This window comes from Pelecanus crispus, chromosome 1 (assembly GCF_030463565.1).
Source record: "Pelecanus crispus isolate bPelCri1 chromosome 1, bPelCri1.pri, whole genome shotgun sequence".
NCBI lineage: Eukaryota > Metazoa > Chordata > Aves > Pelecaniformes > Pelecanidae > Pelecanus > Pelecanus crispus.
In genome coordinates this window covers 98,558,919-98,703,097 of record NC_134643.1, presented here as the reverse complement: position 1 = coordinate 98,703,097, position 144,179 = coordinate 98,558,919, and the positions used below count along the sequence as shown (strand labels likewise).

Genomic DNA, 144,179 nt, shown 5'->3' with positions numbered 1-144,179 from the left:
AGTTTAAAAATGGAAAATCCTCTTTTTCCATTCTGCTGGACACAATGTCATTGCCGTCAGTGTGTGCTCTTGCAGGGAAAGTGCAACTTTACCTTGTATTTTCCCAAGGAAAACATTTTGCTGAATTATGTTTGGGACTTTGCTGTGAATGGCTTGTGCACACCCTGTGAAAGGCTTGGTTGTGTTATGGGGAGCTAGAAGGGTCAGAGGAGCCTGCAGTAGTTCCCCATGCAACAACCAGTTTTCTGCACTGGGGAGATTTCATATGGTTTAATTTACTGTATTCTCCTAGGCAATTCTCTCCTTTAATTTACTGCCTCCTCCTAGAGAAACTGGTGTGTTATGGTCTAGACAAGTGGTCTGTGTGGTAGGTGGGGAACTGGCTGACAGGGTGCACCCAGAGGGTGGTGGTAAACAGATCCTTTTCAAACTGGCAGCCTGTCACAAGTGGGATCCCCCAGGGATCAATATTGGGCCCAACAGTGTTTAATATTGTCATAAGTGATCTGGATGATGGGGTGAAGTATACCCTGATGAAGCTTGTCGATGATACCGAACTGAGAGGGGAAGTACATACTTTGGAAAGGAGAGCCACCCTGCAGGAAGATCTGGGTAGGCTGGAAGAGTAGGCTAACAAGAACCTTATGAAGTTCAACAAAGACAAATGTAGGGTCTTGCACCTGGGAAAACATAATCCAGGAGTGCAGTACAGGCTGGGATCTACCTGGCTGGGGAGCAGCTCTGTGGAAAGGGACCTGGGGGTCCTGGTGGACAAGCAGCTCAATGTGAGTGAGCAGCGTGCTGCTGCGGCAAAGAAAGCCAGCAGGATGCTGGTTGCACCAACAAGGGCATCACCAGCAGAGACAAAGAAGTCATTATCCCGCTCTACTCAGCACTTGTCAGGCCACACCTGGAATACCGTGTTCAGTTTTGGTCCCTGCTATACAAAAAAGATGTGGACAGGCTGGAGAGGGTCCAGAGAAGAGCCACAAAGATGATGAAAGGACTGGGAAGCCTGCCATAAGAGGAAAGGCTGAGAGAACTGGGTTTGTTCAGCCTTGAGAAAAGAAGGCTTAGGGGAGACCTTATCACCATGTTCCAGTATTTAAAAGGTGGCTACAAAGAAGATGGAGACTCCCTTTTTACAAGGAGTCATATGGAAAAGGTGAGGGGTAATGGGTACAAGTTACTCCTGGGGAGATTCCAGTTGTACACAAGAGGGAAATTTTTCACAAAGAGAACAATCAGCCATTGGAATAATGTCCCAGGGAAGTGGTGGATTCCCCAACACTGGACACTTTTAAGATTCAGCTGGACAGGGTGCTGGGTCATCTTGTCTAGACCGTGCTTGTGCCAAGAATGGTTGGACCAGATGATCCTTGAGGTCCCTTCCAACCTGGTATTCTATGATTCTGTGATTCTATGATTCTGGCACTGGCTTAAAATGACCCAAAGGAAAGCTTACCATGCAGGCACGGAATAAGGAACAGCTGCTGCATACTCAATGCACCCCTAGCTATTTCACAAATACTGCTCTTCATAGGCAGGTGCTAACTAGGCACAGCAACTGTTATAACTTGGCAGAGTTCCTCAGCAGTTCCCCAAAATTTTATGCCTGAGGGAACACACCCTCTCTCGTTACACCAGACAAATGGTTTTCAATCTTCTTCCAATTTGCCAACCACTAAAAATTCCAGCAGAGGTGTGGACTCCTGTGGGAAGAGTAGGTTTGCTTTTCCTGGTGTTTATCTGTGGACTCCTTAAAAATAATTCACAGACTGCTGGGATCTCACATACTGTGGGGTTGAAAACCACCGTACTCTAGACCAGTAAACAGATCCACTGGTGAAATGAACAGATCTATTCCTGGTTGTAAGTAGTGCAGAAGTAGAGTGCGAAGTTAGTCCTGTTTCATTTGTTTGTTGTTAGGCGATGCATTCTTGTGGATAAAGCACTGGTCTGGCAGTCAGGAGATTGGGAAGCAAACAGGACCTCTAGTTGTGCAACATGCTTTGCAAAGCAGAAAGCGTGGTTGATGCTTGTGGAGAGATGAGACGGGTACTTAGCCCAATATATTAGAGCCATAGAAGCATTATTAGATAGAAAACTGGCTTCGGAAAAGGGCAGGTAATGAAGCATAGTTGTTGGATGGGAGAAGTTCTGAAAAAGACCTTTCCTGAGGTACTGTGTTACTACAGAGAGACATTTTTCTGGGACATTAACAAAAGCAGGTTTCCTAGAATGATGACAGTAGTAATGGTGCTGAAGATTTTGTGTTTCCATGTCCCAGTGCCACATGAACAAATTTCCTCTTCAGTGTGTAGAATACCTGTTTCTCCTGTATTACAGGAGGCAGTAGGAGCATAGTACTTCATTGAGAAGTTCAGTACGTCTCCAGTTAAAACTGCATGAGCTGGCTGTGGTTCAGCCTAGTCTTTAAAAATGCCATCAACCTCTTAACTTTGCCAATAGGCTTCAGAAGAGCACCACATTCAGCTAACAAAATAGAAGGGCTAAATTTTCCATTCCCCTTCCAAATTGCTGTCTGAATGCAACCTGCTGGTAGGACATCATTACCACATCTTACACTTCCTCAGTAAGCTACTGGGTTGATGAAGTTATCTGTAAGAGGTCATGAAAGTTTTTGCAAGAGTTTTGTGGAGAAATGAATACCCAGGAGTAGGAGAAAACCTCATCTTCCTACTAAACAGGTCTTCAGACTGATGGATAGAAATACAGGAACCATCTGGATATTGCTTATCTAAGCTGGGATAGGTAAATGAGGGCCGTTCTCCTGCTGTTTGGATATGCCTCAAAATGCTGAATAGGTTCCTGCAAAGCTGCTGCTAATTCTTCATATCTCACAATGCCAGAATGTTTTAAGTTGTTCTTGCTGCTGTCCTGAACAGCCAGTTCTTGCAGCTGGGTGATTGGAAAGCAGAGAGTTTGTTTTTAGTAATCAGTTTTGACTGTGGACTACACAAGAGTTTCTCCCAGAAGGGGAGACAGTATAAGAAGATCTTAAACCATTTCCATGGTTGGAAATGAAAGCTTCCAAACCTCTTCAGAAAGCATGGTCTGAAAGAGAAGATATGAGGAGAGGACTATGTTCTATCATCTCTCCAAGGAATCAGTCCTACTTTGGTTGATGAAGAGAACAGCATGCTTGACATTTAGTCTGTGTGAGGCCCAGAAGTAAGGGATGCAGGCGCATCACTTCTTTTGTAGACACACTGAGTATTTCAAGCATAATGTCTGCATTCTCACTGTCCTGCACCAGAATGAATCAGGATTCTTCCCACAGCAGATAGAGACACAGAAGATCCTGTGGTTTACAGCTAAATCTTCATGTTTGGAGGCAATCAGGGACGATCCCAGATAATCACCCGTGACCCACTGCACTTGTACGTAGTTTTTATTCTACATCTGACCTCACATCCCCTCCATATATTTGCTAAGCACTGCAGATGTCACATTGAGTCCTAGGACTTGCAAGTGGAGAGTACTTGTCTAATAATCTTGTAACTCCTGGAAGGCTTCTCAGGAGCAAGATGTGCTGTTTGGGTCTAATATTGCCTTTAGTGCGTCTGGCCCCCACCTCTCTTTTATCACATATACTCATACAGCATTAGAGACTTGCCTCACAGCCACTCCTCTGCTGTCATTTTGGTGTAGGTCCCTGCTTTTTCACTTGGAGACCAAATACAGTGACACCTGGTATTTCCAAAACCATGTAGCCTATGCAGAGTATTGTCCAGATATGAAACTGCTGACCCACATGCCATCTGTATGAATTAGGTCACCCTGGCTGTGTTTTGTCTTCATAGTACAGATAAGGGAAATGACTTATCCTTCTGGAAAGCGGGCTGGAAGTCAGTACAAGGATTTTAGTCCCAGCAGGACTTGTGCTGCTTTATTTACCAGCCCTAAGCGGGGATAATAAAAATGAAGGGGGAAAAAAATGTCATAAAGTGCAAGGTGCATATTGTGCCCAGCGAGAGGATGTTGTGTGTATGAGCCAGGGCACTGCCTCTAAAGAGAAGTCTGTATTATTGTGGTGATACTGGGAGATCCCAGCAAGAGGCAAGCTTTATTTTACTGATCAGCAAGTATATGCGTAGGAATTGACCATTTTTGCCCCACAGGCATTATAGTACATTTGCTGGGAGGAAAGCAGGAAAAGGATTCAGCCCATGGAGAACTGAGAGGAGGTATGACTTTTCCCAAGTTGCATTAAAACTTGTGGCAGAGCCAAGACTTAAACCCCTTTCCCCTTTCAGTGCTTAACCATCCCCTCTCCAAATGTCCCTCCGTGGCTGTGCCTGCAAAGCTGTCGTTCTGAAGAGCGTTAGGATCTGCCTCTGAAGTGACTTCAGTGCAGTTTCTCTCTTCCTCACCCCCGCACCCCCCCTCATTAGCCTGAAAACTCTATTTATAAACCTGTTCAAGCTTGCTTGTTTGGGGAGGAGGAGCCGAAACAGTCAGCACACAGACTAGGAGACTCAGCAGAGATGCAGGCAGAGCTACTTCTCACTCAAAGGGTAATAACCAGATGGAACAAGTCAGCAGGAAGAGTGCCTGAAATGTCACAGAAATGAGATCAAGCGACAGCTAGAGCTTTGTGTCTGCAGGCAGAAGGGGGAGAATCAGAGGATCTCAGGAAAGAGTAAGAAAAGAGGGCTGAGTGGAAGCAAAATATTTAAGTGGATAAGCACACTGGACTAAAAATGGCCTAATCATCTCCCCAGACCATCACACTTCCCTAACACATTTTTGACGCTCTCTCCCAGCCTCTCTGACAGTGATGAACAGGAGGGCCCATAAAGCTGGCTTGCTGTGAAAAAGTGTGCCAGGCTACTAACTGTGGAGTGACTTGTCACCTCTGTTGTTAAGCTGATCACTCGCCTCCCTGAATCTCACTGAGATGCTGTTTGTAAGCACAACACTTGTTAAACTCAGGCTTGTTTGCAATTTTTGTAGCACCTGGTGATTTTGTGCTGGCAAGCTAGAAAACAGGCTGATGACAACTTGAACTCCTGTGAGGGGAGAAGTGAGTACCTAAATAGCTGTCCTACATTGTATGGCACTATGTACAACAGCCTGACTTCCCTTAGCTTTCCTTCTGACTGTATTTTATGGTAATGATCTAGACACTACCCAGCTATCTCCGCTTTTGTGAAGAACCACAGGACAATTGTGAAAGACCAGACAAGCTCATCTGCTATGAAGAAAGAAAAAAAGCCAGTTCCTAAGTTTTATGTAAAGAATAAACAAAACTGCAGTAACCCATAAGGAGTTACATTCATGGGGAGAAACAGAATCACATTGTTCAAAAAAACAGAGGAGAACAAAGAGGTTCAATGAGAAGCCAAGACCAAAGCCATTTCTACTAAGGGGCCTGCATCCACGTGCTGAACATAACCTCACCTCTTCCCCTTCCGGCTCACCAAATGATTTCATGGAACTCTTCGTGCTGCTGTGCGAGCACCTCCCTAAGCTGCTTCTCTTCCCTGGGCTTCTGAGCCAGTGGAGGGCAAAGGACCTGCTGTCCTGAGTACTCTGCTCTGCTCTTCTCCAGTCTGAAATCCTCCCATTAGTCTCACTAATACCACATTAACTCTCCTTGACATCTATGCTCTTAGGTGCTTTGTCATCTGATACATTATTATGTTACTTCAAAAAGACATTTTAATGCCCATAATCTTACCAGGCTGAAGTCCCAATGTATTAAGTGACAGTTTACAGATCTAGTAAAGGACAGTCATTCCCACAAAATGCTCACAAAGTGTCAAAACTGAGACACAATCAGTGAATGAAACAGGTAGACTGAGGGGATGAGACTAAGAGTTAGGGTAACAAAAGTAACATGATGTGCACAGTTGTGGCATTTTCATTCTGATGATTTCAATGGTGTGCTGGCCATACCAGAGTACTCTGAAACTTTCATGATAGTATAAAAAAATTTCTAAAAAGAAAGTTACTGAATTTGCCTATATGTAATTGCTCTCTTTGCTGGGGAAAACCTGATCCAGTTTGTGGTATCATCTGACATATCTTAGGTATTTAAGAAGCTCTCTGCTAACATCAGAAGAAAAACATCAGCCTATCTAGAGCATGTGTCTGTGTCAGACACAGACTGAAGTGGGTTTAGAAGTGCGGGATGAAAACTGTCACAAGTCTAGAAAACCTGGCCGCAGCAGAATGATTGAGAAAATTGGGCTTGCTTGGTTTAGGAGAAAGAAAATTGAGGGGGAACATGGAAAACTCTCCTAATGGAGCTATAAAAAGAACAGGGATTAATTGTTCTCTGCTTCCGTGGCAGGGGGGGTATGCAACAAATAGTGGCCAGCTTTGTTTGCATAAACAAAGATTTTGGTTAAGTATCAGAAGTAGATTTATTCTGAAAATAGGGAGAGAGAAGCAGTGAAGCAGCCTTGAAGGCTGTGAAGTCCCTGTTGATGGAGTCCTTTCAGAACAAAGCTTTGTTAGTCAATGAAGTCTAGGCATGTTTACTTTGTGGTAAGGAAAGGACCTCTGAGGTCCTTCCACCCCAATATTTCTATGATTTCTAGTAAGTCTACAGTTCTAATAGCAAGGCTGCAAGCTATAATCTCATTATATAAATAAAGATAAATGGAAATCTCCATTGGGTTCCCGATGACCAACCCTGGAAAGGGAAACAGGAGGTTTGTGGAAAACAAATGCTACAAGAACCTTTAAAGATTTTATAGGTGTAATTTGACCCTGTAGTTTCAGGAGCATCTGTGAAGAGGGGCCTGGGTTGAGTGGGCTAAAGAGGGAAAAACCCCTACTCCTTGTCCTTAGTTTTGTGAAGGGATGAACTAGAGGACATGGGCTTGTCCTGTGTTTAAACAGGCAGCTTCAGGGCTGGCAGTGGGATCCAGCCTGCATCTCAGTGACTACACTCACAGATGTAAGAATAACAAAACCCACAATAACAAAATGTTATTGATGCAAATGCGCTGACATAGCTAAAGTGGTTCACTATTTCAGAGCTGGAATAGGAGAGAAATTTGTGAAGTTAAGATGCCTATATTCCTTGTCCAAAGTCAGGGGAGAAAGCTGAACAGCACACAGGTAAAATAGATAGATTTTAAATTACATTATCAGTAACCTATGGTATAAGCACTACGTTTAAGGTTGTTGAATATTTTTAAACAGCATCCACTGGGCTTGAGTTGTTAATAAAACATATGAGTTGCCACTGTATACATGAAAACCTAGTATGTTTGCTTTGAGATAGCTTCATTAGGCTTCTTTCTTTGTCCCAAGTCACTTGCTGATTGTTCATATTTCTGTGGTCTCAATATTTTTGGTTTTGCTTTTTTTTTAAAGGTGTTTTCCACATCCAGTATAGAGGTTCCTAAACAGTGATAGATCATGACCGATGGTCCTACCTTAAGCTCTCAAGCATGTGCATAAGACTTGAAACACTGTGGCCTTAACTCTGGAAGATGATAAGAACTGTGGCTCCAGTCCACCAAACTGTATTTATCCTGGGCATAGTCTGATTCAGCTGGCCTATTTGCATGCTCCAATCTAAGCAGCAGGAAGGAGAGCAGTTAAATCAGGACCTGCTGGGATAAAGAGAAGCAGTGCAGTTCTGATCATAGCAATGAACTGCACCCCCTTGTCTTTGGTGCAGTTCCTCTGATGTATGCAAGGGTAAGTGAAACTGGATCTAGATCCGTAAGATCCTTTCTTGCTTTAGACTCCAGCCTTCAACATGATCTCATTCACTTGGAATAACATCAGTTAATTGAGATAATAGATACTTATCACTGGTTTATGACAGAAAGAAGTTGCTCAGGTTCTGTAAAAATTATTTATCTTTGTGTTAACAGAACCAAATAAACATATCTCCTCCAGGAAGACTAAGCTTGGAGTGTCTAAAAGTCCTGCCTAAAGTCCACAGTGGTGAAAGGAGCAGGTTCTGTCATGCTCCCATTGTTAATGGCTTGGAAGGATGGACTGTTTAGCAAGGTTGGTGTGAATTGATAAGTCTTGGTCCAGCTCACGATAGACTGTGGTTGATCTCACAGCTCCTCCACGTGAATATCCTTGCTGAGGGAGGGAATCATTCTGGAAACCTTCTCAAGCTGGGAGACTTAAAACTGAGGCAGTGTGCTAAGGCTGCAAGCCTGCTAAGGATTACAACTTTAATTCCAGACTCCCTGCATCCTGTGTTGTTACTTGATTAGACAGACAATATTTTTCTAGAAGTCCCCTGAGATATAGCAGGTTGATGTGACTTCTTAGCTCTAAAGGCATCATGAGGCAAGTACTTCATAAGTGCCTTCATCTGACGTTCTTAGCACAGGTATAACTATTGTAATGATAAGCTATGTTGCTATTTATCTTTAGATGACATTAACTGTATTGTTGCTCCCTGCTTCCTGGTCTCTCTCCTGTTTTTTCCATCCCCTCCTTCCCTAGCCGACTCAGATCTGAAATCAGTATGTTGTGGCCCAATAGTGCATAAAAGTGGCTGTACTGCATCCACATTTAAACTGGGTACATCAGTGTAGCAGCATGCTGCAGGGATCTGTGAAGGAGCCTTGTCTCAGCTTGGCCCTGCCACAAACATCTCTGTGCCATGCTCCATTGCACAGTGCAAAGAAGCCCAAAACCTGATGGGAAATCCACAGTCCAGACTGTTTCAGAGTTCAGATCCATCCTAGGGTCTAGATGTTTGTCACCGCTTCTCTGCCTATCAAAGCTTTGTTCAGCATGGTCCAGAAATGAATAATGCAAAAGACCGTTTGAATGGTGGTCTCTGCTTGCTCTCAAGTTTCTTGGATGAACGGTAGTTTACTGTAATATGCTGCAGCACCAGAAATGCATCTAGGACTATTTTCATCCCTTTCTTGCTTCAGAGTAGCAGGGCTTGGACCACTGAAAAAGATTAATGAAAATGCAGAACAACATCAAGTCCAGGGCTCCTGGCTTAGAGAAATGGACACTTTCTGTTTCCTGCCTCTCCCATGCAAGCTGCATAGTCTGGATCTGAAAGCTGATCAGCCAGCCTCGCTGGCGGTCAGGTCTTTGCAGTTAATCAATCCAAAAAGGCTTAACTTGGTGCAGGGCTATAGGGCCACATACAGATGGTTACTCGGTAATGCTTATTGTATGTTGACAGGAGAAGGAAAAAAAAAAAAAAAAAGAAAAAAGTAGCACAAGGTTGTTACAATCTGCAAAATAAGAAAGAAAACCACTGTTCTTTCACACATGCTTGTAGTTATTTGCTATTTGCTCTCCTTGCTGTCCTCTACTCCCTCCATAGTCTCCCAGCGTGAAAAATAATCATCCTTATGTTGCATAATTTACAGTGTTGATGTCACTGTGGAATTTGATGCTTGGCTGTTGAATTTTGTTTTAAAACGTCTATAAATATGTCCTTGTTTCCAGTGGGATTTTCTTTGTATTTGTTAAATATCTGTCTAATTCAGAACACTTATCACAGCTTGGGATAATGAGTGTGTGTGGAGAAGTATGGGGGGGTTTGGATTTTAAAAGCCTAGTCCGACGACTTAAGGGCAACAAATTTGTACTGTAGGGTAAGGCACTTTATTTCTTAGGATACTGACAACTGGAAAATAGCTTCCAGAAGAAACATATGATCTCAAAAATATTGGTAAGGAGGTATGATGTGTTTTTTCATTGCATTGGTGAATCAAAGCTAGCCCAAGGCTGGTGATAACTACTCCCATTGAACTTGCTGGGAACCATGGAAAAGGCGCTCAAATTCCAGTGCCTGAGTTCCCAAACACCAGGTCATCAGTGAAGGATCAGGAATCTGTGGCCACATTTTCCTTACCTACATGAGATGAGGAGGGGTCTCAGGAAGAGAAACGAGGAACCTGCACTTAAAGTGAATTAATTTCTGTACACAATTCACATGCTTATGTGGGGATGAATTGGAGTATCCCACTGAGGACAGTAGGCTAGGTCACATGAGGAGGGAAGCCTACCCTTCTGGATGTATTTGATTTGTTCAGTTTGGGGAGGCTGTATTAAAACCACGTGCCACAGGAAGGACAGTCTTAAAAGAGCTGATTTTCCCACTAGCCTAAAAATAGTGGTTTCCATGTTTCATTTTGGTGGTGCCTTTCCTTGGCACGACTGGCTCTGCCTGCAGTTGTAGTTATTCCAGGTAAGGAGTGCCTTTTTCTGCTTCAAGATAAGCCACTTCTGTACTAGGTTAGAGGTGCTACTCAGTGTTACCTTGACTGGTCTCTTTAGTACTGTTCGCTCTCCTTTTTTATGGCCATCTTGTCTCTTCAGGTCTTGACTCTTCAGGTTGACAGTTTTTCTGTCTCCAGGTCTCTGCCTGTATAGTCCTTGGAAGAGCCTCTTCTCATGAGAAAAAGAAAAGATTTTTTTTTTACATTTCCCAGCATGTGTTCATGGGCACATGCAACAGGTATGTCCTCGGGGGCTATCAACTCAGAGTCTGCATTTCAAAATGTTTCTGGGACACATTGTTCATTCTGGAGAAATCATCCATAGGTATTTCTGAGACACCTACACCTCGTTTATCAGTTCAATGTCATTTGACATTTTCTCTTGTCCTTTCACCAGAAGAAAAAAAAAAGAGTGCACACAAAAGGGTCAATGATTTTGAAAGGTCAGTAATTCCAGATGAAATGCAAACCTAAGGCTTTTTAAAAAAAAAAATCTCCATTGAGCAATAAAGCACTTAGAGTTTGACTTTGTTACGCAAGAGAGAAGGTTTCCAGCTGGCTGGCAGCGGTTCCGAAGGGTGTCTGTGTGGTTGTTCATTAATTAAATCCATTGTTATTCACTTCTTTCATTAATCCAAGTGTTTTCTCTTCACTTGTGTCCCTGTAAAACCTTGTTTTAAAGACTAGGAATCTATCACAGACAACTGCTTTGAATATCAGGTTGTTTATTTGAAATGCTAACTCTTCCTGCCTCAGAAATTTCTAGGTGTGGCATTGTAGACCTCAGAAAAATGAGAAAGCTGCTTAAAGTTGAAGGTGTCTCCAGTCTCATGTTCAGGCCTGAAACTCTGTGTCCATGCATGACAGAGAGGCGGGTGCAAAAGACTGGACCAGAGAGGTGACTCCACTGCTTTCTGTAGGACTGCGCCCAGTTCCAGTGCCGAAACACAAACCTTGTAGGGGATTCCCTGCTGTGGTGAGGGCAGACGCCTCTAGTAGGTTGACACTTGCTGTTTGAGATTTTAAATCTCAAGTGGAGTTGTGTCGATGATGGGATAGCAGTATCAGCAAGCCAGCAGTTTTGCTTCTCTGTATGCCCACCTCGGCCCCAATGAAAATTTCCAAATAGCCTTATGCCCACGCAGTCTTCTGCTCATGGTCCCAATAACCAAAAACCCTGAACAGCACTGCTGCACCAGCAATAGGAGGCTGTGTCTAAAAACCCAGAGGGGAGCCCAGCTTTTGCTAAGCCACCCAGTCCCTGGCATCTCTGTTTGCTGTACTGAGGGTACTTTGTTCTCTGGTCCCTGGCCCAGCGCCACTGACTCATGTCACACAGGGAGCCGAACCCCTGCCAGCTGGGAACCGCTTCTGGTCGCTATCTCCAGTCATCGGTGCTCGACTGGAGCCTGTCAACCAGGCTCCTGACCCGCCAGCCTTGCAGGTCCCAGGCATTTGCTTTCCCTTTCCAGCCCTTGAGATAGCAGAGTCTGTTCTACTGGGATGAACGGGTTTAGGAAATGCCAAATCTGAACTAAGCACCGCTGGGTACCGGGAATTTTTAGCTTCGAGACTGTAATCCTGACTGGAAACATTTGCCAGAAACTAGGACAGACTGACTTGAAGCCCAAGAGCAGGGCAGACCTCCTTGATAAAGCTTCCCCGCAGCAGTGATGCTCATTAAGAGATTCTTTATCACAGCAGCCACAAGTCACTCCTGCTTCCTTCCTGCTGTACACCAGCATTATTTCCAGTGAAATACAGAGGTCATTTCAAGGGTAAAACCGCAGCCGTCAGTCAGGTCAAGAGAGCACCATCTCTGCCTTTCTGAAGCAGGGAAAGGGAGGAGACACTTTCAGTTCTTGACTATTTGGCTGCTTTATAGTTTTGTTTGGTAGAACATGAAAGAGACCTGGAAATTTCAGAGGGCTATTTTAGGAAATCCTTTGTACGTTCCTTTAGGAGATAGGTTTTACCTTAACAATTCAACTAATTACAATTAGTCACCTGGTCCTGAAAGCAGAAGGAAATTATATCATGCATATTTCATACAGGATTTACTTAAGTATGCTGTTTTTTAGTTCTTTGGCACCTGCTGTTAGTCCTTTTGCCTGTAATTTCAGCTGGCAATACCGATGCCTTTGTACCAGAGAATTGGGCTTCCTCTTCTGAAGAGCTTAACAACAATAGTGTCTGCTGGCAAGTTCAGTTCTCATAAAAGTCAGACGCAAACAAAATACGCACAGGTTGGTCTCCCAGTCCAGTCAGATAGACAGAAAATGTTTGTGCCTGGGGATGTCTACCCTTAATTGGTTTAGTGGTGGACTTCATAGTGTTAGGTTAATGGTTGGACTGGATGATCTTAAAGGTCTGTTCCAACCTAAACAATTCTATGATTCTATGATTCTATGTCCATTTCCCCCCAGCTGTATTGATAGGTATCCAAAGATTACCTTGCTGATAACAGTAGATCACCCTGGTTATAGCGGTACTGCTAATAAACACCAGAGTAAACCTCCATGCAACATAGTACCAGGAAGGCCCCCTACGTTCCCTAAAGCATTTAAAAATGGGACTTTTTAACCATTTCCTAGCTATAGCAATGTGTTGGCCGTTGTGAGAGGCCCTCCAGGGGAGTCAAGACCTTGGAGCAGGGCTGGCATAGCAGATGGGGAGGAGCAGCTGGTGATGTGTTTGGTTTGCGTGCTTGCTTAGCAGTATAAGTGTGTTGAGCACTGAGGAAATTTGCAGTCGATTTGGTGTAAACAAAATAATATATTTCAGCATAATTGCAGTAATTATATGGGGACGCTGCTTTTAACTAAACAGCTGTTACCTTTTTTCTGATTGAATTAAATAGTTCTAAGCGTCCAAGGCTTGCTATTACTCTCTCTTCCTTTCTTGCTTAAATCTCTTTTCCTGTTGTCTGTTTTATCAATCAGTGATTATGCCTGAGGATTTTGCAGTGTGTCTCTCTTTGGTCAGCTTAGAAATGTTTGTGGTGTCTTGCTCTCTAAAGCCTTGCACACACAGGGCAGTTTTCCTGGAGAAGTTCTTCAGCTGCCTCAGAAGTGCCCTTGTGCTGGCAGCCGCCTGCACTGCTCCACGGCAACCCTGACCTCTGTGGAAGGGACTGATCCTGGAAATAAGTTGATCCTGATCTGAATAATCCTGTCAGTAGAAGCAGACGATGCTTTGCTACTCATAAAGCAGTCTCTAGCACGTAGGAATGAAGGCTCAGCATTTCCCTGAGTTAAGGTGGTACTTCATCTGCTTTTGCAGTTGTGTTACAGCAGCGCAAGGTGTTATGACCAAAGCAGATTAGGCCAAACCGTTTAACTCTGCACTATATCAGACAAAGAATTTGACCGATACTGTCTTCCACCCAAAAAGCCACCACAAGCAGAGATGTGAGTGGTAACATTTACAAACTGTATCACCGGATAGCAGGGCAGTAGCAGGAGTGACTCTTCCAGCCTTGCATCCCTTCAGATCATTTTCCGTGGCTTTCTCATCATCTTATCCTCATTCACCTTTAATGTTTTCCTCATTGCACTGTTCAAATATTTCTCTGTTGGTGTTTCAGGTCACCTTAGTGAAGCTGAAAGAAAAATTGCTTTTGAAAGAGCAACAGCGATAGTCAGCTCAGCAGCACAACTCCTGTGTACTCAGCTCCACTAGGTTCCCTCTAATACAAGTGCCTGGCCCCACCTGACCTGTGGCCCCAAGCAATCCTGTCTTTGTATTAGCGTAAATTTGCTGCAAATAGGTCACACTATCTAAGACAGACCATAAGAAAAGAATCCTAAACATTTTAATTCTCAGGCATTTCTGAACTGTCAATACTCTTGGACAGTGCACCGTAGAGCTTATAAATAGCGCTTTGAGTGCCCGTGATGTTACAAACCACAAGAGCATCTGACTTGTGATTTATTACATCAGATTGTGGCTTGTTCATAGGCTTGTAACCTGCAGATTATTTACAGTCAGTACACCCACTAATATTCCTAAGACATCCTAGTGTTGAGCAGATACCTAAATGCTGCCTGGAATTGAAACAGTAAAGAACCAATTAAAAGCTTAACCTCTTGTTTTCCAATCTCTTCCTATATTATTAACTGAGAATACTGTTGCTTAAGTTAAGGTTGTGTGAGATAATGACAAATAGGTGTTCTTTCATTTACCCATGTATGACATTTGTACAAACAATACTTGTAGGTTTTTTGAGTGTTTATGCTCAAAAATAATTTCTCATTAGAAGTGCATTTATTTGCAGACATATTCTTTCCTTTTCTTCAGTGCAAGATTTTTGTTACAAGATTTCCTAGAATAAAATAGTGAAAGCTCATTTCTAGAATTTAATGAAAGAAGAATTTTAATTCTTTTTATAGTTCTTGACACTGCACACATATGCACATAAATTGGTTTACCTAAACAGCAGCTTGCAAGACCAGAGTTGGACAATGTAATTAGAAAGGGAAAAGCTTGGTATTCATATTAATTAAGCTAAGTAACATTCAAAATTTATGTCATATCTTTTTGGCGGGGGTGGGAGGGGGAATCTCATTCACTTTGGCCATGTTTTGGAAGAGGTCGTGGTAAAGATTAAAATACAGACCAGTATAAACCTCAGGCATTAGTCAGTATAAACCTCAGGCATTAGTGAATCCTGAATGTAATGATTTTAGGATTGGAAAATTCATGTTCCCTAGTGTTTCTGAGTTCCAGGGATGACTTGGTTTCCAATTGCCCACTCACAGAGAGAGGTATCCAGCTAGAAATCTACTGAAAGAACTAAGACATTTCAACCAATTGTTGTCCAACTAGATGCATTTTAAAACAAACAAAAGCCCACCCTAAGAAAAATGTGTGATTATATTCAGGTGTCTGAAAACTGGTATATCCTGGTATCTAAGAGCGGGCAGGGGAGTAACTGAATCATTCAGAAATGGCAAAATGAGAAATAATTTACGCAGCTACTTTCAACTGAATGACAGTGAATCTCACTGGTACATTAGCATGTGTTCTCTATCAAAGGTTACTGTAGAGCACTCCTAAATGTATTGTTGTGATTTACTCCCTCTCTTTAAAAAAAAAAAAAAAAAAAACAACAACCAACTTTCAGGTAAGTCACAACCAACCTTCAGGTAAGTCTAAGACTATAGGAGAACAAAAGTAATTAGTAGTACTAATGTCCTGTAAAACATCTCAGTCTATGCCTCGCGGTTTCATAGTCTGTGATCTTAAAAGCATAGCCTATGTCCTGAGATCAGAAGCTCCTCTTGTATTCTCATGGGACAAAGTACCCTAAACCATGAGGTTGAGCAAGATCCAACACTACATGTCAGTGTGATTTGCAAGAGGGACACAAAGGAAACTTTTCTGTAGCTAGCTGGTTCTTTCTAAACATTCATTTGTATTAATTAAAAGATTACAGTGTTAGCAGCCCTTACTGGAGTTGGGACAGAGTGCAGATACGATGGTTCAAGGTGCATGAGAAATCTGGTTTATTGCAGTCTTCTCTGTACAGATTTTGCATTTTATATCTAACCTTGTTTAGTAAATAGTGAGTTGGCTAGCTAAGGTGTACTGGTGGCCACGAAGGAGAAATCTACTGCACAGCAAGTCAGCAATATTTCTTCTAGCTGGGTTTACATACATCTGTAGGTGGCCTCAAAGCTATCTTTTTTTTTTTTTTTATTGGACCTGCTTTTGAATATGAGTGTTTCCAGACTCTTGCTGAGGTAGGCAGAGGGCTTAGTGGAGATGGTGGGGCTACCGTGTGCTTGCTGTCTCTGAAAAGAAGAGCCAAGGTACCTTGAATGTCAAGAAAAATGCTTATCTTTGTGCAAAGAAGAAATACCATTGTGCACCGCTACTAATCTCAGGTGTTTAGTTATCAAGGAAGAGGCCTTCAAAATTTAGAAATCAAAGGATTATTAGACAAATAAATAGGAAAAAAAATCCTTTTTTACACCCTCTGGGTAAGGGTGCCATTGATGTACAGACAAGTTCTGTTTTCAGGCCTTTCTATGCAGTCATGACAGCTCAAATCCCATTTCCCTTTGATCAAAGTACCTACGCAACCCCTTGGTACTGGGAACTGCAGCTTTAAGGAAGATATTGCAAAACTTTCCTGTATAAAAGTATGCAGATTTTTTGTAACATCTATCATCCACTTACTGGCACACTGCCACTGGCACAGAGTAGTGCTGGTGGCTGACTGGGTGCCTTGAACAATTATCAGTGTGTATTTTCCTGTGTCTTACCAGCTCCCTGGACACGTGGTAGCAGCCACTGTCAGAGCCCAGGGAACAGCTAGATAAGCCTTTGCCTTGCTCTGCTGGGGCCTTTCTTATGTCTTATTTTGGCTTTGGAAGAGTTAATAAATATACAGATTCATTTTTCCTTCTCCTTGATTAGATCCCAGAGGAAAAATGCTACAAGTTTCAACCACGTCCTTAATCTCCTGAACAATAGAAACGGTATTAAAAAGAATTAACTGTCTTCCTGGGAGGGGTGGATGCTAGTCAGTGACCCAGAGCTGGGTTTCTGGTGCGAGCCTTGCACAGGCTGGCCGGGGGCAGCGAGGGTGGCCGCCTGCGGCTGCAGGGGCACCTCCTGCTTAGCTGGGCTGGGCTGGGTTCCTGCCAGACAGGTATGTGTGGCCCAAAAACAGGCAGAGCGCTTCGCAGTGGTGTGGAGGGGTGTCGGGGACGGGGGAGCCTGGGAAGGTGGGGGAGCAGCTTGCTCACCTCTGCAAGAAGCAGCTTCCTTCCAGGTCAGGAGTGCTTTGGCAGAGGGACGGGGTGGACGGATGCCCTGCGCTTGCCCAACTCAGCTTCTGGAGAGGTGCCTTCCCTCTCCAGGTCTGTCAGCTCCCCAGCACTGAAAATACTTCTCTGAAACGTGCCTTCCTCTGCACGCAGCCGTGCAGAGAGCCTCAGCTGGGCTGGCAGAAAGCAGTCTCCTGGCATTTTCTGTGTACTTCAGGAAGGGCGCAATCAGATGCTTGGGACCATTATCAAAAGAATTGGGACAGAGAACTGCGCAGGTTAACCTGGCCTCTCCTCTCTTCCTCCTCCCTCTGACTCAACAAGTGGTGTAAGCTGCAAACAGCATCCTTATTCAACAAGCATGTGTTTTATTTCCATAACAAATTGAGGTATTAGGAATTTTAAACCCCAGATGTTTCTCAGAGTTATGTAAACCAAGTGGCACCCAGATGCCCACGTAAGAGCAGTCGGAAAATCCTTTCAAGAACACGTGCCTGGCCCGTGGCTGCACTGGGCTGCCGAGTGGTGTTGTTCAAACTGTGAAGTGCAGCAGGCTGAGAGAGCAAAAGCACGAGAAGAATGAGCTGAAAGTGTAAAATGACATGCTGTTCCTTTTTCCCTAGGCAGGCCTTGGCAAAACTAGAATATACTACAGTTGCGGCTCCCAAATCAAGAGTCAAGTTCTCCTATGCATGAACTCAGGCAGAAAGCTACCCAGCAGAAAGAGGCCTAAATGGCAAAGAGTATCGAAAGAAAAAAGTTGTAACAAGACAGGTAAATATTACATTCAGCGTTTCCCAATGTACTGTATTTCATTTTCCTCTCCCTGTTTCATTCCCCTTTTAAGACAGAGAATTGTCATCTGGAAACAGAAATTTCCTCTTGTTTTGTTGCATTAGAGCATATAAGGAAAGTTTGAAAATGTTTAGGTTTTTGAAAATTATTTTCTATCTTTAGAACTGTCACAAACACTGAGTCTGTTTCTTGGAGGTCTGTCTTGGTGGACTTGAGATGTTGACCAGGAGGTCTCTTAATCCTTAGCGAAAGTAGCTGGGACTTTATTTCCTTCCAACAATTTATTTTGTCCTTTTAATCAGAGAGATAGTAATGAATACACACTTTTAAAAACAGCTGTTCCTGCCTCATACTAGAGCTCATCTCCACCATAGTAGGTAGCTCTGCTGAAAAGAGGAAAATGATCTCCTGGTGTGGATTCAGTCCTGTGTGAGCTTTTGGTCTACTTTCTTCTGCGAGGCTCTGTCCCTCGCCCAGAATGGGCAGCCTGCCTCTATCTACCTCCCATCTGCCCTGGGATGTCCCGCGTTACAGAGATCAATGACATGACCTAGCCTTATCTTGTACTAGGAAATTATAGAGCTATTAGGAATGCAGAAAATACCTTTTCTCCCCCTCTCCTCCCACCAGTCGACTGCAATCAGCACAAGCTTTAATGTAAATGCAGTAATAGAGGCAAAAGCAGCAACAGGAGCCTTTTTACTGGTGTGGCTTAGTATTACTATCTGAGAAAATAAACTGCAAATGCAATACTGAGGTTTTCTAATTACACCATTGCCCCTGTAGCTGTACCTTGTTTGGTGGGGGCAAAGAATGAGATGTGAAACTGTGCAACCAGTGAGGCAGGAAAGTACCTTATTAAAAGCTGCAGCACCCTGAGGAGTGAAGGAACTAAGTTGTAGGTGGCTAAGAAAAGCATTTGATAACATTTTGAGGACATCCACATGCGCATGGGGCCTTTCTAAGGGGACCTTCACAAAACTCTATGTGTGTGGCTTCTCATCCCAGCTTGCCTTTGTTGGGATACCAAGGAATCCATGGTTGGGATATTATCAGGCCCTTCTGGCTGAAAGGTATTGATTGTAGTAGTAAGTGGCTGACTCAGTTTCAGCCTGGTGGCCTCCTAAAACTCTCAATATGTGCCAGATACAAGGAGCTCTTCGTCATGCGGGTATCTCCAAAGGAGCAAATTGAGGCCAGCGTATCCTGGCATGCAGAGTACTAATCAGTCCTCCGAGGCGGAGTCACCATCCATTCTCACCAGACCAGGTTTTGAAGCAGGTCAGAGGATCAGTTGTTTATTGTCAAAATCCTTAAGCTCTCTATCCCTCCTTGCCAGTAAAGCTACTTAAATCGCCACCACTGTTTCAAAACGTTACTCTTTCAAAGCAGCCTGTGCTTGACTTCTCCTTAATGCCGCTCTCCGGACAGAAGCAAACACATCGTCACCCTTGGTCGGTGCTGGGTGCCCTGTGTCCGTGACCTTTACCATGCTAACCTGCCCTCATCTTGCCCGGCAGCGTTAATTGCCTCTTAGGGCAGCTTTGTCACTGGCTCTGGGAGGTTAAGACAGACAGCTCATGCTTCCGATAGTTAGGAACTAGTGATAGCCAGCTTGGGTCCCGGTATGAGAGGAGAGGCTGGAAATACCCCTGCTTCAGTGCCCCATTAGAGTGGAGGAATCCTCAAAATGTGGGTTAGTTTCAGCTGAAACCCCTCCCTCGCCGGCCCAGGCTCTTCCTCATCTTCTGTTTCAGCTCTGCACCACAACCCACGTGAGGAGGGTGTGATGCTATTTATTCTTGTTCCCTCCCTCTCTGGGATCCTATCAGAAACACCAGTCTGAGTCAGAGGCAGAGGCTGTGACTGAAATGAGAGAGAAAACTCAGAAAATCACAGATTTTAGCCCAATGTGGCCACCCCAGCTCTGTGAAGGAAAACTGGGCCTCAGAAAATGTGAGAGATACTCAGCAAAATAGTGGTTAAAAGGAAGACTACGTGAATTAGAAACTGCCTAGCAAGCAGCAAAAAAGGAGTGGCTGGCCTGTCATAGGTAATGAACAGGACTCAGAAGAGTGTTGTAGCTGGGTGTTATGTGACCTTCTACCCTCTTGCAATATCTGCTATTTTTGGACATTTGCTGAGAAGAATCCCTCCAAGATCACTCTTCTGGTTTATTGGGTGGTGATAGCTGGGGTTTCCAGCACAAACAGAATGGTGCTACAATGAGCAGTTTCCAGCAGGGATACTTTTTCACAAGCTTTTGGATGAGAAGTCATTTAAAAGCCTGCTCTCTGCATTTGGCAGGTAGGGGCGGGGTACCACAAACCAACAACACGTGTCCAAATAGTCTAGTCCCAGACATGTAAATCTAGCTGCTGGAAATGTGTTCCCATTGTACCTTAAGCAGCACAGATCTGGAAGTATCTGGAAATACTTTCCACATCCAGATCTCCCCAGCAAGAACCATGTCTTGGGCAGATTGCATTTTTATTGCCTTCACTGCCTTGCTCAGATGATATCCCAGTGCTGAAGGTGAGCTGCATGAATAATGGGACTTCAGTATAATGGAGCCATTTGCTTCTGCCCAAGCGAGCTGGTGCTTAATGGTCTGTACAGCTATATGACCTCTGGTTGCAATCCGATCAGATATCACAAACTAAATGAAGTGGAGTCTTGCTGATATTGGGAGGAGAACAGAGAGTCTTAGGAGCGAGGGTCAGGATCTGGGGTATTGCCCAAAGTAGGGACGATTGGTCAGTAGGTGGCAATCTTATATCTGAAGCAGGAAAGGCCCCCCGCAGTGCTAGAAAAATCTGTGCTACCAGCTATGTCTTCAGTGAGGTGCGCAATCGTGAGGTCTGGATGCTTTGCGTACTGGTTGTAATCACGTGGATTTATTTTTTCTTTGCAGTGTGTTAACCTTACACCTTTGCCAAATCCCAGATGTTATGACTTAGTTTCCCTTCCCTCAATTCTTCTGTGCCCTCTGGTTGCATATCTGGTAGGTTATATACAGCCTTCTCTTTCACCAGACAGCAGTTCAGGGCCAGATGTGTAGCCTTGCTATTTGCAGCTAGAAAGCCGCTATGGAATGGACACACTGTACAAATGTAAGTCATTAATTACCATTAACCGAATCTGCCGTTCAGATGTGTGAGAGGAGGGCATCTCGGTCCTTGCAGAGATGAATGGCTGGCAGACTTCGCTGGCCTGGTTTGTCCATGCAAAGTTAGTCAACTGCAGCAGTTTGATCAACACCACCTTTAATTCAACACTGCAGCTTAGGCATCTTTGCTCATGTAGTGCTGACTTGAGAAATGCTTTCATTTAGGGCTTTTTATTATATACAGTAAGAAGTGCTGCAAACCATTTCCAGAGCATTTGACCTCATTTGCAGCCTGTCAAGTGGGAGAGAGGCCGTGAAGCATAAGGAGAGTAGTTGGGACCAGGCAGGGAGAATGTAGCAATGGAAGCATTTATGATACATGTTGTCCTAACAACAGCAGCCTTCTCTAACCCAAGATTTCCCATGTTAACATCTTGAGGAATCCTTGAGTATAGCCTGTTACCTGACAGGCACTTCATGCATTTGTGGGGAGGGAGGAGGTGAGAAAAAAACCTGATGATGCTGCTTTTAAAGCGAATTTAGCATTGATGAAAGTAACTTGTTCACAGACCTGGAGCCTGAAGTGTTGTCTTACCCACAGGGTATGGAAAACAGGCCAGGGCTGGAGCAAACATCCCTGTCCTGCATTTGCTCGTGGTGGACTGGGACCTTGTGCCCCATGAGGGTGCAGGTGAAGGCCTGCAGAAAAGGGGCAGGTGTTAGTGCTAGTCAGTTCTTTCTTGTAGACCCTTCTGGGGCACCTATAATGACCAAACTTTGTACAGGCCTCAGAGTACCAGCCCCCAGTACCCTGCTGAAACAGTTCTTAACCCGATTTCAGGGATGCAAGGTGAGGGGGCTAAAAGCTAGGTGACTTGGGCATGGTTATGAGACAGGTTTGTGGCAAGGCAAGCATTATGCCAAAGCCTTCCAAATCCTTGATCTTTCTCTCAGGTTAGAGCAGTTTCAGTTGCCCATTCAGATCTCAGCCCCATAACCAAACAGCTAATTTGGGCCCATTGCAAGTGAGATGTGAACCACTGAGGCTAATAATCATTTTGCTCAGCCTGCCAGCAGTCACCGACTGGAATTTGACAGCTAAGCACAGCTAGTCTGCGCCTCATTTAAGCTGGCAGCCTTCTTGCTGAAGTCAAGGTCAACGGGAGTAGCGCAGGGAGGTGAAGAGGCCATTACAGTACACAGGAGCCACCCAGGCACTCACATGAGGTTTGATTTCTCACCCCTTCCGTTGCCCAGTTTTCACAATGCACATCCACGGATTTAGGTTATAACCCCGAAAGTGTTGCAACAAGTTACGGCTTGGAGCACATTTTGTCTGCAATGTTTGCACGGTCTGTCTCGTGAGCGGCCAGGGCTGTCCCAAGCACGCCAGCAATGCAGGCTGAAACGGCTGGATGAAGCTCCCAGGTAGCGAGCAGGGCTTTAGCTCCCGTCCCGCTGTAACCCGAATTGCATCAAGCATAAGCTCACTGAAACTGAGACCTCCCTACGGAGGTGTGTGCTCCTCGCCTGGCCACCTGGGGCCTTTGCCCAGAGAGCTTGGGACTCTGTAGCAGTACAGATCAATGGTGCGTGGGAAGGAAAGGGCAAGAATCGGAGCTGCACGGGCTTGGGCAGTCGCTCACGCCCTGCCCGCAGAAGCCGTGATACGCGTTCAGAACCTGACCCAATTTCGGCCCCTGCCGGCTTCACAGGAAAAACACCGTGGGGTTTCCAGGAGGTGCTTGCACAACAGCCGATACTAGGCGAGCTGCAGGCCAAGGCAGATGCGCTGTCAAAGCAATGTTGCCACATGTGTTGCAAGGATGAGCGAAGAATATTGGCATTTTGTGTCATTCATGCCCACAGGACGGTTTTCTCTTTCTGAATACAGTCAAAATGGAGGGCAGCAGGGGATAAGCATGGTTGTGACTTTAATATGCCAGTTATGAGTGGGAATGTGTGCCTGGCGTAAAGTCAGTTCATTCAGTAATGCTTATGTTGCTTTTATGTTTGTAGAAAATTCCTAAGTGGATCACCACCTAGAAAAGGCTAGGGGCCTTTGCTTTAAGAGAAGGGCTTTGAACTGGTCATGTGAAATTACTATGTTTTGGAAATTTTCCCTTCATATCAGACATCTGCTCTACATCTACTCAGGAGTCTGACCCAAGCAACAGTCTCTCACGAAAGACGACCTCTAATCACATGTAAGCGCAAGTGGAGGATAATAGATTTTCTTTCACAAGGATGAGGAGGAAAAGCAGTGACAAACACAGCAACTGATAGGAAAAGTCCACTTCTTGTTATAAACCAGATGTCTTCCAGCCTGAGGAGCCGGTTTGTGGCTCACGGTGGAGTGGAGGAGTGCTGGGATGCGTGAGAGGGCTTGGAGCCACACACCTGGCCTGGCCCAATCATGCATGCTCCTTGTCACCTTTGGCGAAACAGTGGTTGTTTCTCTCTGAAAGCCATTTGCTTTCCACCCACCTACTGTGTCAGTCCTCAGAAAAGCTTGCCTTGGAACAAATATCTGGTCATCAGCCTGGCAAGTCAGGCTTCATGTCTCCTCTCTCTCTCTCGACCTTGTTCTAAGCCAGAAGCACATTTGTTGCAGCCCCACAGAGTCCACAGCAGAAATCTCTGCTTTGCCTTCCCTGGAACTGGGAAAATAGTAGAGCAGCAGCAGAGGGAAATGAGAGGCGATGACGGGGCAGGGAGGTAGCAAAAGAAATGTACAGGAAAAATGAGATCAATGTGTGATCCCAGCCTACAGGATGGGTATGTGGAGGAAAGGAAGGGAGAGGGTTTTTGTATGTGCTAGAGAAGCTCTAACAGAACTAGCTGGGAGACATGGGAAATCTTACTGGAAAGGTCTCCAAGGCTGAAAGATGTCAAAAGGCTGTTATGAGCAGGGAGACAAAACAGTATTAATCTTGGAAAATGGGAGGCATAGGGTTAGCTACAGCCCTATGGAGAGCTTCACATTTGTTTCTTTAGATGGCCCTTGATAATTATGCTGTGTACCAGTACTTACAGCATAGCCCTGCTTATGCTACAACTTTATCCTGCAATGTTAGCAAGTGGCTGTAATGGCTGGCCCCAAACCACGCGGGTTGAGGTGCCACGTGGCTTCCCTTCTTGGCTAGCACCCAAGAAGGAGCTGTAGCAGCTCCCCAGGTCCCATCCCCACCCCTGTCTTTCTGGAGGCCTTCCCGTGTCCCAGCCAGCTCGGCGTGGGGGCTGGGAGGACAGCAGTGCTGGTGTAACTGGTTTGGTCGGCATACCAGTCCAGAGCGGGTGTCAGACAGCACCGCTCCAGCCCCGGGGCTGCTCCTCCGGCCCCTCCTCGGGGCACGGCAGCAGCAGGGTACCAGCACCCCGCACCTCCTTGGGCTCTTTGAGGAGCACGGCTGGCCCACGTAGGCACGGGAGCAGGTTTCCACTGATGAAGGGCCCCGTGCTGGCACATGGGCAGTGGAAAGCCAGCGGGGCATCAGAGCGAGCAGGAAAGAGCATGTGGCGGCACTGGGTCCAGATGCAGGGTCAGCCGGGACGACCGGCTGAGCAGCAGCATGGCTATCGCGCGTTAGGTGCCTCCGCAAGGCCGAGTGGAAGGACAGAGGTGCTTTACGTCAGCCTCCAGCCATGTGTGCACGGGGTCAGTGTACGGCACCGCCCTGGGCACGATTGGGTGCTACAGGCTGGTTTGCAGGGGAGCAGCGTCCTTGCAGAAAAATTACTCTCACAGTCACTCTCTCTTGCTGTCCCAAGTTGCCCTTAAGAGTAGTGGAAAAAGCCAAGGGGGGAGTCCTGTTCTGCAGCATTTTCTCCTTGAACTCCAGAAGGAAAGTTGATGTTGCTGTAAATGCAGCAACACACTTCGTCACTGAGGCATTTCTGTGTGTCTGACGGGGATTTTGCCTAAAGGTCATGCAGGAGGCCAGAGATATGTGGTCCTAGCCTTAACAGCTTTTTCTGCTCCTCCTGCTCTGAGGACTGGCATGAAATGATGAAAAGGGCATCAGGCAAGGACAGCTAGCCCCTGTCTTCTACCAGTCAAGGTGTCAGCAGGAGATTCCTGCTCTGGAGGTCATAAGTCAAGGAAGCCTCCTTGGAGCAAGCAGAAAGACCAAGTCCTAAGCCTTGAGCTGAGACTTGGTCTTCACAGTTATCAGGCTGGAAGGACGAAGCCAGACTGGATTATTTCCTTTTCTTTTTTGAATTCCTTTTGTCTCGAGGCCCTGATGCTGTGGACGAGAGTAAGAATCTTCCCCTTGGGCCCCTCTTCTTTGGGCTTTTTTGCATGCTGCTTGTATCCCGGGAGCAGGCAAACTTCCCACCCTTCTTACCACAGGTTGTATTTTTTTAACCCATTTTCCACAATGCATTCCAGCAAGAGATGTGTCCTGTAGGCATGTTGTCTCAGATCATCCTACCCTCCACAAGCCAGGGCTTGTGGAAAGGAAATCTGTTTGGGCCAGGAATGTGTTAACTGTTTGCTGCTGTCTCTCCTGTCAGGGGTTGTGAGCTGTGCCGGGGATTTTCCACCAGCTCTGCCTGTTCCAGCTTTACAGCTGGATGCATTTTCCCAGAAAGATGTGGTCTCAGAAGTGCCATCTTCACTGTTTAGTCATTCAGGTAAAGAAAATGGTTAGAGCATGGTTCTCATACTGTTTCCTTCCTACCAGGCACTTGGCTTTATCTTGCATTATAACTGGGACTAAATCTTTTTGAAAAACTATGTGTCAGTGCTGAATTATTTATAGTCATGTCAAACATTCCTGAGTATATTGGTAAAACCCAGGATAAAGTATCCTGGTATGCCACTGATGACAAGACGTGTTTTGCCAGTCAAGAGAGCTGACAAAGATGTGATGTAGACAAAGCTGGGTTTTGCCAGTCAGAGAAGGGGGGTTTATTGTAACAAAGTCAAGCAACAGGTCATATTTTATGATTACCTTAATAATCATATATATAATAATACTTTTTTTTCAGCAGCAGACTGCAGCAGAAGATAAGAGCCTAGAATTATGTTTGTGAATTTGACTGGGGGTCATTGCAGTCTGTTCCCAGGCCATGTTTGTTCTCTTCACCAAAACAAAGTATTACTTAAATAGAAGGCTAAGAGACAGTATGCTGCAGCTGAAATATGACCCATTAGAAATGCCTGAGAAACCGCAATTAAAACCTCGAGATATTTTAAATAATTTCTCCCAAATAAAACTGGGGGGAGGGGAGGTAATTGTATTGGTGCATCAGTTATGAATCCAGATCTTGCTTTGTAGCTGCTCATTTTCTTCATACACTATTTGCCCTTTTATAAAGAATAACACAGTCCTTACACATGCGCATATAAAGTATACAATAATACGTCGTTATCCTGCTTGTCCTTTATTAATTTTCTAATTTTTAAAATATTTTTATCTTCCAGCACTTGAAGTGCTCATCCTTGTATACAAAAACTGCTTGGCTTTAGTGGCTGCTCTCTCCTGTTCTCAAAATAATTAAGACCTCCACATCTCTAAATTTTTAATCTCATTTTTGTCTATGTTCTGAATGGTATTGACCGGCCCACTCTCACTGCCCTCCATTAGAGGAAACTGTGCTTGATAGATCATGTCTTCAGTTAGAGAAGGTCTCTCGACCCTCTCAACATGGACATTTAGGAATTCTTACTGCCTGCTTTGCTGTTGAGTTCTTGGTGCATTGCCCACATGAATGGGCTGGACAGTTGTCAAAGGAGTGGTTAAATCTCAGCCAGACCTGAGAAGGTTCAAGTGGAGTCTCCAAGGGCAAGGAATGACAGCCTTTCACCTGTTTTGGTTGTCTCAGTCTTATAGTAGCAATATATGCTTGCTTGGTCACTCCCTTTCGAAAAACAGTCGGTCTGCTGAAAAACTAGATCCTTTGATTTGCTCTACATTTAGTCAAAACCAGTCTCGACTCCTGGACTATAGAAATGCACACTTTTCTTTCCACCCTTCAGCTAAGGAAGAGGGGAGAACAAACATTTGAGCAAATCCATCTGTAATAGTGTAATATTTTACATGTCTGTTTAATAGACAACTACAGCAGTGAGGGAAAGCTCTTTGATCTGGGTCTTCATCTGGATTCCAACAAGAATCTTCTCGGGAATAAATTTATGCATTGCTGACAAGTCACTGCTGGGGAGTCCAGGCACTTTGTGTTGGTTTGTGCTCTGAAGGCTGCTCAGCTTCTCCATTGTCCTGCAGAGTTTGCAGATTGGATTGTGCTTTCATGATGTTTTTAGTTGATGGGTATAAGTTTATTTTCTGGTAATGCTTAGATAGAGGTAGAAACTTCCCAACCATAAAGGAACCACTGGCATCCTCAATGTCCTGAGGACTGAGGAAAGACCACTGAATAGAAAAGTTAAATAAAAGCTGGGAAAATCGGAGTTACTGCTGTTGGCTCTTCAGCAGAGCTATGTGACTTCTCACACTGGAGTGAATTCTTTTCCCTGGGTTTGTTTTTCCCTTGCTAAAGGGTAATGGTGATAATGATAATGTGCATATGGATTATTCTGCATTCAAAATTTTTGCTGGCTGGCTGCGGTATATTAGTTGGGAGTATACAGGAGAATACACATCAAACTCATATCAGTGCTAACGGATACTATGCCCTAACATAATTCCAATTATGCTTACAAAAAAAAAAAAAAAATAAAATTGCACAGCTTAGTCTATTTAGGTAGCTGAGAAAATAACTCCTTCAGTGGTATGAATGGCATCCCCATTATTGAAATATTTTTGTCATGGCTCTAGCAATGTATATATATGCTGGAAAACTCCTTTTAGTGTAGACACACCATAGAGGAACTGGGTGTCCACCTCCCTCAGAAGGTCACCTAGGTACCTAACTCTCTTAGACACATTTGAAATCACTATCTAAAGCCTATTTTTTTGCTTTTGAAATGATGGTTTAACACATTTCTCCATGTTCCCCCCAACTCCTGTGAGGTCTCTGTGAACAATAATATGGCATTGTCTTCCCTCAGTCCCAAATCCAGCCTACCTGTTGGTCACCCTGCCTTCAGTACTGCCCCTCAGACATACCCCAGGCAGCAAAACTGAGGTAGGAAGCCTGGGCTGGGCTGGGCTGGAAAGTGGAAGGCTAAGACTAGGTTTGTCAAAAACAGGCAGCAAAGCCTATGTTTTTAACTGGCAAATAGAAGGACATTTCCCTTTAGTGAATAGACCTGCTCCTGTGATGCAAATAGGTGGAAGACTTGCAGTCTTATACCAGTGGGTGTAGATTTCACTTGTTTTAAGATACACAAATCCTAAGCCTATTTTTCTCTTTCTTTTCTGCCTCTGGAGCTAATGCGTTTAACTCTCAAAGAGGAGACAGCTGGTTGTTAGCTTCAGCTTCTCTTGATGTTCATTTTCTTTTTAAGCAAGCTTGAATATTATTCTAGCTTAATTAGATCTTTCTGCAGATAAAATCCTTGGAAGGGGTCCATCCCCCTCCCCTCTTTCTGCTAGGTTCCTTGCTTGATTTCTTTCACATGTCCCTTCCCCAGTGAATATATCTGAATGTTACGTGGCATTAATTAAGAATCTCAATTGCATATTCGGTTTTGCAAAGCTTGCCAGTGTGTATTGGCAACCGTGATTGATTGACAGCACATGAAGAACAATGGAGAAGCCTTAACAAGGCTTGGCAAAGAAATACAATCAGTAGAGAGCATGTAGAGGGGAAGAGCTTCACACAAGGACTTCAGGAAAATATGTGCTTGGTTACTTTTATTTCCTTAATCAACGACAGGAAACAGTTCAGCCCTGCTGCAGCTGGTGATAAAGTAGCTCCCCCAAAGCCCACCACTAGATAAAATAACCACATGGCTTGAGGTAGAACAAGCTGTTCTGGAACATGCAGTTGTACGGTTATTCAGGGAAGTCTTAAGAAACTGTGATTCTTCCCAGCAATGGCATGGAGCTGGGAGATTTTGGTGCTGGGCTCTGCAGCTGTGCCAGGACAAGGTGCTTGTGACGCTGGTGCAAAGGGGTTTCTGGATGGGAGGTAGAGAGTCCACTTCTAGTTCAGGTCCTGACTACTTGACCCAGCGCTCCACAGGTCAGACATCTGTTCTGCTGACCTCCTAAGACAAAGCTTGAGCAGGCCAGAAGAAACAAAGTCTGGATTTACCTCAACTCACGCAGGAGGTCTTCCACAGGTAGGGTGAGCTTCAGTTGTGGCCACCTGCCTTGCACGTCAGCGAAAAAGCTCATCCCGGTTCTGTCCACCAGGTACCATCCATGGGGCTTGCCTGTCTCGTGCTGTGGTGGTCTTTGGTGTCACCACATCTGAGCACCTCACAGCTTCCCTCGCATCTTTGCATTATCCTCATGTTCCTGAGGGGTTAAAAACTGCTGTAAGCCCTGCTTTACAGAAGAGAAGTGGAGGCACAGAGATGTCACCTTTTTGGTTTCCTAGGCAATGATGAGAAATCCGGGGGCAGAACCAGGAATTATACCTGGGTTTCCCGCTGGCGTTCCTCGGGGAGTTACCTCAGGGGTTTCCTGCCCATGGGGACAGGACTATGTCCGGGAGCAAATAGTAAAAGGGCGCAGTGGTTCAGGCAAAAGACTGAGGAATCAGAGAGGTCTGGGATCTGTTACCTTTGGGAGCAATAGCATAATGCAGCAGCATTAGAAACTCCTTTCCCTCCATTTATCACGCCTGGAATGGCACTTACACAGGCAGATCTCTATGCCAAGGGGTCACCTTACAGCACAATTCTCTGCTAACCATGTTACTGCATGTTTTTGCCTCACTTGTGTATGCAAGTCCAATCCATGTTACAGCTCAGGGGACAAATTCCTTGCTAAAACAGAGTTTGACCTTATGTATACCAGCAGTAATAACCACTATTGCAGCAGGATTCCCAGCCATGTTCAGTTTTCTGTGCAGAGGACGGCTCACGCCAATGCAGAAGGCTGCCAAAGTGAGGTGTGCACTGTAAACTTTAGTGGGGGGTGATGTGCCAATCTATAAAAGTTTGCAATGTCCTTTTAGGCAATTGCAAAATTATTATTTCTTGCCTATTATACCACCTCCTCCCTGTCCTGCACTTGTCTCCTGAGTTGAGAAGCACAACAGATCAGGTATTTGGGCACCATCAAAGCACTTGGGAGACCTGAAATCAGTATCTTTGCCTGCCACAATCCTTTGCATCTGATCTGGGTGAACCCCTTAGGGCATGTCTGCACGAGGTGAACTAAGTGCCTGAGAAGTCCTACCTTCTTGTAGGCAACAGCTGAATAAATTAACCCAGGGAGAATATGGCATGACTAGCTCCCCATCGATTTAGAGCTTGTCTCTTGAAGAGGTTGCCTGGGCTGTTGGGGTGGCTCAGCTGCTTATGAAGCAGTTGGTGAACGACTGCAGTTAACAACCCGCGTCATTAAGGTAAAATAGCACCAACATAGAAGGTTTTAAATGAAAAATGGTCATATTGGGTCACTCTAAACATCTGTTTATTCTAGTATCCTCTCTTCATTGATGGTTGGTAGTAGATGTTTAGAGAAAACTGTTGAGAAAGGCAAGCATGTAATGGTATATATACCATTCTCTGGTGTATTTGCCAGGCTGTGGGTTCCTGAAAGCTTCCTAAAATCTTGCTGTTTAATAGCACTTAATAGATCTGTCCACAACTTCATCAAATCATTTTTCGAAATCTATTTTTGGCTTGCACAGGACTGTTGGCAGCAAGCTCCAGAATTTATCTATGCATTTGATGAAGTGTTTCCTTTTGTTCGCTTTGAATCTGCCACCTCGTAACTTCATTTTATGCCATTTCTTCTGCATAATCCTGCCATGTGTCCAAACTGCATGAAAGTCTTTCTTCAGTCACCAAGAAACTTTTCTGGCTAGTGTCTGATCTATACTTGCATGCCTGCACAACAGTTGTGGTTATGTGTATGTGTCAAGAGGAGGTTGTTTTTCACTTAACCAAGTCCATACCAATGTAACTCCCAAATTTAAATTCCATTACAATAGCCTGAATAGGTCTGCCGTGGATTTAACTCTTCTCTCTTCTTGGAAGCAAAAGCTTTGCCAATGTAAAGCACAGATACATTAGTGTGACCATGCTTACTCAGTGAGCAGGTGTAGTCAAAAGAGCATGTCTGTCAGCCACAGCTTTTGTTACAAATGCTTTTCCAGTACTAGTGAGTTTTACCAGGGAGGTGTTTCTGCTCTGGAGATGGTGTGTTGTCAAGGCCGCGCTCCGTACCAGCCTGTAACCCACAGGCAGAAAACAGGGCTTTGCTGCAAGAGTGACGCCAGCAAGGCAGCTCACCCCTTTGCTGTCCTGACCGGTACGTGGGCCAACAGATGTCTTCAGTGATCCAGCCTTTGGGGCTAAACCAGCCTGACAGGATGCGAAGCTGTCCCTCAAGTCATTTGAAAGAAAAAGCACAAATATCCTCATGAAGTCCCTTCCTGTACTAAGGAGTCTCCCTACCCAATAACTGTACTAATGACACGATGTTCACTGAAGGCCTGTGCCTATGATTTGCATAAAAAGGTATGTCCCCAAGACCATATCTGACAGTCCGATAAAAGACTTGATTTTCAGGAACCCTTGAGTTTCTATTAAAAGCAGTGAGAGAGATTGTGCATTCTGCTCTGTTGAAATTCAAGCCATTTACTCAGGACTCTAAATATGGAGTTGGACTTTTATGATATATTGGCCTTTGTCTTGGGCTGTTGTAAAGCAAACATGATAAGCTAACTGGCATAAAATTTGCAGTTACTTTCTAAATGTTACAGCAGCAGAGAACGAAGTAGAATTACCAAAGGGTCAAAGGCATAGATTAGAAACATCATTAAGAAATGGTGAGAATTACTGATAAGTTTTAGTGTCTTTGTTTTATTGCTTCCCTGTCTCAGTCAGGTCTGCAAACACACTGATTCACTTTTAATTGAACAACAGCTTCATTGTGAAACCTGCCATTCTTAGCTCCAGTATAGAAAATATCTTTAAAAACACCACCCCCGCTCTCTAACATTGTACAGACAAAGAATTACAGCTCATCTGCCATAGGATATACACTACAAGTGGCATCATCTTCCCTAAGTCTCGTTTTCTCCTTCATACGTGGTGTGACAAACAGCGGTGCAGGGACCTGTGCGCTGTGCGTGCCTCTGTGTGGAAGGGCTGCCTTGTTGACAGCCTGCAGCGGGCCCCTCCTTCCCCCACCGCTCTCCCACTCTTCGCGTACCTCATGTGTGCACCCCGGTCCGGACTAAAGTCCTCTAGGCCAGTGTCCCATAGCTGCAGACCAGGGCAAGGCAGGCGATGCTGTGTGGAGGTGTGTAAGGGTGACCTTCACTTCCAGTTCCCGAAGCCCTGCCCATGCTCTGGGTGGTGAACAAGCAAACACACCTCCCGCTTCCCTGAAGACGGCACAAAATGAAGTATGGCCTGCTTCCTTTAGCCATGGGCTGTTGTATGCTGCAACATTCACTACATATGATCAATCGTATATATTGGATTGCTCTCATATAAATAAAAAAGGATTAGCTGGCTCAGAGCATTTGGCCTATATTTCACTGTTTTGCTCGTGAAGCTGAGCTGCATAGGAGTATGAAAAAAACAGAGCTTGTGAAAGCCCTGGTGTTGACACATGTCAGAAATTTTTTTTTTTGTCTGGATAACTAATTTCGTTTTGAGGGGTGCGTTCCTTTGGTGCTCTTAGTTGTGGCTTGCACTGCTGTACTGGCAAGCCCCATCTCAAGTAGATCGTGCAATGCATAGATGATAGGGTATACAGTCCAGCTTGGTGGTGACTCAGGCTGTATGGTGCTGGCAGCTACTCAATCTAGGTAGTAGTCTGATGACCTTGGTGCAACTCCTAGGAGTGGTATGTATCTATTGCAAAGTCTCGGCTTGAGGAGAATGCATGGGAGGCTTCTGACCTGCCTCTAATCTAGGATTTTTAATCAGCAGGATACTGCAGCTGTGTGCTCAGTGTTTGTTCACCTCAGCTCATTTCAATTCCAATACACAGAGCACGGTGCAGTGGAAGATGCAGTGGTTTGGAGGAGAGCGGATGGTCCTCTAGGTCAGATGAGAGATGCAAGCATGTACGCAGGATGCTCCATGCTATGTAATACAGCCCTTTATCTGCCTTAGACCATGTGAGATGACACAGGTCTAGTGTCACCATAGAGTTAACTCACTAGAGAGATCTGAATTGACTTAACCAAGGCTAAAAGTGGTAGTTCAATAAAAATAAGCCTTTCATTTTTGATTTGGTTATTTACACTAGATCAGCCTGTGTGAGTCACAGCATTTGACTTGAACAGCCCATTCCACTACCTGGGTAAGAATTTGGTTGGCTCTGTCATTTTTTGCCATTTTCAAACTACTTATGCAGTCAAGGCTAGTAGAAGGAGGCTGGAAACTCTGGAATGGTGGCGCCTTCCCTCCTGCTCTCAGTTTTAACCTTTAGTCATTTCACTTTCAGCCAAAATTGCTGAAAGCCCTTTCCTCCCAATCTGTGCACAAAAGATTATGAAAAGCTAATGAGAAAAGCTAAAACTCATTTGCTCACAAAGAATAATTCCAACTCTCCTCTGTGGCAAATGAGAAAATCAGGCAAATGTAATGCATTTGTCATAGACTCAGTTGAATATGCTATGTTTTATTCATCTTCATGTAAGGGTACTATGATAAAGGTCTGCGCATAAGTCCCTGACAGGTTAATGACAACTCCAACATTGTTTCTACAGGGCTGTAGTTTTCAGAGTTGTCAGAGCGCTGTAGTTTTCCAGGTAGAGAACTGGCAGCCTGAGGAAAGGTCCGGGCCTAAGGGATCTTGGTATAGAGAGAGTAGGATAGGTGGATCTCTATGCATGTTGCTGGAGAAGACCATGTCCACAGATCTCTACCTAATGACTGTGCCCAGCTCTGCTGTGGACCCTGTGAGCTTTGGCCAGGCGAGTCTATGAATCAGGGTGCCAAACTTACTATAACTATCATTTGACTTCTGGGTGTTGCACCCAGTTCTCTAGTAACTGGTGTAACTAAGGTCAAGTTACTTTTCCCCATCTCGGTTACTGCCTTGGGAAAAGGTAAGAAATAACACTTCTTGTCCTTAGTATCGTGTTAAGATCCAGCACTGGAAAACTTCTTATGTGTATTCTGAGTGTTATGGATGATCCCAGAATGCTGAGGCAGTGCAACATGGTAAGTCTAGTCCAGTAAGACTCACGTATTTGTGAGTCAATTATCTACGTTATAGAGGCTATTCTCCATTTTTCTGTCTTGCTCATTTTTATGCTTTATTCCAATGTGTATTTGAATCTCTCTGCACTGACCAACCTCACACTGCCATGGGGTTGAGGGAAGAGCAAAGGCTCCAAATTCATGGCTCATGTATCTGCCTTGAAGCTGCTCACCAGGTTCTCCTTCTGCTCCTGTGGAGTGCCTGAAGCTGGGACCACCCTGTAAAGCTCTTATGCTTTGGTGTTCCTGTTCCAGCTTTGTTGCGGACATGGTGAGGTAGACGAACGGAGCCACTGTATGTCCTCAAGCACCTAGATATAGCAGTAGCAATAAGAGATGTATTTGAGGTTTGGAGAAATTTGCATTCATGCTGGTGTAATAATTTCAGACCCCTGGAAAGGAATGGGATTTTCTCCTCTTTTTTTTTTTTTTTTTTCCTAGCTGCTATAGACCAAAGCTGCATCCCCAAGAAAGCAGTGACTATGAATTTGTACAGAAAGGCATGTCTGTCAGAGGGGAAAAGATTATAAAAAAGTAGTTCACTAAATGGAAAATTCTTTTCAATGGAAAACACACATCCAACAGAATGCCTGGAACAATTTGTCTGCAGCAAATACCTGACTTTATGCTTCAGTCAAAGATAAGCTATCAGGCTGACTGAAGAAGTAATGGAATGAAATTATACTGTCTGTGTTATGCTGGAAGGGCAGAATAAATGATCCCCAGACTCTGCAGTCTCAAAGGACTGTGGTATTTTCATGAATTTTCTATGCAGTGTTGCTTGCAGCCCAACAAGACACCTGCTAGCTCGCTCTTCCTGTCTTGCCTCTTCTGTTTGGATCTGTTGCAAAGCCTGATGCGGTCGAGGTAGAAGAAGAGTGCAGTAGGGCTAGATCCACAGAAAACATTTCCAGCAGTGATAGAAAGGTAGTGGAGAGAAAAGCTGCTTCCCTGAATACTTGTGTATGTCTGGGCTCCCCCACTTCTGCTCTTGGCACTTCTTTTGGATGATCATAAACAAGCCCCTTCTCCTCTCTCTTGAATGGCTTCTTTACAAAGGAAAACTAAGGAGAAAAGTCATCTAATTGAACTAAAAGCATGAATTTCAAATAGGTAAATCAACTGCATTAAAGTGGACACATTTAGTAAGAATTAGGGTGGGCTAAATTAAATGTTCTTCAATTTGCTTTGGAGGTGAAGTGTACTGCAGAGAATAAACGTACCTTTAAGTTAAAATGCCCACACGGGGCTTTAATGTGATTTAATTAAGTTTTAAAAAGTTTTGTTAGCTTGCAAAATTCATTCAAATTAGGTTTCCAGAGCATCTCCATGTAGGTAAACCCATAGTTCCTCCCACTGGTGAAATGGGGACCTTTCTACCTTAGAAAAGCAACGCTGCCAGACTCAGCTCATTAATACCTAGAAAGCACTTTATTCTGTGGGAGGCACGAGGTAAGATGTGCATAGTTCTCTCCCGTGAGCCCAGTGGACGCAGGCTTTGGGCAGCTGGACGTGGCTCTGTGCGAGGCTCCCAGCTGCACCCCTCTCCCAGACGCCTGCTCCGTAGCAAGGACGGTGCCATCACCTGCAGGAAGCTGTACCCAAGGTGGCAAAACACTGGTTCTGCTCTTTCTTCTGCCACCAGCTTCCCATGTCCCACACATACCTACCTGCTAGAAATGGGGCCATAACAATGTATATGCGTTTACCCTTTAATGCGCTTTGAAGCCGAGAGGGGAGAGAGGGATTTGCAGGCCTGTTGTGAGCACCTGATGTGGGTGACTTTCCTGTGCCATTTCGTTATGGGAACTCAACTGCAGCAGATTCCTGGAAACCTGATCCCTGAGATAAATGTGGAAGAACTGAAACAGCGGTATCTGTCCAGTGCTTCAGACTTTCAGTTCAGAGGCAGGTCAGAGCCGCCCTGACCTGGAACAAGGCTGTCAGTATGAAGATAGCTGCTCTCAGTCATAAGCACCCAGTAGGCCTAGGTGGAGGCAAAAGTTACATTAAACAGCCGCACTGCTTTCAGAGTCACATGAGACCTACTGACATGCATTTTCTAAGAGACCAATGACATTTAAAGCTCGTCGAGTAAACTATTCACTTTCCATTTATAACAGGATATTCATCCCACTGCTTGTCACGGGAATGAAGCACACTGATCACCATCCCAATGACCAAACGTTTGCCATCTCAAAAATGTTCTCCTGGAGAATAAAATACACATCTTCATTGTTAAATTCTGTCTCATCAGTAATGCTGGGACAGATTCTCTTACGAAGGTATCAGATTTAACAGAGCACCCATCTTACTAACCACATCAGCCTTTTTCCAGATGGCATTTTGAATACAATATAGACCAGAGGCTTTGCTAACCAACCCATTATTCAATTAATCAGCACTTATAAATTAAGTATGAGCCTCGCAGAGTACGTCTTTCCATGCGGCAAGCCTCTTCTCATAGTGCAGCAAGGAAGGACTGTGAGTCAGTGGGTCACCACGGGTGACATTCAAGCCGCCTCAGTCGGTCATCTCGACTGAAAAATGAGAGGCAATTCCCATGTGCTAGGAGTCTGTGTCCAAAGAAGGAGCCCGGAGCTGAAGATTCGGAGCTCTTTATATACTCGTATGTTACAGGCTAGTATGTTGTCTGGTGGTGTTGCCACGTGGGTGGCTGCTCAAAGACCACCGTGACAGTAAGATGAACAGGTAGCTAGGTACCTCACACATCAGATACACTACCATGTGTCCGCTGAAGTCTATGGCCCGCTGGTTACTGCACGCCCCATGGGAAAGCTGATCTGAGGTGGCTTACATAGCAAGACCAGAGACAGCTTTAAACCATCTTGCTGAACCATGATGAAAAGTAGGGGTGCAAAACCCGGCGCAGGCTATAGGTGTTCACGTGTGGCTATGAGACTTGCCCTCACCTCTGTGTAGTTGCTGGCCTCTAAAGCTCGCTCGGGTGAACTTGCAGAGGCTGCAGTCACACTGCCGAGCTGGAGGGTAAGGTGCAATGTGCCGGATACAAACTGCTTCTCCAAAGTAAGACACAGATTAGGTTTGGGACTACGCCCAGTTTACTTAGCTGTTAGTGCACTCCCTGGCTTGGGAAATCCCAAGGCGGCAGGCTGCTGGCACCTGGGAGGTGACATCGGTCACTCTGTACTTGCTCTGTTCTTATGCTCTTTTTCTAAATATTTGCTACTGGCCACAGCTAGAGAAGACGTACTGGATTAAATGGACCCTTGGTGCATTCCAGGTGTGGCCAGTCTTACATTCTTACAATCGACAAAAAGAGCTTGTAATGAAACTGGATAGCTAAGGCCATTTTGGTATTGAGCATTCATTTGTGAAGTGCTTTGAACATGAGGCAGTAGTAGCTGATCTTTGATTACCAATAGCGAATGCTTTTTCAAAAGGAAGTATGGGTGGGGTGAAAAGGGAATTTCTGTTCAGTTCCTGATCCTGGTTGCCTGGGGAATACTTTTAACATGCAGAAGAACAGATTTGCATGTTGGTATTTTGGGGATGTTTCCCATGAGAGAAAAAAAAAGCAACTCAAAATTCTAGCTGACTTGGGGGTCTTGTCACGATTATATCCTCCAAGGGTTTGTGTTATTCAGCTGATAAATAGTTTAAATAACAGAAAAACAAAGGTATCGCCTTATGTAAATACCAGCGGCATCACCACATGCACTGTTTTCCTTTACCTATCCCATTGTTAGACCAGACATGATGGAGTGCTTTGCTCATGGTGTTCACTTCCCTCTGCCCCGTAACTTGTGTTGCCTTATTCAGCTGGAATTGATAGTTTCTGAGAAATCCCTGATGGATCTGTGGACACCAGTGATACAAGTGCCCAGCTCCCATCATGCCTTTGCAGAATGGATCAGCTTTGACGCAGGTCTGGTACAAATGTCCATGTCAAATGTATCCTGGCTATCTGAGCAGAAAGGCTGAACCATGGAAAGTTAAAGCAGGTTTTCCAAGGTACACAAGCATCTAAAAATACAAACTGAGGCCCATGCAGCTTTTCAAATCATCCACACATGTCAGGTCCTTAATTCCTACTGATTGTAATGAGAAAGACTTCAGTGCTTTTTAAACTCCTATTAGATGTGTGTCTGCCTCCTTTGGCTTGTATGCGAATGCCTCTCAGGCTGTGTGGCATGCTATGGTCCACGCAGGACTGGTTAGAAGAGAAAAGGGAATATCAGACTCCAGCCAGGTTACCACAGCACCCATTATGTCAGGGGAACAAAGACAGACAGTTCCCATCACGGCTGCATGATGTCTTTCATGATAACTGGATGTTGAGGACTGGTGAGAGATTCTCCAGTCAAAATGTGTTTGTTTTTTACATGTACTGTGTTACTGTGTTGCAGATGAGGGTGCAGTGTTGATCATCGCAGGACGTTGCAATGGAACCAGACAACCCAAACCAAAGCAAAGACCACCAAGAAGCCCACAGCGGGCAGCAGGCTTCCCGGTTTGCAGAGTTATCTACCTTCACTTGGTAAGAACTTTTAGTGTGGACAATGCTGGAGTAATCTTTAAAATTATCACAGACATCTGTGAGTTGTTTTAGGGAAAGGACCTCCCATGAGGAGAAGGACAAAGGCCTCTGGCAGGCACTGTAAATCATGTAGCATCCCACTGTGGCCCTGAGCGAACAATTAAAAGAAGATATTTAGGAACAAGTCAAACCCTAACTTACCATTGCCATTGCCAGCTCCTGTGTGGTGCTGCTTAGATAAATCTTGCTCCTGATGGCTAAAGATAGAAAAGATTTTCCACTCTGATTTTGTTTTTCTTTTTAAACTCTATTAGAGCAGGCCTCAAAATAGTTTTGAGGAGTTTATTTAGTTCTCATTCTTTGACTGAGTTTCATGCTGAACATCCCAGACTGGCTGGCCCTGGAGACAGCAGAACACTAACTGGGGCAGCCGAGCAGGCTGGTGCCCAAATACAACCTGCCATCAGAAACCCCTTACGAACCACGGTTAGGAGCGAGTGGAGAGTGAAGCCTTGTGATCTTGCTGCCAAGACAGAAAACTGATGATGGCCTGCTTTAATGGGGCATAGTGCTGCTATATCCAGTAGGAGCCGAATGGGGACCATTTTGTTTGGACCAGCAGGGGTGAAGCCAAACCAGTCCCCCAGACTTGCAGCGGCTGGCTGCATTGGGAGCTCACGTAGCTGCCTGAGCTCGGCGGCTGCATACCAGGAAGCTGGCTGCTGCCTCAGTTAAGGGGTCCAGGTGCCCGTTGTGACAAAACGTGTGCTGTTCTTCCCAGCTTCATAGCTAGCTCCTGGGTAACGCTTCTTCCCTGTGTGGTGGTCACTTCCAGATGTGCCAAGGAAAACAGGGTGGATTTCACGCAAGAAAGTATTTTCATATTATTTTCAGTGAGGAGATGAGAGTTGTTTTTCCTGCGTCAGACAAAAAGAGAAATCCTGGCAATATGGTTTGACTTCTGCTGCCTTCACAAGCTGCCTTTGCCTCCATCAGAACAATGTTGAGAGCTGGCAGGTTTCACTACTGGTGGCTGCGCTCAGCCAGAGGAACTCTATATCGTCCACCAGAAGTATTTATCGCAGTTACCAAACACCAGGAAGACAGCACGTTATCTCTGTTGCATCCCCCTTTTCTGTCTCCACCTGCCAGCCAGTCCACCCCAGAAATGATCCCTTGTCCTGCACATAGTCTCCAGTTCAACACAAAGCGTGTCTTTTCTTGATCACTGAGAAGCCTTCTCCTGCCAGGATTGGTCAAAAACTTATATCAATTGGTCATTGTTGCAGAGAACAATGGCTCAGCTCACATAGGTTAAACCAAATCAGGATTGAAACGGTTTATTGATTTATTAAGGACATGTAATTAACTGACAATCAGTGAACTATACAGGGCCTATGTCAGCAATACAGCAGTTCAACCACAACGTTAGACACTTAGAAAACACTAAGAAATTCCTGCAAGTTCCTAAACTCACTTCTGTAACTAATCCCCAGAAGTCCTCATCACACACACGCAGGCACCCACCCCTCTTTGAGTGCCAGGGGCGTCAATTCTGTGAGTACAGGTCCCCCCGCTTACGCCCTGCTCCCACTGGGGTTGTGGCCACTCCAGCTCTAGGGGTGCCCGCACTACTCCCTAATGCACCTACTGGTGGGAAGGCACCCCAGCAGGTCCCCCCCACACACCCAAAGTGTGGGTCCCTACATGCTGCACCCCACAGGGTCAGGCCAGGCACTGGCTGCTGGCTGCTGACGGTGTCTCATGGATGGGGAAGCTGCTGTGTCTGGTCTCGGCAGAGGTCGTGATGTGCCAGACTGGGTTTTGACTGCTGCACTGCTCCCAGTCTGAGGCCTCTCCCTGCTCCGTTACAAATTTTTATGCTTCGTTTATACAGCTTTTCAGACCAACTCATTCTTTGTTTCAAAATTGTCTTTGTCATTCCCTGGTTACTGTTTAATCCAGCTGATGGCTGCCATCCTCTCTAGCATGATCTGTTGAGGACTGATGGTTGTTTCCCTCTTCAGCAAGATCAGTTTTGGGCAAATGCCCTCTCAGACACTTTTGGGTTTTCCATCCACACATGCTGTGTACGGTCACTTATCTATCTTAACAGCTGTTGTTTTCCACATCATTTTGCCAAGGGTGAGCTGTGCGGGCACCCCCACAAGTTATATTACACAACTGACAAACTGGTATTAAAGAAAAGAATAGCGGCCCCGCGGCTGGATTTGGGGGGAGGTTATTTCTATGTACATTTTCTTTCTCAGTGCCTACCAGTTCATGATTTTTTGAACTTAGTTACCTCAGCTTGCATAGCTATATGCAATTAATCTGTTCAAATGCAGTCATTGTGCTCAGAGGACCACCCACATATGCCTATAAGCCTAATCCCTAGTGACCCCACATCTGGGCGGGGGGGGGGGGGGACGGGACACAAGGAGGGGAAGGAGGAAGAATTGAAAGCTATTTTTGTCATAATGTGTTCTGGGAGACTACAGACCTTGCTTGAGCCAGTGTAATGTGCAGCAGCCCCTGAGCAGGCTGTATTTCTCCTGAACTTCCCAGGCAGAAAATCAGAGGAGAGTCCTAAAGCAGTGCCCTGCCAGACAGGGAAGCCGGCATGGGGACCAGATGCTGGCACCCACCTCGCTGGGACACTGAGGGCAGCTCTCGAGCATCGCTCCCCTCCCCTTTGAGGCCCCTTGCAGCTCCCAGAGGGGTGTAAATGCCCGTGTGCCACCCGGCCTCTCGCTCGCAGTCTGCAGGGCCGGGGCAGCTCTCGTCACCCGTTTTGTTCCTCGCCCTCTCTCACCTGTTGTGTGTGATGCAGGCCTGGTGCCAAGCTCTTGAGCAGCTGTCCTTTTCCGGCTCCCGGGCATGCCAGCCCAAGGAGGCCCAGTCCCGTTTGTTTGCAGTGGCAGCCCACGAATAGTAACTACTTGAGGCCATTTTGCACACTTCTGTCATCTTATAATTAGCACTTGGTCCCGCAGTCTGTGCGAGTCCCTCCCCGCCGTGGCGTGCCTCTCTTCTTCCTCTGCTGTATATCGCAGCGTCATCCGCAGCCACCTTCAGAGATGTCTCTAGATCACACGTTACCCAAAGTTCCTGCATCTCATTCTCCCCCACAAATGGCACTCATGGGCAGAACAGTCACCAAGCTGGACAAATCCTCACTTTGCTTTGCTCTGCACCAGGGCCTTCTCTTTTGCCGCTACATCAAAAGTAACTGTGCACCCTCCTGCCCTGTAGTGAGACACCTCTCCTCGCCCCAGGGGCTTTCTCCCAGTCCTGCAAGGCAGGAGACCCGAAGAAAACAGGGATCTCCTTAGTGGCTATGCCCAAACCCACTGGAGGAAATCAGAGCGCTCTTCACATGCTGACTCCTCAGGGCAGCAAGATAAACCCTTAACAACTTCCATCTTGCAGGTTGTTCCTTCCTAGGTGCCGGTGCACAACTTTCCCCAGCCCCGTCCTTCCTCCAGCAGCTAATCTCCTGGACATGGAATCGCTTTGCACATTTTGTTCTTGCCAGTTTCAAACATTGCCTCAGGCCCTTATCACCTTAAAAAATCAGATCATATAGTAGTAGCCTTAGAGACGGCCTGATTGATATCTGAGCAGCCAAACAAACAGTAAATTTTAATAAAATCTGGCACCCTGTTGCCTATTAGTTCTGCCGATTCTGAGAGAATAATTCACAGACATCAAGTAAAGTGCGTGTCCTGAGTGTGCATGGGACTGAGGCTTCAGGTGTGTAAAAGAGTTTGCAGGAACGGTGTGCGACCCTCATGAAGGGCCTTTTGCCTCTTCCAGATCCTGCACGCCCCAGCCTGTGCAGTCATGGGGTTTTGGTATGGCTGGCCACTGCCAACCCAACAGGACTTCTCTGTGTATTTATACAGAAATACAGACGCTTGCAGGAAGAGGAGAGAGTTTCCCGGTGATCCTTAAACAAACACCGATGAAGCCAGGAGCTCCTGCGGCTCAGCTTCCACCAGCACCACTAGAGCTTGTAGAGGCGGTGAGAATGTGCTCAGAGGAAGATCACGTTTCTGGGCGGCCATTTACCGTGTAATCGTGATACAATTATTCAGATACTCTCTAGCCACTTTCTCCAAACTCATTCTCCGTGGTCCTAGGGAATAATGCTGTGGGAGAGTGTACTACCATTCAAATCTGATTTGAATATCACCATGAACCAGTCTGAATATCGCATGCCTGTTTTATTTTGGCTGACCCCGTTGCTCAGGCAGAAGGCAAGGAGGGGAGGGCTGCGCCGACTGCTGCTGTTGCGTGTGCCCTGAACTAACTTGCGTGGTGTTTTCCTCTGCAGACCAGGTGAGCTGAGTCCTGGCCCGTGGATGATGCCAGACACAGCATCCGAGGGTAGGCTGTCTGACAAGTAGGCTTTATGCTTGGGTGACACCGCTGCACACCCACACATACTTCCCAGACTGCTGCCCTTTGTAGGGTAGCACACCTGGGCCGTAAATTGCACCCGGGGCATTAGAAGGAGAGTTGTTTCAGTTCCCCTGTGGCCAGTGCAGACCTGGCGGCCCGGCAGCTGAGAGAAACTGCCCAGTTGGCTACAGCAGCAACTGCGCTGAGGTCTAGGAGTTAAAAATGGGTATTTTTTCCTCCAGCGGTGCTTGCCTATTTATTGGCCTGATTGTAATCACAGCCGCCTTAACTTGTAATTGATACTGTCCTCCCTCCAGCATAGATGATGTTCACTTGGGTATCAGATACTGCTGTGTGTGTTTGCTCTTGCTATCACCCGCCATCAGCAGGTCTCTTTATAAGACCAGCTCTGACCAGACACCAAGGAGAAAAGAAAGATGCCATTTAGTCTTCTGGCTGATCAGCCCTTTTCGATCGCATAAACACCACTGAGAGCTGATTCTCCTAACCTAGGATGAAAATCCATGTGGCACACCTGGCTCCCTTTGATCATGCATAATGTTACCGTGGAGCGTTCAGCAAACGGGACACTCCCAGTTAAACACACACAGCCTTCTAGGCACACAACCTTTCTATACCTCCTGCACGATACCTGTCCTCTTTCTAGCCCACTAAGCCTGCATGGCTTTGAGAATTCTGGTCATATGCCTACAGCTACGGAGGCCATGCTCAGCAGCTGCCGTGAATGGTGGCATGACCTTGAGGGTCTCTGGCCTGCGTGGACCCAGTGCGGCTGCAGTAGGCTAAGGCTGATGGCCTAAAAAAGGAGGTATCTCGGCTGGTTGCTTCAGGGGCTGGTTCTGGTTTGCAGCCGTTGATCACTTGGAGAAGGGTGCCACATTACGGCTTGTGCCCTGACTGCTAGCTTGATGGCTTAGGGAGGGTAGGAGATGGTGGTGGCCAGACTACTTCTCCTTGAGGTCCGAGAAGAGCTTGCTGAAGCTGGTTGGTTGGGTGGTCCTCAATTTCAGGCTAGGTCGTTCTTGCAGGTAACTTCCAGAAGAACATGCACCTGCTAGGAGACACCAGGAAAGGCCCAGCTTACGTGCATTCACCCCGATTCCCAGACCGAAAAGAAAAAGGAGGATGGAGTTAGAGTTGAGAGAATGTGTCAGTAGCTTAAGGGCAAGAAAATACGTGGAATACAGTATTGCAACCGCATAGCAAATTCAGAGTTAAGCTAAATACGCTTTGGAAACATGCAGGTAGGTTACAATTGTTACAAGGTTACACGTGTAACTTGAACTGTCCTGTAATGGTACCGTGGGATCAAGGCACGTTGGTTACTTGTGATCACGCAGCAGATTGAAAGGATAGTTTTAATGGTGCATTAAAACGCCCTTTTCCTTTTTTCCTGCAAGGCACAAGCGTAGGATTGATGAGACCAGGGCACCAGGATGAGTTCCCAGGTTGGGATGCCGAGGCCCCCCGTGTCCTGGCCTCCCTCAGCTCCTCCCCGGCGGCACAGGAGGTAGCCCCCCTCGCCCCCCTCGCCCCCGGGGGAGCGGCGCGGGGCTCCGCGAAGCCCTGCACGGCAGTGGCGCGGCGCGGCAGCCCGCCGGGGCTGCGGGGGAGGCCGGGCAGCCGCAGGCCTGTCGCGCAGGGGAGGCGAGCGGGGCAGGGCGGCTCTGCCGGCCTCACCTGGGGAGCCCCGGGGGGGCCCAGCAGGCGGGTGGGTGCCGTGTGTGTCGTCGTCCCCCCCCCGCGGGGACGAGGCCTGCCCTGCGGCGAGGCTCCGGCCGCCCCGCACGGAGGTGTCCCCGCAGGGAAACCCCAAACCCAGCGGGCCGGGCCGGCGGGTCGTCTGCAGCTGGGGCTGCGCTGCCGGCAGCCGGCTGTCCCCCCCGCCCCCCCGGCCCCGGAGGCTCCGCCCTGGAGGTCGCCCCGCAAGGGCGGCTGCGCCCCGTCCCCCGCCGTCCCTGCTGCAGCCCCCCCGGGGCAGGCAGGTGCCGCTCCCCACCGCGCTGGCCGCGCCCCCGGGGAGCCTCTGCCCGCCCTCCCCTCTCCCTCCCTCCCCGCAGGTGCTTCCAGCGCGAACGCGGCGGAGCGTGGGGGTGGGCAGGGAGCGCTGTTGGCGTTAAATATTCCGCAGCCCTGTTACACGTGAGCCGGCCGGGGCAGCGGCGGCGGCGGCAGCAGGAGGAGGAGGAGGAGGAGGAGGAGGCAGGCGATGCCCGGCGCCCGGTCTCCGCTGCGGCGCTGCCGGCAGGGCCCGGCGGGGGTGGGGGTGTGTGTGGGGGGGTGTCTAAAGCACCGGGCGGGTCCCGGCGGCCCCGGCACAAGCATGCCCGCGGACACACGTGCCCCTACGGGCACGGGCAGGCGCCCACGCGCGCTCGCCCGGCGGCGGGGCCCGGCTCAGGTGCGCGGCGGGGCGGCTCGCGCCGACACGCGCTGCCGGCGGCGCCGCCGCAGCCTCGCCCCCCGCCCTCAGCCGCTCCCGCGGGCCGCCGCGCGCCCCACCGCTCCCCGCCCCCCGCCCGGCCCCGCCCCCTTCGCTCAGCAGGCCCCGCCCCCTCACCGCTCTGCCGGCTCCCATTGGCGGCGGCGGCGGCGGGGCGGAGCCGGCGGTGTATATGAAGGGGCGCGGCAGGCGGGGAGCGCGGCTGCTCTGTGCCCCGTGGGCTCCGCTCGCCTCGCCGCTCCCGCCCGCGCACCCGGTCGCCTTCCCCCCCATCCCCCCCCGCCGGGCCAGCGCCGCCGGCCGCCCCGCAGCGCGGGCGGGGACGCGCACCCGAGACCTTCGCGGGGCGCGGAGCCCGGCCGGGGCCTGCCCGCGCCGCCCGCCGAGGGCTAGACCTCTCCCCGCCGCCGCTCGCCCGCCCGCCCGCTCGCCATGGCCCGCGGCAAAGCCAAGGACGGCGACGGCAACTGGAAGAAATTCATCTGGAACTCGGAGAAGAAGGAGCTGCTGGGCCGCACCGGGGGCAGCTGGTGTGAGTGCGGGGCCGGGGGCGGCGGGGCCGGGCCGGGTCGGGTCGGGGGGCGGCGATGCGGCGGGCACTGCAGCACGGCCCGCGGCGCCCCGCCTCCCCCGGCTGCGGCGGGGCTGCGGCCCCCGGCGAGGGCGGCCCGGGGCGGCGCGGCGCGTCCCGGCTGGGCGGGGGGGGGGGGGGGGGGGCCTGCCTCCCCTCGGTTCCCCTGGGGCGGGGGGGGGCCGGGGCCGCTGCCCGCGGAGCTGTGCCTTCAGGTGGGGCCGGGGGTGAGGCGGGGTCGGCCCCCGGCCCCGGGATGGAGCCCGGGGCGGGCCGACCTTGGCGAGGGCGCCTCGTCCTTGGGTCTCCTTCCCCGGCGGCCGGCCCGGCCCGGGAGCATCGCCGTCGGGGGAGCCGGCCCTCGTCTGCCTTGGACTTCAGGGTGCCTTTTCTTTTATCTTTTTTTTTCCTCTCCTGTTCTCTGGATAAAGGAAACTGAGCTAATTTTACTTCGTCGACAGAGAACAATTGGCTTTTAATGCCTCTGCGAGAAGGAAATGGCTATGCGTGCATTCGTGATTAAATGCTCGTGATGTATTTATTAGTCTAAGTGCTATTTGTACAGCACCTAGGAGGCTCTTAACCTTTTCTTTACGCAAATAGACGGTCTTCCAGTCGGTGCCAGCCACAGCCGGTGTGCCACCCTTGTGCGATGTTGAATTCGGCTCCTGTTGTAACGGATCAGCCGGAGGTGCCACATCCGGAGCTGCCAGCTTTAGCTCTGGCAGGCGGGCGGACTAGAGCAGGCTTCTGCTGTATCTTTACGTGAGCAGAATTGGGTTGTGGGTGCGCATGGATAGGTATTTTCTGCTCCTGAGGCACCAGGCAACTGCGCAGCGCTTCAAATGCGGAGGCTGAACCGGGTCCTTCTCCCAGAGCGCCTGTACCTATCTGCCTAGGACTGATTGCCGTTTGTGGAGTCGATCTGCAGGCTGATGATCCCATTCCTCCGTTATAAACCTACCTGTTGCGGGACGCTTTCTCGTTCGGCCCTGTCGTGCTCGGTCGCTAGACCCGCTGTGTGTTTTCTGAGACCTAGGAGTGGTTTTGACCTTTAAGGTGTCTTTGGTGTTAAGAGCATCCTGGCTGGGAACCTGATTAAATAAGCTACCTCCCAGCGTTTGCCTTTTGATGTTACAAAACTCAAAGGCGTTACGCTGCAGACAACAGCATTAGTGTTTGGTTTGTTACAACAGCACCTCCTATGACCGTGCTCTGGAAAAAATTTCCACACGTTGCTGACGTCACAGCCATTTGCTTTACGCTGCCTGGATACCAAAGAGTGCTTTTAACTCCTGGAGCGCTATGCTACCACACCCAGCTCTGCCCACCAGCCCTGGCTACCTCCCCTGCCTCCGGTACACGCGAGGAAGATGAGAGGATGGACAGCCTTTCTCACAGTGCCCCTCAGCCTCCATGTCGCTGGCTGTCCTTCCTGCTCGCCCGTCTTTCATAGACTTGAAAAGAAAGCCACCAGAACTGCCTGCTTTCATCGGGAGGCTTCTCCACTGATGGAGCTTTTTTGACAATGGGGCTGGGGAGGGAGGAGGAATACTTCTACCTACTGCTTCCTCCCCTTCCCTTGTAGCTGGTCACTTCAAGTCCTTCAAATAAACCACCTCTGTCTCGTTTGCAATTGAATGAGGACAGCCCAAGATCAAGCAGGCTCTCTTTCAAGTACTCTTTGGCCTCTGTGCTGGCCTGCTTGTTCCTGCAGCCTGATTAGCATATAGTTGCTTGGCATGGGCTGGCTTATCCTTCCTGTAGGCGGCCTGGTGATGCCTAGTACAGCATGTTACTGTGCAGTTAATCAGTTGAGGTAATCCTTGTAAACTGGTAACTGATACCCAGAGTCTGAGCCATGCTGTGTCTCCAGGTTCGTCTCCACACACAGCCGCCACCCCCCACCCCCCCCACCCCCCCCCCCAAGATTATTCTAGGCATCTCCCTTTAGACCAAAAACTAAATTCCGTCTTTCGTTATTATGTAATTCACTTTTTACTTGGTATGAGCAGTGCTGGAGTGCCTTTGCAGACATACAACGCTGATAAACCTGTGGTACTGTGACATGTCTGAGTACTTTCCTACATTAGAGATTGAGTATTGGAGCTAACTTGGGCCCAAATTCTGCTCGTGTTGTCTCTAATGGAGGTGATAGCCTGAATTACTAGGGGAGATCAGGCTTTATGATTGCTTGTAAGCCCGAATGCAATGTTTACTGTAGACTGTCCTGGAAACAACTTTGAGGCCCGGAGCTTTGTGGAATGGGTGTCACTCAGAGCACACCCATAGTGGGGTTTCTTGCCGTTGGGCACTTGCTTCACTGAAAGTTTGTCGTGTGTGATGGTAGCGTTGGGTCAGCCAAGGGATCCTTTCAGAATGTGGAAGAACATGGTTTAATCTTCATGTCTTACAATCCCAGATCTTGATTTATGGATTTCTAGGTTTTCAGGGGCTTGTGCTTTCAGCCCCCCCCCAAATGACTGGAGTGACTTCTGGTTTGTGTCTGTCTGCATCAGGGCATAACCTCACTATTGAATATATGCCTCTGCAACAGGGCTTGCCATCCGAATTCAGTGTGCTGGGCTCTTTCTTGCAAGTGGGCAAAGGTTGGAAATTTTGTCCTGGGATGTGACTGCCTTGAGAGCTTGATTTGATTCCTCTTTCTGTTTGTTTTCTCTTGCAGTTAAGATCCTCCTCTTCTATGTCATCTTCTACGGTTGCCTGGCAGGTATATTCATTGGGACCATCCAAGTGATGTTGCTCACTGTCAGTGAATTTGAGCCCAAATACCAGGATCGAGTGGCACCTCCAGGTAACTAAATAGGAGGCCCATGTTTGACTTAGTGCAAGCTGTTCTGGGGAGGCGGGTTGGTTACTCACCTCAAGAAGGAGGATGAAATAAGCGTGTTGTTGCTGCAGTGCATATTTCTAGGGGGTGGGTATGCTCTCAGCCTTCTGTGTTAACAGTACTGGGGCTTGGAGGCAATCCTGCTAGAATTAAAGATTGCATCGCATGACATACGCTTCCTGTCTGAGAGGAGCTTGAACCTGGATTGCTGCTCTTCCCTTAAACTGAAGCAATGGAGTGAGGCTAAGAGGCTTCACTTGGGAATGAGCTGTGTGAAGAAGCTGGGTTCAGTTTTTCTTTCTGCATAGCCACTGTGTTCCCATGGGTAAGTGAAGGGACAAAGATAAAACGTTAGCTTTATCTGTGAAACTGGGGTGTACAAGGAGAAAGGGGACCGTACCAATTCAGGGTGTACTTACTGCACTGTATTAGCCAACACTGAACTACACTGTGTGATCTAGAAGAGACGGTAGCATTTAGTAGTGGGTATTTCAATTGAATATGTTGTGGGAGGTTAAAGGTGGGTCTTGCACTTGCTGATGAATGACCTATCTTTTCTAGACAAAGTCAGTTTCTGCTCAAAATTAAAATGATCACTTGAGCACAGTCTGTGGACAGCCTGCCTTGGGTAGGGGCAAATGGAGTAACTAGCCCTTGCTGCAGGTTCCCTGCTCTGCCTGTCCGGGCTCTGCTGCGCTCTCTGATTCCGGCTGCAGCCAGCGGCTGCTCCGAGCGTGGCGGGGGAGCTGCGCAACTGCTGCTTTCCCACATTACAAATGACCTTGAGGCTGCTTGGCACTGGGGATGGTAACGATCTGTCTCCAGTTGCTCTGTAAAACAGTTCAGAAGCTTTTAATAACAGTGGTATTTAAGTGACAATTGTGAGGCTGATGGCTTGTAGCTACAGAAGTTGGCTCTGGTGTTGCACGGTGTCTTGCAGCCCTGCTGTCTGCAGTGCTATGCTGTGATTATTCCCTGCTCTAACAACGCAGGGAACGCTACTGTCACCAAATGGTGTTATATCTCAGCAAAGAATCATCTTTTTCAGATAATTGCTTTTCCACCAGCACTTTTTAGAGGCGGAATAGAGACTGGAACTGTGGTGTTAGTGTGTGGTGGTGCTTAATGTTCCAGCAAGGCTGGGGTAAATGCTGTCTTAAGCACTGAAAGTGGCTGCTTCTGTCTCTGCAACGGGCTCTGACATTTGCAGGAAAGACTAAACTGTCACTGATACTGCCCAGAGCCGTTAGCTGCATCTGAAAAGCCAACATGGCTAATGGTGGAGTAGCTGTTATTTTAATAATGTATTTTTCCCCCGGCTGAAGCCCAGTGGTCTCACCAGACGTGAAATAATTAGCGAAGAAGCCCATGGATCTTGGGTCACATCCAGACAGACCTGCTGTTTAGCCTGATGTCGCATAATTACTCATTCTAGGTAAACTGTTCGCTTTCCGTGCAATAGCAGTTTGCAATTCTAATTTCAAAGCGACTCTGTGTAAGACTTCAGCCTGCAGACGTTTTTTTAATAATCTCTTAATTAGTGTACTGCACCACTTTTTCTGGGGCTTACCTTTTTTTTAACCAAAGAAGGGAACTGAACTTCGAGACGTTCTTGTAGTGTGTACTGCAGAAATGAAAATGGAGGAAGAATGAAAAGGTCATTGGGGATCTTTGTAATGGGTTTTCAGGACGTGTACTGAAATCAAGGGGAACAAAACCCAGCTCCTTGAATATATGACGGTAGGCAGCCCAATAAACAAGGGGTTTAAAACAAAGCTGTAATGGCACATGTGTACAACTTCAAGGAGATATTTACCAGTTATAGCACAGGTTCCTTTGCAGGGCCTCATGTGACAATTGTTTCTACCGATGTGGGCAAGCTAGGGGTAAGGTGTGGTGGAGGTTGGCTCTTAACATCAAGTCTGTTCCTCGTCCTGTAGCACAGCAGCCATTAGACCACAGTGAGTCAAAACCAGCCTTTTCCTGTGGGCTTCCAGAGAGATTGATGCTGTAGTGAGTTGCTGCACTGCTGTGTTTGGGAGGTCAGCGATCCCTGTGTTCCCCTGCTGTGTAGGGCTCTCCCCTGTGCTGCAAGCGCAACTGCTCTTCTGGCAACGAACACACGTGTGGGCATGCTCACCCCTGCACGTGGTGAGCACCTAACTCGAATTTTCTGTCATCTGGGACTCCTGCAGACTATGAACTACATAAAACGGGGTGTTTACGCAATTCTAATTCCTGGTTCTTGTGGGAAGATTTGCAAGCCAAGTAAGGATATTGGCAGCTTCATAGAGCCCTGGATTTTCTAGGAAGCTAGAAAACCTGGTTTTATACTTGTTACAGTGCTCTGTCCTTCATGGGCAAATCACCTTTGTGTCAGCCCAAAATGTCTGGGAAAGGGGAAGCTACACTTCAGAATTTGCAGGAGAAAATGCTGTAGGGGCTGCTGTAATATTCTTGTTCTGAAATACAACAGATTTCATAATGGCAGCAGAACCTGCAGGATGTTTTATTGAGTTATTGACACGGGTATAAACACTGAGAGCCATAAAGTGCTATTTCTGTAGCCAAGTGTCGTTACTATGCTAATTGGTTTCTGCATTGAACACAACAGGAATGTTGTACAGGGCTTCAGGGCAAGCTGAGTTTTGTACCTTTCCACGATACTTTTTTCCTCCTCTTTTGTCCTGGGGTGGGGGAAGGGACAGTGCAGTTCACCACCTTGTCCAGCCTTGCCGTTGCGACAGCCCCAGCTCCCAGTTCCACGTGTGTTGCAGGTTCGGACTCTGCTTTAAGCACACAGGACTTACCCTGCTAATAGGGAAGGATGAGGATGTTGCCTCTTAAATGCAGTGTACTGAGTGATTAAAAAAAAAACCAACCTACTCTGTTCTCCTCCTCCCCTTCCCCACCCCAATATAAGCTCGGCTGTGTAGCCTGCCATCTTGTGGCGCGCATCCCGTGAAAGACAGCATCCCTGCAGCATCCCCGCACTCAGGCTGGTGTAGGGGCGAGATTGCTGGCTGCTGCCTCAGGCTCTTTTGAAGTGGCAGCTGGAAGAAGTGGCTTAAGCTGGGGCATTTCAGGTGTCCCTGCTTCAAGGGCCGCCTGGCCACGATGTGCCTGAGCGGTGAGCGTATCGTGGAAAAGGCTGCGCTGGTGTGTATTCCTCACTTGGCTTATTTCGCTCGGATAGCAGCAGGGAAGGGGCAAGGAAGCCCCAGGGAGTGTATGCCACCTCCTGTGAAGTAGTGCTTTTCTGCTTCTGTCTCTTGTTGTCTCAGTACCTATGTTCGGAAAAATCTCTGAATCTCAAGCTCCGGGGATGTTATCTGCCAAGCAGATTTTGCTGCATTTATAGAAGACTTGCACCCGCTTTTTGCCCTTTGGGGATGAGGTAGAGGGTGACTGGAAGCTTGGAAGGACGTTGCTTGGTATAGAGGCTTTTAAAAGTCTATCCTCATTTAGTGAGCTGGGGGGATGGTAAATAGAAATGGTGTAGTGATCACTCAGTTTGTCATCCATGCCATCCCAGGAGTGTTCAGACTGATTCTGAACCAAGATGGCATGGTACTTCGGAAATGAGCATTGCATGATGAAGCAAGAGTGGTTACTGTGGATTTACATAACCATTTCTAATAGCAAGTCTGACTTCTCACTTCTAGTTTCTTCCTCTTCACTGTCAGGACACTATTTTTCCTGAAGTCTTTCTCCTGCAGTTTAGAATGATAAAGTATGTGGAAAATCTGGTTTTAAATGAAGCTGAAAAAACGTGATTTTTAATCTGCAGTGGTGTTTTGGAAGTGGAACTGTAGCTGAAAAAAAATCAGTTACTTTACATGCTTTTTTTTTGCCTTTTGGTATCTTTGTACATACACAGAGTTAGAAAACTAACAAAAGGTGGTGTCTGTTACCACGTCAAAGCATCACTCGTCATTTATGTGGGCGGTGTCAGTCAAGTGATGATAGGAATCCTATTTCCTAGCAATGCACTCTTAAGCCAATTGCAGAAATTTTCTGAAGTAGTTTGTCAGCATTTTAGCAATAAGTGACTTGATTCTTCCACATGTGGAGAACAGTATCACCACACGTGACGCCATGGTGCATCTCTGTGGTAACAGGATGAGATGCAGAACTGCGGCAAACAAGTTATAGGCTAAAGATGGGGAGAGGGTCGTTAAGACTCCTGACTATCAAAGCACTTCAGGCTTTGTTTCTTTTCACCCATGGGACTTGCTTATGAATGGCTTCCTCATGTGCATGAAGCCCCTAAGAGGCTTATTCATCCCTGTACTTTGTCGGAGCCACGTACTTCCTTAGGTGTCTAGTAACCCATGGTAGGTAGCAGTGGAATGGCTCAGCTTTCTAACTTTTTTCCTTGTCCCTACTTGGTTCTGTTCCCCTAATAAGGAAGAGAGAAGGTTTCAGAAAGGTTACAGATGTGTTCTACAGAGGTTGCCGCCTCTTGCCAGATCAAAGCAATGCTTTTTTTTTTTAAACAAGATTGCTTAAGAAGGGTTCAGTGATAGTGCTGTTCTGATAATAGCACTGAAGCTTTTATTCTGGCTGTGGGCTGTACAGGTGGAAAAACAAGGAAGGAGATCATAGATCTGTGCTTAAGGCTTTGTGTCCAGTCAGTTGCAGGCATATGAGAATGGAGGTTCTGGTGAAAGCCAGTAATACATTTTTAATCGGGATAAAGCTATTTTCATAACAAGCCTTTCATCTTCACAAAGATTTACTTCCTTGCTTTATAAGTGGGAAGATTGATCTCCACTTTGCTCTTGTCCTAGGCAAAGAAAGTACCTGCTCTAGCAAAGCTCAGTCTGGTTCATCCAAGTACCTGTAAATGCCCAAAGTTTGGCTGAAAGCAGCCCAGCTATGGCCACAGGCTGAGCCTACCTGGCAGGAATGGTTGTTCTCTTGCGCTGGCCACTGGAGCAGCTGTACGGAGGCACTGCTTGGGCTTCAGTGTTGTTCTGCAAAGATCTGCAAGATGGGGAAGCCTTTGGATGGGTGTCTGTTCTTCCAACCAAGTTGCTTGCCTCATGGGCAGAGGGTTGGCTTTAGACTGTACATATCAGTGGCCCAGCTGTCCTCACCAGAGGAGGGATATTCTGCTAGGTGGCTTTTACACACCACAGGGTGTATATTGCTGACCTTCCCTTCACCTTTGCCATGTGTGCATGGGTGCCTTTATGCATTACCTTGGACAAGGTAAAGAAATAGAGGCGGGGACTTCCTTGGGTTTAGAGGTCCTGAGCAAAACTAACAGTTTAACTGCCTGACTGAAGCTTAACGAGCTTGGCCAAGCTTTCTTGAATTTTATATTTATACACTGGAATGACACACCTGTAACTTGAACTCTGGAAAAGGCAGGCCCAGGAGAGGAACCAAGGCCTGCCTTCACTGCTGTGCCAGATAGTCACTTCAAGTGACTCTGAGCCTACTGCTTCCCAGCCGAGTGGTAACATGAGGAGCATTTGGCAGGATGGGATTGAAGTCCCTTACTAAAATTGAACCCAGTTTGTTTATTTTAATGTATATTTATTTATAAACATGTTTGAAGCAAGAATGCAAGTCATGGCTTGAAAAGGGGTTGAAAGCCACTGACTTTGGAGGGTAGGGCATACTTCTGCAGCGGAGTAGTATGTTGCTTCTAAACTTTTAACATTCAACCTGGTCAGTTTGTACCAGAGGGAATTTTGAGCTGTTAAAGCTGCTTCCTGGAATACAACTTGAAACCCTGTGCTACTTGCTGGGTGTCTCACTATCTTTGGCTACTGGGAGCTGCGTTTAGGGGAACAAAGCTAATCTTTGTCCTAGGTTACAAATTCCAACTTGGTGGGAAGCGGGGGCGGAGGAGGGGGGGAAGTAGTGAGCTGGCTTGAGGAGGGACTAAGCAGAAGCACTCAAGTGGCTTTGGAAAAATTGCTGGAGTCACAAGCTCCTGTGGGTTGGGGCCAGCCAGCTGAGCTGCCCGAGTTTTGCACCAGGGGAGCTTGTTGGCAACAGGCCTGTTCTGAAAGTTGTCAAAGGAAATGCTGCTCCCCTGCTCCTTTTCCTTGTTCTTGCTAAAATAAAGGTAACAAACTGAACAGAAGTCAAGACTCAATAATTACAGTGGCCACCACAAAAGCAGCATGAACTTCGGTTCCTATTACTTAAGTTTAAAGTGTTAACCACACATCAATGCATTCAATTAAAATGTGACCTAAACATCATGCAGGAGAAATTATTTCTAAGTCCCATAATGAAAAGCAAAGGGATTGGCACTTTTCATCATCTGTAGGCATTACTTGTATCTAGACCCTTTTCTTTTCCATGTGTTCTTTTTCTATTCATCCTCCTAAAGTCAAAAGTGGAGCTAGTTACACAGCCCAGCATCTCGGGCAGTCTTTTAAACATCTCTCCTGCGTGGTGGTACTTCCTACTCACCTACTTGGTGATGAGCTGCTGATTAGAGAGCTCAGAAGGCTATTTCTGCAATCAGCAATACCTGCTTATGGAGTGAAAAGACCAGAGAAAGCAATCAGGCTGGTGAATTTACTATGTGAGAAAAATGTCTCCTGCCCTGCATCCTATCGGGGGACTACACAAAGGCAACATGGATTACAACCAGCAGAGACTGTACCTGACCTGGGGAACCTCTCATATTTTATTGTGAGGGTTCATGCCTGGGCAGCTCTGATTTTTATTCTAAACACATAGCATGTTTTACAGACTTTCAAGTCAACCTGTTAGGGAAACATACATAAGAGTAGGCTTCTGTGGGACTTTGTTGTGTGTGGTTGGTCTCACACAGACAGCTTCCCTTCTGTCCTTGGAGAGGAGGTGCAAGTGGGCAGGGGACCTGCAGTTGACTGTTTTTCTTGAGGAAAACCTTGACTTATAGCCTCCCTTCTGGATTCTGTGATTTTTATCTGCTTAGTGATGCAAACATCATGACGAATATTCCAGACTGTTGTTGGAAAGAGGAGATAAGAGCCTGTCAGGGCCTCCCCTCTAGTGAGTTTACGCTGTTTTGTGCAAACCTGAAGTCTGAAAAATAGAGATTATTAGAATGAGTTACGCTCTTGGTGTGCATTACATTGCCCGGAGGCTGGGCAACTCTGAGGTGTACTTAACATTTTCTTCCTCATTTTGCTTTTCTTAGGACTGACTCAAATCCCCCAGGTACAAAAGACAGAAATTTCCTTTACCGCCTCTGATCCCAAAAGCTTTGAGCCGTATGTGAAGAACCTTGATAAGTTCTTAAAGGACTACAACGCTGATCAACAAACTGAAAACATAAACTTCCAGGACTGTGGGGGTAAGTCACGATTGTTTCCTGCAGCTGGGGGCTCTGACCAATGCCTCTGTGTCAGGTCTGTCAAAAGCCGAGGGTGAGCATTGGTGGTCTCTGTCTTTGGCTGTTCCTTTTATTGCAACCAACAGCATGTGGGTAAACTGGCAGGCTCTGGTTTCAGTCACATGGCTGCTCATTAAATGATTAGTTTGGACAGACCAGACTTGGCCAGGGATGTACCTAGAACCTCATTGTAGAGGTTATATGGCTGGGAGCTCCTAGATTTCACTTGAAGAAAGTTGCAGCTGACTCTGAAAAGCAGGTGGCGCTGACCTTATCCTCTCTGAAAGCCACGGGGGTTTCACTGACGACTTTGCTAAAGCCAGTGCTGGTCCTCTTGATGCAATGCAGCAAAACATCTGGGAAGTATTAACCTTTAATAGAGTATATGTAATGATGTGGAATGAGACTATCACCTCCTAATACGTGCATGTGAAAATCTGAGGGGAACCCACTTGTAAAAGCTGCCAAAAAAAAATCTCTGAGCCAGTGGATTACAAATGTGTTTGTTCTTTTGTAGTCTGGAAGAATCCTCAGTTAAAAACCAAAACGCTCACAAACTTTCTGGTCTGGGACCAGCCCACACGTGGGGGGTGCAGGTCTGTGGTGTCAGCCTCAAGAAGCTGGTGTCACTTACCTGTTTGGATGAGGGGAAAATCCTAACTGTGCAGTGAAGCAAGCATAAGTGCTGCTGTTCCTGACAAGCAAAAGGTCATGTCACTTACGGTTGTCTTCTCATTCCCCCACCATGACAGACATACCCACCGATTACAAAGAGAGAGGACCATATAATGATGCCCAGGGCCAGAAGAAAGTCTGCAAATTCAGACGTGAATGGCTGGAAAACTGTTCTGGAATAAATGATCCCACCTTTGGGTACAGGGAGGGCAAACCATGCATCCTCATCAAGCTCAACAGAATTATCGGTTTCAAACCTAAGGCAAGTATCTCTTCCCTTTCTAGCAGAAGCTACTGATCAGGAGGAGGAGTTGGCTGCAGATTTGCTGTGCCTGCTTTTCTGTCTCTGCAAGAGAGATCAGTATTAAACCCCTTCTGTAGATGAGAAATTGTGAGATGATTCGAGTAACCGGCTTTAAAAATACTTTTCAGCAAAAAGCAATGAAAACTGCACACTGCAAGTTGGTAACAAGTAGCAATGAACCTCACAGTGCGAACTCCTGGTTATTTATCTAGTAACTTCTGAGCCTGCTAACTGAATCGCTCTAACTGGGGTATTTTCTTCAAATGATAAAACCCATTTTAAGTTCCTGCGTGCTTCCATGGGACCGTCCCAGACCAACTCTATCTGTAGTAAGATCAGTACCATTGTGCTGTGCCCTGATCTGCTCTGTTCTTTCCTCAGGCAGTGTAGAGTTGCCTGCCTTGCTAAAACCACTTAATTAAATGAAGTCACGCTAATATTCACTATTGGACTGATACACAGTCTGTAAAGCATAAACTGCATCTGAGAGCCAGAGACTGCTCTTACTGCAACAAAGGTCTTTATGTTATTTAATGCGGTTTCCCAGATGTTGGTGAATGTGTCTGTCACCTGCTTGCTGTATGCTGCACCTGAAGGCACGTTTGCAGTAATGCTGAAGGATGTTAATCTGGACAGGAACAGTTTTTACTTATAGTTTTTTCCCCAACACATTTGAATGCTAAAAAAATTCCCTAAGAATTCAGTGGCAGAGCTCATGTTACTGAATTAAAGTGGTGTGCAAAACCTGCTGCTCCATCTTCTGGATGAAAAACAGTGCAAATGGTGTGCTAAGCCACCTTCACTACCCTCTGTCAGGGCAGTCGAGGACAGGGAATGGTGCTGTCTAGCTAATGTGTTTTGAGGAACATTTTTCTTCGAAGGGAGCCTGCCCTGTGCTAAAAGAAATTAGTTGAATTTTGGCTCGTCTGGTCCAGGGTGGAAGCAGTGGGTGCATTTTAGCAGGAGCGTGCTGTGCTTGGTGTGCAGTGGTTGTGGGATGACAGAAGATGTGCACGTTTGATGACTGGGGAAGAGAAGGGTTTGCTGTGTTCCTCGTCTCTTTGCCACAGAGCTCTGAAGAGCTCCAGACTGCATTAGACAGCAGGGTCTAGTCAAGGAATGACTCTACATGTTTCATTCCATATCCAAGGCAATATTTGTTTTCCTCGTTCCATGCTCCAGCAGAGACCCTGTGGCTCTTGTGTGGAGCAAGGTGCGTGTAAAGCAGATCTGAGACCTGCAAGGTTGTGAGGCAAAACTACTGCACTTGTTAAGAGACAAAGACCAAGACCAGAGTGGGCACTCCCACCTTTCCCTGACATACTCTAGCCTTTGTCCTTCCCTGCGGGTGGTGTCAAAGTTCAGACACGGCAGGGTGTGACTGCCACTCTTTGTTCTTTCTTGTGCATTTCCAGTCCTAGCTGCGCTCGCCTGGCAGGCAGGTGGCAAATCCTCCAGCAGCGCGTCTCTTCCTGCCGCTGCCTGGGCTTTGCACCAAGGAGCCCTGCTAGCTACCACTCTGCTGAGAAACGCTCTCCCCAGTGACACCACGCAATGGAAAATAGCCTGGCCTGCTTGCTTTGGTATCCACAGCAGTAAAGCTGTAAGAACAGACCAACAGCTCTGCTTGGGTTAAGTTCCCCAGCTTCTAGTTGTGTTACGCTGCCTGTCTGTCCCCAGAACCACCACCAGGAGCTGTTGCCTCTGAAACTGAGCTAGAAGGGATTCTGGTTAATGAATGGCGTGTGTTTGGTACCACTGAGCTTTACTGCTGCAAAGGTGCTGCAGTCTGAAGAGAAGTGGCTGGTGTGTGACATTCCCTTGTTTTGGGTTTCTTCTAGGCTCCGGTAAATGAGAGCCTCCCTCCAGAGGTTATGGCAAAATACAACCCGTATCTCATCCCTGTCCACTGCGCTGCCAAGGTAAGTTGAAATACAGTAGAGCAGAGTCAGGAAGCTGCAGGGGAAGAGTGTCTTAAGTCTTTGGCCAAGCGTAGTGACCCCTGCCTGCCTTTCCACAGACACTGGGGGTGGTTCTTACTTGGGCTACCTCCCCCTTCGGAACAGGAGTTTCTCAAAACCCCATTGGTGACAAATGACAGCGCTGCCCTCACAGGGAGGGGTAAAAGCAGGGCCAGATAGCAAAGGGTATCCTCAGAAGTAGCTATTTTGCTTCCAAGGGCTGTCCTGGAGCTCTTAGCAGGGATGGCTGAGAAAAGGACTCCAGGGAAGAAGTACTTTAGTTGGCATTGTAAAGCAGCTGAGAAATGGCAAACTTTTGGGGTTTTTTTGGCCAAAGATACAGTGCATTGGTACGACAGGCAGCTGTGGTGACTTCTGAGAAGTGGTTGAGTTTCTAAACGAAGAAAAGCCCTTTTCCTGGCTGATGTGTGCGGGGAGGTGCTTACTGCATAGCTGCTGCTTAGGCAGCGCTTAAGTGTCCTTTCCACCATCGGGACTGTCCTCGTGTGGTCAAGATGATGCTCAGTGGTGATGAAAAAGAGGTCGTGGTCTTGGTGAAAAACAGATGCTGCTAGGGAAAAGGACTGCAAAAGGTAAGAGTTTAGGTGATTGTCATCGTTTGTTCTTCCTTTTCCTGCCTCCCTAGAGAGAGGACGATGCAGACAAAATAGGCACAGTGGAGTACTACGGGATGGGTGGCTACCCTGGCTTTGCCCTGCAGTACTACCCCTACTATGGCAAGCTCCTGCAGCCGTGGTACCTGCAGCCGCTGGTGGCAGTGCAGTTCACCAACCTGACCTACGACGTGGAGGTGCGCGTGGAATGCAGGGCCTACGGGCAGAACATCCAGTACAGTGACAAAGACCGCTTCCAGGGACGCTTTGATATTAAATTTGACATAAAAAGCAGCTGATTGTAAGCACAACTCTCCTCCCCCCCCCTTCTCCTAGCCATTTAAAAAGGTTAAAAAAAAAAAAAAAAAAGAACAAAAAAGAAAACCTACTAGTCTTGAACAAACTGTCATACGTATGGGACCTACACGTAATCTATATGCTTTACACTAGCTTTCTGCATTTACTAGGTTAGAATGTAAACAAAGTGTAGCAATAGCTGACAAATATTTATTCTACTGTAAATGACAAAAGAAAACAAAATTGAGCCTTGGGACATGCCCATTTTTACTGTAAATTATGATTCCATAACTGACTTGTAGTAAGCAGTGTTTCTGGCCCCTAAGTATTGCTGCCTTGTGTATTTTATTTAGTGTACAGTACTATAGGTGCATACTCTGGTCATTTTTCAAGCCATGTATTGTATCTGTTTTCTACTTCTTGTGAGCAAAGACTTTTGCTGTCCAAGGTGTAAATACTCAATGGGACTAGAACTGGCATGATACTTCTCATTATTTTGTTCCTTTTCAAAGAAAGGCCCACCTGTGAGACTATATTTAACAGCACTCCATAGGGCTTCTGACTTTTCTGTGGTGTTAGGGTATTTTATTTGGAGGGGTGGCAGGGGAAACTAACTTAAGTGAAGTTAAAGAGAATAGATGATTGTGTACTGTGCTTTGTAGCGAATGCTGTCTCTCTCTCCACCTTCTCCCTCATCCTGCAGTATGTTGTGTGAGAGACTGGGTCAGGCTATCACTCTCCTCAGTGATAGGCATAACTCTTTGCTTTGTATATTTTCTTTCCTTTTTTTTTTTTTTTCTCCCTGCTGGAGGCATCGCACACTGTGGTGCTAATGTCTTTATTGAATGTTTTAACCATTTTCATGGTGGAAGAATTTTATATTTATGCAGTTGTACAATTTTATTTTTTCTGCAAGGAAGTGTAATGTATGAAATAAACCAAAGTCACATGTTTGAAAATAAATCTTTATTTTAAACTTTATAAAAGCAATGCAGTACCCCATAGAATGGTGTTAAATGTTGTCTAAAGTGCAAAACTCTATGTTCTAACATGTAATAATAGCCAGGAGTACAGTGCTCTTGTTGATCTTGTATTTCAGTCAGGTTGAAACATTGGACAAATAAATGAATGAACACACCATTCTGCGTGCATGTCTTTTGCATGGAGAGAGGATGGAGGCTGTTAGTTGTCCAGAATCTTGAAGAAGTACTGCACCTATTTCAAACAGAACATACATCTTTGTCATTCAGTCTCAGCTGAAGGCAGATGAAACAAGCATTGGGATTGCCTTAAATTGCTGCTCCCACCTGTGAGCAAAGGTGTTACACGTCAGCTCTAGAACAGCATGGTTCTGTGTTAGTTACTTGTATTCCCTTCTCCCTGAGCTGCCTTAGAAGTTGCTGTGGTACACATGCCCATGATCACACCTGTCAGGAACCCAAAAAGTCTTCAGTGTATTCACTGCTACTGCAAGTTCTCCAGGTCTGGAGGCACAGGCCATGCACTAGTAGTAACTACAGGTAAAAATGGTTTATCTTTAGTGTGGGTTAAAGCATGCCCCACTGCCATGTGCTGCCAGTCCAGAGGGGAAGGCGCATACTGAAGTCACAAGCAGAAGAAATGGAGTTTTGCAGCAGCAACTTGCTCTGTGTTGCTGCTGGGCCACCAGCTCGGTGCTGAGAACAGGCTATGCCTGACAGGGCTGCTCAGACAAGACAAAATGTGGCAGCTGGCTTCCTGCAGGAGTCAAGATCACTTTATGCTGCATGACGCAGATTACCAGGGAGAATTTCTCTGTGTAAAGTGACAAAACATGACTATCCTAGAGCAAGCTGCTTGATAAAGCCTTCCTAATCAGAACGCACGATACTGGAAAAGCAAGCTGCTAAACTTTTTGCCATCTGCTAGAAGGAAAAGCACAGTTACAGTATGCATTTGGCTGTTTCACACTATTCCCGAGGTGCAGGAGCTAGCAGAAATCTGCCTTCAACTGTTTAAGTTGCTGCTGTATGTTTATAGCAAGGCAAGGATTAACAAAGACGCTGCAATTAAGGCACTAAAATACTCCCTGAAGGAAGCCCCACCTGCACAGAGCTGCAGGAAAGCAGAGCCATTTTGGCTCCCAGCAATTGCTGGGTGTACAGCTGCCACTGTTGCGGAGGGGTTGTATGGCTCAAGGTTTGGTAGGATCAGCTGCCCTTACAATATAACTCTTAGGTGCACGGCCTGTGACAGGTTTAAAAAAACAAAACAAAACAAAAAAACCAAACACCAACACACAACCCCAAAAACCACCAAACAATACACCTCCAAAACTGCTTTATTTATAAAACACCCAACTCACGTTAGATAATTTATCTCCTTTTAATTTACTATATTAGTGCAAAGTCCAAGCATGAACTACTAATAAAGATAATGGCTTATTCCAGGGGTTGGGACAAACATTGTAGAAAACTTACGGTGCCCATGTTGGCTTCAGTGAGAGAGTGTCAAAAGGCACTTGTATAATGTACCCTTAGTACTATCATGTGAAATAAAAAAAAAAAAAAAGACAACCCCAAACCTTTACTTGCCCTGTCCCCATCACTTTCTAGTACCAAATCGGTGAAAGCAGGATGGCCTGCTCTGATCACTAATTAACTAGGCAGTAACTACTCCAGCCACACACCCTGCAGCCACCCACTGAAAAGAGCCAACTAGTCACAGGCCTCATGACAACTCTGCTACCAAAGGGCCACCACCCCCCCCCCCCCCCCCCCCCCCCAAAAAAAACCACCCACCCCACTGCCCATGTGGCCAGATCTGCCCAGCCCCGAATTAGAAATGCTGCTGTAATTTGTCAGCCCTAGTAGAGATACAGCATTAAACAGCTGCAGGATGGTTTGGGTTTTTTTTTTTTTTAAAAGAAAACACCACCACCCCAAAAAAACCCCAAACAAATGCACCACAAAAACAAAACCACAACCAACCAAAGCAACAACACACATCCACCCCTCCCAAAATCCCAAACCTCCCCCTCAACATGACAGGTAGGTGTAGACTTTTGGCTGGCCAGCCAGCTCGCCCAATGGCACCAGTACTTTTGGTACACAACAGACTCGATGCTAAAAATGACCTTTCACAAAATGCTGCTGACAGCCTTGCTATGCAAAGGGGCCGGTCAAAAGCCCAGGCAGGGCAGGGGGTCAAAATATTACATCTCATCAACCCAATTTAAAATTAGCATTGTTTGCAAAAATTTTTTTTTTTTTTTTTTTTTAAATCTGTGCTGTATTGCCTATGCAAAAGCTATTCTCCTCAGGAAGGCATCACTTTCCTCACTGCCTAACAGGACATTACATTAAACTGCCAGTCTGAACATGTTGTTCTTTCTGCCAGATTGGCTCAACATAGTTAAGTGTAATTGTAGCCATTAAAGTGAATTTTATCTCCCTTCTTGTTGATATAGGACACCTGCAATTCAAGGCTAGAGGGAGACACACAAAAATACTAATAAAATAAAAGGGGGGGGAGACATTTAAGGACAAGAACCTTTAAGGCTGTGTCTGCATGAACACTTGCACTAACACACACACCAGCTACCAGTTTTACAGCTCCAAGCGTTGGCACTTCTGGGCTTCTGTTCCCAGTTTGGCTGAGGGCAGCTGGCCAGCACGGGCCAGGCATGACCCTCGGCACGTGCAGGGAGCTGTGCCAAGAGCAAAAAAAAAAAAGGCCCAGCACGGTGGCGTCTGCTCCTTTGTGGGTAATAGCTCAGGATCCAGCCCCAGCCTGGGGCACGGATGCACCTGCTGCCATTGCAGACCCCCTTTCCCAGAGATGGGGCAGGTTTAGCAGAGCTGCGTCAACTCCCACCGCTTCCTGCGCTGCCTTGGCCAGAGCGACGCAGCCTCCCCAGGTGCCAGGTAATGATCTGCCCCTGCAGCACACACTGATACAGGTGAATACTGGCCTCGCCCCACTCCTCCTCACTTGCTATTAGCAACAAAAGGCATTGCGCTATTTTAGTCTTTAAAAGCCCCTGATTTTGTACAACCCGTTTTCCCAGGCCAGGCTGAACCGCCTCAGCTTACTTACAACCTATGGAAAACCTCTTCCTCCTCAATTAGCTTTTATTGGATTGTTGAAGATCCAGCAGCCTGTACTGGCAAGGCTCGGACATCAGAACAAGCACACTATGTATTGCCTAATGTGCAGAACTAGGTGCTAGTACATTCTCTTTACCTATGATCCTCTTTATGTGGGTTAGCTGCCACCCAGCTCCCAGTAAAACCAGTTAAGAGCTGGCATGTCTGTGGACACAGAAAGGATCCTACAAGAACCTCACCCTCAGGAGCACAGCAGTACTGGACAGGAAACACCAGAAATAAGGGCCATCCGTTACCCCACTCACACAACACCACGTGATGTTTTGCAGAAGAACCAAGACCAAGGATTTCAGCACTACCAAGAGATTTGGGGTGCCCCCACCCCATGAGGCCCCAGCTGGAGACAGCTTGAAGAACCCCATTCTAGAAGCACCAGGTCCTTTTCCAAGGGGATCCAGGACTTGGAGGTACTTGCACCGAACATCCAGACGGGGGTTAGGTATTCCAAAGCACTCTGTATTTTAGGAAATAGTTACTCTCTTTCCCAGGGTCCGAGTCTAAACAACAGAAAAGGGAGCTGTGCCCATACAAAACACCTCAACAAGCCTCAGCTTCTCTGATCCAAGCACGCCTCTGGTCTCTTTACGGGACCCAAAGGTGGCAGCGGACAAACCCTCACCAGGAATTGATCTGAAACCAACCAAATGCATTTCACAGATGCCACCCAAATGCCCTTCAAATGATGCTAATATTCAGGTGTGGTCACTCCTTCCCAGGGATGAAACAGGAGTAATTTAACATCAGTACTCTCCTTACAGATCCCAGGAACCATCTACCTGCTTTATAGCATGCAGCTATGCCTCCTCTAGCTCCTGTTCAGGGACAAATAACAATAATACTCAGGAAGTAATAACGGGTAAATAACTGTGCCCTTCTTGCTCTAACCCTATAAACTGCTTCACTGAGGAGGAGCTGAGAGCTGCTTCAGTTCCAAGAAGCTTTGCTTCAGTCACACGCACTCTGCAAAACTCATGTTAATGAAGTTGGCCGCTCCCTCTGGGCGCTTCCACATGTTACTGTAAAGTTTCAGGAGTTAATACAGCAGGCAATAACAAAATCCAGTCCAATGCCCTGGCTGAGCACAAACAATTACCATCTGAACAATGTGTGCCCTAAGAGCATAGATAGGCCAGGCAAAATTTAAAAAAAAAAAAAAAAAAAAAAAAAAGGAAGCAAATCGAGTGAGGCAGGCAGTCTTCCAAGGGAAAGCAAGAGATCTTGGTAATAACGCAGGACCCAGCACAGGCACAAAGTGTCCTGAAGATTTCAAGTGTAAGAATTACAGACACCTGCAATTTAATTCTCCTTCTGCCCAGAAAACAAAGCAAAAAGCAGTGCTGATGAGAGGTGCCAGCTGAGCAGCTTTGGAGTCAGAGCTTTTGTCTACAGAAGGACAGAGCAAGGTACACCTTGAACGGTACCAGCATATCACACAGGCATCACTACATCTTGCCTCAGAGAAAACCCCAGCACTGAAAGGGTATCTCAATGTTCACCATCCATTCCCCTTGTTCCCTTGGGCTGGCAGTTTTCACTAAGAGACCCTGTTAGTATCATTTGTGGCAGAAGCAAGGGTGCTGACAGGGAGTACGAAATATGCTGAGATCACAGATTCAACTTCTCATCCATCATCAGAAAGATGACAGCAATTTCAGTCCTTCCTCATCTCTGCTGAAACAAAATTGGCAGCCGGGAGATGGAAGGCTTTTTCAACCCTGTATTCATTTAGAGCCTGCCAGTCTTCCAGTGCCTTTCACGCAGCTGGACAGACACCCACCAGTACCCTCTTCCCAAAACCACTGCCAAGCTGTATCTCCTTGGTTCAGCATAGGTATCTGGGCACATGATCCAGAGAGTGTTTGCTGACCTGAAGTTTCAGCATCGGTACACTCTCCCTAACCAAAAATTTCTCTTTGTCCCTTAATCTTGGTTTGTACATCAGGACAAACGAAAACCCATGGACTCATACCATCCTTCCAGCCACAAGAAATAAAAATGGTTGTCAAAGAAGAGGGTCTACTGACTCGCTGTATTATTTCTTCTGAAAATAAAGAATTATTTTCCCACGTGAACCTGAAGAGGGTTTAGTCCCAGGAAGTTTGTTCAAAAAAAAAAAAAAAAAGGAAAGTCATTCCTGCCTCCCTCTCAAGCGTCACGCACTGTAAGAGAAATAAAGCCGTTCAGGCTACCCAAGGCAGAACAATTTGTACACATGCACTTTAACTGTCCAAGTTAATTTCTTAAGTAAACTGGGACAAACCCCCCTATGCACAGAAAAATAAAACTTTGTAATGGAAGGTTTTATTAAAGAAACACTGCAGGATAACATAGAGCGCATTTTGTAAAACACAGTCACCTCAAACACCACGTATGGTTATGATTGCATCTGAAAATACAGTGAAAGAGAAGGCTAAGGGAAGCTATTTGGAAATTGTACCATAAAATAAAAGATTAGAGGAATCTGAATTCCAAACAGGATGTAAATGAGAGGACAATAATTTGTTACATCACAATCGAAATACCAATAAAGCAATTTTTATGCTATTTACTCTGTAACAGTACAAGAAAAATAAGTGAACCCCAAAACTTCTTTAAAATAACAAAGCGTTGTTTTTACATCATACATAACTACTGTGCTGACTCAGACCACCGATTTCTGAAGTGTACGTACTTGTAGAATTAATAAGAAGGTACAGGTTCACTGAATCTCCCCACTCCTTGGCATAAGCCAACTGCTCAGTAGCTGGGGCTGAATGTATTAGCCCAGGACTCTCCCACCAGGAGCTCTACTCCTCCTTTAGTAACATCTTTGTTTGCCATCAGAAAAGATCACCAGCCTGGCAGAGCCACTGGAATGAAATAAAGCGAAGGGTCCTGGCTCCCATCACACATGAAAAACTACAACATGACAGCAAGTACTGCTTTCCCAAGGATCCCAAGCAGCTCACTAAGTCACCAGGATCACTGCCTCTCCACTTCACACTTTTCTTGAGGGACACTTGCCTGCCTCAAAATTGGGAGCGCCTGTGGAGCTCTTGTATGATGCCCTTGAACCAGTCAGCTTAGGTACTGACAAGATGCTAGGCACACCGCCACACATGTTGATGCAAGCTGCAAACACGTCCTGAACACTGGATAAAACACCAAAAAGGGCCCCTGCAACTAGCACCTGAAATATATAAGTAAAGCCTGGTTTGAATGTGTTCATACAAGCCACAGGCATTGTGGGGGCTCCTTGCCAATGCTGAGCTCTCCAGCCTACTCAGAGAGCACTGAAAGTCATGATCCTCATGAGCTACCAGATTATGGCCACAGAGGAGGAAGTGGTTGCAAAGAGAGAACAAGAGCATGTTTCCACCCACATCATGGATTCAAGCAAGGATGGAAGCAACAAGCAAATAAATGAAGTAGAAAGCACCCAGCATTTAAAGCTCTTCCTGAGCAACCAAGATGTTCTGCAGGGTAGTATTTGACCAGGGGACCCAACAGGCTACGCTTGGCAGCAGGGTAGAAGTTATGGCAGGTAAGACAGCAACAAAATATCCTGGAAAAAAACAAACAAACAAAAGCACTACCTGGTCCACAAGGGTCCACAAGCAGTGGCCTTGCAAGCACCACCACAAGCCCCTGTGTAGACTGTGGCTCCCTGTGCTGACAGGAAACATCCCACCAAACTAATGGCACAAATTGCCTTCGTGTAGTCCTCAAAGTACCTTCTGAGCAACATCACTGAATCTAGAAAGCTCCATTCCCCTGTGGAACAGGTCGGTATTAAGAGGCCAAGAGCTCATTTCATGTCTCAGCAGCCCTCTGCAATTTCAACACTTCTGCTGTGTGCTAAACCATGTACCGTCATGACAGGACTAGACTCTTGACACACTGAGTCACCAAGTTCCTATTCAATAGCTGGACTGAGTAAGGTGGCTACCAGAGAAAGCCCACAGTTCCTGGTTTGTGGCTGGATAGTCTCGGCACACCGTCTCTCCCCAGCAGAACAGCAGTAACTACCACTGGCACCAATGCAGAAGGAAACTTGCCCACTTAGCAACTCTGGCCACTTAAGAGAATTGCCTCTTGCCCAGAGACTTGCCTACATATCTCAGTGTATCTCAGATATACTTGTAAATATAACATTCCTGCTTATATGCCAATGTCCTTAGGGTTAAAGAGGAAGAATCCAGCTCTTAACTGAAACCAGAAGTTGCTCGGTGACTTTGAGGAGCCGTAGACTACAGCCGACACCCTTTCAGGTGGCTACCGCCATCTTGTTCCATGTTTGCACAGCTGCTAGCACAAGATCATCACAGCCAGTGTCTAAGCCCTCAGTATTATCAGAACACAAAACCAATACTGCTATGACACTACACTTCGAATAATTAGTTATTATTACTTATGAAAGAAGAAGTGGTTTCTGGAGCTTGATAAACTCTTAAGATATCCCATGGTGTTAGCATCTATGAGAGAGAGGAAATCTTGTTCACAGTCTTCGATCCATATTAACACGTTTGGCTGTGGTTTTTTCCTCCCACGTTCCACATACATTTCAACACATGTATGCAGATAGCTGACTTAAATTCTCCTCTTAATTACTGCTAGTTTACAGTAGTCAGTCAAGGAGGTTGCACTGATGAGGGAAGGGGTAAACCCTACACAGAAAGTACCAATATAGCTAATCATTTGCCTATTTGACCTCTGAGAAAGAGGTGGGAGGTGCAACTGGCTGTAATAGGAATCCACGTAAAAATACATTTGCATCACACAGCAGTGTGTGCTACAGGACAACAGTGCTTCTCTTACCCCCCAAAAAGGTGCAGGACCCCTTGCTCAAGAAATGAAAGGAGATTCTGAGCTTCTACGTGACTGTAACTACAGTGTCCCCTTACTGCTTTTGCTGTATAAGCTATTCCCCTGAGCTTTTTTCTCTGCTTTGCTGTAGTCTGTCCATCGTGCAGCTGAGTTGTAGCTAAATTGTTGCTATGCTTCAGCTGGAGGAAGAGGGGTAATGGAAAGAGGACCTGGGCTTTTTGGTTCAAAATGAGAACATGCTGAGGGAAAGAATGAAGGCAGCAGCCTCAAAGATACAAACTGGGCCTCAGATGAGTTATCAAGAAGTGTCACGCCTTCCCTCTGCCTTGACCTCCCCTCCACAAAGTGCCTTGGTCAGCGCAACACAAACACGTGCCAAAAGCCAAGCCCTGTTTATCACGTAGGTTACCTTCAGGATCAGGTGAAACTTAAGGAGCTTTGGCTTGGTTCACACTCGTTAACTTCTTCTCTCTGGCACTTATAAACCTCAGACTTGGCAGAACAAGGGGCAATTGGACCTCGGATCTTACCCAGATGTGGAAGCACAAGAGCTGAACTATTTCACAACTCTGTTTAAACAAGTTTCTAGCTTAGTTTGCCTGTCTGACCCACAAGTATAATAATTATACAACTGATGTTCAAAATTAGGCTGCAAGTGACCTAACAATACCATAATTTATTTTTTTAAAAGAGAAATCACCAACATGTGTTCAAAATCCATCCCTCTATTATTGCTATTTTTAATTTTAATTTCTCTTCAGATAGGCCTAGGCAAAAAGGTTACTTAATTCCCTGTACAACTATATATACAGCATCAGGAAACATTGAGAGACAGAATTCCAGTGCTAGCTAACATCCTCTGATATGCAAAAACACCACCAAATAAGATGAAGTTTTCCTACACTCCAGATTCTTTCCAACCTGTTCCCACAGCTGTTGGATAAGAAGTCTCAGAAAGTTAAAATGGAGAAGCACTTGAATCATAATAACCGTTATCTGACAGATCATTTTGTACCAGGAGAGACTGAAATTTCCAACTGACAGACAAAAACAGCTACTGCTTTGATGAAAACTTGTAAAAAACCCCACCAAAAACCAACCTCACCCAAACCATCCAATTTTTTATTTCTTTTCAGTGGAGATGATTAAAAGCATCTTACCCTGGATTATGCAGCTCAGTACGGGCCCCTAATAAAAGACTTCATTGCAAAATTGCCATATGACTGAGTGAAACAATGGCTTCTTTATTAATATTTTAAAGACTCCCGAGGGAAATGCTGTACAGCTGAAATGCCCTCAGTGAAAGGTTCATTGCCATGCTATGCACTTCTGCTGTGTAATGTTTTACAAGCTGCACTGCCCTGTGAATGGGGAGAGTTAGTTCTCAGCTGGTAGAGGCAGCTTGCATAATACCAGACAAGTTAATCGGTAACAAGCAATGCAGGAGACCTTTGTTCCGAGTGTGACATACACAAATTCCACACTAAGCACATTGACGCTTCTGAGAGTTACTCATTGACATGCTTTATTAAATTGCTTGGACTATACCTTGATGCACCGAAAAGGTTAGTTTAACAGAGCTGCATCCCTCTGATGCCTTCCATCCTAAATTGTTGCACTATAACCTCAACCCACGGATCAGCTCGCTACTGGTACAAAGGCATTTCCAGGGTGGGTGATAGCAAGCACCTTGCAGCACGCCCATGTGTCAAGACAATGGCAGCGGGCAGGCAAGGAAGCAGCAAACAGAAAAACGCAAGTTGGCAGCCAGCAGAGTGCTTCTGTAACAGGACTCTATTCTTACAGAAACGGTTACAGGAAGCATTTGTCATGTTCCTCCCGCCGCTGCAAGGCGAGTGCCCCCCATCCACTCTAGTCAGCTTGCTAAAACACCACCCTCCCCCCAGCCTCCCTGAATAAAGGCAAAAGGGAACAAGGCATAAGGCGTGCTTCTCCTGGCACTATTTGGAATGCCAGACCAAAGACAGCTGGCTTCTAGCAGGTGGAAGGCACGCTACACCAAAAGCCAGGAGCAACACAGCTCTTAATACTCGTCAGAGCATTTAACTAATACCAAATCTGAGGAAAACCATGCTGGTTTCCATCACCCACAGCACTTGTCCGGACAAAACACACCTGCTGAACTGGCCCGTCCTGTCGCAGCTTATCATGCGACATCACCTCCCATCTCCCCAAGGCTGGATCCAGCCAGCTGAACTTCCAGCACCAGAACTTGTGCGAGTCTCTGTCCGTCAGACTGCCATAGCTGATCTGTACAGCTAGATGATATTACTCGTTTGCTTCAATGCCTTAGAAGCAGTAAGCCAGTCTCACTGGTGCGAGGCTGAGCAAGGGAAAGAAGAGCCTCCAGCAGCACATTGCAGCAACTGCCAGTCCCCAGTCTCACTCTCAAACACCACTGCACAGCTGAAATTCAAGGAAGTGACAGGGAGAAAACCAACCATCGTGACAGCTCTCTCAGAAGACAAACAAAACCCACTCTCCTTTGATAACAGCAAAATCATCCCCCTTTGACAGGTTATTTTCATGTCTGTGGATGCCACAAATAGCTCTGAGGCAAGGGAGAAGGCCAGCAAACGATACTCGAGGAGGTCCTTGCTATTGCCTAGCTGGAAAGCTGCCTGCGACACTGAAAACTGACACATTTCCCTCCACAGCCCCAGAGCCCAAGGCGGAGCCTGACGGCACCCAGCAGCCATGCGGAGGCATGCATGCAGCACCCTGAGGAGTCAGTGGAAAGAGCGCCCATGGGGACGCAAGACTGAGAAGGCAGTCGGCACATCCTCCACTCCCATGGAAACTGGCTCAACAGCCCACCCCCCTCCACAGTTCCACACATAGCCTATCAGGCACGCAAAGGCACGTGTAAGCACGCTCCCGCAGCAATTGCCACGTTATTGCCACTAGAAGAATTAGTCACCTAATAACAGCATCTTCCTCGGCAACAGGTTATTTCACCCAGAACTCAAATTTTACCCATCCCACAGCAAATCCTTTTTCATGCATATCTTACTGAGGACAGCATCCTCTCCCTCTATGTATAAGTACACACACATATACATGTATGATTATTAAGCATTTTTTTAATTATGCAAAGAAATCCCATGAGACTGACTGCCCAAACACCATGGCATAGGAACATAAAGCTAGCGTGGATGGCTCAGACACAGCAGGCCGCACCCCAACCTTTCAGGTTACCCCAGACGTGCAGTCTATCATCCCTGGAGTGTTTTGCTGCAGTACAAATGCCCTTATGGAACTGCTCACAAAAAAAAAAAGCACAGTATGAGCAACAATTTACAGGCAGAGCGTGCCAAAACCAAGAAATACTGGTTTTGTTATAACTGCAGGTCTAGGCTACCAGTTTTTTAATGGTCGCAGATTACATGGATTCCTGCATAATCTGAAAGGTACTCAGCCACTTGAGACCAAACAAACTGAGGTGTGTGTACAGCACCACCTCCTGTGGAAAGTTTTACTCACTGTACTTCCAGTGATGTGAATAAGGCCTTCACTGACTGATTTTTAATTTGCCTTCACTTCTTTAAGGAGGCACATAAACCGTGAAGCCTGGTAGCCACACCACCTTGTATCCAGTTTTAATCAAATAAAACTAGTCCAGGAATGACTAATTTCAAGGAAACTTGTTTTGTCTAGAGAATGATGATTCATCAGATCCAATGGTTTGCAAGCTTCTATTTCAACAGGATATTTATCAGAAATGTTCCTCAAGTCAAAGACAGTAAGTTGAGAAACAGAATCATCTCTCACCACGTGTACATGAAAGACACAAATGCAAAACCATCTCTAGTCTGTTAAATAGAGCACTTACTTGGCATATAAAACATGCACGTTCCAGTCCTTGCTCTGCCTGACTCACAAGGAACGTGAATACAGGTGAACTACTGTAATTGTTTGCTTGCTCCAAATAGTACCTGCTTTATATAAAATAGAAAAAACAACTGACGAGAGGTAGAGCAATACCTGCTTTGGATGCAGGAAACAAATGCAAATCCCTACTCTGAATGAATGTCCTATGCAACATCAGTTGATCAGAAAAATTAAGAATCTGCTGGTTTAGCCTTCACTCATGAAACCCCATCATCTCATAAATACTCCATTGCTATCAGACTCCATTCTCTACTTCCTCCTTTCTTTCCTCTCCCCATTAAAATGGGAAACTGATGACAAGGCTGGGAAAATGGACTGTTCTGAGCTATTTGTGTCTATTCAATGTCACTTGTGAAAATACATTTTGTACTGATAAAAGGACACACAAGTCTATGAAGTGAATAAATAAGTGCCTGACCCAGTAAGTCAAAGAGATCATCCAAGAGGCCTCAGCGCAATATTCACCTTTCTCCTGTATCAGTAAACTAGGAATAAAAGAAGCAGTTACAGCTTTACAACTGAAAATGCACTGATTTTTCCATTGTGACCAGTTGCATTTTAGGCTCAGCTGCATCTCCCCTCCTCTCTTGAGCCAAAGTGAGTTATTAATTAATTCTGGTATGCTTTAGTCATTGCCTAAAATGTGAAGTAGTTTGTATAACAAAGACAGGAGTTAAGGAACAAACTGGTGGAAGCAAGTGCTGGTATTTGCTTTTGTTTGTTTGTTTGAGGGTTTTTTAAAATTAAAAGTGAACTTTCCTTTTTCCAGGTCCATGGAAAAGAGGTCTAACAAAAAACCAACATTGAAAAACTGCTGTACTACATTAATGAAATATAGTGTTCTAAAACTAGGTGTACAAGCTGACCCTTATTTAATTCGTCCTTGCTGTTCCCCAGACAGCGTTGTTCTCTATCCTTTCCCTGAGTACTCCTTGGTCATGATTTTTGGGAGAAAGGTCACTACCTTGCCCTTCCTAGTGACTGTCAACTAAGTATGAACAACCAAAGTCACCTAGAGTTTGGCTATTAACTTCAGCAAGCATTTGATCTAGCCCTCAGTTACCTATCTTACCTCCTCTAAGAAGTCTCCATTTGCGGACAGACAGCAGCTGCCATTGCAAACATTTTTCAAATTTGAGTTAGATCTTAAACTGCAAGCGATGAAAACTGCAGAGAAGGGTGGAGACAAACAAACAAACCAAAAAAACCTGACACACAAAACACCAAAACCAACCAACCCCCTCCAAAACCCCACCAACTTAGATGTAGTGGAAATTGGGGGAAAAAAAAAAAGTGTTAGAAATTTTGTGTCATTATTTCTAATAATGGTTCTACGGTTCGCTTTCTAAGTTTTGTTACATTTAGTATTTTATTTTGGAGAAGGAAAACATAAATCGGAACATCTTCATACAGAATTTCAGTCAGAGCCAAACACTTTCATGCCAAAACTTGAAAAGTGGCTTAGCCAAGCTCAGATAAAATCAGCAGCAGAGTTAGAAATAAAACTCTGGAGTTCCTAGCTCTTGCGCCTGAATTCAAATTGCCAAACTAACCTTTCATCAGCAAAACAGGAGTCCAAGAATTTGCATATAGGCTGTTGTTTTGGAGCTATACTATGTAGTAACTGCAGCAGAGTATTAACACTGTACAAAAAACAATGCCACCTGAAGAAAGGAAAGAGACTGCTAGGGATGAATTAATTTTCTTTGGGGTTTTAAAAAGGATCCTTCATCTTTGTAGTATAATTCTATTAGGTCAGATTTCTCTCTGAAATTTACTGCAGTCTCCTCTTCTACTAATCAGTTGTCCTACAATGATACTGTAAAGCTTTTATAGCAACATCAGCATTAACATCGCGGCAACATCTCCTACCAGAACATGGGCATAACGAACACATGCTAACTCCATATCAAAAGAAGCAAGTTCCACTGCGCCAACATAGCCAAGTACATTCTCCTCAACGACAAGTGCCTTACCTACCCCTGAATTCACCTCCTCTGAGGCTGAGAACAATTGCTCTGTTAAACTCAGTATATTAAAATATTCAGTTATCCATTAAAGAATGAAAACATTCACTATCATTTACTGAACAGCATACTTCAAAATGTTAGTCTAGCTCAGTTTCCTTCTATGGTCGTCTTGCATGCCACACAGTCACTCTGCTCTAGCCCAGCACGTGCAGCACCGCTACAGTTATTGGGGCTGAGGGGGGAGAAAGATCTGGTTTCTGCTTGCCAGCAAAATCAGACCTCTGTGACTGGATTTGAGCTCCTCTCACACAAAAGCTCACTGAGGAAAAAATTCTTCCCAAGGATGATCTCTGTGTATACTGTATCATTTCTTTTTCATCAGTTGTGACAAACCCTTGCACTTAAGCAAATCCAGAGGTTATTTTTTATTTTGCTTACCTAAGTTTTCAGGCAACTACATTTCTTACAGAACACAGATGTAAAGGTACTCCAAGAATTGAAGTGTTAGCAGTAAAAAGGTTTCTATAGTTTACAATATAATGCTTATTTGCCAAACAATCAGAATGAAACATTCAATGCTTTATTTACTCATTAAAGAACATCAACTGATGTCCTTTACAACTGCTGGCTTAACCTGGACTGTTACAGAAGAAACGACAGACAAATGAAGAGCCACATTCTGTGTACAATTATGCCTATGGTAAAAAAAGATTTTAGACCCCTCTCCCAAAAAATACAATCAACAAATGACTGTTAACATGACCAGTCTGCAGTGGGAACTGCAAAGCATGTAGTCAGAGTAATACTAGATCAAGAACTTAGCTTATGATTCAGCTGCGGGATTCAAAGGACAAACACATGTCGTGGAGACCTTGACAAAGAACTCCAGCCTCAATTGTTTTAGAGAAGTAATTCAACTGCTTTGTCCCACCCACCTCACTTAGAGTAGCTGTAAACTCTATTTAAACAACCAGCAAAATGGGGTTATACCTGCTTTGCACCAGCATAAAGGAGACAGACTATGGACACAAGAGAGAGAGAGAATTCTGCTGAAGTACTAAAATGTTCTGAGTGTTGGTGAGACTTTCATTCTTCCCTTGCAGGCTATGCCTTCTTTTCTGCTGCCATTGAAAAGCCATGACTGAGGGATTTTCGGCATGTGGTGACAAATACCTGCTTGCTTCTTTAAATCCAGTCCCTTTGGGCAGAAACTAGAAGTTGTCAACTTTTAATGACAGCTTCGAAATGGTTTAAAAAGCTGCAACTTTGTTGATACTGGCTGCCATTCTCAGTGGTGAATTTCATGAGTCTATTCCTTAAACTAGATGCAATTTCCTGGCAAACAGCACTTTAACCCATCTGATTTTATTTCATGAAGGGAGATGGTGACGCAGTTAGCTCTTCCTCTCCCCTCAGTGAAAACACCATTTTGGCAGTGTAAAATTATCCAAGCTAGGAAAACTCTTGCTACTCCATCATTCTGCTATAGTCTGACAGCAAAACACAAATACACGTAGACAGCAAAACAGAAGCCATGCATGGGCTGGAAAAACATCTGCATTGACACAGAAATCCATCCAAGATATGCTTACACACCACTTCAATCCCCTTGTACAGATCTTAGTTTTGAGGCATGGAATTAAGTGAGTGAGCTTGTTCTGATTTTCATAGTGAGTACTTCTGTCTTTATAAACTCCCTTAATTTAACATTTTCCCATTTTATTGGACTTTAATGAAAGCATACAAAGCCCAAATCAGATATTAATTAGTAAGTTAATATAAAACACAGGAAACATGGAGTGATGTGCATAATTATGACTGTCTACAAATAAACCTGGACCCTATCTGGAGAATTTGAATCCCTAGTGCCTGTAATATTCCAAGCCCCACACGAGCTCACTGTAAAGACAATCCAGATCAGGAGTCATGGTGGTCATCCAAGAAAGGGCTAAGAAGTTCTCCCTGCAGAAGCACTGTTAGGTGCTGGTATCCAGTCCCATGGACACATTCAGCCAAAGAGAAGACTCTCGACTTTCATTTCATTAAATACTTCATTGTACTATATTCACTCAAGAAAGCTGCATGGATGAATTTTTTACAGTATCAGAATTAACCAAGTTAAATGCCCTTAATAAACTCTTTGCTTTTGTTTCTAGTTGATCACTGGTCTCCAACACAGCTACTCCACATATAAAACACTTCAACAGCTTAAAACAGTGTCAAGTGTACCTTTTCACTTTAAAACTTCTTCTGATATAAAAGCACGTTTTTCTAGCAAGTCTTACCTCCAAAAGTCCATCTTCAGGTAGGTCTGTGCAGTGGACAGCATTCTGAATCTTGTTCTTCCCAAAGACAGCACGCAGAGTTCCAGGTCGGAGATGACGGGCTATTTCCTATTGAACACAAGAAAACCAGAAGACCTTTATGAACCACACTGTTCCTTTGTATCATGGACGCAATAGAATCTTATAAAGTAAAACATTATTGTGCTATTAATATACATGTGGTACACTATAAAAGAAAATGAAGAGGGAAATGCCAGCTTGCACTACACACTACACAACTGCTGAAAAACCATGACCAAGATTGTGAAAACTAACTGCTTTAATTGGGCCAATCAAGCCACTTTGGGTGAAATGCAGGACCCTTCATATTACAGATACACTTTCCTGGCACTGTTATTAATACAATTAGCTCATCTTAACACCTTTGCAGTTCTCAAGCACAGAATGTGCTGTCCTTAGTGAGCAGACACAAGCACACCACCTTGCAGACTGCCTCCCCTAACACTGAACTATTTGCCTCAGAACCTGGCGTTTGTGAAGCCCAGCTACTGAACAGCCTCTTGGTCTTCTCCTCTGTGGTGCTTCTCTGACACCATGACTAGTCCCAACATCTGATGCCCTCTGAGGATCAGTCCAGACTCTCTCTACATCTTTCTCTGTTCTTTGAAGTTGACATTTCAATACTCTTCTTCATCTACAATGCCAAATGCCTCCTTGGCGTCTCAGAGCTTTTCTCTTACTACAGCAGATACCACTCAGGTCCTAAGATAACATTCCTCCCCTACCTCTTTACTATGGTACATCTCCCATCTTATACCACAGAAGGCTGCCTTCATTGGCTCTCCCCTCCACCATGCTCTTTCTTTCAAGGCATAATGCAGTCCTGCTGTACTTCTCTGCCCTATCACCTTGCAGTGTTGTATTTTAACCCCTTTCCTATGCCAACTGTGCTACACCTTGTTGGCTTCTCTTCCCAACACCCTTGGGAGCTCTTCTCCAAGCCTACCTTCATGCACAGTGTGCCTTCCTTTAAAACTCAGTGGTGATAGCATTAACCCAATTTTCCCTCCTTAAAACCCTTTGGACATTCTTCCATTAGTGCCTCCTGAGCACAGCTGCCTATGAGGCGACAGGCCGATGACAAGCTCACACTACAGCAAGTGAACAACAGAAAAAAAAGCCCTCTTTCTTGCAAACAGAGCCTACATTGGCCCCTTTCTGAAAAGCACTGGGTACATTAGGGTGTAATCACTTTGGAAGTGGCCAGCGCAGTTTCACTGTGCCACTCCCAGGTGTTTGTTTCCGTGTCACAGCTGGAGGTTACTTCCCCCACAGCCAAGTCACCAGACTGGATCGTCCAAGCATTTCTTAACTTTCAGTGTCAAATGGGTTCAAAGTAACTTCAGTAGGGGCTCTTGGCTGACCTGGAAAACCTTTCATAGGTACAGATGAGAACCACTCGCATAATGCGCAATCTCTTCTGGAATGGCAGTGAATGTTTTAAGCTAGTCCCAAAAGACCTCACAAGAGCGTTACCTGACAACACCCTTTAGCCACTTTCCAGCTTTACCCACTTGTCGTGCCTCAAGACAATAGAACTTTAAAGGCAAGATCTTCTCTTAGCCCAGCAAATCCTAGATATTTTCTTGTAATAACAATTAACAATTACGGTGATCTGTTACCTAGTAACCTACATCTGTTAGCTATGGTGATTTGTTGCCCACCTGAAAGACAATTAAACTGCTTTAATGCTTGGAGTGTGTCTAACCCAAAACATGCTATGAGAAGTTTCAGTTCCCCATTGTTACTGTGTGTACATCACAGGTTATACAGGGTCTTTGGATATCAATGTCAAGGATATTTGAGTAACATACACTCAGCATCAAAGAAATTTTCCTTCACAGGAAAGTTCAAGAGTTTCACTTTAAAAAAAAAAGCCCCAAGGAGGAAAAAAACCCTCCTCTACATGGTACTCATTAAAGGAAGGCTTGCGATAAGAACGTCTGCTGGAGAAACAAAAGTCACATGCCAGTTAACTATAGCTACGTGACACTTTAATCAAGCCTTTCTTGAAACAACTGTTGATTCCAGTAACAACCAGGAAGCTGGCAATAGTGCTAGGCTTTCAATTATTTTAAGGAAAGTTTGGGCATATCAGAAAAAATTATTGTGGCTATGAAACTTTTGCACTGAATGAATGAAACACTTTAGCAAGGAACAGCTCAGACCTAAAAAGCTAAAGCTTGGTATTTCATACTCTGTTTATTTCCTATTCAGCAAACTCTTTTGCTCAAACTGTTCCATCCTCCAACAGGTCCAAAAATGCTGCTTCTTATGAAACTTTCCCAAGTTTTCCCTTGACCCATCTTCCTCACCAAACCCACTTTTTTTTTCCCTGCACCCCCCCTCCCTTTCTTTCTTTCTTTAAAAGCAGCTACGGCCTCCTGACTTATCATCTCTCCTAAGCGCTCATTTCTGTTTCAGAACTTTGCAACAGAAGACCTCATGTTTCTTCTCTTGGACTCACTCTCTCTCACTAAAATTGGCAAAAGCTTCTACTGTTGCAGTACACAATCTCCCATTCTTCCTTCAATTTTTCAGTGCAGGTTGCTACATATTCTCCTGCCCTCCTACAACTCATCAGCCATCTTGCACAAAAAGGGACTCATTCTGTTCCATCTGCGATTGCATTAGATCAGAAGTACACAAAGTAGGCTCTCCAGCATGTTCCATTGTTAGCACCTGATCAATAAGAATCTAAAAAAGCCTTTCTTGCCATCAGTTAACGAACAGAATGAGAGGTAAAGCAGTCTCTGCTTATATTTACATAGCCAAAAAAGGACAAGAATTGTCAATTCTGAAGTTTTACCATTCCATTGCTTTCTTACTACACCACTGAGGAACCCTCAGGGAACAAGGTCTCTGTAAATGCTGGAGATACGAAGAGCTGTATGGATCATATATAGGTGTCCTTGCGTATGTATGGCTGGAAATCTTGGGAACATTTCAGGGTGTTGTGGTTTAACCACAGCCGGCAACTAAGCACCACACAGCCACTCGCTCACTTGCCCCCACGGGATGGGGGAGAGAATCAGAAGATTAAAAGTGAGAAAACTCATGGGTTGAGATAAAGACAGTTTAATAGGTAAAGCAAAAGCCGCACACACAAGCAAAGCAAAACAAGGAATTCATTCACTTCTTCCCATCGGCAGGCAGGTGTTCAGCCATCTCCAGGAAAGCAGGACTCCATCACACCTAACAGTTACTTGAGAAGACAAACGCCATCACTCCAAAGGTCCCCCCATTCCGTCTTCTTCCCCCAGCTTTATATGCTCAGCATGATGCCATATGGTATGGGATATCCCTTTGGTCAGTTGGAGTCAGCTGTCCCGGCTGTGTCCCCTCCCAGCTCCTTGTGCATCCCCAGCCTGCTCGCTGGTGGGGTGGGGTGAGGAGCAGAAAAGGCTTTGACTCTGTGTAAGCACTGCTCAGCAGCGACTAAAACATCCCTGTGTTATCAACACTGCTTTTAGCACAAATCCAAAACATAACCCCATACTAGCTACTATGAAGAAAATTAACTGTCCCAGCCAAAACCAGCACACAGGGAAGGAAGAAGAGAGCTTCTTACAGAACTTATTCCTCATAGCACATATTAATATATACTATTCTGCTCCACGACAGGAAGCTTGCCAAGCATTTTATTTATAGGGCCTCATCTGCAACAACAGGAAGATATAAATATAATAGTGGGGTTTGGGTTGGTTCCCCCATGCCCCTCCATCCCCTTTTAAACCTCTGTTTCCTAAGCTTTCTGCTGAGTCTAGTTTACAGAATATGTGTTTTGCATACTCATTTTCAAAAACTTTTGAAAGAAGTTGAGAGTGGGAGGAGTTAAGAGCAGCTACAGCTCTTCCATATGCATGAGAGGAGAGTAACGTGTGCGCTGGAACTTCATGTGTGTGTGTAAATGGGATTGCCACGAACTCGCACCTCACAAAGAATACACCGTCTGCAGCAAAACAAACCAGGGTTGCTGTACCAAAAGGCTTCAGCCTCTTTGGTCTTATTCAGCAGGCTATTTGATCACATCTTACAGGCTGGGCTTTGATCTACAACTAGCCCTTTGAAGATCCTTGTCCTACACAAGATGCAGATGCATACGTTTCATGTTTCTCTCTGTCATATAACTGTGCACAGTGTAACACTGCCTGTATGAAGTACTTAGCACGTTCTAAAATCTTTCTATTTCTACACAAGTGAAGAGAAACAAAAATGTCACCAATGCCAGTAATATGTCAAAATCAGACTGAAAAATCATAAACATACTCATGAGCAAAGCTGATTAACTGCTTTTCCTTCCAATGGCTGTTTTTTCATGGGCTGGATGGGAAGTTATACAGAACAGTAACATGTATTCCAGCCAAAACTGCAGACTTCAAGAAAATTTGGCCAGGTTTTTTAAAGCATCTGCCCTGAATACTTAATCAGGTATCTAGAAAGGCCAAAAGGCCACTGCTCTTAAACATTTCTGCATGCTTTGTTGTTGTTTAAATGACATTCAAGGAAAAGCCAAAGAGGCGACCACTGACTCTGTGCAGTAACCATTCCTTCCCTCCTCAGTGGAAAACAGCACAAACTCTGAATGGACCAAAAACACACAAAGGAACTTTTACAGCCTAAAACTTTGTTCTCCTTGAACATGAACTAGAATAAGGGAACCTTGAAAATTTTTACTGGTCCTCTCGAGCGAAGCAGAATAAAAATAAGAGAGTTTGTGATCAAACCCTCTCCTACCACAGTGTGCTCCTAGGGCAGGTTCATTCTTTTAGGTTTGCTTTCAGGCCACCAGCATTCAGAGGACTTCTTGGGGTACAAAAAACTCTGCACAGTCCCCTCTAAGCCCCCAGTAAAACCCCTTGTTTTCCTTCTCTATCCGAGCCCTGACTGCACGTCTGCTCCTTGCTCTTCTTGGCATTCCTCAATCATCATTCTTTCTGAAGGCAACATATGTTGACTTGGTCTGAAGCTTTTTTCTTCTGCAGTTCTCCATGCTCCACTGCTGTCATGAAAGAGATGGTCCCTTTTTCCCCTTGAGGGTGCCAACTGATCCTCAGGCAAACAAGCAAGTGCCTTTCTCCTTTTAAGGACCAGCTACGCCCTTGTCAAGAGAACAGAACGCACATTAACTGTGAACAAACAAAATAATGCAAATTCCACCACTCACCATGGAATTTGTCTGGCTGAACTTTAGCCACTGGAAAACTGACTGCCTCATCCAAGCGAGGCACCTGAGCTTCCTCTGTAGTGAGTAGAGCGTGATAAGCCCTTTCAGGAAAAAAAAAAAAAAAAAGACTCTTTCGCAGTACAACAGCTATGTAAGGTAGGTAGGATAAGTGCCTCTCTCTTCTCTTCCCATCATCACAGCTCTTCAGTTAGCTTTTATTTTCAGGGCATTTTAGCACCAGTCGTATCACACACTGCTGGTTGCAGCAGGGAGCTGTACAAAGTACTCATCCCTACACAAGCCATCAGCAAGAGATGAAATTATAAAAGCAGCACAGTCTTTGTCATGCAGAATACAATACTAGACAAGCATCTCCTGTAATGCTTATTCAAGCTAAGAAACACCTTAACATTATTGTTACTGTGGGAACAACCTCAGCTGATCAGTCTGATATAACGTTCACAGAAGTTCCCATCCAAACACAAGGGTTTAACTGTCAAAATGAAATCTGTCATCACAGATGATCTTGTTCATGATGCCACAAGGGCTAGCTTCCTTCGCATGTTTTCTTTCCAGCCCATACTCCTTCCAAACTCTAGCCAACCAATTTTGATGTGTGTGCTTCCCCACTAGTTACTGCAGCTCCGACCTGGTTTATGTTCCCTAGTTTCATGTGATGAGTCACCTTGCACTCAACATCAGCTGCTGCAGAACACAACAATTTTCTGCTTCTGCATCAATTCGAGGTCCATTTAATCATTCCTAAATGCAGTGCTAAGCCTTCTGTCTATATTAGAGAAAAAAAAAATAATCTACATAAGATGGTGCTGTTGCCACTGTAAAGTCTGTAACTGGGGAAGAGCACATTTTGCCCTGAAACCTGGGGTCTGCCTGTTGAAAAGTACTTCAGAAAGTTTTTAAATACAAAACCAGGTCAATGTTAAAGAGAACGCAATATGTTTCCTTCAGCTTACGTTTCACAAACCAATCCAGAACAAAAGTCTCTTGTTGACAGAGTGACACATTTACTCTTTCTTTGCATTTCACATGAGCTGCAGCAACGTCATGTACAAATATGGAGTCAGTATCAACGGTCTTACGCACACTTCCAAGGGAGTCAGTGTTATCAGAAAGTCTTTTGTACTTTACACATATCGGAAAAAAATAATCAAACCAAAACAACCTCCTCCAACCACACACACAAAAAACACCCCTCATCTTTTAATCTTTATCACAAAAGAAACTGATACATGGGTTCTCAAGAATCTGGAAAGATTGCATTGAAAGTCTTTGCAATATTTAGCCTAATCTTCTATCCCCTGAGCACTGTGTATTTGACCTAGACATTCAGGTTGTCTTCTCCTGACGGATGGCAAAATATTTATACCTCCAATCACTTACTGGCCATCCTGACAAGTTTCTCATATCCTTAACTGAGCCAAGTCTGTGTGCATATAGTTATGTACTTGAAACAGTGTGGCTGTAAAGGTTTGTTCAGCAGACTAAATGACCTGATCCAGGCAACAGCAGCCAAATTTTCAATTGCAAGGCTAGAAGAAGTGCATCTGAGGCTCACCTCCTCCCAAAAATCAAATAGTTTTGCAACAGTAGCACAAAGTAATCAAACCATAGTTTATTTTGTTACAAAAGCCTACTCTGGTCTGAGTTTTAAAAAAACAAAACAAAACAAAACAAACCCAAAAACCCCAAATCCATCTGCTTTTCTGTTCATTTTAAAGTCAGCCTACCTCTGAACTACCAGTCTGAAGCCCTGTATGTTTTGGAAGTTTTGTTAACGGACCTAAAATTATCTTCCATACTCCAGTGTTGCCAGTTTTTCCGAAGCTCACAAGTCTGTAGTTGTTACACTGTCTCCTTCTCACCCTCCATCCCCTGAAGCACTTCGATTCTCTCTGCTTCACTCCCACACATTCCCTACCACGCCTCCTCTCCAGCAGCCCAAAGGTGCTGCACCAACTCTCCACAGATTCTCTGCTGTGGGCAGCAAACGTGGCACATTTGCCAGCCTGAGATAGCATTTTCACTGGTCTTGGTGCTTCTGGTTGATGCTTAAGCAATTCTAATGATAACTGCCCTGCTCAGAAACTACTGTCATATTTGTGTGCCTATCTGCCATTGCCAATGGGCTGAATTTAGGTAAGAGCAAGCAGCCACGCTTCTGAGTTAAGTGTAAAATAGATTGGATGGTGAAGGCTTGAGGATAACTTGAGAAGAAAGATAAAATATCTAGCTATCTTGTTGTATTATCCGGGTGCAATAAGGGATATTTACATTAATTGACGAGTTGGAAAAAGGAAGAAGCATTTAACAACTGAAAGGCAACTAACCCCACAAAACATCAGAAAACACAGTATAGCTGTAAATTTGATTATTAGTTGCTTTACTTAAAGCTTTAAGTGAAATACTGGTCCTACTGATGCTTTTCCAGAAGGCATCCAGAATTTCATCCATTTATTAATTCACCTGTAAAACAAGGATAAAAAAAATACTAGGCTGCAAGGGATATTTCGGGATTTCATTAATTCATGTTAGCAAAATATCTGGAGAGCCTCCAGTGAAAGTCACCATGAAGTTCCAAGACATTATTTTTAGTCTGCAGATATCTTGGCTGAGTTTTCCCCTGTAAGAACAACAGTAATTATAAATTATCTTTTCCTCTGCAATTTTTGAGATGGAATTATACATTTGCAAAAGCAGTCCAGATATCTGAGCTTTACAGTTTGCAAAGCAGAAAAAACTACTTCAAAATTCTACTGAGACTTCCCTAGCTGAACCAACTTTGGACCATCCACTTCAACAAAAGATGCGGATGGACCGAAAGACAAAACTCACAAGTCTGCTGCAAACCCCAGAGATCCTTCTCATTCGGGGCTTAGCATGGGAGAGAGCTTTCCCTTCCACTCTGTACCCTCAAGCCTCTCCAATCCAACAGCAAGCTTTTCCTTGGAGGCAGCAGTGCTGCCATCTCTTAGTGCACAGCTGTGAACAGCCCTGTTTGGATGGAAGGAATCACCCATTATTGGTGTTACAACTGTTTTTTAAAAGCCCCTGCTGTGTTCAGGACTAGCTATACTAGTCAGTGTTCCTAAACATATTAATGGACTGTTCCTGGCCTGGAAAACTTGTATGAAGAGACACAAAAACCAGAAAATAGGAGCAGAATGGACTCCATTTTTTTGAGTGGGAAACCAAGACAGGGAGACAGTAATGTCCCAGGGCACAAAGAAATACACATTTCACAAGGATCACAAGTTCAATGTCTAACTTTTAGCTCAGATCTTTTGAATCCCAGACCAGTTCCTTAACTATTCTTTCTCACCGATTTAATGCTGCTATAATTCCTTTGTAGCACTCTGATGATAAGTCTGCAAAACTCAGGCCATGCCAGGTCACCTATGGGAATTTGAGAGCTCCCATGGGAACATGAAGAACTGCTATTCACCCACCTTCCACCCTGACCTTGTTCAAGTCCCTTGATCTGGGAAGTCAAGGGACACAGAGAAAGGGACAACTTCTTAGTAGGAGTATCCAAGGGAAGTCCCATGTGCACATTGGATGCAGTCTACCATACTGTAAGTGAAAGAAGCTGCTAAAAATTCTGCCTAGGTGGCCCTGCATTAGAACAGAGAATGTCAGCCTAAACCCAACAGACCAGCAAGCAGCACCCCAAATTATTCAGCAGGTTCCCAGCATTTGAATTAATCATTTTATATTCAGTTTTTAAAATGCCTTTGTTTAGTTAATAGTGTCCACAGACAATGAGACCAGTGGTACAGAATGAAAACTATTACTGCAGCTGTTCTCATGGCTGTCAGCAATTGCAGAGAGGAGGATTTAAAATTAATAATAATAATACCACCACCCATCATCATCAGAAATGCAAAACCAAACTACCTACTTGTTTTCACCCACTTTGAAGCCTTCAATAATGTAGTTCAAGTAGAAAATAACTGCAGATATGCTCTGACCATATCATGTACTGCTTGCATTACTACAATGGCATGAAAAGCACCTAGGGAATTTCAGTCCATACACACCCTGTTGCAATGTACAGTACAAGCATATCACCTATGCCACCTAGAAAGCTGACTGATCCCTCTTAGGGGAAACCCACTTGAGAAACTTGATCTCCTTCCAGCAGTGATCAGTTCCCCTCAGATCAATCTCTTTTGTGTACCAATTTATCATCAAGAGTACGTAAGATACACTGGGATCTGCAGCTCTTTTTCTGTTTGGTTGTTATTAGCTCTGCCACCAATTTATTAACCAAGCAGAGCCTGAATAAGCAGTCCTCTGGGATAAGAGTTTCGTAGGTCTGATCATCTTCACCTGTTTATTCCAAGGGATCTTAAAAAGAGAAAAAATGCCACGCACATCCAAGAATTGACTACTCATAAGCTGACAACTGAAAGACTTGAAACCTTTTGGGACAGCTGCAGTCAACTTCAGGATACTGAAGATCACAGCGTCATGATTATATGGAAAAGTGCGTGCTCTACTGCCCTTTCTCTACATGTTTATAACTTTCTCTATTGCACATTTTCAACAAGCACCTTTATGTGTTGACTCTTGCTAACTGCCTTCTAGAGTGCTCTAGAAAAAGCCCTTGCAGCCTGTTCTACCAAGTTCTACCTTGGCTTATTATTTTCTTAATATTTTTTTACTGGATATATCATTCATATCACTTCATAACTTGAAGTATACGTAACAGCACTACAAAACTACTACATTCCAACCAGAAGTCAGGAAGAATTCAAGTGAAGGACAAGGCTATCTATAGTCAACAAAAGCCTGAGTCAGGCATGTAAGCAAATGCTTTTAATCTATTCAAATCAAAGATTCTGCAAACACACAAGGTCACTGTGACCAGGATACTAAGAAACTGGAGAAGGAGAAAAGGTTGTTTAGTGCAGTAACAGTATAATTTTCTTTCCCATAAAGAGTGACCTCAGCACTTCCCATATCTTCTTGAAACACTGCTCTCTTTTTCCAAGGAAGGACTGAGGTTTTACAGAATTTGTTTTTTGCTTGAATGCTTCTTTTCAGGGATTAACTTTTATAGATTCAAAAACATCACTGTCCAGTGTAAAAGTGTGATTTGCTGTCTGCTATAACCAAACAGAACACAAGGGAAGCAAAGAAAACAACCACATAGACTGACATTAACCCAGAACCATCATGTTCTTGAAAAGGCTCTAACTTTGTGCCTTTACGGACTGAATATATTATTGAATCTATTCTCAGAAACCTCAGCAGCTACAGCACAACCATAATAGAACAGTCCAAAGGAGAAAGTGTGTGTGTGTGGGGGGAAACAAAATAAAAAGAAAGGGAATCACCAAGGAAGGTAGACCTCCTGTGATTGCAGGAGGAGACTACAACCTAGGAATTCTGGTGACCAGCTCTGCGTCTTACTGATAAAGACTGTGTTTTCACAAGGGGGAAGAATACTTTGATTTTTAAAAAGTGTTAAAACCCTCCCATAGGTGAGGTAAATTAAATTTTAATCCAGTGTAGCTGGGAGAAACAAGCCCTAGAGAGAACCCTGAGGATTACCTTTGATCAGCCTACCAGTGTAAAATTACATTGTGTATTTGTCTATATCGGGCTGATATCACACGATCACCTGGTATGTTAGAAGCCTACCTCTTTTTCTACAGTAGTAAGAAACAAAAGTTTTCTCCTTAATCCATCTAAGACATTTAAGCAGAGTTACAATAAAGATATGGTATTTTGAAATGTATTAGCTAGCATTATTTAAAAAACAAACAAGCAAATGCTAAAATAAACTAGGCAAGCAAGCATTTTTAAAACTTTGTGTGGTCACCTTTTAAATAAAATATGATCCAGCTATATGAGATACTAAATCTGTAACAACACTCTCTAAAACATGGCATATATTCAAAGCTTGGTGAAAACCTAAATAGGAAGATGCAATACAAACAGGATATGGGAGCATTCATTTTGCAAAACGAGACCTGCAGATGGACAGTTATAACCAAAACCCCGAACAGTCTGAAAAAACCCCCACCTCCTCAAGGCTGAATAGACAAATTTATGCAACTCACAGCATTTATAAGAATCTTGTGTTCATTGTAGATGCTTAAAATACCACTTTTTTTAATAACACCCACCTACTACTACTACTACTTTGGGATGCACTCAGTCTAAGTGCAAAGGGAGCCTTTATGATCCCTAAGCCAGTCTTTCAGGCTTCTTTCACACCTACCTATAGATACAATTAGTCTTTGTGATTTCAGATTAGCCTGAATGTCTTCATGTGTCTACAGAGCTGAATGGTACAAAGCCCTTAACCAAGAAATTGAATTTTCTTAAAAAGTGAATATTCTAAGTGTGGCTTAAACCCTTACAAAAACAGCGAGCAGCTAGCCCTATGATGCTTTGCAGGGAAAGGCCCAAAAACATAGCTCCAGGATACCCCATTATCCATTCTGTGGAGTAGCTAGGAGGTCTCTATGGCAGCACAGCAAGTCAAGGAAGATCAGTAACCAGTGCTGTTAATGCCTTGTGGCACATCCCTGCATTCCTCCAGTCTCTGGGCTCACGTTCAGCTTCTCTCCTCTTGCCAAAACAGGGCAAGCTCTTCCAGCCTGGAACCAGGCACGAGGAGCCCAGGAAGAACCAGTTCAAAGCAAGAGACAGACCGACATAACGGAAAGACAGGAACACGGATGGGAACCCTGAGACTTCTGAAGTTGATGCTACTTTCCATGAGAGCGTACAGGATTTTTGACAAAATGCTGGTAACTTCCTGAAAGTGTCCAGAAATTGCAGTTAAGAAGGTGCCTTGTCATCAGGGGATACTAAAATATCATAGTGACAGGTAGCAGAGAAAACTACAAAAAACCCCTGCAGAGGCTAGAGGGGCTTTGGTAACCAACTGAGGGGGAAAAAAAAAAAAAAAAGCATTGCAGCAACCAGAAACAAGATGCAAATGTACTCCAGTTTCAGTCCTCTCCCAGAGGTCGCCAGCACCTTCTCTCCAGAGGATGAAAGCAGCAGAATGCTCCAGCGTCATGCCTCTGTGGTGGTACTGGACTCGGTATCAGACAATGCAGTATCTTTTATTATCTACTTTACCAAATGACTGTAATATGTGACCACTGAATCTAAGTCCAATTACATCCCATCCAGGATTTATTTAGGCAGAAAATGTAGCGCTGCTGAGAAGTTCAAGTCTGGCAGCTCTGGAGTCTCATACAAGGAGTGGCAGAAAAAAGTTTGGAAAAAACCCTGTAACCTTGCCAATATGCCTCAGTCACATTGATTTTAAAGCAGAGTTTGGTCTTGAAGGCTCTGTCAGTATTTAGTCTTCTGATAGAGACTGCCAGTCACCACTAATAATTCAATTTTCAACACATATGCACCTACCCATCAAGAATCAAAGTGTGCCTGCAAAGTCCAGTTCCACATGATGCTGAACAGCCATCATATGACAGCAACCTTCAGGCAATAACAAGCCACATTTAAAGCAAGCCACTTGCAAGCAAAAGGTGCCTCCACCAGTACTAGTGTTGTGATTTTTGTTCTAATCTCCCCACAAAGACGCATTTCAGTGAGGCAGAAGTCCTTCTTTCTATCAAAGGGCTTCCCTTGCCTGCAAAGGGTGGCTTGGAGAAGACGGTACGCAAGAAAGAGAGCTCTAAGCAGGTAATCTCAAAATTGTAACCAGATCACTCATACATGCCACTACAAAGCACAAACACACACACAATTAAAGCAAACGGGGCGGCAGGGGGAGGGTGTCACAGGCTGGCAGAGCTCTGCGATACCCAGTCAGCAGCAAGAGAAACACATCAGGAGAACTTACTATGAACACTGAATTCATGCCTCTAAAAATTAATTATTGGATTCTCGACTCTCAGCTGCTCCCAGGGCTTTGACACAGCTTTTTTTGACACAGCTTTGACAGGAAGAATAAATATGACATTTATGTATCAGTCTTGTTTCCATTGCAGCCAGTGCAGACTCCATCTGTTTTAAACCAGGGAAAGCAACTGACTGCCACAGGTGTGGTGTTTTGCATCCACACAGACACAGGCTTGTCTCTGACAACAAGCTCTAACACTTCTGGAGGTAAATTTCAAACCATACACCAACATATTGACAGTCTAAAGCAGTGCTGGCAACTCATGGTTACAGTCACATGACAGCTGTGGGTCATTAGAAGCACAGCTGTCTTAACACTTCCTTTCTTCTAGATCCAGTCTTAATAAGCCCCCTGCCCATGCACAGAGGGGTGACACTGGACAAGGTAGGAGAAGTCCTGAACCCATTGAGACTTTGGGCTTTATGAACCAGCAGTGTCAGCTCAGCAAAAGGGGGCTGCACTAGAGGGAAGAATCTCCCTCCACAGATGCTTACTCAGTCAAAAATTACCATGTCCCCCAACTAAGAGGCCTTAGCACTGTCTAGAACACATTTGCATTAGACCTGCAGAGGCTGATGTGGAAATTAAAAACTGAAAGGACAGAGTCAGATGACTGACTCTAAATAACATCTAAGCAATTCAGTCATGTCTTTCCCATTGCAGGCTTACACAGCAGGATATCGTAACTGGTATTGATTGATCTGTTTGCTACTCTAGCTGATAATGGTCTGGCGCTGAATGAAAATTTTTATTAGTATTACATCACTCAGGCTATCTGAGCAGATAATCAATTATATGAAAGTCTTCTTCATCAAAGAATTAGATTAATGAATCTTATTTCTCTTGAAACACATTATGTACTTCACTGTCAATACTCTGACAAAGGCTCACTAGGCTACAGGGAGAATCCACATTGAAACAGCTATGAAGGTATTACCAGAAAATGAACACTTGGGAGCTCAAAAATAGCGTTTATATTTCTTTATGTCTTCCACTGAACTATTTTTTATGTGATGTAACACGAAAATGTTGTGCTGCTAATGTAGTTCTAGGAATGAACATGAACATTTTTGGCCTTCACATGTAGATATTTTTCAGTGCTAGAGATTCAGAGAAGGTCTATACAAACAAAAATCTTACAGCAAGTGCTCTTTGGCTCATACCGTTACCCCCATTTAACTGATGTGATAACTGAGGCAGAAACATATTGAACTTTTTGTCCAAGGTCACACAGTGAGGTCAGGAATGGAGCTAAAGCAGACTCCAGCTCTTTCAGTTCACCACTTTGTTTTAAACCATCTAATCTCTCTTTTAGCTCTTTGGCGTTGATGCAGAAGTACCGAAGACTGTTAATACACTGTTACCCTTAAAATGGCAAATCCCCAATGTAAAAAGAATGTAGGTTAGGATCTAAAGCAAGTATACAAAAATCCCTTTTCAGCACACTGGATGCAGAAATATTGAAGGACGTCCCATCACTTTAATAATATCTCAGAGCAGAAGGCACTTGAGTCACTTTTAGCATACTGCCAATCCTAACTAAAAGCTCTTAAGACTACTAAAACTTATGCAATCAGCCAGGAACATGTAGCTGATGTAGACTCCTGGAATCACATATTATAACCAACTTTTTCATTTGTGTATGAAGAAAGTTAGAAAGAAAGGTAAAAATAAAAAAATAAAAGCAATATATCTAATTTCTACAGCATTTTACAAGTGTCTTACGAATACTAAGTAGTCACCTCAAACATCCCATGACAAAACATTACCAGCAGTTATTTCAACATAGAAGCTGCATGAAGAAGATGTGAAAACTGAAGCTGTAGCTTCGGACCTAAGTAATAGCAAAAGGCCTCCACGTGCTCCAGAGGCCAAAAATACACAAACACCAATCAAATGAAACATCCATGCCAGCAAGCTGAAGCAGTGATGGGATTCCCTGGCCACCATCCCCCCGTTCCAAAGCTGAGGTTTTCCATGATAGCCTTTGCTTCCTGATCCATGTGAAACAATTTCAAATCAATGCAGAACAGTTTGCAGGGTTTTTTTTCTTACCATGCTTAAACAAAACAGCTTTCTTGATAGCACACAGTGTGCTGCATTTACCCCTACCCCTCCAAGCATTTCCATTTCTTTACAATGAAGAAGAAACATAGCTTCTTTTCTGTTGAACTTTGGTTGCAGTCAGCACCTCTTATTTCTAAGTGATAGTGTGTATAAAAAATTCAAGAGGTTTGTGTTCTGTATTAATCTGAATTAATTATCTTTTTAACTCCTTTTCCTAGCTTTCTAGAGCAGTTACCTCTTTGCCATAGGTGTAATTTTTTTTTTTCTCTTGATGTCAGAGCTGCACCAGTAGAAACAGGGTGAAATAGCACCCAGCACAAAAAAAACCCTGTAATTTAACAACCTGCATAACAAGATTTGATAGTCTATTTGGAAAAAGGGCTTAAATGATTCAGACACACCATAGAAAATCAGTGGAACTCAAAGTCATTTCAGAAATCCCACTCCTATCTGAAATCTAAATATCCAAGTAAGAGTGCTCAGCTGCTCATAGGATCTCAATATCTCAAACTTCCTAGCTTTGGGCGCATAGCAGAGGCTGTGGGTGCTTCCCCTCCCTGAAAAGCTACAGTCTCGTGTGGAATTCAGAGATTTTTTTTTTAAACAGTCCTTATTAACATTGTAAAGAAACAGTATTTTCAAGATGGGCATCAGAATGGCCTGCTGGTCTTTTATAGGAGTGCTGCAACAATAAGTAAAGCATAAATACCTGTTTATCATATCAGATGTGGAGAGAGCTTTCAGTTTCTAAGCCCTACATGTTAGCACAGAGGCATTCCAGGACAGAGAGAACGAGGCACAGAGCGACACCAAGAGCAAGTCACACGAGTAGTCTGGGACCTGGCTGTGAGGAACAGCTAAACTAGAGGCTGCAATTGGAAGACAAGAAAAACAAGCATCACGGCTGATCTGAAAGATTACAGAAAGGCCTCAGATGAGACCATCAGTGACACAAAAAAACCCAGCTACAGTCCAGGAGCTTAAGCCGAGTGTAATTAAAAACGCTGACAGTTCATCAAGAGTGCAATGACCCAGCCAGCCATTCACTAGAAAAGTGCCAGTGTACAACAAGAATGCAAGCAGCAGCAAGACCTGCAGGAAAGCATTTCTCCTAGCGCATATACTATCCACTGGGGACAAATGTTCTGCAAGCCTGCAACCTCTGACACTGAGCCCTTCAACCAGGTCACAGGAATTTTGAGAGTGAGCATGTCCAGCACAGCTCCTTACAGACAAGTATCTTTATCCCACTGCCCACTTTACAGATTTGATAGGCTGTTTGTACACTACTGCAAAGAGGCTCAAAACAGGTTTTTGGTTAGTAGTCTTCCCTACTACCACATGAGAGGTTTTAATAAAGTATTTATAAGCTGGTTTATAATGAAGGATATTTTTGGCAGAGAGCTTTACTGACCTGCAGTGCTAACAAAATATTACCCAGTTACAGAAAATAGCACAAAGTTCCATTTCATTTTTAGCATTGTACACTTGGTATAAATTGCTAGCTTATTAAAGTATAATCCTCAAAATGGAACAACTCTAATTCTTTCTTCAGCCCTAAAGATCATAGGACTTGGACAAAACCAGACCTATTTCCAAATGACATCTTGCTTTGATTTGGGAAAATTTGTATCACCTCTTTTTGGACGTCTTTTACTGAAGTGCACCCCAACTGCCTCCCTGCAAAACCAAGAACAGACTGAAAGGGCTGTTAACATTCATACCCAGTTTAGATATCTGACTTGCCACAAAGTAATTATTGCATTTGCTATATATCTAAGGTATAACTAACAGCAGACATGATTGGGAGAGAGTCATTATAAGTCAAATTCCAACACCTTTACTCATGTCAAACAGCACCTTGCTTTAAGAATAATCACAGGTGTTTCAATGGCACTACTTGCCAAATAGGGTACTATTTAACAAGAGCCAAAGTGACCCAATCAGGCACATTTTGTAGTAAACTGGCTCTTCACCTATGTTTATAAACAAGCTGTACACACATCAGGATCCAGCATATATAAATAAACAAACAAGTTACAGAGAGATCCAGATCTCTCAATGATAATGAACTATTTGCACAACACTTAGATTCACTTTAACCACTAAAATACCAAGTCCATGGTATCTTCATGGTCTGTACATAACCTTGCTAGATAATGAAACCGCTGTTAAGGTTTCTGCTACCCCTATTTGAGATACATATTGTAACCACAAAGTTCAGTTGTGAGCTTCTCTGACGATTCCAGTTGGGAATGACAAAAGACCATGGAGATACCTTAGTCCCTTCTTCCTCAAGGACAAGCTACAAATGCTATCTGAAGAGACAGATAAATTTCAGGCAAAGATCACTCTTGAGAGCAGCTGTAATTACTGTACGAATGATTTATGTGCCTGAAGAATCAATTAATTTGCAATTCTTACAGAAAACAGTAGACAGAAATATATAACACAGCTGCCTGTCTTCCAAACATACCACTAGTGTAACTGCTATGAAGTCAGCGTCCAAAACATACAGCTGCCTGCTTCCACTAGAAGCAGGCAGGTACTTATTTTCACTTCACAAGTCACACAGTTAACCATTAAAAGGGAAACACAAACAGCATAGGTAGGTCACTAGCAAGAGATCTGAGAGACAGGAATTTAGTTCCCTCCTTTGCTGTTTTCTTGTGCTACCCAGAGAAGCCGTCAGTTTATACATCCCTCAGTTCCGCAGCTCATCAACAGGTCCTTCGGTCACACACATGTTGTATGGCTATGACAGAGCTTTTCATGTGATGTCGTAAGGGAAAATGGAGAAATTCCGCTTGTATAGGTACACTTGTCTTTAATAACCTAAAGCAGCTGTGATGTTTGCAAGCATATTTTGATTTTAGCATATCAGGCATTAAACGAGCAGAAACATGAAAAGGATATAATAGGCCCAAATAAAACAACTGCATCTTTGAAAGTTTTAAAGACCAGAAACCTTAAACATGGAATTTGAAACAAAACTGAAACCACCATATTGTGTACCAAGATGCTAACCCATCAGAGAAACATTTGAATGTTACCAAACAGAAGGGGACAAAAAGGTTTGGATAATGCCTTTAACTTGTGCTTTCTGTAATGGAAACTCTGGATCTGAAGAAAAATATATCCTCAACAACTTGATCTCCCCTTCAAATATTGATCTGTGTGAATTTTTTCCATAGGAACTGGTAAACCCACTCAGTCTGACTAAAACTAAAACTAAAACATCAAATCACAACCAAAAAAAACCATACAAACCCTGACCTCATTCCCTCCATCTTGATATTTCACCTCATGGCTCCTGTGTGGTATAGCAGCTTTCACTGTTTAACAAAAGAATGCGAACTTTTGAGACAGCACTTATGCTTGTCTCCAAATTGCGCAAGGTATCACACGTATCCAATTACTCAACTCAAGAAATGAAAAATAAAAGCTAGAAGCATTAGCATAGCAAACACGCACAAGAACTTTTACACCCTTTTTTGGTTTGCTTCCTTCTAAAAAAACAAAGGAACCAATTCTCCTTTTACAGTTTCATCCTAGGAGAATAACAGACTGCAGTGGACTAACATTTGATTTACACTTGCATGCACAAGCAATAACTATTTGTTCCAGGGCTCTGAAGCCTTGTGTTAGAATATTTATGAATCTTTAACACAGATTTTGGCTCGATAGCTTTCCTTTCACACAAATATCACCACAGTATTTTATCATCTGGTTTAGGTAAGATCAGAAGAGTTGCTAGAGGAGTTGCAAATTGGTCCACTAAAACTAGCATTTGACCTCCATAAGGTAATACTTACATGTTTCCAAGGGATGCAGCAGGTATGTGGCAGCCATACCACACTGCGATATTTTAATTCACATAGACAGCACATCAACTTTTTAAGCATTTCTTATCACTCAGCAAGTACTTACAGGGTCAGAAGGACCACAGAAGTCTCTGAACACTTTTGGAGGCTCGGGTTGTATAATCTCCATTGCTATGCAAGGGCCTGAACACAACTCTGTAACCATCTCCTGGAAGAGAAAAAAAAAAAAAAAAAAAAAAAAGACAGAAACAAATCTGAGCTGCTTTGGGCATTAGCAAGGGTTGTATTCCTCCCCAGAACTAGGCCCAAACTTACAGGACACGAACAATTAAGAAATATTGGTGCATTTAGGAAAGCAAAGACATGAAACAAAGATGTCATTAGTATTTACAACAAAAGAAATGCTTCCCATTTTGCTACTTGGTTTAGAAGGTGGAGATTGAGGTAAATTGGATACTCAGCTTCAACAGGATACTGAATAGCATGCAACAGCATCCACAATACTTCAAATTCTTTTGCAGGTACACCCTTATTGATCTGGACCTGGATTCCACAGAAGTATCCCTTAACTTGTCAAATGAGACTGAATCAATGGAACACACTTTGCTAGGTATAAGCCTGAAAAAAATCACACTATGTTCAGCCAGTTCCACAGGCAGCAATGTACTTTGCAGTGTTCCCTACAGGGAGCACGGTACACAGCCTATATTTGTTTCCAAATATACACCTGTTCAATGGCTTTAAGTAATTAAAATGTCTCTTGGGCTTTTGGTTCTCACTGTCTTTTCCTCACGTATTACTACAGAAGCTGAAACACACAAGCCAACAGAACCGAACTGATAGGGGCCTGTGGCACAACCTCTTAGGGAAAGGGTCCTTGATCTAGCAATATTCTTGCTGTGTACTGTTACTAGAATCTCAGTTACACTGAAATCATCTGTTTCCCTGGCGTCTCCTGGAGACTAAAGAGACATTGTGAGTTCTGAGTGGGTGATGAAGATGGGTCTTAGTTTTCATAAGCTTAAATTAACTCTGGTCATTAGTACCAATTTGGAGTTTGTTAATTAGAGGTATAGGTTTCATAAGCAGAAAGAACCTACTTTGATGTTCTAGTCTGACTTCCTTTTTGAAAACATGCCCTTATAATTGTCTAGAAATTTGGGCAGACAAGTTTTAAACAAATCAGGACAATTAAAAGAATCAGAAACAATGAGGCAAGGGGAAAGGAGAAAACATTCACAGAAAATAAGGAAGGACAGGGAAGGACAAGCAAGGTACTGCAATCACACCCACCAGCCATGGGCAGGTCAAGGATGAGCCATGGCAAAGAACAAGAGTATCCAGAGTGTGCAAAAAAGCAGTAGGAAAAGAAGGATTAAATCCTTCTCTGCCTATTATGAATTGTGATGGAAACTAAATACACAAAGACTCCAAGTCAAGCAGCAATGTTCCAAAGTGTTGGTATCTTCATAACAGATTCCACACTGAGAGCATGTGCTTAATCTCCCCACTCTGAAGTCAACGGGACAGAATTTTAGCCAAGTGCCTCTATCATCAACCTGATCCTAGGAAATGTAGGTAGAAGTATCCCTGAGAGGACATGAAAAGAGTGCAGACTAGTTTCATGCTCTACAACATGAATAAATATTTTAATTCCAAAAACTGTTTTATCACCAACAGATCCTCTGTTAAGAGCAGGTCAAAGGGCAATATATGTCATTCTGTTAAGAAACAGTAAATTGCCACAAAGTCACTACTCTGTACAATTTCATTGAATTCTGTCATTTAAATAACTGTTAACAGGAAAGTGGAGAAAAACCAGGCTTTTAACTTTAGCAGAATCAACTGAATTCCCCCCTGAAAACTGTGGTTTTTCTTGTTCCTCCTTCTTCTGTTGTTTCTGTATCAGCACTGACATCCCACCAGCAACAGCAAACAACATGAGCAAAGTTACTCCTGTCTCCTTCATTACAACACAAAGCTGAGGACTGAAGACCAGCTGCCATCAACTACAGCACAGAGGCATGTGGTACCATATGAGACAAGCTTAGTCTACCTTCCACATCCTCATCAAGTCCAGAGTTGAATTTAAATAGCAGACACTGTTTCTCTAGTAGACTCCCAGTTACAGCTAAATCAAATTCTCTTTAGCAAATAGTTTATTAATCAAATAACATGGCTTGTGGTCAACCAAAACCATTCCTGGACCTGGATCAAGCTCAAAGATTTTTGATTAACAAAGTGGATTCTGAGATGACCCAAAATAAACTCCATCCTTTTTCCCCCATTTTCTATTCTGGCTACAGTAGGAAATAGAAAGCAAAACAGCACAAAAACTAATCAACAGTACATAAAATCCCATGCAGGAGATACCAACAAAGCTAAAATTTTGGGGAATTGTTCAACTTTCTCTTTTCACAGAGAAATGCTTTATATACAATGTCAAGCCTTTATCTGACAAGGGGTAACCAGAAGACACAGGAGTGCAGTTTTTGAAAAGGATTTCTAGATGCCAAGTATCTTCTGTGCTGAGTTATTTTGGAATGATAAATAAAATTCAGATCGAAACAGACGGTTCTGAGTCACAGATATAAGAGGTCATATTCTTTCTTCAATATCGTATTTTGCAACACACTTCTTCCTATTTGGCCTGCACTAACAATATCTATTGCTGTTCCCATATGTGCCTTCTCTGGGTCCCTTTACCATCATGATTAGCTTTCCCACGTTTTCCTGTTTCACAGATATCCTCAGTGCACAGAGATATTAATTTCATTTCATTTCAACTGAGTACATCCAGCACATATGGCTTGCAGGACAGAGCCCTAGATTCTCACTTTTCTTCAAATTCCATCTAAAACATATCTTCTTTATTGACTTACCCTGTTTAAATGTCACTTTCCCTTCTGAGTAACTCTCCAATTAAGTTACATAACTAAAATTTGCAACTTATTGTGGGGTCAGAAACTGTACAAAAGAGCTGCAGAAGATGGTAGAGAATTTCCAGTTTGGTTCAAAGAGACTTTTGCAGTAGCACAGGATTCTTCAGGCCCTGAAATACTGGTCAGATATTACCATATTTGAATTCTGCCACGTATCTGCAAGTCTGCCTGTCCGATTTTCCTTTGGCCCTTGTCAAAAATGGTGTTATCAGAGGAGACTCTTATGCTTACCATGTATTCAGCAACGACACCTTTGTAAATCTCATAAAATTCTTCCACATTTGCACGCTCCATGTTGAACTAAGAAAACAAAAATGTTAGCCAGTCTGCCTTAAACAACAAGAACAACAACAACAAAAAAATAGACAGAAACCCCTTCTTAACCAGCAAACATACAGAATACCCTTTTAAGTTTTACTAGGTAAAAGGAATGGCTTTACAGCTGCAATATGAAGTTTGTCAACAACTTAGGCAATGACGCCACAGGCATATATGGGAACATAGCGTTGGCTGATGCCTCAAAGACATGCAAGAGAATCTGTTTGTTGCATAGTAAAGGAAAGGGGCTATTCTTCATTTGTAGTGAGGATTTGAGTCATAGAGGGATTTCAGATCTTGAGACTTTCGCAAGAATCAAAGGACAGGACTTACAGAACTACTCTTGGGAACAATCCCTGTGCCAACTTCCTTTAACTGCTGACAGTGATCAGTGTCAAAATCCTTTAAGTATCTTTAAAAACCTTCTCCTAAATTCATACTAAATATATATTAGAAAAAATTGAAGAATGATATTAACAATCATTTCTCTAATCTTAGCTAGTACATTTTGTGAAGATAGCTCAAATTGCTCCAGAAGAGACAGATATCATTATCCCCCTCCTAACTATAGGGAAACTGAGATATACAGAAGTAAAGTGTCTTGGCTCAAGGTCACCCAGCAATGAGAAACAGATCAGCTGATCAATCAAATAGTAAAACACAAATATCACAAGGACAGTGCTGATCCCAAAACATTGCGACACAGGCTGCACAAGGGTTTTGTATTGCAGGAAAATACCTGTGCATTGCTGCGAGGTGTACACAGCACTTCTCCAACTTCTGTTTATCAGAAAAACATACACTAAAGGAAACCTACCATCTGCAAAGCTGAGATCTGAAATCCTTCATTGATGATGGCTTTTATAATCTTTCCAGCTAGCCCTGAAGAAACACACAAAAGACAGTATTCAATTTTAAAATGCAGAATTTACAACTAGAAGGTATTTATGCCAATATACCACTTATTTTCAAACCAAAAAAACAGTGTTTGTGCAATGCTGTGAGAGGAAGCAGACAGCAGAGCTGAGTTCACATACTCTATGTTCTATCTAAAGTGATATGTTGATGATTTCAAACAACTAAATTCCATGCAGCTGTTGAAAAGAATCTCTACCAAAAAAAGGTAATTACTGAAGCCCTTGCTTTTCTTAGATCAACTGCAAAACACCCAGTTGCTTCAAGATCAAGATTTGTATTTTTAATTAAGTTCCACTGGCAATACTGATGCTTAAACAGTAATCAATTCAGGGTACAGGCTGCCTATTTTGCTGGTTTTATACAGTGGTCACCAGAGCGGGGGTCCTACTTTAAGCTAGAAACAATGCAGGATGATAATAAATATTCCCAATAAAACAGCATAAAAGTTCATGTCTTCTATGGGAAAAACATATTAGTGCAAAATAACCTACTGCTTCTAAGTTTATAACTCACAAATATGTTATTGCTCGTCATACTGCTTGCCTATTCTCTCCAGAATGCATCCTCGCAGACTGAATGACATTGTAAAACAAAACATTAAACTTTGGAGAACAAGAACCACTGATTTTCCACTGAATGTGTATTTTAAATTTGCCTGTGTTTACAAGATCAGGCCATTTGAAAGACTATGCCAGCCAAGCACAGTACTCTGTGTGAGTGAATTTCACAGAATCACCATTTTTATAGAATGTAAATGCCTGTCCTCTAGGACAATTAGTGAGAAACTACACATTTCTGGACATTTATTCAGAGCTGAATTAATCATAGAAGAATACCCTGTAATGAATGACAACAGCAGGATTTGACTCCTGGTCATTAAATCCTTTTATTAACTAGTTTTTAAATTGCAGGATTTTTTAGCACTGCATAAATTTACTAGATGAGAATAAAACACATCTGGTATCTAGGTTCTAGCATGCTTAAGACCTAAGTTGTACACAGTCTGCTAATACCTGTGGCATAGGATTGGTGAGCTTCCTACCACATTAAAAGGTCAGTGGAAGCTCTGAGTAAATAAGATGGATAGTTGGAGGGATTTCAAAAATTGTATTTACAAATGAAAATGAAAAAAGCTGTCCCTGAAGTATCCCCCACCATATTTTCACATTAAGGTTTATGTAGAAAAACCTTCCACATATAAAACAGTGTATACTACTTCAAAAAAATCTTCAAAGTACTAAAGAGAAAACCTGAGATTTTGGTACATACGCAGTCCACGCAGCTCCTTGAGCTTACAGAATGTAGAAACAAGCGGAGGCAGGTGCAGTTCCTGCCATGCCACTATACTGTTACACCATGGCTCACTAGCACTGATAAAGGTTTCCTTGTAACACTCCTGTGAAACCAGGAAAATATATTTCCCCTTTCTTTCAGGGTGAAAAAAAAACCAACTGCAGCAGCAAAATGAAGGTTCTTGGACAGGTGTGCCCAAGGTCTTGCCCAGGTTTGCAAGACCATGTCGGAGAGAGAAACCAGACCTCTTGTTTCTTTTTGTCCACACTGCTGGAAAGGCTGAGCAACTCAGATGCTTCCATGCACAGGTTCCAGAGAGGTAGCCAGCCTATAGCCTTGACTTCAGAGATGAATGGCCAGTTTATAAAGAGAAAGTGACTGGCTGGGGATCATTCAGGAAATAAATATATAAATAAATAATCTGTGAGAGAGCATAAACATTTCCTCATTCTCAGTTTTCAGAGCCAATACTCCAGCCAACAGCCACTGCTTCACAAGAAACAAAGAGGGAAGAAAGTGCAGTGGCAGACAAATGGCAACCACCACTTGCAGGGACAAGGCTGCCTTGGTGTAAGAAAGCTGCTTTGCATGACAGATCTCGATTTTACACTTATAGAATCATCAGTCAAGAATGGGCCACTCACATAGGCCTTCACAGCTGGGAAGAATCTAATTAAAATATTCATCAGGTATCAAGGTTCTGGGGTACTATAAAGATCTGCTTTTCACAGAACTTTAGTCCTTGGCAGTTTTACAAGCTGTAAGCAAAATCTACATTTTAGAGAAACAAAGGGGGACTCAAATAGTCAGCTTTCTGGGTTGTTTCTCTACTGAAGTCATTAAGATTTTTCTTCTCTGTAGACAGAAGACAGGCTCCTTTAATGATAGAAATCAAAGTAGAAATGTATTTTGCATAAAGGTCTTTAATACAAGGTTCACTTAACAATTAACTGTGATAAACCTATCAAGATTTTCCTCTACATTGTATTCCTGAGTACACTCTCACTCATCAGAGCGACAGAGCACCTTGTTGCTCCAGACAGATTGCCTACAACTGCAACACCCAAAAGGCTTAACGAAAGGAATTATTGTCACCGTCGTCACAGATAGACACCAAAAAAATTCAAAGTGCCTTGAGGCAAAGGCATGAGATTTCATTTATGTTTGCAAAGTGGGATGTTAGCTCCACTTCCCAAATATGGGAATTGAGGCACAGGAGGATAAGCGAGTTGCCAGTGGCAGTGCAGATTCTACAAATCCAGTGACTTGGCCTCCCTTGTCCCCATTTGGGCAATACACTTATCACTTCTCCTAGGGTCACTTTCCTTTCAAATTCTACCTGGACCAAAATAGAAACAAAAAGCATACAGGTAATCCCCAAGCAACAGAAGAGTGGAAGCTCAAGGCTCAGCTTGGGATCTTTCAGGCTTTCAGCCAGTTGCATGACTGAATTGGGACGTGTCCTCTCCTTTGCGGGCAGATAAGGTTGAGGAAAAGAAGAACTAATTAGACAGAGTGCCATTTCAGCAGCTTTCAACAATTTGTTTTCAACTTTAAAATCCAGATCTGTAGTGAAAAAACAACTTTTTAAGAACCCTTCAACCAGGGCCAGTGCATGTTTAAAATATGATTACAGTAAGAACCCAAATCAAAGCTGCAGATTAGGCACCAGTTATGATGAATTTTCAGTCACAAAGCACAAAAGAATCACAAGCATTACTAAAACACAACCGGGGGAATTTAGTACTAATCCTAACAAATATGAGGGGTGGGGGGGGGGGGGGGGCAACGCACATGCTTTATGTCTCCTAGGCAGCATTATATTACTACACACCTAATATAGGACAGATAATCCTCCAACATTTTTTAATCAGATAAAATGATAAGGCACCAAGACCACATCAGTTACATTGATCTACAATTTGTTGCATTACAACACACAATATTTGAAAATTGTACTTCATTAAGAAGCAGAAAGTAGCAGGGAAGACATCAGACTGAAAAATGTTACAACTTTTTGCAGAACATGGATTGGAATAAAATAAAACAGTTCATGAAAGTAATTTTTAATCTAACAGCACTTTAATTAATGGGATGTAACAGCTATGTTACTGGGACCTGCCAGTCCCAGCACACTACGAACCACCAGCCCTACGACTAGAGATGTTACATTCTCTTCTCTTTGTTCTTGGCCTGTTTCCTGATTTAACCATTCCACTGTCAAAAGCTTATTAGGCAAGACAGCACACTGCCTTCAAAGCACGTCAAAAACTAGTTTCCTCAACTCAACCTCTATACGTCATTTTTTTAATACCCTTCCAATAATTAAAAATAATTCCTCTGGAACAACAACAGGTTTTTGACAGGAATACACAAACTGCTGTGATCAGAGCAATGATCCACCTAATCCAATAACATATTTCTAGAAGTAACTGGTACCAGATGCTTAAAGTAGCACTAACTATAAGTAGCAATTTCATTTCATGTCTATTTTTGACATTTTAAAAATGCAATTTTGCTTCACAGTATAATGAAATTATCTGATTCCTTATTGCCAAGTGTCCTGTCTCAAAACTCCAGAGAATCACGATCAGGCTTGACTCCAAGCAAAGTCCTTTTTTTAATTCCAAAAGAGGAGAAAGTGGGACTCAGAGCTGGGCCCTCCTGCGATGTATTTCAGTTGACATTCTCACTAATCTTTCTTTCAGACATTGCAGAACACTGTGCAGTAGGAAGCTGACAGATGTCCTTCTCAAAAAGTGCACTTATTCCATCAGTTGATCAACCTATCCCCTGAAGAACAAGGTTTAACTATCTCTTCTCTTAGAGAAGAGAGTTTTTTCCACTTAGAAATAATGCAATGCTAGGCATTCTTACTATGCAATATAATTACACCATTTCTAGACTCTCCAAAAGTTTGGCCATAGTGATAATATGCAGCTATTGATCTCCCAGCCTCACTGTGTACTGTATGAAAAAGGATATCCAGTCACTTCTGTATTTGCACTCGAACACAAAGAGAGTCACAGAGGGCCAGAGGGTCTCCTGAGTGACACATACTGGGCCAACAGAGAGGAAAAGGGGAGCTCAAAAGCTACCCAGCCTAACCATGAGGGGGAAAAAAAAGACAAGTGGATGCAGACAGAAGATAAAGAGAAACATGTGAGGAAATGAAGAATATTGTTCATAGTGACAGAATCCAAGATTTTCCATCATTCCTCTCTAGGCATTGTAATAAAGAAGAACCTTAAGGAGTTTGAAGGGCAGCTTTACAGATATTTATGAAGAACTCTATCAACACTGCAGCACTGGTGAAAATCTTTACAAACAATATTAATTTGAAAATACTAAAAGGGTGAAGACAAAAGATATCACCACTGCTTTACTGGAGAACAGAAGTCAGCATTTTACTAGTACAAGAAAAATTATGCATACAGACAGTAAATCTTAGGGGACCTTGAAACCAAAACAGCTGAGTGTTTGATGTGACTGAGAACAGGAACCAATAGAAGATTCAAAGGGGGTAGAAGGTTCAAAGGCTTAATCCCAGCTGCAACTTTCTGAACCGCTATGAACAAAGCAAGACCACACTTGTGAATGCCAGACAGGGCATTAAGACACAAAATGATGAAAACCTGCAGGGAGAAAAAAAAAAAAAAAACAACTGTTCTGGGAGTTGTTGCATGGGAACAGATGGGAAGAGTCACACTTAAAATTCGGACACAAAAACCCGTACAGAAATTCAAGTCAAAGATCACAGCCAGACTACAGAAAGTATGCAGCAATCTGGCTGTGCAGTGTGTGCCATTTGAGAAAAGAATTTGAGGAAGAAAGAAAGATTAAGAAGGAAAGATTAATACCTCCGCAGCAGTTATGCTGAACTCAAACTGATGGCCGTATGTTTAAAGAAAAGACAGAAAAGCTTAGGTTTGTGTCTTTCATTGTTCTTATGTTAAGAGAAAGCTTAAAAAGAAATGTCCAGTTTGTTTTACTTCTTTCTTTCGAGTTGTTCATTATCTTGTACTCCTTTAGCACATCCACTCTGACTTTTATTCACTTGAAAAGAATATGGTCCATCACTCTGGCCAGGAGAATGTTTCTATGGCTATAATGATTTTCATTTACTTTTGCTTATTTCTTGAGTGTGAACAAAACTAAACATGATATTTTAGTTAGGGCTGTGCCGCTGCATTATATGATGGCATTCAGTATTACAATTGAAACCATTTGTACGCTTACTCATATTTCTTTCTTTTTTCTGGTTATCCCTACTGAACACTGTGCATGGGACTTTTCATGAATGGTTACAGTTACAGAGAGGAAATGGTTAAAATTATGTCTTGTGGTGTGCATTGGCCCATAATTACAAACAATAATTTTAATCTACTATTGCACTGTCAATTAACTTAACTCTGGAAGGTAAAATCCTCAGGAGACCCCCTATAATCTGCTCCAGCCTTTACTAATTTTATGTTCCACTTCCTGTGGAAGGTTTGCCAACTCACTGTCCTAGATCAATAGTAAATATACTGTATGTGCTATCATTTATTTTTGACTTGGCAAAAGACTATCACATATTCCTACATTCCGTGTCTTGGCTCTTTTCAGACCCAATACCTTGCCTTTCTCCTTATGCTCTGATTTGCAAAGGGCAGTAAGAGAAGAGACTTCAAGATATTTATCTTTTGCTCCAAGGTACAGTAAAGTTAGACTATGCATGGCTGCATTTTTTAAATTTGTCTAAAATGTTCTAAAAAAATTCTGGTAACAAAGGTTCCATTACATCCCCAGATATCAGGCCTATGATATACTTTGAAGTTTTTCTTAATGATTAGATTAAATCTTCTTTCATCTAAGTTAGTAACTATGCACATATTGTCCAAATTTACATATAGAAAGCTGTATACCCCTTTCTTCTCCATCTCAGGTTAAATAAATGAAACCCTTCAAGTTTTCATTGCTAAAACTCTTATTCTTTTTGCTTTCAGTTGATTATGTTATTTTTGAAACAGAGCTCCCAGAAACTGGATATGGTACACAAGTTGGGTTCTTACCAGCACTGAGCAGAACTAGTTACTGAAAAAAAAAAAAAAAACCCTTAAACAATGTGTGTCCAACATTGTGAACACTGATTGTGCTTATGATATATCACTATTCCAACCATTTCTCTACAGACTTTTCACTGATATCCTGCCAGTTCTTTTCTATTTTATTTGTGCATTTATTTTCCCTGCTCCATGGTAGTGCTATGCAGCTTATATTCAGTTTCATCTTCTCAACGTTGCATCATTTCTGCAGTTCATTAGGAATGTCTGAATTCTAATCACATCCTCCAAAACTGTAGTAGGTGCTTGGTACCATCCTCAAACACTACAAGCATGCTCTGTCCTTCCCCATCCGAGTCATTAATGACAATATTGACAAGAACTGGCCCAAGGATGGGTGACAAGATTGCACTTGTAAAGCCCTTTTCATCTGATGAGCTCATGTCCAGTCCAATATTCAGGAAAAGATTTAAACCTGTGCTGCACAGATCTAAACATACAAATTACTTCACTACAGGAAAATTTTGGCTTCCTAACAGCAAGGGACTTTGACGAAGGCACTGATATTCAAGTGAATTAGACTATCTGGCTCTGGTTTACCTTCCTTTATGGAAAGCATACTTAAGAGAATTCACAGATCAGCAAAGCATATTTTCCTTCAAAAAAGGCATGCAGGTAAATGTCCATCATACCATCACTACATAAGTGGTTTAAATGAAATTATAGACTCTTGATTCATCGGTTTCCTTGGTATGAAAGAAGTTTCATTAGCCTGAAATTCCCCAGACCACTCTTAGAATTAACTTTTCTCTAACCCTTTAAGAATGAAAATCCCAAAATGCAGTAATAAAACACTCATCCCTGATGTCTTTTTTTCTTTATGTTAACACGATCGTCCCTGCACAGAGATGATTTTCAGCAACAGGAGCACTACTAATATAAGTTTACTGAACACTACTGGGAAACACTCTCTTTCCAGTAGTAGGAGGATACTTATAAGCTACACTAAGGATTGGCTGTGCCATTTGATCTGTTATTTCCTCTCTGAAGTATACCTCCTCCTCTTCCTTCCAGTCTCAAACTGTCAGAAAGTATTTCCAGATTCAGTTCATCTCCCCCTCTACCTTAATCAATTCAAATGTAAAATATATTTTTCATACTTCAAAAAAATAAATGTCGCTTCCCCACTAGCCACTGAAAACCAGAGTCGAAGCTGGGAAGCCAATGCCAAGCTGCTAAAACTTTATGCAGGAAATAATCAAGAGACAACATAGGCTTGGTCTAAAAAACAAAGATCCCAAGCAAGGAATATCCATCATTACAACTACAGCAAAGAATTTAAAACATAGATGGAAGTGGATGGACTACTGTTCTCATGGAAGCTACATTTTTTTCTAAAAAACGGTGATAAAGTGGTAAAGTAGGTTGCTTTTATTTTAATCACTTTTTCCCAGCTTCTCTAAAAAGAACAAAAAACAACCAACCAAACAAAAAACCCCAGCACCACCAGACATCTCCAAACACTTCAACACCCTATATATAATATATCCAAGGAAAACATAAGAAACAAAGTGCACTTAATTTTGCATAAATACATCTTCTGCCCGGGCAAATCTTCTGCAAAAAAATGCCTGCATCTGAAAGTGTAGTGTTTTACTACATAGTTTTCACATGATTGCAGCACCAAGATTGCCATATTGCATGTGGGAATATCCAGAGGTCACATCTCAAACGATCCACTGTACTACTTTGAAGCATCTGCAAAGATTTGTGTTTATCTGACTTTTTTCTTTCCATTTCCAAATTCTATCTTCAAATAGTTCCTTCCAGACTTCTAACTGTTAAGTGTATCAAGACTATCACTGATTCCCCTTTGTACTCAACCTTGTAGACAAGATACAAAGAAAAGTTCTGCCTATGATGAGGTAAAGTCCATAGCATCTGCACTTCACCTTTCTATTATGAATACTTTTCACAGACAGAAGACATACATTCAGATTACTTATGAGAAAATTGCTTTCCTTATTTTTTCTCAAGTATGAGAAAACAGCTTTCTGAAAACCTTGTTCTACTTCTAAGCTTCCTGAAAATCAAAACGAATTACTCAAACATATGTCTAAAAACCCAGAGGAAAAAAAAAATTCCAGTTTGTTTACAGTTTTTAAAAATCTTATCTAATGCATACAAATAATCATGATAAAAAGCAATGATATAGATACCTAGTCCTGAGAACGATGACAAATTTGCACCTCTTCTATCCCATCTTCTTTTTCTCTTCTGCTTCATTTCCTTTCCTAACTACATACCTGTAACTATTCTTAGCACACTATAGAGGTCAATTGGACATTTCACAGTGATGCCTTCTTTCTTTCAAAGAGCAACAAGTACATTGCATGTCAGAAACAGCTCTTCAGTTGTTTGCAGTCAGACATATAATCTACTAAAATGCTGGATTTTAGTCCTCCTCTCCCCACTCTCTCCTGTAAAGTAACTTCATTTGACATCCTACACAAGTAAATCGTGTTTCTGTACCTGCTTGAGACTGAACTACTGTCCTTGGTATCCTTTTTGCCAAAGTTAGGTTTGTCTCTGGAGCAAGGAACTACTCTCTCAATTAAAGTTTTTCTAAGCCTTCGCATAAATAAGGAAATATGATTCTTATGGTTACCCTGTCACACAGCATTTTGTTGATCAGTATAAAGGTCTATGAATTTCTAAAGCAGTCCAGTAGGTTAAGATAGGAGCACTCTCTAAGATTTATCATCCACTCAGAACAGGTCTAAACTCACATTTCCACAGAATATCTCTTCCACTTGGGAAGAACCCACTCCCACTCCTTTTGTTTTCTATGAGACTTAAATTTTAGTTCAAGAATAATGTGGAAGACAGCATTGTAATCTACTATTATTTTTTTATTACAAAAGAGGGACAAGGGTTTAACTTACCAGCAATGTTAGAACAAAATCTCAAGCTCAACACTTACTAGGAGAACAAACCTGTCTGGGTAGCCAGTCTCACAAGCCCTCAAGGCCATAGAGGCTTCCTTACCTCTAGGCAGGCCTTTCAGTTTGCACCAGGCCCAATGAATTCCTAACTAGCAGTTTTGCTTTTCAAGTTCATGGCACAGTTCTAGCCCCAAATTTGTTTTTGACAAAACTCTGACTTTAGGAGAACCCATGTCTTGGTTTGGAAGTGCAGAAAAGGAGGGCAGGATTTCATCCCTCAAGCTCTGAGCTGTAACCTAAGTATGAAATGTGAAATATAACAAACTTCTGACCTCAGTCTTTATAGCCTGATTATCACTACTTTCATCATTTTTTCCCTGCTTGTTTTTCAAAAGAATTAAGTAAAAGCCACATCAAAGAAACTTTAAACCAGTCATGAAATACCAAATTCTAATTCTAATTCCTACAGCAAACATGTCTAAACTGTTACACATAAATACATTAAAGTTAATCCCACCCAGTGATCTACAAGGTACTATTTCTGCTGACAAAACAGTTGAGTCATAACTGTCCTCAGGGCATTAAACTGAAGTTCATCCATTTTGGTGCATTTACAATTTCGGCTTCTGAGCAATACTGCTAGTACCTCCAGATCTAATAACATGAGGGGAATTACAGAAAGAGAATGTCTAAATGATTACAACTGTGACCTCGTATCTGAATTACCAGAAACTCCAAGCACAAGAAGCAAGTGGGTTACAGAACACAGATCCACACTAAAACTCTTTAATTATTAAAAAAATTAAGCCCTACAATCCTCATCAACACACTGAGGAGCTATGCTTACTAGTTACCATCCTCCTCGACTGAAAACTGGTCTCAGGAGAAGAGAAGGAGGAGGCTAAAAGACACTCAAAAGCATGGCAGATTCTAGAGGGGTCAAACCACATCGTATCTCCCCAACACGCCCCTGGTCAAAACAAGTCTGCGTGGAGTAGCATCAGGTTGCTTTTGCATTCTTTCAGCTCCCAATAAAGAGGAGTTGTATTGCTCTTGCAAACCCTCTTCAGAGTTAAAATACAACCACTTCAGCACTGCCAACTTGCCAGCCAGCCAGGAAAGTGCTTCATCTCCACCGGGAGGAGCCGCTAGAGAATGAGCTAAAGCTGTCTAGTCCAGAGCACTGGGCCTTCAACAGCCTTCTCAGCTGTTTTCCCACCTCTGATCCTCCACAGAAGACATTATGCTGACACCAGACTGGCAAAATAGCTATTGCCCTACCTCTTGAAGAGGTGCATATGATACACGTTCCTAGATGGCTGGCAATACCACCCCTCCAGCATTACCAGCACCCTTGACAGCTGAAGTTAAACTTCACGTAACTCCCCTGACACCCTTTATCAGGCCCCAGGGTTCCTCTGCAGCCTGGCAGACGCTTTCAGTACTCTCGCTTACAGGACTTATCACGTGTGCGAGTGCTGCGCCAGGTCCTGCTGCAGGTGGTCGGGCTGCGCTGCTGCAGCTGCCTAGCAACAGATGTTTCCACATGCCTGTCAGGAGAGGGTCAGCAAGGCCAGAGATAAAACCAACAGTGATTTTCCACTGCTTTGGCACTGGATAGGAACCCTATAAACCCTCTACAGTAATCAAAGTCAGTTTCTAAGAAAGGGCTCTTGTCCGAGAATTAACCAGCATAAACTAGAGATTGGATCCAGCCTTCTGACAGCAAGGTAAGCTCACTGAAAATCCTCCTAGCTTACAGCTGTGGATAAAGCAAACCATCTTCCAGGATGGAAAAATAGAAGATTTTTCCTTCTAAGAATCAGTTATGCAATGGACTCTGGAGGAAAAGGAAACACTGGGAAAAAGGACCAGAAATCAAAATTCAAATAATTAATTCAGTCAAATGTTTCTGCAGCAATAAAGACTAAAGCTCCGTATACGCTCAAATATGTATGTGAAATTTCACGTAATTGTAAATGTGTAATGAGCAGATTATATTCATGGTAATTAGATAATCAAGTTCAAAGCCTTAGCAGCGCATAGGAAATGGCAAAAAAGTCTATTTTTAGATACTCGATACTGAAAATTTGTGCAGCACAAATCAAATTTGCAATGCGTAAGAGGCTCTGCTGCTTTGACCCACATAAATTCCTCTCCATGCCTCTGCCAAACCACCTTTTTCACACCGATGGCCACGCAGGATTTTCTTTCTTCTCCAGATGCTGTGTTTCCATTTACATTCTCCCCACCTGAAACAGCAGGGTCAACAGTCACAGCTATAAGCACTGTTGCTGGGGATAAGTAAGTTGCTTATTTTTATAAGACCACGTAGTTTCCTACATGCAATTTTGACAAAAGGGCAGCTCATTAGTTGCTATAGCACCTACTTCAGGTGCACCTATTGAGATACAGGAGATGCTGCTGGTATAACCAGAATGTCTCAGGTATCACTGAACACAGTTGCTAACAGCCATGGAAAGGGAGACAAGACGAGCAGGGCCTCCCCGCTCTGTCATGGCTTGCTGAGCTCAAATAGGTAAGCCCTTCCTTTCTCAAACTTTCTGCCTACAGATGCACAATCCATGGGGCCAACGTGCTCCACTGCCATGCCTCTGCTCTTTAATCCCTAAAGCCAGGCTTCTCCTTTCTTGTCTGCCTGTTTCAGACAGGCAGCTGGGAGTTCTCCTGAGCAGATTGTTTGGTCCCCCCAAACCCTTTCAGCATGTTATTCCCCAACTCCAAAACAGTCCACACAGGGAAGGAGGAACGGTGGCATTTCTGTAGACAGCCTGCCACTGCCACACAGCATGCTCAAAATTTTAAAAGCTTTAAAATCTGTAGGAGGAAAAGGTTATGTTCCTTCAACTTTAAAACAGGCAGTTTAAACATCAGAGTAATTTCAGAATTAAGATTTCCAAAGCTGTTGCAAAGCTAGTGCACAGCTCTCTACTCTGTTGTGCATGGTTCTTCCAACTGTGACGATGCAAAGTGCTTTATAAGGAGACCAACCGTACCAAAAGAGATACCACTCAGGGATATTTTTGTTATTACTCACAAAATTAGGCTGAAGAAGAATACGAGAAAGACTAAGGAAGACAGAAGAGGACAGGCTAAGAAAGCCAAATCCTCTCCCCTGCAACACTCCTGGCCCATTGGGCTGATGTTGCACACTTCCTGCAGCCCTTGTGAAGAGGGATTCATCTCACCTCCAGCTGCAGACTGGAACCAGTCCAGTTGCAATATGAAGCCACACCAGTGCTCTCAGCCAAAGAGGGAGGCCACCGCTCAGCCACAGTGACTCTTCCCTTCCCTAAGCCCAACTCCCTGTCAGAAGCCAGACTTCTGGAAAGTTTTACAAGACCTCCTCAGTCTCATAATCTCTTTAAGAGATGCAGCACCTGTGGCTTTTGAAACATTCAGAGTAACACTGGAGAAAACAGGCAGGGACAACAGAGCTTGGTAAGGTAAAAGCATAGGCAGCCCCTGAATTCCATCATTCTTGATATTAATTTAAAATTGATAAAATGCTTTTGCTGACTTAGAAAATTCAGTTTTGATTTCTTCATTCTGTTGAGCGTAGTAATCAAAGCTGTATGGACGAAGAACGCTCACACAAGGTACACTTTGTCTTTCAAATTTTAGTTGCTGTTTGGCAGCTGTGGTCTGCCTTTCCAGCCCTCTGTGGTCTGAGAAAAAGGACTATATAGTGGATATTAAGCTCAACTTTAGTCCAGTCTTTCTAGCGCTCACATTGCAAAGCTGGGTGTCCACTTACATCTTCTGTTTATCTGTACCTGTACCTCTTTCTCTCTCACCACCCCCACCTCCTCCAGACACTCACACTCCCAGAGGGGAGTGCAAACAGGCCCAGAATCTGTCCTTTGGCGATTCAGAAAAATTCTGAGAAGTTCAAGAGAAAAGAAAGAAAGTAACAGATAGGGCAGTATGAAATCCACAGAAATGAAGAAGATCAAAAGTAGGAAGGGACAACCTGAGCTTGATGCTCTTTTAGCATCTGAGCCCCCATATGTAACAGAAATATATCTTAAGTATAAGAAAGCACAGCCCAAGCCATCCACTTTGCTATTTTCACAATCAAATTAAGGACCCTAACAATCCTGCCACAGAAAGGTTTGTCCTCTGCAAACATTTAACTAGGTAAGATCATAGTCCCAGCTGCTGCCCGTATTTCTGTAAAAGGAACATCACTCTGTCTTTGCTGCATGGCAGACTTATCAGTAGTAGATACTATGCAGGGCCTCAAAGAGATAACAGGCATATTATCAGCAGTGAGTGTGAGACTCTTTCTTGTGAAAGCCTTTTTTTTTTTTTTCAGCAAGCTCTTCAGACATCCCACTTGAGGTGTGAAAGGCCTGGAAACTGCTACGGCCACTTCTGCTGTTTCCATTTCAGCTAACCGCAGAGAAGTGATTAAAATGTTGCAGTGTGCTCTGCATCTTACTAAGAAAAATCTCAATGCTCTCACATGGCAATATTTATTCTGCACTCAAAAATACCATTGCAGTGCCAGATGCAAAATATTTTACTGCACTCACTGCTCCTACACATGCTCCTGTATCTAAGTACAGGACACAAAAGTGAGATTATTTTTGCATGGTAACAGTTGGGTATTAAACATTTCCAACACTCATACAGTGAGCTCACAGGGCATTCTCCAGCACAGAAAGCATCATGGAGTCCAACAAATGCTTTAGGTCTTTGGCTCACTTTCATAGAGTAAACAACCTTTTCTACTTTCCACCCTCACTGCATTCAGCAGAATAGGATTCAGATCAGCACAAATCTCCCTTTGTGAGTATTTTTAATGTAATGTGTTACTGCATGAGTGGAAGGTCTTGCAATATGGCCAGGTGTCCTGCTTTCACTCTGCTGTGAGGATGCTAACCTCCAGAGCAGATGAGTATGGTAGGTAGACAGGAGCAAGGACATGGTAAACTGTCACAGTAAGAACCATCAAATCTCATGTATATTTTTATCCTTTTTTTCACTTCTCCCTTCTTATTCTGAAATTAAGAAGGATCCGCATGGAAAGCACACGGCCCACTCTTCATGGAACGGAACTGCAGAAATACTAAAGGTGTATGAAAGACAAAGTATCTGCATACTTTTGCACGTACTACAAAATACACCCTGTGCTCTTGCAGTCTCATTCTCCCAAAAAAGGGCACAGGAATGATCATGGATACAATGAAGCACACATTGCTTTCACCTCCACTATCTGTATTGCTTACCTTCATTAACTGCATGAGGCTTAATAATGCAACAAGTACAGTTTGTGAATTTTGCACTGTTGACTGGTCCGCGACCTCCACTGGAGGGAAAGAACAACTCCAGCTCCTGCAAACAATTGTAATTGAATAAATTTTAGATTGATCTAGCTGCACACATCAGCTTTTATCATAAGTAAAAACATCTGAAGTATCCATAGTCACAGAAGATAGATCTTAATTACAGATTTTTTGTGCTACAAATACTTTTTCCCTATAATATTCTCTCAAATATATCTTTCCCTCTCTGGCACCACTGCTACAATCATAAAAACATGATTTGAATATTTCTTGCAATGTCTTCTGTTTCACTTCTGCAATGCAATCCATTTCCATTCAGAGCATTCAAAATGCTGCTGCCACAATCATTTGGTAGAGGTGTTCCCAGTTTTCTGAATTCTCTCTCTCTTTTCTCAGTATCTTTCCCAAATCCACTCCCATGTACACATATTTTATCTTCCCTCTTTTCCCGTCATCTTTTCCACTGTATGAGCAAAAATGCAACTACCATCCATTTCTCAGTGTGTTTTCTTTCCATATACAAAACTGACCTCGATCCCATTTTTTTTTAAATTTTTTTCCTTTTGTCTTAAACAACTAAACTTTGTCTAAAATTGTTAACTCACTCTTCATGCCGTATTGACACTATTTTTTTTTTAATCTTACTGAATTGAAGCTGATGAACTCAATTGCTCTGATTTCTGGGATGAATCAAAAGAACCTCTTTGCCTCTGATCACTTCCTTTCTTCTCACCATCACTATTCAGGTATCATATAGCTTGGGTCTTAGACCATGCTGGGGTGAGCTTGACAGCCAGGTTTCTTTCCTCAGTGATATTTCTTCACTGTTCATTGCCAGCTTCACACTTTTTCCATACCATTTATTCACATATGTTACACAATCTGCCAATTAACATTAGTCAAATGCTCAAAACACAGATTCCATTTCAGACCTATTGGTCAAATTCAGTAAAAGAATTGATAAATTTCTATTTAAGGGAAACAATAATATCCTGGAAATACTACTACTGAATCTATCTCATTTTTTCCTGTATAAGAGTAGCAGTGCTAAAGGCCATCTCCTGGAACTGTCTCATTTAATTTACTATCTCAATTCAGATGGAATAGACTTAGCTATCTCCCAGTCGTTATCTCACAGCACTCTGATGATTCCTGTAATCCTTACTTGAACAATTACATAATTCAACCTAATGGATCTTTCAATAGAAGGGAAAACGGTTTTTGGTTTTCTGCTAGCTAATAATCCACATTTTAAGTGGGCATATCTGAGACAAAGGGTTCATTTCCTACATCCTTCTACTGATAAAATTGCATGCTTCAAAGACCTTGTCCCACTCTGTTAACTAATGTTTACTCTAAAAGAAGCAGCTAGGAAAAGGCAGCAAAGTATTTACAGTATTTAACACTTTGTTTTATCCATTAAAAGTCATAAAAGGAAAGTAACTAAATAACACTGAAGGACTAGGATAATGAAATGCCAAACTATAACCAAATGGAGCCTTAAAAAGAAAATTCTCTTCCTTTGCCTTTATTCCTGATCTAAGGAAATTCCAAAATTTGGCCTGCAGAGAGACACCAGCTTAGAGTATACCAGAGGCATACTTTCACTTGTCATTTAGCCCCCAAAAGAACAATGCAGTCTTCCACTAACTGTTCAGTTTACAATACATTCATTAAATGTGGTTGAGACTTCAGTTTTCCTTCAGAAGGGTCCTTTATCTTATATTTCCTTCTTTTCAGCAAAGCTTCTGCAAGGCACAGCCAACTAGTTTCCATGGCAATTGCTATACAACCATATAACACTGGGCCTACTAAATTAAAATAGGCACAGGAGTATTAAATTCACAGTTTTGTTTCATTTATTGAGGACTGCTATCAGTAACACCACAAAGATGCACACACCTGCAAAAGTTCAGCAAAATAATCCCAGAGTCATAAAAAAGCTGCAGATGAATAGGGCCTTCAAACAGCATTTCAAAAATAATGAAATGCAAAAAGAACAGCAAACTTAAGCCAAAGCACACACTTATGCTTCTAATCAAAATTTTATGCTAATAGATACTCTTTGCTACACTCTCAGTTCAAAAGCTGACACAGTTGTCATGGTAGTAAACAAGAACAAAGAGAAACTTTCACCCTTATATATGAAGACAGCTACCTATTTAACCAGAACCACAAAGACTTTTCTGACTACAATTCTCCTTCATCAGAAAAGATCAATTTCATCCAAATTCTTTATGACTCTGTACCACCTTCATCAAGTCTGCCAGCAGAAAAAGGTTCTTCAGGTCCAGCATATGATTTCGTGTCAAAACCAGAGGCACACAGAAAGGATCCAGCAGCTGAGGCATGGTGCAGATAAGCGAGCTGAGTGCTTGACCAGCAGAAAACTGCCCATGCTTTGCAGTTAGCTTGCTATGCCACACAGCCTAACAGCCAGCCATAAGAGGCTGACCAACTCTGCCCCCATCACCAGGATATAATCTCCATGTATATTTTCTAGTATACAGTACTTGGCAGCTTATTAGGTATTCCGGGGCAGCTCTCTCTCCAACTGTGCTATTGCAGCTGCTCCAATTTAAATAGAGGAAAGACTAAGATCAAGGAAGCAACAACTAGTAGCTTTTCCCTGCTGGCCTAGGGCTAAGATACCACAGTGCAATACCAATCAATCATGAGATAAACTTTATTCTTGCCATCATTTATCAGCATATCTACCACACAACAACACGCACAAATAGTCACCTCAATTCTGTAGAAATGCTGGTAATATCTATCACTCAGTCCCAGGGCTTTTTCTTAGCACTAAGGAAAGACACACTGCAACCAAAGCAAAAGAGAACTGAGCTCCTCAAAGCCAAGCCCACTGTATTACCTCTCAAAACACAAAGCACTAGAAATGGCCTGTTTTCATAATTATTCATTCTGAACAAAAACAGCAGAGGAAAGTAGGCTGCAGGCATAGGACTAGCGAGGACTGTGGAGGAGAACAGATAAGCAAAACACAGGAGGGCACAAAAGGATTTAATTGTTTAATCCCTTTCTTTTTACGACCAACATTGGTAGGCTATAGGTAGATTATGCAGACTATGCAATTAACTGAATGTTTGTGATGTACAGAAGACACTAAAAATGACCAGGCATGCTCTCCTGATCAAAGTGCCCAAAGTTCCCCTTTGTGACAGAGATAAACAAGACTTCTGTTTTCAGACAGCTTATTTTTCCATGCTAAAAAGGATCCATGAAGAATACCTAAACCAGTTCTGAACTCAAGCGGGGAAAAAAATGAGGAATTCCTGACCAAGCTGATACCAGATAAAGTAAAAATAAACCTCAGTCAAACAGTCAGAAACTTACTTGAGCAGCTGAAGCAACTGAATCTGGGCCGTGAGCTGCATTTCTTAGACCATCATGTCCAAAGTTCGCTCTAATGCTGTCTGGTGCATCAGCCTGAGCCACTGCAGAGTTTGTTGGCCCCAGCAATGTTTTCCATTTACAAACTGCATCATCTCCTAAGATTTCCATAGCAACAATGGGACCACTCGTTATAAACTGGAGAAGATCACTGCAAAATGGAAACAGCACATGGTGATCCACGCTACAAATTAAAACCAACAAAAACATATGATCCAGCGGAGATGCTCAGAACTCAACTTGGCAAGGCCTTGAGCAACCTGATCTAACTTTGAAGTTGGCTCTGCTTTGAGGAGGAGGTTGGACTAGGTCATGTGCAGACATTCCCTTCCTATTACAGTTGTAGAAAAAGAACCAGATAATACAAGCTCACTCAAGCTACTGTGCAGTGTGTTATATTTCAAAAGAATTTTTAGAAGATCAGAACTGGCAACAGTGGAAGAGACCCCGCTAACCATTTGTCTGACAGGAACGATTCCTAAGCATGTCTCTTCTGCACAGCAGGATTTCAGGATTCTCACACATGACCTGCATGTGTTCCCCACTGACACAACTTCAGCACTGCTGTCAGGATGGATTTTTCCACTGCCCCATGGATCTCTCCTGTGGATTTTGCCCAGCCAACTGTGAATATTAAATAAATTTTAAAAATTAAATTCTTTAATATGTAAAACATTCTTTTCCAAACAAGCAGAATTGCTGTTTTTCCCTACTATTCACTGGACTTACATTGACTAGTGAACTTGCAAACTAAATCTGAGTTTAAAGATAAGTAATACAATGCTAAATATAAATAAGTCAGAGATTTTACATTTCACTGCCTTGAAGATTCTTGTTCTATTTGATTTGCAATGCTTTATAACTATTTGTTTCTAATTTAGAGAAAAATCCTATTTAGAAGATGTAGCCAATAGGACTGTAAGATGGGAGACAGGCACATGACAGTGGACAAAGGCTGCAGTTCCTCAGATAATTACCATCAGTATAGACAGACATCTGTGAAATAACACCACAGGCAAAATTCTTGCTTATTTATCAACATACTCAAAAAGGCTAACTCAGGGCTTGAGCTTGGACCCACAATAAATCAGCTGCTGTTGCAAGAGAGCAGCTGGCAGATCCTAATACTCAAGCACTTCATGACAGTATTGAAACCAGGTCTTTTGACCAAGTCAGTGCAAACCCAGGTTCCAACATGGCTGAAAAACACAAGGCAGAGCTGCACCCTCTCCCTAAAAGAGGCAGACTGCCAAATCCAGAGGGAGGGAAAGCAAGCTGTTTGTTGGCACTTTCAGGTAAAGCAGAAGCAACACAATCTCTGGGTCATGAGCATCAATCTGGTCAGTTATTGAAAGACTAAGGTTTTTCATGTTAGGCAGAGCAGTTTAGCATCATGGAATTTTGACGTTTTGTCCAAGGGTAACAGTACAGTAAACAAGTGCCCATGCACTATCCTTTCAGTTACTTACAGTTTGGGGTACTTGCTACCAAATCAATTCTCACAGCTAAGTGTTCCCTCCTAATTCTCATTACCTGCAAGCTCCACCCTGATCCTGAAGATGCTCCTTCCCTTGGCTTTGAAGTTTCACCTTGCTAGGGGCATTTTCACTTCTGAGAAACCAAAGACATTCCCCTGATATCATCAGGTTGTAAAGAGTGTGAGTTGAAACCCTGAAATAGCTGAAAAGGATCTGTCCCTGCAGGAAGATGAACAGGGTGCATACTTTGCAAAGGACTCCACTCAACTAAGACAAGTTCTGATTTTCCCATGGTCCTGCAGTACCAAATATGGTAAAATGAATCCTGTGCATTCAGTAAATAAGCTCAATACATGTTAAGCTGAAGTTGATATACCTACTTATAAAAAGGTTTTGATTGATGGTCTACGTAGAAATCAGCTGCTTCTTTTCTGGAAGAGTAAAAAGACATAGATATAGATGTATAGATACAGATATATATACATACACACTTATATATATATATAAACCCCTCTGAAAACCACAAACTATCTTCTGATTTTTTCTGGTCTCCGTGATTTTGCTCACTTTGAGCGGCTCTCTCTACTGAAGGAAATTACCTGCATGATTTTCAAATAACAGATTCCAAGTATGAACAAAGGCAAGGTACTGTCATCTGCAATGGAACTTTTCACGTGTCTCTCCCATTTGCAGTCCAGACTGAAGCCCAATATTGCCAGAGGAAAGAAATAACCTCAAGAAGAACCTAAGAAGAATTTAATTTTCCTAACCTTGACAAATATTTGAAGAGTCACAGCTTTCTCCAGCTTTCTTATCAAAATGACCACCTGCTCATTGGAACTGAATAATTCCTGGTTTGTTGCTTTCAGTTCAGTGTAAATATGAGCCATTTGAAATTCAAAAGATTTTTATTGACCATACAGCTAATATACTTTCCTTCCATTTCATAACTAAGGCAGTAACATGATTTAAAAATGATGCTAGTCACAGGAACTCTTGCAATCTCAAGCTTCAAACCTACACTCTGCAAATAGCCTGAAGTTTTTGCTTACAATTCACTATCTCACCAGAAAATCCTCTTCTGAAACTAATTCACCAAATAATTTTTGCAAAGCAAATATGAAAAAGGTATGCAAACAGATTTAAGTATTATCATTTCTGAACACAAAGAAATATTTGAGGGATATATTTCTCAAACAAATTGAGCTCTACTACTCAGTTAAAAATTCTTATTGCAATAAATGTAAAACTGCAGTTGTGCTGTATAACTTAGCTCCTTTTTCATTTCATCTCTCTCATTAGTTCTCTGCTTTTAAAGAAAGGAAAACAGTGTTCATCTGGGAATAATAGACTGAACTGACATGATTAAATGAAGAGACTAGAGAGCTGACCTATAAAAGCAGGTGCTTGCCCTCACTTTCATATCTTGGCTACAATTTTACAGAAGGCATGAATCTACTTAACAGTGATTGCCAGACAAATGTCAGTAATAATCCCTTTAAAGAAAGCAGTAGATGATGATGCTGGTTTGAACAAGCATGCCTGCAGAGATCTAAGGGTAAAAGAATTTGGCAAAGCCATAGTTCTATCAGTTTAAAATGGCACAGTCCCAAGAAACAGAGTATATAATATGCAGAGAAACCACAAATACTCAAAACATTATTTTAAATATATCCAGTATCACAGCCCAATCTTGTGCTTATTAATAATTATTTTCAATTATACAAGACAAGCAGAAATTTTTTTATAGCAATAGGCAATAAAAGTTCAAGTCTCAAAGTTTCTTCCCTTCAGTGTGAGTCGACTCTGAAGCACGTGACTTGGCCTCAACAGTTCTTCAAGCTCTCAGACAGACACTGAAATAAAGAACCACCCAACACAACACTTCACGATCAAATCTCTCAGACTGCAGGAAACCAAGCCAAAAAAAAGCTGGCTTGAAAGACATTGTGAATTGTAAATCAGCATTAGAAACCTGATTGAACTCATGAACTGGAGTTGTTTGAGGGAGGATCTGGGACCAGTATCATCAAACATTGCAGCAGGTGAATGCAAAGACAAGAGGAGGAAGTCACATAGTTGTTCTATCAGTATTTCAGAAAGCCAACAAGGTTCTGAGGTAGGGGAAAATTGTTCCTGACCTCACACAGAAACTGTAAGAACACATGAAAATGGTATTATGTAAGACAGATAGCTTTTCTTTTCAAAGACACGTTGTATACGAACAGGTTTGGCAAAGCTGCAATGGAGAAATAGTGCAATAACTTTGAGAAGTCTTCTAGGGTTTTCCTTCCTCTGCAGCACGTCGTCTTTAAAATCTTGTGGCTCAATGAGATAAGTGGAGAATGGTGAAGGTTGCGGGGCATTAGGAAGAGGCATGAGTAAAATCTGTCCAACCCTGCAACATCAGAAGACAACTTGCTTTGCCTGGGACTTCCAGTCAGTAAAAAGCAAGCAAGTCTGGGTTCTGAGAGCACAAATTAAGACAACAGATTTACTGAGAGTGAACAGACAGACTACTTTAAAGACAATGCTGTTATAATCAGCAATATGGTTCATATCAGGAAGCCATAAAGGTGAGGACATATAGACACGTCAGTAGTAAACAGTGCTGAATTGCTAAAGCTATGGTAGTCACCTTGGATTCATTCAGAGACATTACATATTTGATCACCCATACTCGTTTGCACAGAACTTTTTAATACTTAGTGTAATTCTCTACATGCTTTCAGAAACCTACATGATGATGAAACTGATGCGTCCTCCTTCTATTACTCATTGGAATGGATTTGATGTGTGGAACAACACAGGATAGCTTCAGAGAACGTTCTTAACTGCAAAAATAATATTTAGATACAATAGAGCTAACCTTAAAAGTTCCTTACCTTGAAAGCACCATCATTTTGGCCTTAGTTATTGTAAATCCTGCATTAATAATGATATCAATTAATTCTCCGATCTTGGGCATTGCATCAGGTTTAATTAAAGCCAGCGTTCTGGGGAGGGAACAAAAAAAAAAAGTAGAGAGATACAGCCAACACTACTTTCCATAGAGCATTTGGTGTGCATGTTGAGTTTATATTCAGACAAAAAAACATCACATCAAAGAGAGAAATTCTGCCACAGTCAAACATCCTAGTCCCAGTGTCTCATCAATTTCCACGCTGTTCTTGAATACATGCGCAAGGCATTATTCTGATAAGAACAAGCTTTGCACATTACAATTTCCTTGGCTTTCTAACCCAAGTCAGCCCACGGTGTTCCACCAGCAGACATTATTTACTGGCTTCTCCCTTCACTCTCAGAGCAAACAATTTGACCACTTCTTCTTTAGCTAGTGTATATCTCTACAGCTACTCACTCATGGCTCTGGGTTAGAACACAACGGATTTGTTAATGTCTCCCTACACTTGATCAGCTCCCTTTTTTCCTAATGTTAATCATTATATACATAAAGCAAACCTGTTAAGTTCCCTATTTAAAAATACTACTTAAACATGTGCCTCTTCCATAAAACTCAAAGTGAAATGATTGTTTTATTATTACTTTTAAAATATTTGCAGGCCTCAGTGAGAAGAAGGTCCTATTGTGCTTGGTACAGTACAAACACTTCATGGTATACAATTCGCATGCCGAATAGCTGACACTGTTAATAGACACAACAAAAGGTTGGCAGAGGAGGTATTACATCTCTTATACTGACTGACAGCTATATTCTAAGGGAGACCAATCCAAAAATCTCTACACTCTCCCCCACATCTTTGTTTCCAAGTACATCCTGTCTTCTCGGTAATTGTCTTTTTATACTGTACATCCCCAAGGCCAGGACTGTTTTATTAGTGCGCTTTACATAGTGCCAAGGACACCATCAGCACTAAACATATTATTAATCAAAAAAAACAAGCACAAAAAGAAGGTCTGTAAAATGACATTTTCTATTTGCATTCATCTTGTGGTGAGTCAGCTTCAGATGTGCTCAGCTTACAAATCAACAGATTTATTCAACCCTGTATCTCAGAAACTCCATGTCTCTAACAATCCTAAAGAGCTCTTTCCATCTTTTACACTGTTTCCAATAATGAAGGCTACCCAAGATAGAATTTTTTTATTGCAGTACTTCCCTAAATGAAAGGCAAATAATTGCAAATTTCTCATTTTATATACCAGCATAGCATGGAAAGCAGCCTTTAGGTTAGCAGCAATATATTCTAGCCAGAGCAAATACACTGAAGTTACAGGCGATGGATGAACTTCCACTACATTTACTTTGAAGCTTAAGTGACCCTAGATTGACAGATACTTTGGGAACAGACAGACTATCTATTTCACACCAGATCTAAAGGAAGGGAGGTGTTAGGACCAGGAAATGGGAAGAGGAAGATTTGAATGTATGTGACATTTCATCCGAAACTAAGGGAGAGACATAGATGACCTTCAGAGCTCAGAAACAAACATTTCCTCAAGCATCAGGAAGTTCACGTACACGGACCAGTTTAGGCCCAGATCTGTTGGGAAATATGACGCAAAGGCTGATGGACTAAGGGTGTAGCCAGAAACTGCATGAGAGTAGTCAGCCAAGCCTATGCTTCAGTCCACTGCAGTGCAACTAAAGTTGTTTTAGTCCTATCTTCAGACCAGGAAAGGCTGACCTCTGGCCAACAATCAACGCAGTTTGCCAGCATACTCCATGCAGCCTACGGCCCACAGCCTGTTCCCCTCTTCCCCAAGGATTTCACAGCTCCACCTCATTTTGTGATATTATTTATCATTTGACAGGGTGTGCCACATGCATCAAGGCACATGAGGGGGAGCAGCTGCATGCTTGACTGATGACACGTACCCACCCAGTCACATAATGCATAACCTGCATCCTGGCATAAGAGGTTTTCAACCCTGTCGTTTACCACGAACAGTAAGGATCAAAGCACTGGAACGAGATCTCCAGTGCCGTTTGCATTTCCTTGAGGAATACTTTTTTGAATCTATGTTATTACACAGGCTATTTGAGACAGACTGCTAATGCTAGAAATAAATTGTACCTTACTTTTCAAATTTCAAGCTTTCTAGTAAAACAGTAATTCCTACCAATATCTAATGAAATATTGCATTATGAAGCAATTTACCTAGAAGACATTAATACAAACTGCAATGAGCAACTACAACATCTTTTCGCTAACACTGATATATAAACTTTAACATTTCAGTGTGAGCTTCTCAGAGGTATGCAGGGTAAGAAAAGCGTAATTCAGGATGCTGAAGACTGTTTCTGAGATTGGATTTTGATTCATGTACCCTATTTTTAGTTCTAATTAGGAATATGTTTCTTGTGGTTTGACATGATGCAGTCTGCCAAGTACAGTTTGAAACAGTTTTATATCTAGGAACAAAGGAGAAAGAATGAAAATTAAGTTCATTTGCTTACATTTTCAGAGGGACTTTATGGTGCACAAAGCATGCTGTGGCTATGCATTTGAGATCTACTTATTTCTAATAATAAGACTGTTGCATGTACAGTAGCTTATGTCTTATAGGGGAAGAAACACTGATTATGTCAATGACTAGAAGCATAAGAATAACATATCCCAATCAAAAAAGAATTCAAATATTTCTGGTTGAGACACATGCTTTCTAACACCATTTTCAAAACCAGCAATACTGACTGACTCTAAGTACAGTGTTCTTAGACAGGACACACTAGTCAGACAAATGTTTACTTCAGGTTACAACCACCCAGGATCACAAGTGAAAGACTACAGAAACAAAATTCCCTGTCCCACGCCAGTGATTCCTTATGAGGTACACTGTAAGCAAGCACTTGCTTACTTATCCATCTTAGTCACTGTTTGTGGCGGTTTCCTGGGAGGGGAGCAGGGAAGAACACTCAAATATGGCTGTATTTAAACATTGACCCAAGACTTAAGAAAAGTAGGTGTAGAGATTGAAACTCCATAGAGCTGTCTTAATAATTTTAGCCTAATTCTAGAAAGGGCCTGTGCAAATCTAGCCTCCTTTTACATATCTATTTTGTACTTCATGTACCTAGAGTCACATTCACATGCTCTACAGACAAAACCAAAGGTCCCTAATTCAAAACATTCAAGGTTTTTTATATACATTCCTCACTATCCCTCAAAGGCTTTTTCTGAGCCTGTCTGCATACTTAGTCAGTGACCAAAGAACGTATTTCCAAAGTCAAACTAAACCGTTGATAGTCCTGTACAGCACAAAGGCAACAAAAAGACAGGGAAATATTCTACCTCATACAACATCCTTAAAATTATTAATAGAATTCCAACTACATATTATTTTAGGAATTATCACCTATTACAGACATCTTACTATATCTATTTAACTAGTAACTGCTGTAAGACCTGCTGGGAACAGGCCAAAAAGACAAATACCTCATATGCAACTGTTTTGCCCAAGAACTCTTTTAATATGACCTTGTTTTTTACCCAGTGAAAGCTTCTGTGAAGAAACTGGATTTTGAGATCCCTTGCCTGTTTAAGACACCTTTCACTATGTTCCTTTGGGCTATTCTGAATATGTAACACCACTTGCATATCTATGTTATCTTTCAGCTGACATTCCTAAAATGTTTTCCAAACAGCTGACATGTCATAAATTCCCTTCCTTCCTTTTGTAGGGCAGTACAAAAATTCACTCCCTCCCACAACCACTTCATTGACACAACTATAGTGTTACTGTATAGACGGCAACATCCTTTACAAGAAGAAAATGTCATTTTATGACAAGCTGCCTTTTCTTGGTATAACTACATCAGCACCAGGGCTTATGCTAGTTTAGGTAGAGCAGGAAATATACAACTATAAAGTTACATTGATATAAAAACCATAAACAAGATAGATGTAATCTACCCAAGGCTCCACTGAGGAACAGAGAGAGTAGCCACATATACAGAAGCCGTCCTCTGGTGTTCTCCACCTCCTTTGCTACTCTTCCACCATGCCCAACCCCAGCTTGGAGAAAAACTACCAGAACTCCTTCTGGAAAGATACTATGCAGTCATTTCCATGGCAATATTTTTATGAGGTGAAGACAAAGATGTGTGTTAAAACTTGCAACTCTTCCTGTATGTCTGGTTATGTACAAGTCTCCAAAAAGAGTTCAAAATAAGCCCAGTTAGTGGGAGAGAGCAAGAAAGTATGCAAATAGGGCTCACTGTAACATCATACCTAAGAAAATATCCTGTGTTCTTTTCAAAAAAAGCTGAAGCAAATTATCAAAATTTATTAGTTTGCAAATTCAGAGATTACCTGCACTGCAGTCAAACCAAATTTAAATTCCTTGTAAATTAATCTTAATGTCATTTTATTAAGTCTCTCCTGGTATTTTTGTTCTTGGATGGGCTCTTAAAGTCTTTTCCAAAGCAAGCCTTTCAACCAAAAAGAGATGATGAGTCTGATCTTTATCCCTTATAAACAAAATTTATCTTAACAAATAAGCCTATAGGTTTTATTGACATTCTCACTCTATACTTCCTGTCTTCACACACACAGAGTTTGGGAGATGCTGAAAAAATTCTCAGAAAAAAGTCCTCCGTAGTGGGGAAAACAATGGAGAATGGGAATGGGCCTCTCTCACTCCTGTTCCTACTGTTTTCAGTTACTCCTATTAACACAGAGTATATCTGATTGGTAAGGCATTAGGCTTCTGCACAGATCCCAGAGAGACAGGTGCTATTTTTGCAAGATCCAGGCCTTTCGAGCCCAGCACACATCAGGGTTACCATATCAATTCTGCCCCAAGAGAATCCACAAATCACAAGAATCCTACTGCTGCCCGCCCTGGGGGAGTAACAAAGCTGAACAGGACCCCCTGTTTTCCTCCTCCCCCTCTTCTCTCCCAAGGGACCTAGAGGAGGCAGCAGTTGACACCATGGAGAAGCTGGCCTTGAAGATTTATCAGGCAGTCATGCATTTGCCCACAAGCAGGGGCCACTTTGCTTCTCTCCAGCTATCAGTATGCCAGATCACTTCAACCTGCACACAAACTTGGACCTTCTCCTCCTCTCCCACAGTACAGAAAACTTTCATTTCCAGCAAAGAACAGATACTTTGAAACCCCAACCACAGAGGAAATTTCAAAAAAAAGTGGTTTCTTACCTCTCTTTGCGGCTCCCCAGCTTGCGTGCTGTATATTGATCCCCATAGTCCACTAAGGATAGGTGACGGGAGAAAACAGTAATTTTGTTGCCCACAAATAAATCCTCAAGGTGTAAGCTCTCATACTTGGTGCGCTTCAGAAAGGTGCGACGGTTCTTCACATCATACTACAGACAAAACAAGATCAAAATCTATCATAGCAAGAGATTTAAGCTGTGGGCAAACTAAACATAATTTTTACCTTCAGAAATTTCCATAGTACTGTGGGATTGAACCTGATCACCAAATTGATTTAATTCCTAACCCTTTGAACTTACAGGTGTGCCGGGAAAGCTTAGAAGACTACACCACAATTATAAATTTATTCCATTTAAATTCTGTTTTTTATTTTATCATTTGCTTGTGCTAATTCAAGCTGTGATAACTGGTTCAGGTGCCTAGTGGATACCTCTGCCCAGTCTCACTAGCAGATCTATGTTGTTTCACAGACCAATGGTTCACACCAGGAATGATCAAGATACACACTGTGGCAGGTCTCCTCTTCAGGGCATCATTCCAGTGATACTATGCTTTATTTGACTGCTTAAGACTCAGAATTAGGGATGGATGGATGACTGCAACACTAGATTGAGACATTCTCACTGCCCTGAGCTGCAAGCTCAAAAGCCTGTCAAGACAATTCAGCTATATATCATCATTCCAAGCAAGAAGCAAGATGGTATTGTGTAGTTTTCTGGGTGGGCTGGCAAAGCACAAAAGACAACCTGCTGAACAGTTTCTTCACTGCATGTAGATATTACAGATGCCTTCAGTTTCCTGGGGAAATGGAATCCTACGAAAGGAAGAATTTTGTCCTCCTCAGGCCAAACTTTCCCTTCTCTGTCTTGAATTATACATACTGTCCTCCATTGCAATGGTATATAGACTAGAATGGCATTAAAAGAAAGAACATCATTCCCATAAATTTTGGAGGAAAAAAATTAAGAGCAAAATTACATATTCCTCCATGTTCTGAAATGTGTGAACACATTTCTCACCTGTTAGAAGGCTAGAAGAATTGCAAGTTTTCCCAGAATAGCCAAAACTTTGCAGATCAGAGAATATAAATTATTTTGGTACTCCTTCTGCTGAGGCAGGATTATAAGGAAGAATCCTTTCCTGCTGAATTATCTTTAGCCCCTCATACATGCTCCTACTAAGTGTCCACTATTCAAGTGTGGTAGGGAAAGAAATGACAACATGCTGAAAAAAGTCACTTGAATTCAGCTACTTGTTTTTTCCTGGACTTTGCCAGGAAGCCTATTAACTGTCTTGACCATATTCAAATTCTTCAATATCTTGACTAACAATCTGAACATTTCCTTGGTTATTTCACTAACAGTTGCTAGAAAGGCACCCTGAGCTGCTTCTCTCTTCTCAAGCAGAAGGTAAAGGTGGGGGGAACGCATCGACCTGTGTTAAAGAATTCTTCTTTAGAGTGGAATTTTGGATCTGCTTAAAATAACTTTTTATAAAACGAATGATAAGCCACAGCAGAAGAAATGTAAGACTGTTTGGACTGTTCCCCTCCTGCCCATGTACATGTAGAAGTACATTACCCAAAACAAAATAGTTCTCTGCTAAGAATCTGTCCTTTTTAAAGATTTCTTCTCTCTTTTTAGGAAATCTCCTGTAGAAAGACAAGTTGTTCAGACTTTAAGAATTCCCCATGAGAATTATTAAATACAGAAAATTCAGAGAATGGGGCATCTCTTTGTCAAGTTTGATCGTAAGAGCTGTCCTTGCTGTCCTTGGACAAAAACCTATGCTGTCTTCTTCCAGCTGTAAAGCAAGCTGGAAACATATCTCATTATTCCCACTGTCATTTTTCTTCACAGGAACCAAGACATGAAGGACTGAGAAAGAAAAGGCAAGCTGAGGACTTCACATAACACAAGCCTTCAACAGCTCTGCTCCACCCTCAGCTGAGGTGTGTGATAAAGAAGAGCTATTGTCAGGGAGGTGGGAAAGGGGATGAAACATCTTTCTCCATAAGCCAGGAGAAGCTGGCATATATCCATTACCTCCCTTCTCCTCAAATATGTTAGAGGTAAGAGAGGGCTGTCATCTCCTCAGGAAGATAAAAAAAGATGCAGACGAATTAAGCAGTAATAAAGAAAGAATCACCAAATTCTGCAGAAATTTAAAAACAAAAAAAAAATCCAGAAGAGAATTGTAAATTTAATCTCGGTCCACAAATTCACCCGCAAAAGTGATTTTGAGATATTCTTTCTACAGAGGTGTTATATGCATTTTTGCTTTTTTAACTCCTGTCCTGATCACACACAGTCTATATACACTCATGACTGTGTACACACTATACTATCTTAACCTAAGAGCACACTAGCAAAATGCAAAAGTCTACCAAGCCATAGGTATTTGATGCTGAATGCATCAAGAAGCTCAAAACCACCTTGAAAGCTCTTGGGTTTGAGACATCTAGGTGAAATGAACAACAATTTTGCTTGCCTACACATGGTTGTGTAGGACGATTAGTACGGCTCCCGACTGATTAGCTAAACTGTCTCTGGGAAATAAAAAATAAAAATCCTCATCATTTGACAACTATGCACACACAGACATCATACAAAGAACTAACTTAAAAGGGACAACATCACAATAGAGTTTGTTTAAAGAGACTATCAGTAAAAAGTGCAAAATGCATCTCCTCACACAGACAGGTACCATGGTTTCAGTGAGCAGTAGTTTGGGTAAGAAAAGGCAGATTCTACTAGCTTTCTTATTTCTGTATATGATACTTATAGCAGGAAAACTAAATTTGATAATGAAATTACTAAGTGTGAATATCCAAATCTAGGCTATTCTCAGACCCTTAGGTCTTCATTAAAAAAACAGAAGAGACTAGTCCAAACCATTCACTGATTCCTAAAAGGAAACACAAAGCATTGGTTGGTTTATTAGGATTATCTTTACAGTACATAATACATTTTTATATATATGCCCACTACTGCAAAATGCTCGTTTTAACCTGCTATCAATAAACAATGGGGATTAGTTGTATGAACCACAAGTCAGAAAGATCTGTGCAAGCAGCACTGATGGAAAAATTTAGATCCCACTGTCTGAAACATCCTTCCTTTCATTAAAGCCAAATTAAAAGCACTTTACCATTTCCTCTACTTTGATAACACTCTTTTACATTTCACTCTTCGGAGACTTTTGGAATCCCTGCTGAAGCTTATTCCTCTGTTTGGAATCAGCTTCAATTTATGTTTCTCAAGCAGTAGGTCAGTGTTGTTGAGTTTCAATTCTGAAACCCAAGTAGAGAGTGAATGAAAACAGATTTGTGAAAATGAATCTCTCCATGTCAAAGCAAGCTTTAAAAAAAAAAAAAATCATAAATGTGGAAGCTCTTCCACATACTTCACTGTGAACTTGTATTTTTGCTTTTCTTTTAGTTTTAGAAACAGAGCAAGATACTTCTTAAATTACATTTTCCTTACCTAGAAAATTAATAGGCATAGGCAGTGGCTTGCCATTTTACAAATTGTGTAACTGGATATTACACTTACAACAACAGATTTTTTTCTTTTATTCTTACCATTTCCACTGATCCATCTTTTGGATAATACAGAAGTTCATAACGCCGAAAGAGTGAAGCATTTGGATCATACCATTCAGCAGTGAAAGCAAATCTGTCATCTTGACTCTGGAAAAAGAAAAGGGGGGGAAAGGGTTATTACAGAAAGCATACGTTTTATATGTAAAAACACACAAATAAAATACTTCCTTGCATTTATTATCAGAAAAGTAAAAAAAAAAAATCACTAGTAAATGCACTTGCACACTCTGCATATCATCGTCTGCTTACCACAGCTGGTGACATCTTTTCACTTGTTAGCTATCATCTTTTAAATATGATGGAAACAGCATGGCAGTTTTCCAGACAATCTCAAAACATTCTGATTTCAACCACTCATGACACATGGACTGTTGCAGAAGTTGTTGTTAGACTTCTTAACTTTGTGAAAGTATTTGACTTAATTTCATTTGTTAAAAAGAACGTGTTTGCTCACAACTAAATCATAGAATTTTAACTCATTGTCTACACATCGTACAAGAAAACACTTTCCTCTTTCCGAGCAGTCATAGCTGAACTCGTGTTAATGATGAGATAAACATATTCATGTTAAGGACATTAGTTTGATTCACTACTTAACTTCCTGAAACTTACTTATAGCATAAATAGCCCGATCTCATTTACAACTCATTTTCTCCCCCTAAGGAGTGTGATGAGAGCTAGACTGCAATAATTCTAAAACTGTAGCTACATGAATAGCTTCTCTTTACTCCTCATCCTTCAGAGGATAAGCTCCTACAGAAAAGCAAGCACAAAGGTGATGCAATGCATGTGGACATGCAGTTCAAATGCATCTTAGTGGTATATGTTTGTTAGCTATTGATAGTGCAGTATCAGTTATTTGATAGCTGTTAGATGGAGCTCTAAACTTTTATTTTCCACACTTCCTCTAAATCTGGTTGCTACTCCTGAGGGTAAGCATGGTCTTGTCACAGGCTTCCAATCTTTAGATGTATCTGTACTCTTCTTATACAACTTAAACATTTAGGTACCACTGGGAGTTCAAGTTGAAGCCATGTGGGCCTTTTTAGTCTTTCTGATTTTAGAAAACAGCAGCATTTCAGTTGTTTCAAAGACTGCTCAGTGAGCAACAGGACAGAAAGTGTTCCCATGGGCTTCCATGACTATTCTGGAACATCAGCAGGAAAAGAATCATAATCATCTTCCTAGTGAGTGCAAGCCTATATAGACATTTAAAAAAAAAACCTACACCAAACTAAACCCCCAAAAAATCCCCAAAACAGCAACAGTGATCTTGCTTTTGTTGTCAGTTCATTTTTTCTTTCAGTGTCTTCAGCTTAAAACTGACTTAGGACTAAGTGCTTTTGCAGGCTGAAGTCCTAACACAAGCAGCATCAGGAAAGAATGAGATAATGAAGAACAATTTTATAATTTTACGATGTGATGAATACTTGTATCTGTTCAGTTAGAAGCATCATGGCAAGTACCCCACCCTCCTGTCAGCCCTGACGGTACCCCTACACTGCAAAACGAAGATCATAGAATCATAGAATGCTTTGTGTTGGAAGGGACCTTTAGAGGTCATCTAGCCCAACCCCCCTGCAGTGAGCAGGGACAGCTTTAACTACATCGGGTTGCTCAGAGCCCCATGCAACATGACCTTGTATGTTGCCAGGGATGGGGCCTCTACCACCTCTCTGGGCAACCTGTTCCAGTGCTTCACCACCCTCATTGTAAAAAACTTCTTTCTAATGTCTAGTCATAATGATTGTATCACAAGACTTACGCAATGGGGCCAGCATAGTGCTCTGTGAAGGATGCAAAGCTTTCATTTCTAACTGTAGAAGTCTGTACAGCACTGAAAGCCTTATTTACGTGAGTCACTAACTTCTGTGTTATCTCTGCCTACACACTGCAGCCTTTGACAATACTTAAAGTCATGTTTTAGGTGCAGCATCCAGTACAAAAACTCCCTAGGGACTTAGCCTGGTTTCTGGCCCTTACTTAAGCTAGACATGCTTGTGTCTTCATTGCTACTGCCATCATTCTGGAGATATGTAAGCCAGAACAGACTCTTTCTTATGTCAAAACTCACACCTTAATTTTTCTGTATAGGCACATCGTTGATAATAAGCAATAATAAGGGTTAGCAGACAATAATAAATGACTGATTGCAACCTTGATCTTAAATACACTCACACTGCTGCAAGGCAAGACAAAACACTTGATCAATTAATTTGACCATCATCTTGCCAAGGATGGATGTTACAGAGAAGCAGTTCTCTACCAAAGAGGTTGTCTAAAAACAGTCCTGTTTCTAGAGTACTACCTCCAGAAGTTGACTAATGATGTATGAAATAAAAAAGATGCACCATCCTTAATCAATGTCTCCTCATAACATGAAGACATATATAATTGCATTATTTCATGCTACAGCATCACTTTCAAACATATTTTCCAGGTAGCAGTTGCCAGAGAAGCTACTAATTTTCATTTAAGCAAAACTTCCAAAATTTCCAAATACTTTCTTGTCTTGGGGAAGTAAGGTATTTACGTGAACAAGCAAAGAAAACACTATTGGATTTTTCACTTAGTCACCAGTATCTGTCATCAGCATCTTCATGTTTACAGTAGGAAACTACATTGTGTGTCTTGTCTGGTGAGGAACTGGTATGCTTTTTTTTCTTTTAACACAACCTTGGTTTTAAGATCCTTTTGAAATTCATTTTGTAAGACCTTACTCAATGGCTGAGCTATTTGTATTTGTTATTCAGCAAGCTCTGCTGTCCACTGTTTCTTATTCAGCTGAATGGCAGAAATAACCCTTCTGTATTATCTTCTTTTAGGATTGTAAGCAAAGGTAAGGTAATAAATGCTACTTAGACTTGAAAAACACCACAGAGCTAACCACCAAATGCCCAGTAATATTATCAGTAAGCAGGAAAATTTGAATCAATTATTATTTTGTATCTGGTGTTGTGGTTTAGCCCCAGCCAGCAACTAAGCACCATGCAGCCACTCGCTCACTCCCCCTGCCCCGGTGGGATGGGGGAGAGAATCGGAGGACTAAGAGTGAGAAACACTCCTGGGTTGAGATAAGAACAGTTTAATAATTGAAATAAAGTAAAATAGTAATGATAATAATAACAATACAATAATGATAATAACAATAATGATAATAATAATAATCAAAGCAAGTGATGCACAATGCAATTGCTCACCACCCGCCGACCGATACCCAGACAGTTTCCCGAGCAGCAATCACTGCTCCCCGGCCAACCCCCCCCCCCCAGTTTATATACTGAGCATGACATCATATGGTATGGAATAGCCCTTTGGCCAGTTTGGATCAACTATTCTGGCTGTGCCCCCTCCCAGTTTCTTGTGCACCTGGCAGAGCATGGGAAGCTGAAAAGTCCTTGACTAGCATGAGCACTACTTAGCAACAACTAAAACATCAGTGTGTTATCAACGTTTTTCTCATACTAAATCCAACAACACAGCACTGTGCCTGCTACTAGGAAGAAAATTAACTCTATTCCAGCTGAAACCAGGACACTGGAAAATATGGAGAGCTAACAGTTTTCTAAAACAGCCAAAAGTCTGTAAATCTTCTCCTGGGCCATAATTAGAATTTCCTCTGTTTTATGGACATAAAATTATCACAATAAATATTTCTAAATGCAGAGAACAGTATCAGGAGAAAACTTAAGAGTTAATGGGAAACACTGTAAGAATAATTGAAAACTGATTATGTTTGTGAACAGGTACATTGTTTCAGAGGCACACACTGCAAAGTGAAGAAATTCAATACTAAAAGCAAACTGAAGACCCTGGCAAACAAGTATAATGTAAAACACAGTAGGACTGCAATTTTACTATTGCAGATTCATGCAAATAGTCTTAAAACAGATAGAAGACAATCCTGAATACAATCATGACGTGAAGCAATGTGAATGTTTTCTGGTGTTTTTACATTTTACAGGCATCACTGTAAAACTGCCACTCCAAGTCATCAAAAACACCAACCAATTTAAAATCATAAGTTTTAAAAAGTGAGTATATATTAAGCTCATAATACATCTTTTTAAATGAGATCTGAGACTTTTATTTACTTACTTAATGCAGAAATATGATTTTGAAGGCAAAAACCAAACAGAAAAACCTGCCCACTTCTCATCACATACTGTAAGGATTGCAATAAAATTCTCAGTCTTCACAGCCCTGAAATTATCTTTCCTGAACATTTACTTTCCATCAGTTCACTGCTCAATAAGCAGAACTGGTACAGCAAACAACTTTCTGACATACCCTTTCACTAGTGTGCCCTAGACTGCAATGTGGAAAGGAGTCCTCAAAGATGAGAAAGTACTATAGGAGAAATGCTGAGTTTTATCCTTGGCTTCTGTTCATCCTCCTAATAAAGGCAACTCACAGAGAAAATAATTGTCCAGAGCAGAGTGATTAGAGACCAGTGATGACCTGTCAGGTGGTATCATGTTCAATGCACCACACTGCTCCAGACCAACACTGAGTCCTGAAAGGGCAAGATTTCACAGCCCTTGACCAGGGAGCCCTGGGACCTCACTCCCCCAGGAAACGGCTGAAACATGTTAGTCACCAGTGAAATCACATCACTGTGAACAGCTTGAGTAATAACAAATCAAGTGAATCTATATACATTGTAACTCAGAAAATTATTGTTTTAAAGCATTAGTTTCCATTTATTTCTGTGCTGTAACCTCATTAAAATCACACATAGCCTCCGCTCTCATGACTACGCAATTAACCAAGAAATACCTAATGGGGGAGAAATAATTTTTCATAATTCTTCACATCAGTGGAAAAATTACCAGCATTAAAAAAACCCAGCAGTGACTGTGCACTTTATATTTACATACTGATAGTTTTAGAGTAGCTGTCTTCAGCTCAATTCTTATAGCTTCTTTCCATGGTAAAATCTTGGGCCACTGAAATCAGTGATGTCAAGAGTTCACCTACCGTGAATATGGAAAGAATAATCTTTTTCTTTCTTCCTCCTTTTATAAGCTGCACAGAAAAACATTTGGATGCATGTGTAGGTTTTGCAAGCTTATGCTTTTTTGTTTATATTAGTATGTGTGAATATGCAGTAGGGTGGCTCTGTGCACTTGAGAAACATTTACTGAAGTGCAGCTGAATTAAAAAAATTAAATTTTGTACTCAGTTCTGAAAGAAGCAGTCATTCTTAGCTAGCATGGGACTAAGTTCTAGAAGGTAAATCCAAGCATTTATGAAAGAACTGTGCTCACAAAAAACTCTGCTGCAGAGGGAAACAATTTGTCTGGAACATAGCTGCCAAGGAAGCTCATACTCAGAAAGCAGAACGCTTAGCAAGCTGCACAGTAAATGATCTCTTGTCCTGTAAACCTTTTAGACTTCCAAAGGGCTTCTGTTCTGCAGTAAAACAAAAGCAGGTCTTCCAAAGGTTTTCATGAGAAGCAACAGTGGTAGAACAGCAGCTCAGGTACTAAGGAACTTGCATGGGAATGTGGAGAAACAATTTTACTCCTCTGGTCTGAATCATGCAGAACATACATCTGGATTTGGTTTTCCCAGCTTCAAGATGCCGCCTGACTGCCACACTATTTTACTATTCTGGGGTGAGTAGTTCTGTCCCCTTCCTCTAGTTTTGACTAGAAACTTCATCCTACAGTTTCTCTCACAATGGAGAACACAGGGAATCAGGAGCTATGAATTTTTTTTTCTGCTGGTCATATGCACTCTCAGACTACCACACACAGTCTAAGGGAAGGGCAGTTTAGATGATTCCCTTCGCTATTATATGGGCAACATATTTTTACTAAGATCCTGCCTTTTGCATGACTTTCTTTTTTCCATTATACAGATAATTCTGTCCCATCTGTAAGCTTGAAGTTAGTATTTTTTCTGCCAGTTTGTCACTTCATGCTTTTGAGCTGTAATCTCTGTGATCTGTAATTGACTGGAAACAACTACCTGTGCTTAAACTAGTTATCAGCCTGCAATGTATCATAACCCCTTTAGCTTACCACTCAAGAAAACTTCACATGGAACAGTATCAAAATATTTCTTAAAATTAGAAAAGCCCTGAGGTATATAGAAAGTGCACCTTCACATGCTATTAGCAATCTGGTTTCTACGAGCCTTATACACATTATCAGGAACTTCAACTTGTATGACATATTTGACACAGACTCAGGGCCTGTTGCCCACATATTTACAAGTTTAGGAGTCATGAAGAGTATTGCTATGTCTTAAGTGGGCAGCTTCGTGTCTGCTGCTCCTTCAATTTTCTCAGTGACTCAGTGACTCTGAAATCAGATCAGAGAGAAAAAGAATCAAAGGACCTGATCAAGTCCCAATGAAGCAATAAAAAGACTGCGCAAACCTCAGTAAAAGCTGAATCAGAGCCAAAAGGATCCATCTTGATATCTGTATTCTATATTTTCTAAAACTCTGTGCTGTCACAGGGAAAACCTGCAGTCAAGCACTGATCTTAAGAATCAAGCTGTTTCTATGAAAATTACTGGGAACAGGATGGACCAACAGACAGAAACTGTTCTCACATCAAATGAGTATTTCTCCTAATACACAAAAAAAACTTTCTGGAAAGATTGCCCTGAAACTTCCTAAAATTCTGGCAATAATTTTAAGAGAAATATTTCTTTCACAACCTGCCTCTCCCCAAACCAGGCTGGTGGCACTCTCAAATATTTTGGAAGAGCAAGAATATTTTTATAAACAATGAGATGGTATCAAAGGACAAGGATACAAATTATTTTAAAACTTTTCAGGTGAAGGTACGAGGCTGACTCCAACATCAGGTAGTCTGCTTATGCATTAACATGTACTTACCTTACACTTTTAGGGAAAAAAAAAAGAAAAAAAAAATCACAAATGTATGCGAGTTTGCTGACCACTCTCTACGGCAAAAAATAGAATTTGTTGAAATGGCCAGTCAACAGGTATCTTTCTCATTGTCTCTCCTCTTTGTAGGCTCTACAAAAAAATAACTATTGCCCTATGTGTTGGTGCATTCCTTAGATAGATGTTGGCCTCATGCTCTTCAGACAGTGGGCTGAAGTGGGGGACCTGACCAGCTGCCTTCATCAAGAACATTATTCTCAGAATTGGGTCCAGAAGTTATTGTTCTAGATGTATGATCAACCTCTAACAGCAGGTATCTAAGTCCTGTTATGAATTATTTGAAACAGTTCCTCAAAGTTCATAAATCACCAATTACTCATCTTCCAGACTAATCACCACTCCAGATTAACTCTACTTCCTAGTCCTGAAGAGGACTTCAGCACAAATGAAACAAAAATCACTGATAAACTCCTAGTCTGACGAGCAAGAGTCACAAATTTCAGCCAGATCTATCTCCACCTTCCTCAAAGGCAGCTACTCACAGTCTTATACTCCCCCAGCAGGCCACGGATATAAGCATTATCACAGTTACACCTGCTTTCTTAAGAGCCACAGAAATACTTTGATTGCTTTAAATGGTTCACTTATTAGCTTTCCTGTTCTCCCATTCTAACATCCAGCTAGCTTTGCTTTATTTTCAGCTGAATGCTTTTAGGTGCATCTGCCTAGGGAACTGCAGGCCCAGCAGTACGCCCAACTTTCCAAGTAGCACCAAGTGCTTGCGAATTCAGAACACCAGACAAAAACTGTAACTTCAATTAGCTTTAAAGATGGCCTCAACCAGTGGGTTAGGAGTGCTTTTCTTTCATGTAAGGATATCTTAAATATGACAGTCTCCTGCAGATAAATCTCTAAAGCTGAAAAAGGAAAATAAAAACATTTAAAACAATTGGAATCTCTACAAAAATGGTACCTAAAAAGTCAAGACAGCAAATGGGTCATGTCCTGAAGAAGTCCATGAAGAACTCTTCATGGACTTCTGTGCAATCTCAGACAAGTCAAGTTAACCTTTTGTGCACCCTTTTCTGCAGCTGTACCAAAATCCTTATTCTGGGAGGGCTTGCCACTCTGGGCACTAGTAAATAAAAGGGATACTTGTATTATAAAAGCTGTAAAGCAATTCTAGCTTATACAAAACAGACAGCTTAACTTTCTCTTATACAATCTATGCCTGGACTGCTACAGTGAGATGCATCTCAAAGAGCAAAGGAATGGTCAGCAAAATGGACGGTGTCACTTCATCACAGTGCAAAGCACTTCCTTTTTCATCAAACATGTCTGTCTTCATAGTTTCCAGACATTATATGCCCTTCAGTCTGACTGAACAAGGACAGTATGTTTAACTACAAAAGACAACAATCTTAAGCCAATAAACTTCCAAACCACTATTCTCTGCCTTTCTTTAGGACTACTTGTCATTACTGAATGACAAGTACTTCTGCAAGCACAAGAAATAATGAGGCCTTGTTTTCTATACTCATGTTTCTCATCCCTGTTTTGACCACAGCCCCTCTTCAGCTCAGGCATTTAATAAAGGATCATGTCCACCTTGATTCTCTGATGTCTACCTGGGGTTGAGCTCACAGTGAAGTCTTTAAAGATGCCTTAGAGGGTTTCTTCCCCCTCCCCGTTCTTGTGAAACCTGGAGGAACATCATTATCCTTCTGCCAAATCTGACTGAAATCTGCCAGTAAATTTCAAACTTCCCAAGAGGAAAACTTAGCAGTCAGATACACACCAACAGACTGTGATCACACAAGCTTTGGTTTTCTGAGGCAAACAGGCTGAAAGCAGCTGTATGAAAAATTCTATTTGCACACTACAAGTAGTTTTCCATCATCAATAATTCGTTAAAAGTAAAAACTCCATTTGTGAAAGAAAAGGGAAAGGAAAAGAAGTGCAGAAGTAGCTCAGCTATTAAGTGTTAGCAACAATTTTGCAAGATGGAAACAAGAGACTTCAGACATACTGGTGGTATTTAACAAATAACATTCTGAGCAGCAGAAAGTGCTCTCATTTTCAGCATCATAATGCATCTTAAATCCTGAAATGAATCCTCAGCAGTGCACGCTTAGTAAGTTGTGTTATTCAACCCATCTTCTACCTTCACAGTTCCTGTAATACAGGGTATTTTCCAGGCAAAACTTAAATCCACAACACTGTGTAGATAGAGCACTCAATTAACTCTGTCTCTTAAAACTCATTTTCCTCCTCCTCTTCTATTCATGTTTCTGCCACATGAGCTGATATAATTTTCAGAACTCCAATTTTGCAGCCCCCCTGCTGCTGTTGGACCTCATGCCACTTTCTCAACAGACTTTTCTTTAGTCAAAAAGGAAAATCAAAAGATCACTTTTCAAATGGAGAAACATCTGGCAACTGCAATTTCCACGACAATGCCTTGACTACAGACGATTCTCCATCTAAACCCCATATTCAGAAGCTCACTGGCGAATTTTGTAAGCGTATCTCTTTTTATCCTCCCATTGTAGAAAGCAAATCCTGCCTATTGAAAATTTCACACAAATCGTAGACAACTATTTCAAACTAATTAAGTATTGGTTAAATTATTAAAATTCCTAATCATCTTTGGAAATCTATTGAGTCAAACACTCGACTGCATTTACATTTACGCTCCTGCAAATAGGTGCTATGTCCTTTAGATCCACAGTTATCTGACTCCCAATATTACTGGTACCTAGGCTTCTCAGATGCCTTTTGGACTATGTATGTTCATATGGCTACTGCTGCCAGGACCATCTGTTGCCAAGTAACATGGGGATACTTCTGCCTCTGTAGCACTAACCAAGTGAATCTTCCTCTTCGACTGGGATCTGATTTAAGTATATCATCCCCATATGCTCAGGGATTGAGATGAACACAGCTTTAGAAGGCTGAAGGCCCCAAATTTTCTTCTCAGATTTAGGAATCTGCAATCCTACCTCACATCAGCAAGATTATGTTGCTGTTCTGTCAAGTTACTAAGCAAGAAATTTTCTTTTACTACTAGATTATGTAAATTCTGTAAGCTTCCTATGAAGCGTGTAGGCATGATTAGTGTAACCTATTCTTTTTTTCCCAGTATCTCATATAAGAGAATCAAGAATTCAAATCCTCAACCATTAACTCCAATCCTCTGCAATTACATGTTATAGTTAAGTATTTAGTTACAGGATTCATGTTATTGTTCTAATTATGGAACACAATTTCTCTAAAACACATGAAGGATACCATACTGCTGTTCACTGCTCTGTGAAAACAGGTTTAACTTCAGAGGACCAGCTAAACCTTGTCTTTAGGAAAATATGTCCCCATTTAATGCATGTTTATAAAGCTGCAGATCATAAGTTATATTATTGTACTCTTAATTACATGATCACAGGTAATTCCTCTAAGAGTAGTCAGTAGTACTCAGCATGTGCCTATCTGCCTCCACTAACCCAAGAAGAGCCTGACAGTGATTTTAGTGAAAGCAGAGCTGTTCCCTGACTCAGAACAGCATTTGTAACACAAGTCATCTCACATAATTACATTTGAGCATAAAGTTTGGGTGCTTTGCACCTAATCAGTCAGTAGTGGCAGAACTAATGCTGCCATGGTCAGCTGCTGAATGCTGGGCCTCTGACTTCGAACTATGAGGTTAGTGTCTGCATGTGATCCCAGAAAGAGAAATGGGGCTACACATACATTGAGCTACCTGCGCACATCCCGTTACAAGATCCAACCTATATTGTACTTACAGGAAAAACATTTCTGAAAGGCTCAAAACTTGGCCCAACATTAAAGATGATGGCAATACTCAAAGACAGTCTTCTTTTATAGAGACCATTCCTCTGGCAAACTTTCAGCTTTCAATTTCCAATCTTTTCAGAACTAAAGCTCTTCAGAGGAACACTGCATTTTTTTTTTTTTTTTTAATTAGGATTCTGAAATGTTTTCAGGCTTTTTTTCCCCACACATTCTTATTCAAGTCTTCCATTAAATTTTCAACCTCCAGTAGAATCTGTCTGGAAAATTTCAAGCAGAATGGTTAAAATTTCAGAAAGTTACGAGCAGCTGGACGTAGAGGTTTGAAAGGAAACACCTACAAATCCTGAACCAAAACTGTCAACAGCACTTCAAAGTAGTATAATGCCTACAGCATCTTCAGATTATCTCAGCTCGTAATAACCTTCTGAAAAGCATTTTAACAAGAACCAGCTGGTTGCCTTGGAATCACAGCTAAGGGAGAGAGGGTCCTTCAGCCAGCCAATACCGTGAGTACTAGCACCCAGGAGTTTGTGTGAATGCTCTGAAGACCACGCATGCTGCACCTACCTTGAACAGTCAGGACTTATAACAGTCAAGTAACAATTTACAATCCTATGAAGTAGACAAACAACTCTGCCGACACGTTTCTTACTCGCTACTGTGGGCACATAAAGCAAGCTTTTTGTCTGCACTACTGTTTAATGAAATGTTGATGTTAAAATACTATTTTTTCTCAGACTCTGTCAAATATTAATTCTAAGGTAGTTGGACTAAATCCAGATTTCAGCTAGTACAGATGTTGTGATCATATATCCTTTATTCTGAAGTCAGACTAATGACAAGCTACATGTGAACAGAAGTTCTCATGATAAAAGCTGTTCAGCAATTTCCCATTAGTAGAGTTGTCAAAAATTAAAAACTTCTGTGAGGTAGAGGAAGCAAAGTTGGTAAGCATAATCATGTTCTTAAACTCTGCCAATCCTAATGGGCTTTTACACATTCATCTTATGAAGATTTGTTCTACAATTCAAAGATTTATTTCTCTCCCAGAGCATAGGACTTTTGTCATCACAGTTTTGAGCAGAGATATATGTTATTGCCCAGAGATGCAAAGGTCTCTGCTGGATGCAGACAGTGACTAAGAGATTCCAATCCCATACACAGTTTTGGTCAAGTTGCTTAGTTCCACCTTCACAGCTGCCCTTGCATTAGTGCATTTGACGTTCAGCACTTTTAAAAAAAGGAGGCTATATTTCCCATTTTATCCATTTGTAAAATGGCAATAATCATCATCCTCCCTTTCATGGAAGGATAGCAAGATTTAATAGCTAAAATATCTATACTATTTAGGCATTATAAATCCCCCTTGGTTTTGTGGAAAACATGGCAGAGGCAGCTCAGTTAGTTCATCTTCATTTCCTGCTTCTGCAGACCCTTCATTGCAGCACAGGAACCAGACACCGGTGGAAGACGTTAGAAAGGACTGCTAATGCTGCCCAGCTCACTGCCTCTGCAGTTGCCACCAGGAAGCACTGCTAGTCCAGAATGTCAGTAGCTGCAAGGATTGGATCCAGACCACAGTTTCCCTCCTCCTCCCCAGCGATTTGGGGATGTTCAGACTTAGAGGCCGTGGGTCAGTTACCAAAGAGTGTACCCTAATAGAGAACATCAGTCAGGGTGAGGACAGCGTTGCTACTACATAACTAGAAAACACACAGCATAATACAGTCCCGCTCCTAGACACTACAGTAAGAGAAAGAATACATAGAAAGGATAAA

The 144,179-nt window shown here is 43.1% G+C and overlaps 2 protein-coding genes across 2 annotated transcripts; one reads left to right on the top strand and one right to left on the bottom strand.

Moving 5' to 3' along the window:
- The first annotated feature begins 45,968 nt into the window (after positions 1 to 45,968).
- Positions 45,969 to 60,905, top strand: ATP1B1 (ATPase Na+/K+ transporting subunit beta 1). The gene is made up of 6 exons (XM_075714739.1): positions 45,969 to 46,068; positions 48,794 to 48,922; positions 56,115 to 56,270; positions 57,062 to 57,246; positions 59,130 to 59,210; positions 59,896 to 60,905. Exons 1-6 carry the CDS (start codon positions 45,969 to 45,971, stop codon positions 60,160 to 60,162), a joined length of 918 nt encoding a protein of 305 aa, XP_075570854.1. The 3' UTR covers positions 60,163 to 60,905.
- Positions 60,906 to 61,288: 383 nt separating this feature from the next.
- NME7 (NME/NM23 family member 7) lies at positions 61,289 to 133,181 on the bottom strand. Its single transcript, XM_075714738.1, has 12 exons — positions 133,155 to 133,181; positions 131,704 to 131,811; positions 128,103 to 128,269; positions 122,862 to 122,972; positions 120,357 to 120,407; positions 118,442 to 118,649; positions 115,028 to 115,133; positions 100,389 to 100,453; positions 99,485 to 99,553; positions 96,418 to 96,519; positions 77,282 to 77,389; positions 61,289 to 61,375 (listed from the first exon to the last, which is right to left on the bottom strand). The coding sequence occupies exons 1-12, from the start codon at positions 133,179 to 133,181 to the stop codon at positions 61,343 to 61,345; spliced, it is 1,155 nt and encodes a 384-aa protein (XP_075570853.1). The 3' UTR covers positions 61,289 to 61,342.
- Positions 133,182 to 144,179: the final 10,998 nt, after the last annotated feature.

What these genes read in the sequence shown, in the direction of transcription:
- ATP1B1 (XM_075714739.1), top strand. Translation starts at nt 45,969, where the DNA reads ATGGCCCGCGGCAAAGCCAAGGACGGCGACGGCAACTGGAAGAAATTC. An exon ending in AAACTTCCAGGACTGTGGGG is followed by an intron (nt 56,271 to 57,061) that starts GTAAGTCACGAT and finishes CCACCATGACAG; the next exon opens with ACATACCCACCGATTACAAA. An exon ending in TTATCGGTTTCAAACCTAAG is followed by an intron (nt 57,247 to 59,129) that starts GCAAGTATCTCT and finishes GGTTTCTTCTAG; the next exon opens with GCTCCGGTAAATGAGAGCCT.
- NME7 (XM_075714738.1), bottom strand. Translation starts at nt 133,181, where the DNA reads ATGATGCTTCTAACTGAACAGATACAA. An exon ending in AAAATGATGGTGCTTTCAAG is followed by an intron (nt 120,408 to 122,861) that starts GTAAGGAACTTT and finishes TTACTCTTCCAG; the next exon opens with AAAAGAAGCAGCTGATTTCT. An exon ending in TCTGTGGTCCTTCTGACCCT is followed by an intron (nt 77,390 to 96,417) that starts GTAAGTACTTGC and finishes TGTGTTCAATAG; the next exon opens with GAAATAGCCCGTCATCTCCG.